Source organism: Lepisma saccharinum, chromosome 16 (assembly GCF_977018435.1).
Source record: "Lepisma saccharinum chromosome 16, izLepSacc3.1, whole genome shotgun sequence".
Taxonomy (NCBI): Eukaryota; Metazoa; Arthropoda; class Insecta; order Zygentoma; family Lepismatidae; genus Lepisma; species Lepisma saccharinum.
Genome location: NC_139244.1, coordinates 32,624,225 through 32,747,651, shown reverse-complemented (window position 1 = coordinate 32,747,651; position 123,427 = coordinate 32,624,225). Strand labels below are relative to the sequence as shown.

General features: G+C 38.1%; 3 protein-coding genes across 7 annotated transcripts; 1 reads left to right on the top strand and 2 right to left on the bottom strand.

The window, feature by feature from the left end:
* The first annotated feature begins 8,182 nt into the window (after positions 1-8,182).
* Positions 8,183-15,995, top strand: LOC146000005 (ADP-ribosylation factor-like protein 16). Its single transcript, XM_083137309.1, has 3 exons — positions 8,183-8,209; positions 12,401-12,736; positions 15,496-15,995. Exons 1-3 carry the CDS (start codon positions 8,204-8,206, stop codon positions 15,700-15,702), a joined length of 549 nt encoding a protein of 182 aa, XP_082993435.1. The 5' UTR covers positions 8,183-8,203; the 3' UTR covers positions 15,703-15,995.
* A 5,539-nt stretch (positions 15,996-21,534) lies between these two features.
* Afti (aftiphilin) lies at positions 21,535-49,826 on the bottom strand. 5 transcript variants are annotated; one of them, XM_083137952.1, is made up of 7 exons: positions 49,679-49,826; positions 47,861-48,017; positions 45,512-46,728; positions 42,647-42,874; positions 25,606-25,773; positions 24,168-24,228; positions 21,535-22,064 (listed from the first exon to the last, which is right to left on the bottom strand). In XM_083137952.1, exons 2-7 carry the CDS (start codon positions 47,976-47,978, stop codon positions 21,778-21,780), a joined length of 2,079 nt encoding a protein of 692 aa, XP_082994078.1. In that variant the 5' UTR covers positions 47,979-48,017; positions 49,679-49,826; the 3' UTR covers positions 21,535-21,777. The 5 variants fall into 5 exon arrangements, with proteins under 5 accessions (XP_082994078.1, XP_082994079.1, XP_082994080.1 ...); XM_083137953.1 differs by having other exon boundaries at positions 21,535-21,962; XM_083137955.1 differs by lacking the exon at positions 21,535-22,064 and adding an exon at positions 23,313-23,463.
* A 21,253-nt stretch (positions 49,827-71,079) lies between these two features.
* On the bottom strand, positions 71,080-88,015 carry LOC146000381 (uncharacterized). Its single transcript, XM_083137951.1, has 3 exons — positions 87,030-88,015; positions 79,208-79,410; positions 71,080-71,905 (listed from the first exon to the last, which is right to left on the bottom strand). Exons 1-3 carry the CDS (start codon positions 87,990-87,992, stop codon positions 71,161-71,163), a joined length of 1,911 nt encoding a protein of 636 aa, XP_082994077.1. The 5' UTR covers positions 87,993-88,015; the 3' UTR covers positions 71,080-71,160.
* Positions 88,016-123,427: the final 35,412 nt, after the last annotated feature.

Genomic DNA, 123,427 nt, shown 5'->3' with positions numbered 1-123,427 from the left:
ATAATGAGTAACAGTGTCCGCAGTAGAGTTTATTTCTTCCAGAAGGACATGCCTTCCGCTGGACGCCATGCGGAAAATTTGTATAAACAAAACGCTGCGCCTGCGCTTTCGCTGGTTTCACCAGGTTCACGAGGCCAATTACTTTCGTTCGATTCGTTCCTTTCGTTAAGACTTTCGGAACGCACCCATTCACATTAATAACAATGTGCACATTTTGCAGTGTTACTGTTAAGCGAAGCACAAAACTGTTTCATACATGTTCATTTTTCAATATTCAATTTTTAAAATGCCTGTAAAAAAAAACATAGCCATGTGTTTTAAACGTGACCCACTGGTATTCATCACGATATGTTTCTTCGTTAATTCAATTTGCATTTTCAGCCACTGAACAGATTTACAAATGCAAATGCACAGCTCGCATCCTTGTTTTACCTTGTAAAAGAATCTGCACTTCGCCGTTTCATATTAACGTCCACAGCACCATCGGCATAACGGGACGTTCGAGAACTAGAGGAATGCGTATGTTCAACAGTAACACAGACAAACAGTAGTCAATAAATTTCGAACCTCATCACGAAAATTTCCCGATATGGTTGGGAAAACGTGTGGATTTAAAAAAAAACATCTCGTCCCGCAAACACGTAGATTTATCAGGGGGGGTACAATGTGCTTACACGGCCTTTATCGGCAGTGTCTGCTGCCACGTTCTTTTTCTGCTGGAACCTAAAAAAAGATGCGCGTGGCAGTAGACTCAGTCTTTGTTTTATCGTGATTTCATCATGCTATGTATGCAATGGACATTTCCACTCAATTTTTTTTACAACAATTTTAAAAACTACACCTTGGAAAATTGACCCCTGCAAGTTCTCGCGTTTCTCTGCGTCCAGTTTAAGGCAGAAACGAGTCTTCCAAAGTTGCAAGGCTAGCGTTGCGCTGAAAACACGCCGCTGCCATGTTACTACGTCACTCCTTAGGGAGAGCTCGTTTGTCGTCTGCTTCGAGCGTCCAGTTCCGGATGGGTAGCCCACGGTGAGCGAACACGTGCAGCAGTTTTACAAATTTGTACCGATTTAAATAATGGAAGAAGGAGCGATAGGAGAAAGGAAAGCTATGCTTTGTAATGATCATTCCTCTATGAAATATCCGTGCTGCTCACGTGCAAGATAAATGAAAGGGTTCAGCTGCGTCTGTGTTCTCAGGCCATGCGAAAAATATTGCTTATAAAATTGGTTGCTGACCAGACACTCAAAAATATTTTCTAAACTTATATTTATCGATATTTACCGTAACCTATGTAGTGCAAAATAGGAATTTTCACATTCTTCACTTTATTTATAAAGCCTATTTAACTTTCTTTTCCATAAAGCAATTTCAGTTTGTGTTCCATTTCTGTTGTGCAAATTATGATCAAATATTTTTGTGCAGATAAGAGAAAATACACTAGAAGATTACATTAGTTGCACATATCTATACTTAGTTTATGTATAATCATTACAAGGAAATAATGTGTATAACCATGGGCGTATTTAAGGGGGATTCAACGGGTCCAACCCCCCCTCTTTTTTTGGTTCACTAAAATTACCAGTTTCCTTGTTCTATCCGCTTGTTCATAAAAAATTCCTTCGGACTTATTTCATTCTCTTAAATTAGAGACGTATAGGACGGGATACGGATGGGAAGGAAATTTCGTAATTCCACACACCAGATGGGACTGCAGACCAATATCTGCAATTTCCTGATAGTTTCGGAATTTCTGCGATATGAAACTGCATTGAGACTGTCAAATCAGTTATTTTTCCCCCTCGAATCATATTAAAGAAATTTGGTTCTTAAAAACGTAGTGACACAAGATGAACAGAAAAGTATCAATACTAAGTAGCGTGACTTCCTGACTACAAACACACAACTTTGTCGGGTCCAACATCCCCTCCCCCCAGGCACGTATCCAGGAATTCCTTTCGGGGGGGGGCTCAACACCATTTTTTAAGGGGTATAGTAAGAACCTCACAATTGTATGTTTAAGACCAGTGGTGGCAATTGGCTTCCAAAACGTGGGGGGGGGGGGGGGGGCGGAGGGCGGTGCAAGAAAAGTTTACTTTCTCTTGGTAGACAAAGCTTAACATTAAGAGGCCATAATGTTGAAGCAAAAAAATGGGGAGCAACTATCCCTTAAATCGTCGCCACTGTAAGGCTGTCATTTTAATCAGAACGTGAAATCGGAACATTTTTTACCACTAGACTCCTCTGTTTCCATGCATTAACATTGTGTGCCGGAACCATCTCAGTATGTGTTTGTCCATTTCTTCTCATCAGGCATAAAAACATCTATGGTGTCTTTGAGTGTTTTTACGAAGCTGTTACACATGCACGGGATGGACAATCCACTCGACAACGCGAGATTCAAATTGTGGGCTGCCAACTGGACGCAGACAGCTCTCGAATATGTATCTCTGATTCGAGCCTGAACACCACTAACGTGTCTTGTCCTCCCATGTTTGCAGCTCTTATAAAAGTCGAAACCCACCAAATTGTTCAGATTCAGGCCTTAGCACTCACAAATGTTCAAAAATGCCTGTCACAGCTTCCGCTTACTTGTCATATATCGGCACGAAACAAAGGAAGTCTTCTCGAATACAGCTGGATCACGAAAAATTAATGCACAGTGAAAACCCTTCCCTTCCCAACACATCTAATGTTTCGTCTCCCAGTATGATCAAATGCTTATTCATTTATCTCCAGTGACGTGCCCAAGGGAGGGTTGGTGAGGTCATAACCCCATTTGACCCAGTATTCCTTTTCTTTTAAAAAAAGAAGAACGTCAAAGAGGATAAAAATGGCAAAATCAGGACTGACCACCAAAAATAGTATGCTTAACCCCTCTCCCTTCCGAAAATACTGGGTACGCCACTCTTTATCTCGGACACATTTTTAAAAATCAACTCACCAGAAGTTTTTATCATTCCGTATTGGAGATTGAAGTAAGATGTGTTCTTCCTGCAGTTTTGGATATGATCCTTTAGGGTGCTGTCTGCCTGCCTTCACATCTAACCTTAACAAGGCCCTAATTTTCCATCCTTGTGACTTCGATTTTCAAGACTTAGGAAGGTTTCAGACTGAAGGGACAGGCGATACATGTCGATTGGAATGGGCCGATCAACAGCAACGTTTCACACCGTAGCGACACAAAAGGCTACACAAACCTAATTTCGAATTGTGAAATCCTCAGGCGACACGGTGTGAAATCTCCCGTATTAGGACACTGTCATTGTCACCTAGAAGTAGTAGCTCTTGTTGACCACAGAAGAAAAAAATTCTCCTCAACCGGTGGGAATGCTCCTCAGTTTTCTTCTCTCTCCTATATTTTCTGTGCTTGTTCACTATACAGGCAACACCTTACAATTTGATATACGCAGGACATGTACTATGTAGACATTTTAACGAAAAATCGGTTCAAGTCAAGGATGGCTAGGTGGCTCAGTTGGTAGAGTCCTGATTTGGGTCCTGGTAGAGCCTGCAATTTCCACCTAAAATGTCTACATATGCAACATCTTCTTGCTTTCTCTTCTCGACATTCATAAAATTTTCGGCTGTCTCTTTATGGTAGTTAAGTGTTTGAATGTGTTTCGAACCCAGTAGGCTTAAACAAAAGTATTTTTTTATACCATGAAATTCTCGGACTGCATATACGAAATTTAGTTCTGGCAAAACTAAATCATCACTCAAAACTTTGATTTTCAGTTGATCTATGCAGCTTATTTCTGTTTTAAAAAACCACTCCAATATCCGGTACTGCTGAAATATTCACTTGAGAGAGAGAGAGAGAGAGAGAGAGGCAGGCAGAGGCGCGCCTTGATCTCTTTGGCCCTCGACCCGAACTAGCACTACACTGAGGCCTCGGAAGTTCTGCTGTCTTCAATGTCTTCATTTTCGAATCACTATATCTTATAAAGCAACCAGAGGACGCTGACTGATCACTAATCGACTGTATGAATTGTCACACTTACCTCTGAAATCACATTAACCGATTCTTTGTAAGATCAACCGAAAAATTGAATCCGCGTATTTATATCCTCATTATATTCTAGAACGTTCCGCAGATAAAACGATTCGTTAATATTGCCAATAGTTGACTCCTCGTCTCATTCAAGAACGTACCCTCTCCCGCCTTCCAGAGATTAGAAATTACAACAAATCGCCCTACGTGCGGCGTTACCTTTGTTGTGCAGCTTCCAAATGCTGACAAGTCTCTACATAGTGCTCAAGTGCGCTGCGACAACACCGAAAGCGCAAGAAAAGTTTACATGCAATATTATCAACAACAGGGTTATAGAACATTCTCAGTCTTGCCTCGATGTAATTGTCTATCTGCTTAAATCATAGTCACATTATTCAAAAAGCCAAAAACCTAATTTTATCTAGTAAGAAATAAAAAAATCCTGGAGGGGGGGGCTTGAGCCACCTCAACCCCACCTTGGAGACGTGCTATTAACAATAACAGGGTTATAGAACATTCTCCGTCTTGTCTCGATAATTATTTCTCCCAAATTATGATCACATTGTTCAAGAAGCCAAAATCCTAATTTTATCTAGTGTAAACAGAAAAATTTCCTAAAGGGGGGCTCGAGCCTCCTGATTACCACCTTGGATACGTGCTATTAACAATGATAGGATTATAGAACAGTCTCCGTCTTGTCTCGATAATTATTTCTCTCAGATTTATAAATCACATTATTCAAGACGCCAAAAATCTAATTTTATCTAGTGTAAATTGAAAAATGTCCTGAGTGGGGCTCGAGCCACCTCATCCCCACCTTGGATACGTGCTATTAACAATAACAGGGGTATAAAACATTCTCCGTCTTGCCTCGATAATTATTTCTCTCCTTAAATTATTTTCACATTATTCAAGAAGCCAAACACCTAATTTTATCTAACTTAAACTGAAAAATTTCCTGGGGAGAGGGTCAAGCCCCCTGTGCCCCATCTTGGATACGTGCTATTATCAATAACAGGGTTACGGAACATTCTCAGTCTTGCCTCGATAATTATTTATCTCCTTAAATTATTGTCACATTATTTTATTTCAAACCACAAGAAACCAAAAACCTCATTTTATCTAGTGTAAACCTAAAACTTTCGGGGGGGGCTCGAGCCCCCTAAGCCCCCCCTCTGGATACGTGCCTGCCTCCCCCCATGCTGCACAACAAGCTTCCGGCCAGCAGTGTCCTGGATTTTCACTTACGAAATAAAGCAACCCTAATCATACCAAATGTTGATCCATCCCTCCCCCCCCGTGAACTATATATACATCCATGTGCATAACAATATCCCATACCTTCATGTCCCATACTGAAATGGTACGATATAATTACTTTGAATTTTGTACTTCGAAAAAAGCCGCCTCATCTCGTTACCCCGAACTCATTAATTGGTTGGTTCACAACTTCACCACTAAGGATCTTATCGAGACGAGACATGGCAGCCTTGATCTCGTTCTCGTTGAGAGTTGTAAATGTCTGTCTCGTGTTTATTTGTAAATGTCTCATTGACAGTCTCGTCTCAATTTATAAACATCCGTCTCGGTTTGGGAGGGCAATTCTCGTTCTCGTCTCAAGTCTAGAAAAATATAGAATTAACAATGTATGCAAAGGCTTATCATTATAAATACAAAAAAAAAAAGTTTTTTTTGACTCCTCGTTTCGACGGTACAGCCTTTGAAAACTAAATATTATCCTGCTCATATATGTAAACCAAACTGCAGATTCAGAATTACCAGGAATGAACTGGCGTTGTAATTATTATACACAAAATTCATGATTTATCTGAGGAAGTCGCATGTTCCAGGTTTGATTCTCGACCTGGGCATGACTGTTTCCTTGTGAGTGACATTTCATTGAACTGGAAATTGTTACATGGGAGGATGTTTGCTCGAGACTTTGGGGACAGCTAGGGGGATGCTTCTATTGTTAATGTTAGTGTTGCTCACGAGACGAGGCATGTTCCGTCTCGTCTCATAAAAGGAGATGGGACAAGTAAATGTTTTCAAAATGGGATGGGACAGAACAAAAAGTTAGTCTCTTAGCATGGCAGCTTGGGTGATACTTAGATTGTGCAGTTGGTGGTAATGTGTGTGTGTGGGGGGGGGGGGTGTACTCCTGCATCCCGACTTCGAATACTGCTTGTAGTTATTCATCTCCATTGTAGCGATTAGCCAAAAGTGGGAAGAAATGTGATGTTAGAGATGATACATAATAAATTAACCATCCGTTCTCATTGTTGCGGTTAAACAAAGTGAACGGAAAAGCGACGTAAAAGTAGGCTAAATACAAAAATTTGCAGGAAATTTAAAAACTCACCGTACCTTTTTATACCGTATCACCTTTTATATTGTAGAAATTGGCGTGTAAACCAGTGTGTTCTAAAAGCATTATCTTAAAATTTGTGAAGAAAATATTATGACGAAAATAAAGCCCCTATCACACGGAACTGGATTTCTATTTGGAATGCTCTAGTTGACGCTGGACTGGCTACCCATTTGCTAGTTTTCGCCTCACACGGTACTTGTTATACCGTACTTGTCGATAGTCTTTCGTTTCCATAATGGCGGCCGCGCGAGATGTAAACAACGTATCACTTCACACTTTTAAAATACGATAACTATCCAACCGAGAGGAATATCGCATCGCATTAAATGGTTTTAGGTAGAGAAGAACGGCGCTGATAAAATACGTACTTTACAACGTTTACTATACACGTATGGAAGAATATTTTAGCTTTTTCAATTGTAAACTTGCCTTTCGTGTTGTATGCACTCGGAAGCCACAGACAAAAAAAGGCTACTTTACAAACTCACAGAATATCTTCACGTGGCCAAACTTTGCTCTGATTGGCTGTTCAACAGAATCTAGTCGAAGAAGTTAGTAGCAATTAGAACATGTCCTATTCCTCAAAACCAGTCAAGCAGTCAGCCAGGCGGCCATGATTACTACCCAGAAAGTTAGTTCATCGCCAACTAACGTGAAATCCAGTTCCGTGTGATAGGGGCTTAATTGTAATTCCAGAAAAGGCATTCCTATAACATTAAGTTCTTGCCAGTCAGAACTAACCTATGTATTCGCAATGAACAAGGCTGTTCAGTGTTCACGTGTTCAGCCAATGACTGTTACAAGGTTTGCTTTGTCACCCTAATGGGAAAACTCTCTACCGAGTGGCTGAATTATGGTAAATACTACTATACTGCTAGGGCATAATTCATCTCCAATAAATGGAGCACAGATTTTTGCACTGGAAGTTGTAAGATAGTTGTTTTACACAGTAACAAGTGAATTTGCTGTCGATTCCGCGACTCATGCTAAGTTGACGGGACGAGCAGAAGCCCCGCCTACACGCATTTCTAAGTGATGACGTCAGAGGACCTCCTGTCTGTGGAGAGGACGTTTTCAAATCCGTGACGTAGTAGGTGAATTTCAGCGGTGTTTGAAGGCGTGTTTCTCGAGAACCGAAACAAATATCGCCGAGATATTTTGCACGTCTCATGTTTGTGTCATTATCTGTAAAATGAATGGATTTAAAACGTTTTTCATGTCAAAGTGGAAATGTCCATTACGTCTTTAACACATACTGTAAAGTTGTAGCGATTACTTTCACAAAAATGTTTTAAGATTAGGTCCCTCAGCATTCTCCTAATAATAAACCTAAATGCTCTCGTAGTTAGGTTAAGTTCTATTAGCATTAAAATAATATCGCTAAATGCTTTCTAAAGAAAAAGGTTCTAAATTACCTGTACATTCATTCCCACTAATCATAAACTTGCATTTCTCTCGTCTTAATCTGTTTTTAAGATTTGTAATATCCTCTTAGCAGACGAATTACGTGGCAGCAGCAAATTTGATGCTTATTCTTACTGCTGACACGTGCGTGGCAAGAGACTCGGCCTTCTTTATCATGAATAATGTTCGCCGGCACCCGTTTGCGGAGTGGTTAGCAGCACATCGCGCTACGACGCATGGGATCCGGCCTGGCCATGGATCATATTATCAGTCTTCGCAAATTAATTAGCCAAAAGGGGCACAAAAGTGCAGTAAAACAAAGCAAATCAATTAATCATGTATAATTGCTCATTTCCTTGTAATGTATAATTGCTCATTTATTAAATGTTACTTTGCTCGACTGTTTCCATAGCAACAAAACACGTCTGGTGCAAATGATGGTATGTTATTTGAGTACTGTATGTATATATGTATTACTAATTTAAAAATTGTTAACTGGTGCATGGATTTTATCCACAACCAATAAATATTTTTTTTATATATATACCACACCTTGAAAACGTTTATATGGTTTATATCCATATGACGATATTTTTTAATACACACACGTGCATATGTTTGTGGAGGGAATTTAATTCATCTATACTAAAAATTTTCGTTTAAAACTGTTTTTCCATCTTTGAAAAAAATAAATTACCTGTGTAAGCGTAAAATTGTAATTTCTTAGGTCCATTTCGTTTTCTATTGTGTAGTAGTAACCTGCTGTAAATCCATTTGGTAACGGTATGGTATAGGGAAAACACATTTCACTCGTTCATATCGTCATATTTTACATTCGTACTTACCTATTACACATTGCAAAACATTTTTTAAGGTGGGATTTCGCTTTTTTTTCCGAAAAATAGCTTCAATTTTCCACATATCGAGTAATTATTGTTCGTTCCTCTCACACACAGTATGGCGGAGAAATCTTGTCTAGCGTTGTCGATGATCAGTGGGATTGTAGTGTTGCAACCTTCTTCACCGAAAAATACTTACTTTCGTGTTACTCATTTTGTATTTTTTTTCCGGGTTCGAAAACCCCACGAACCATGCACGGATAGGCTAGACTCTACTTTACGTCCTTAGTGCCTTTTGGTGGTAACCGATGGGAGTTAACAACACTGAAGGCTCGTCTTTGTGTCCACGTTGTTCATGCGTGTGCTTTGCTCATTTGCGTTCTGCGTGGTGATTGCTTCTTTGCATTCTCGGTGCATTGTGCATGTGTATGGTGCATGAAAAAGAACAGGTTTCAAAAACTTGTAGATAGTGTAAAATACGTTTATCCCCAGTAATAATTTAGTGCATCGTACAAAACCGTGCTTGCAGACAGCTGGCATCTCTTTGGGTAAGCACCTTTTTGTTTTTACACTTTCTGTTCATGATAGCCCCACGAACCATTCACGGGTAGCCCCATGGACCATTCAGGGGTAGCCCCACGAACCATTCACGATAGCCTCACAAACCATTCACGTTAGCTCCAAAAACCATGCATGGGTAGCCCCACGAACCATTCACGGGGACGAGGTATGCCTACGAGGTTAGGTTAGGTTCCATTAGCACTCATTTCACCCCTAAATATGTGCTTCATCATCGAAAAATTTCCTCAGTACGTTGAATTACGCATATCTGGACAACATGGGTTTTTATCGATTTCCTCCTCCAGGTTATTTTTCCTCGCTTTGGGATTTACGTTGTTGAATTCCTTTTACAATAAGCTTTCCAACGATATATGACACGTATTCATTAGGAAAAGGACGTAAAGTAGAGTCTTACCCACGGATAGCCCCACAAACCAATCATAAATACACAAACCATTCTAATAGCCCCACAAACCAATCATAAATACACACCATTCACGCAAGGTTAGGTTAGGTTCTGTGAGGTTAGGCAAACATAGTTAAAATTGTCATGTTCTGGCAAAACAATGGTGAGTTTGGAAACACTGACCAGGGCTTACGTCATTGAATGCATGGAACATTTGGTTCACATAGTCGAACGTAATGGAGGCAAGAGCTTTTGTGCATCGGAGAGACATTAATGTCGAAAAATACCTGATTTACCGGCCGAATAAGTTGAACGAAGGGAGAAAACACTTCCACAAGATTTCAAAAGTCTACAGAAACTCAGTTCCATAAGTAGTTTCTCCTGTAAATTTATCTTCCATTTTACAGTTTGCCATAAACTACAAGTCAAGTCATTCTCAGTATAACTAATTTATATACATACTGTTTTTTTGTTTACTATTTGCAATATGTTGCTGATCAAAATATCCACACTAATGTTTTCATAGGTACCTTGACTTAATAAAGTCACCTAATCAATTGAACTTACGGTAAATGTCTATCGGAGACACAATAAAATTGGATATTTTGTGTTTCGGATGGTTCGTACTTACCAATTGTGTGTATTGCGGAACATAGTTGAAAGTGCCATTATGCTTTTTACACGAAAATAACTTCGATTTTTCACATTACAAGTAATTCTCTTGTTTCCTTTCTTCCGTTGCAGAACATACAATATGGCACGCAAAGCTGTGGATCATTGCACATCGTGCTGGTGTTTTGTCAATTAGGAGTGGGTATGCAGTGTTTCCAACTTTCTTAACCGAAAAATACCTACTTTCGTGTTCATTATGTCATCACAAACCATTGACGGATAGCCCCATAAACCATTGACGGATAGCCCCAAAAAACATTCACGATAGTCCCAAAAACCATTCACGATAGCCCCACGAACCATTGATGGATAGCCCCAAAAACCATTCACAATAGCCCCACGAAGCATTGACGGATAGCCCCAAAAACCATTCACGATAGCCCCAAAAACCATTCATGATAGCCCCACAAACCATTGATGGATAGCCCAAAAAAACATTCTCAATAGCCCCAAAAACCATTCTCAATAGCCCCAAAAACCATTCACGATAGCCCCAAAAAACATTCATGATAGCTCCACGGACCATTTCCGGCAAGGTTAGGTTAGGTTGGGTTAAGTTAGGGAAGCATAGTTAAAAAAAAAGGACACGTTTGGACACACAGGCGAGACCACGTGACTTTTGACGTTCGCGCCATCTGCAGGTACATAATGGAAACAACGGCATAATGTTGTCGCTTTGCACAAAATGCAAATTTATTATATCAAAAGTGCTTATTTCTTGTTGTGCTGCATTCTACGAGAAAATACCTCCACGAACTTTCAAAATGCTACAGAAACTCATTTCCGTAAATAGTTTCTTCTGTAAAAATGAAGAAATGTGTCTCCGATATAACAGACATTTACCGAAGTTACTTTAGATGGCCCAAGTTTCGAATGTTTAATTCTGAACTAATCACTGTGCACGCACATGCACTTTCAACATGGTTCGATTTCTATTTGTGTACTTACTAGGAATCGGTATCAGAAAGTATCGGTTGGAATGCTTCTAGTGATACCAGCCAATACTTTTCCGGCATATTGGTCTTTCACGAGGTATGCAAAAATGGCGCACGGCACTTTCACGGAGTCTAATATCCTGCAAATTATCTTTATATTTTGCACAAAAAACTGTATTTTGAAATTATATAACATCTATTTTAATATTATGATGTAATTCTTGAATATTCTAAAGCAAATTTCTTGGTAAATTGATGCATATAATTGGAGAAGAATATTTGCAAACAAATTTTAATTATTGTAATTTTCGAGTATCGGTAAGAGTATGGGTATCGGTTCAAAGTGGTATCAGCTCAGCCCTCGTCCTTACACACATAGTGATTACTTACTGTATGTTTAGTGGAGATGCATATTCCCCTTCCATATACTCAAGACATGCTCTTTGCAAGCGACTATTTGCCTACCTCTGCCTTGGATATGGACTACTGCTACTACTATGTCACATGACATGAGGTGGGAAATCTGTTTCAGATCCCTAATGCTTTTGTTGTTAGGTTAGGCAGGTCAGATGTAGGACTGGGAAGTGTGAATGCTCATGTAAGGCACTTATCAAGAAATCAATATTTCTCTGGTATGCAATTCTTGGTGAAACTTTTGACTGTGCTAATTAGTTATGCAAGCTTCAAATTTACTTCTACAATCATTTCCAGCACTTTAAAAAATATTTTAATACTCCTATAAAACTTGCAAAAATTATGAAACTTTCGAAACTGTTACCTCTTAGTCTCAATAAACTCCAGAGTGTGGTGTAAGTCATTCTCCATTTTTAAATGATTATAAACTCTATCTGCTAACTGATTCTGTTGCAACAAATGTTATTGTACATTCCATTTCTTGAGGTTTTGTTTAACATGCTTGATACGATATATCGTCACAGATAATACGATACGATATTTTTTCTGTATCGTGATATCAGCAATATATCCTCTTCATGATATATATCGCCAAATATCATGACGATATATCGTTGACATGATATATCATCAACATGATATATATCACCAACACAATATATATATCGCCAAAATATTGTGATGATACATCATCTGGATGATATTTTTTTCAATATTGTGATATATCGTCTAGTTGAAACAAACAACTTTGATCTGAAGCTTCAAGCTTGTCTCTCTTGACTATATTATATTATTTTATTTCAGAATCCAAGGGGTTATGTTAGTACTTGCTTATGCCTTGGTCCAACAGGATCTGGGAAAACATTGCTTCTTAAAAAGTTACAAAACAGTGAGTGCATTGATGAAACTACCAACACCATTCCGACAGTCGGAACAAATATTGTAAACATCCAAGTTAACTCCAAGGCAGAGATTACGGTGCGAGAGATGGGAGGATCAATGGCTCCAATTTGGAAAAGTTACTATCCAGGAACAAGGAAGTTGATGTATGTCGTGGATGCTAGCAACCTGTGTCAAATAGCTGCTGCTGGTATTTTGTTCTATAATATTTTGAAGGATCCACGTTTCTGCAAGTGTAAAGTAAGTAATCTAACTTCAGCATGCAGAACCAAATGATTAAAAGACAAATGTTAGTATTTGCCATTATATTCAGGGGTAGAAGAATCTTACAATAATTCAGGCACCAACCCCTTTTTCTCAGGAGTCAACATTTTTATTTTTCCCATACGGGCTAAGAAAGCCATGAATCCAACTAGGATGAGGCTACACATTTTGAAATGTGACCTTGAAACATAATAATCCCCCATGGTGCCACAGTCCTTGGAGGCTCAGGCCTACCTGCTGCCTCTGGTAAGAGTTCAATCACCCAGTTACGGGGTGACATGTGGCCAGCATGACAAACCCCATGTTGTCCTAGGTTTCCATGACCAGGTTTAGCTATTCATTCATAGCTCCCCAGTTTCCTAATGATGGTGGGTGGCCACTGCTCCCATACACAGGCCAAAAAATCTCAGGCAAAAAGTTGTTATGCTTCTTCCCCACAGACTCGAACCTATGCCGTAGCTGGAGCCCAAAGCATGGCACCTTAGACCACATGGCCACGGTGCATGACTTAAAACATCTATCGCATTTATGTGTGTATAATACACACCCTGGTTTTGAATGGGAAAGTGATTATGTCTCGTATATACCATATTTACTCATGTATAATGCACACTTTTTTCCAAATTCTTGCCTTCAAAAAGTGTGGTGCGTATTATGCACGGAAATTTTTTTTAATGTTTACGGAACCTATTATGTTATATATCGTTGCAAAGCTTGAATTCTGCAGTTTCTGAAAATGGCAACAGTATTCCATTAAAGATGGCGACACTTATTTGCAATGCGGTTGAAATAAGCTCATTATAAAATGAAGGAACGTTCTTATTTTTATGGTACTTCGTATGGAAAAAGATAAGGAAAAAGAAAATAGCTAAAATGTATTACTGGCCAAATAATGTGCAAAATATGGAGTGTGTAAATGCCTTAATGGAAGAAATCGTGTGCTGCTAACTGCTAGTTTGAAGATCCTGAATGTGCCTCCTATAAATGTTTCGTTAGTCATAGAAAAAGTATATATTTTGAAGTTTTAAACAGGAAATGAGCAAAACCACTTATAAAATTTTAGAGGCCATGTGCCACAATTTTTCACTTTGTAATGTAATGTTCTCCTCTTGGTCTACATAGCAACAGGTGACTCATTGAATAAGAATGATGTCATTCACTGTTGATCCGCATAGCAACAGCTTTACGACCTACAACTAAGAAAGCCATTTCTTGAACCTGGATTGTACTGTGCATTATATACGAGATGTCACTTTTCTCTATCAAAATCCAGAGTGCGCATTATACATGCACACGCATTATACATGCGTAAATACGGTAATGTGCAGTCAATCCAGGTTCAAGAAATGGCTTTCTTATTTGTGATTCAACTGTTGCTCAAGAGAATGAGATGAGAATATCCTCTTGTGTAAACAATAAGTCACAAACCCATGCCACCTCCCCCCACTGTGTTTAGCATCCGAAAGCTTTCACTCTTTAACCACCTTATTTATTTTGTAATAGTAGAAAGCGATATCAAAATTACCTTATGGATTTGCAGTGCTCAGGAAGTTATTTTCTATTATTTCTTTCCCATGTGATGGGAGACGAATTCCACCAGAATGGCACTGCTTTTCTTGTTGTCACAGAACATTACATTACCAAATGAAAAATTGTGGGAAATGGGCTTTAAACTTTGATACGTGGTTTTGCTCATTCCTTCTTTACTTTTTCTAAAAAAAAACTTCAAAATATATACTTTTTCCATGATTAACGTAACATTTATACAAGACACATTCAGGGCCCTCAAACTAGCAGTTAGAATCACAAGATTTCTTCCATTAAGGCATCCATATATATTATTTGGCCAGTAATACAGTTTAATTATTATTTTCGTTTTCCTTATTTTTTCTTTCATCCAAAGTACCATAAAAATTAGAATATTCCTTCAATTTGTGATGAGCTTATTTCAACCGCATTGCACATCAATATCACCATAAATACGGAGAAACTAGTACTCACTTTTATTGGCAAGCAACAGCGCAGCAAGTTCCAACGAGGATGGTGGCAGTGGCCACTGAAATTAATCGAAAAAGAAGAAAAAACAGCTTCGCGGATAAAAGTGAGTACTAGTTTCTCCGTATTTATATACTACCGCGTCTCTCTTTTCCCAATCATGAATATCACCATCTTGAATGGAATACTGCTGCCATATTCAGAAACTGCAGAACTTAAGCTTTACAATGATATATAACATGATAGGGTTCCATAAACATGAAAGATCAATGCAAGTGTCACAAAATCATGGAATGACCCTGTACTGTTTCATGTTGGCTGTTCGAATTATTCCATGCATAATATGCACCACAGTTTTGGGGGTTAAAACTTTTGGGGAAAAGTGCACATTATACATGAGTAAATATGTAATTTATTAATTAATACAAGATTGGATTAAAATAAATTAATTCTTGCACCAGAATAGTCTGCCTAAAGAAAGCTCTCTGTTACATTACAACACTTGGTAGACATGATCTGTTCATGTCACCAACCTATTGTTCTCTTGAGCAGCATAATAGCAAAGAAAATAGATTGGAACACAGTATGATGCCCTGCAGAAAATAATTATTTTTTTTAATTCATATTCATCTAGTCTCAGGCAAAAACATAACATGTGTTAGAGATTTTAATGCAAAATAACACAAAATTTAATTTAGTAACTTTCTAAAAAGTTCATAGAAATGTTTTGTACATTACAGATACTTTTTGTGTTAGCCAAAATGGATGCATCATACAGGCAGATGAGAAATGAAGCTCTGCTTATGTTACAACTGAAGCGTCTGAAGAATGAGGTACCCCATAACATCACAGTGGTTGAAGTCAGTGTACTTACAGGTGAAGGAATAGACCAAGTCCTCAAGTGGTTGTCAGAACCAAATTTCTTACTGGAAAAACAAGTCCTGTAACAGTCCAAGAAGAGCATTTTTTAATATTGTTCATACTTTTGAATTATATAAAATCGTTATTTATTCTGTGTAACTAATTCACATGATATCACATACAGGAATTGAATTTATGATTTCTTGATAAAGTAAAGAAAATATACTGAAAATACATGCAAGATTAAATGTCAGTTTTCCTGTTTTTTCACAAATATTACACCAAATGAAAATGTTCTTAATACAGAGTTTATCTTTGAAAAACGTTAAAGAACCTTCTTCATTGTTTTATTTTTGTACTGTGTTGTGGACTGAATATGTGTTGTTAATTCTCATTGTGTATTTATAACTTACTCTTTGTAAATAAATATATTTTTAATGAAATCTGCAAAGAAGAACTATTTACTATTTTGCTCTTACGACATAAACATAACTGAAAGATCACAGAGCTTGTAAATCTTTTTTGGATTAGCAACCCCCTCTTGCATAGGGCAGATGACCTTTCTCTAACTGCCCTCAAGTTTCATTGAAGATTTTAGATGCCAAAGAGGGTTGATGATCATAAGTTACTGTTAAATACCAACAATTCTAATACCAAATCAAAAAATATTATATTTAACAGCTAATCTCTCAATACAAGAAATAATTCGCAAAATACCATACCCACCAAGCTTTAGTAAAATTCCAGCCAAAATTATAGATCCGCTAACTGGAGCCTCGACGTGAGGCTTTGTTTATTTTGGAAGTCTTTGGGAAGGGGAGATTACACTTCACCTTCCTCCTTAATCCACTCAAGCTTTGCTGACAGGTTCTATCCTGTACATTGCAGTAAGATATATTTAAGCTGGATTTATTCTTAAATATGTATATTTGATGCGCTAGTGGTTTGTTAAATAAGCTATTTCCCTATTGATACTGAAAGCAAGTTGGTTGTTTCTTTTTGAAGAAATTTTGAGAGCGAGAGACATAACTGTACTGACTTCCTGCCACTCTATGCCGAGCAGGCCCATAGCCAGGAATTCCTTGTAGGGGGGGGGGGGGGGAGTGAATCCTAGAATGGGCAAATTTTTAATAGATTGTGTCGCATTGGCAGATATAGCAGTGTACACAGAGGCACTTTCCCCCTTCCCCAAAAGAGAGAAGTAACAGAATAGGTATGATATCTTGAAACTCCAACGAACAAAAAAAATTTCGAGCAACATCAAATAAACATATTCTGGAATGACCTTTCCGGATTGCCAAAGAATATAAAGATAAAGTTTAACATAAATAGGCTAATCAGGACAGTATCTATTTGATATTTACAGGTCGATAATATTAATAGATCATTAATATGTACCAACAGCTTTGGGCCTCTCTGCAGAACTGATTAAGGGAGAGCCCTTCATAAATCGTGCTTCATAATGTTTCCCTCTTGTACGTACAAAGGAATCTAACGAGAATCCAACACCACCATTGTGTTGTGTTATGGAAGAAAAATCGAATTAAATAAATGATAATGGTTATATATTAATATTATCTACACTTTGATGAATTGTGTAAAAAATTGTAATATATTTTTTTGTACTTGCTACATGGGTCTTTCAGTCCACCACGGATTCTATTTCCTTCAAAGAAGAGAATCTTGCATCACTACAGACAATGTTTGCCTACTGGTTACGTTAACCATTTTCCAAAATATTGTGTGAATTGTATTATATTATAGGTGAAATACATGTGTTTGACACCTGACAAACAAATAGGAATACCTTGATTGATCAATGGCTTCTTCGATTATGGTGTCTTCTTCATTAATATTTCATATTAAGTTTCAAAGAGAAAAATTGATTTAATAGGGTGCAAATAATTTTACGGGGTGCCATGGCATTCTCTTTAATTTTTTTTTTTTTTTTTTTTTCATATAGATCGTTTGGCTCCCAGGGCCGGCTTGTGCCGCCCCATAGCTATGGCTCTGAACTTGGACTACAAGAATTGCAGAGATTGCTAGTGAAATGAGAAAGAAAATTTTACGAAATGTATTTTTATTTGCATAAAATTTGAAATCAAGCAGGCAATTGCCCCTCTGTGCCCCCTGCAAGTGCCCTTGGCCATCTGGAAGAAAAATGCAAGGAACATGTGAAAACTAATTCCATCTTGAGTATCCATTTGTCCTGCTATTCTTAGATTCTCCTAGTCTTGTTTTATTACTTCAATGTTTGCTTCCCCTAGAATGGACTTCCATCCAAGGTTGGAAGGGGACAATGCCTCCCCCCCCCCCCCCCGTGGTGCGGCTCTGTTTGTGAGTGTGTCTTCATCAATTTCACGTCATCACTCATTGTTGTGATTAGCTAGAAGTGGCAGGAAAGCAACGCTAAGTAACAAAAATCAAATATCCACTCCCTATCTCTACCATATGAATCACTATTACCAAAAGGTAGCCTTGGGAAACAAAAATTTCAGCAATTCAAAGTTCATAGCCACACATCCAAGAACATTAGGCACCTTTAATACAAGACTACTCAAAATGTCAAAACTGTTCTAGACATTGAAAAATTGCGAAATCATTTGCCGAAGTCTGAATCTGGAAGGGACATTATACGGAATACAACACAACTTAATAAATCACCAAATCAATAAGTGTCTTTGATATGTTGCTAGAGCAATATAGGATATAATTGTAAAGATTAGTGAGAATTCCGGGTAGGAATGTGTTCTATATTTTTCACAGGGGGGGCAGTTGTCCCCCTCTAGCTACGGGCCTGATGCCGAGTCACAAGAAAGTTGTTGCTGACACACTTGTGTTGTCTGCTTCACCAAAGCAGCAATCAAGAAAGCTCTGACATGCTTTCCACAATGCAAAAATTCTTCACACAGTGTTTTTCTATTTGCTTTTGCATGCAAACGTAAACCTCTTATGTGCCAAAAACCTTCTAGAAGCACTTCAAATAATATCTCTTTGGCAAGGTTGGTTGGTTTTTACTGATACTAGAATACTGCATAGGACCACTTTCGCTTGCTCGAGCATGCTACGCTCGAATGTATAGAATCAAATATCATTTCAATGTGACAATAATTGTAGAAATGTACATGTAAAATATCCATCCTGGCAGTTTCAGCCCACAATCATCTATTGCATTTTCGTATACAGTGGAACCTGATTTTACGTTCCTCAGTTTTATATTTTCCCCTCATACATTCAATCTATGTGGTCCCAACAAAAGGAAAATGAAATTTTCCTCGATTTTACATTTCCCCAATTAAATTTCAAATTTTTCAAGCTTGTTCCCCTGAAAAACGTAAAATCGAGATTCCACTGTATTGCTATGTATTGGTAAGATAGACTAAAATACATTTTAACATGGAGATATAGACTATAAAATACATTTTAACATGGAGATGATGACTATGTTCGCCTAAGTTTCAATTTCATTGAGTCTTTCACTTCACGATCCATATTTGAGAGCTCACTACCACAAACAAATTATGGTTATACAGGGTGTCTCATAAGTAATAGCGCAAAATGACACAGGCGAAACTACACGATAATATAAGCAAAAAACTCTCAGTAAACATGGGTCTGCAAACGACCCATTTTCGAGATAATTGGGAATGTGTGGTTACAAACTGCCACTGACTTCATTGTTTGTAAACATTGTCGTAGTTGGTAAAATGCTAATAATGTGTGCGAATGTGTGGTTAAAAGCAGTCACTGATTGCATTTTGTAAACACCGAGTGCTTTACTCCTTGCACGTTCCAAGGTTTGCTCTTTGTTTACAAAACAGAACATTTCCGAGAGGTGGCGTTGTAATCAAACAGTACAATCAGTGCACAGTCTAATCGTTCTGTGGGAGTCACGTCAGTTGTGCTGCATAGTGAAAATAGAACCTTACTGTATTATTAGCATTTTACCAACTAGGACGATGTTTACAAACAATGGAGTCAGCGGTGGCTTGTAACCACACATTCGCAATTATCTCGAAAACGGCTCTCGTTTGCAGACCCATGTTAACTCAGACTCTTTTGTTTCTATTATCGTGTACTTTCACCATGTGTCAGTTTGCGTGATTACTTTTGAGACACCCTGTATATGTACTACTGGACTTCGAGCGCCACTCGTTTTGCCTGTTTGAGCGTTATTCATTCGGGCGAAGAAGCTGTCATTTCCGTACGTCATCTAGCAGCCTCTGTGCGAACTATTAGACGTTCAAACAAAAAACCCTTGCTGCAGCACTCTAGCTGATACAGATCATACTGTTGTATAATTTTGTCTTTTGATCTATGGTAAATGTTATCAATACACAATAAAGTGAGGTCACCCTTGCATAAGGAACTCAAATGTCAACCTCAGTTCCACATAGCACAGACCGGCAACTGCAGTCTTGTAGGCCAACAAGGAACTGAGGTCAGAATAAGGCTGTGCATAGTGCTCTGTATGGTTATGTTTTGTCCTTACATGTGCCGACAGTGCTCCTTTACATCCTCAGTTTTTAGCTTGGATAATAAGATTTTAGTCCTCAGAGAGAATGTTTAATTTTAGCTATGGTAAGAGGCTTAGCCCCATATAATGTAATGGATGCAATTAGCCTTAGTGTTGATGCACCCGCAATTTTAATTTTAATCAATCGGTCAATAAAGTAAATAAAAAATAACACATCTCGATTATACATTCTCTAGGGGACTGTTTCTAACGACCTTGGAACGCAGATAAAATGTAAAATCAGGGTTCTGTTGTATTTTACAAACATAAACAGGACAGATTATTAACGAGACATGTAGGAAGTTACATGTAATTTATCAAATTAAAATTTATATTTTTTCCCCATCATGTGACAGGTTCCATTTTTCTCTCTTAATCCTTCTTCTGAATCCATGTTTCCCTTCTTCTTTCCATTCCTTTCAGTTTGTTGAAATAGAAGTCATAGTATTTTTCTCTTACAACTTCCATATGCTTTTGTATTTCTTCTATCTAACATCATTATCCTGTTTTTTTTATTATTATTATTTGGACAGTTGATGCTGTATCCACTTATACATTTTACTTAATATCACAAATCCATAGCATCCAACCTAGTTTCCATATAATGCATCCTGGACTACATTGTTGCAGACTAATAAGGCTCTTGGTCACAACCAGTATAATCTGTAAACTATTATGTTCTGTCCATGTGCGCGTGTACTTAATTTTGTTCCTCATCCATTTCATCTTATCATCATTCATCATCTTTCATAGTAGCCAAAAGTAGCAGAAAAGCACGTTCATAATTATAGGAATTAAAGACATTTCCAAAAAATTACGGGCTACATTGACAGAAATTAGTGATGGGCCGATATGAAATTTTGGCTGATAGAGATAAAGTACCAATATAAAATTTACCAATACTCAATATTCTATTGATCAGATATAAAATTCCAGATTACCCATAAAAATTATAACAAAGTGGCAGAATTTTACACTAAATTACGTATAAGATATAGATATTTCGGATCGGTAATTTTACCAATATGCCTATATCGACAGCTACTGATAGTGTTGATTAAACTGCCCCATCCATAATAGAAATATAGATTGGCACAATTATCAGCAACAGATAAATATTATCTTGATACTGGCTAATTTACCCTGTATATAGAGTGGAACCTCAACCATATATTACTTTGGGGGGGGGGTCTATTTAAAAAAAAAAACTTTAAATGAAGGGAAAATATAAAAATCTGGGAAAGGATACCAACATTTTAGTATATTTAGGCCAACAAAGCTAAATGTCCAATGCAGACAACTTAAATCAAGATGCCACTTTACATATTGCTCCTGATTAGATACATATACATGTGTACTGTAAGTGCCAATTGAGGCAGTAAAAAAATTAAAAGACCAAGAATAGTCCTTCAAGTATTTATTTGTTAACACATTAACATATCTATTAGTGAAAATAATTAATCACATGCTTTTCTTTACAATGCGATAGATTAGTACTTCAATGCAATGTACATAAGGCATTTAAGACTGTTGTGCTCATGACAAATACAATAAATGTCCCTTACTGATCTTTAATTCACTTGAATGAAAACCATAATATAATATGAAGTCTGTACAAACTGAATACAGTTCAATCCTAATAGTGCTATGAGGGAAACCCAACAGAGGGTGGCTGAACTTCAAGCATCCTACCAGAACATCCCTTCATGGGAAACATAAGCACGTGGGTCTTCATGAATGATAAGTCTGGTAACTTGCTGAGAACTGCTTGGACTTCGGAGTCGCACTTTCTTCTCTGCTGATTATCTGGGCTCGGAGGACGTCGATCTTCTGCAGGTGCACAAATAGAATTTACAACTTCATGTAACAGCACATCCTCTTGATGTGTTGAAATTTTAGCAACATCTGTGCTAAATAACTCCTTCCCTAAAACTGTAAACAAAAATCACTGGGTTATGTTTATATATTTCAGATGTACAAAAAAAAAAACTGTCACCAGTTGAAGATGTTTCCTGGTTAAATAATTGCTAAGATGGAAATTGTACTGTTTCAAGACTTATACATTCCACATTTGGGTACAAAAAAGACTGAATTTCAGGTTCAAATTCAGTATATAAAATAACATTTTGGTTTTGTTAATTTAAATGAAATCTGAAATTTCTTCCCCAAATTAGTACTATTCTGGAAATTTTCTATAACTTCCAAGGAAAATCCAGACTTGGAAGATTGTTTTGTCAGCAAATAAACTATAAATTGCATGTATTCTGTATAATTTTGCATCATTTCATCACAATTTCCATCAAAAAGCAAATATGGATATCCCTATTTAGTTTTTTCTTTTATTTTCATGTCTTTATCTGACGGTTTTCTTTTCATGACTACATATGAGATTCAGATCTGTTCCTTGAGGCCAGAGTTGGACAGGTATATGTATTCAATGTAAATTACATGTAATTTACTAATATATAACTTGGTGCAGAAAATCATTCTTTTAATGTGTGTAAAAAGCTATTTTCCTTCATTTACTAAAAAAGATACCGGACTCATCAAGACAATTAGATGACTTATCTCAATATCATTCTGATATTGTATAACTAAATACACACTTCTAAGTTAGTGCTTTTGTGTATTTGGGGAAAATACACAAAAATTGGAAAAATCTAGTGCCACCTTAAGTTTTTCTGCGAGTTCATATTTCAAAGTGAAAGAAACATGCGTTAGTAACAAAAATATTAGGTATCATAAGATATGTTCAATTTAATAAACACCCATGCTACGAAAGGATCTGGCATTGTCCTTATGTGTGATTTTAACCTTCAAACAAAATGGTAATTATCAAACTTTGGCCTTTGTACAGACAATGATGATAGGTGGTTTCTTGGTCACTACATGAAAACAGTTGTACTTTATCAATTTGTAGACACCCCCCCCCCTCCCTCCATTAGACCAGTCAATAATCGGAATAGGATCAGCCATGAGCAACTTTCTCTCGACACCAGCCACATCCACGTGGACAATGCTGCATTATTTTCCTATGGAAGAAGCACTGGATTTACTCATTGATTGTATACAAGCCCAAATAAATAATGTGCCTCTAAGGAAACGAAAAGCAGAATCATTAATGGACAACTCGTCACTAGTGAACTCTTGCCACATTTTCATATACAGATTGCACATAACAATAGCAACAACTTATTTTAACAAATGTTCCAAGACTATCAATAGAACAAAGGTCACTTCCTTATAGACTACAAACCCTCTACAATTCACTGAATGGTCCTCCAGGCTTCAATCTCTCCAAACAAACTTTCAAAACTGCATGCATTAGCACCTGAGGAGTTAATAATATTGGTTTTAGTGTCATTATTGTTATTATTATTCTTGATACATGTATGTATGTAGTTTATTAGTTTCAAATTAATAAAATTCCTCCTCCCCAAATGTCCTTCATTCCATAAATATTCTATTTACATGTATTTCGAGGGTGGACACACACTACAATAACAAAAGAAAATATAACTGCCATATTTACTCGAGTACCCTTGCCCTAGAAGAAGCCATGCACTGGATTTTAAAGGAAGGGAAGTCTAATGAACTTCCACCTGCACTCAAATTTGTAATTTGTTTATAAGCAGTATTTCTGGATGTTTTGGAACTTTATGTTTACGTAAGGAGTAAGTAACAATGTGTTTCAAATGAAACAAAAACATCATACATCAAAAAAGTCATTTTTTACTTACTACTCCTCCACACTGCTAACATAACTTGCCTCTCTTGCATCATTGTCCCATGCACGGTCATCTTCTCCACCAAGCCAGGCATAATGTGCCACCATGCATTTCATACCCAAAGTGTAGAGTGACTAGTTGTATGATTGCATGTTGTGTGTGTGTTTATCTTTGCCTGACACAACCAGGATGAAACGTCGCAGAAAAAAATAACTGTATTATATCATTTTGCATCTACAAAAGTTATGCTAACCTTTAAGAAGAATGTAATAAAAATAATCATTACTATTCATATTCAAGCACTTACCATCCAGTGGGTTTACCAAGCCACTTCCACTCCAATCAAACTGGGCAGGTGGAACAATTCCCTGAAAGTATAGGAAAGGAAATAAACCACTCCAATTTATACCTAATGGACACGTGTTACTCCTGAATATGCATATTTAAATGTAATGATTAAAAGACTACTGTTACTTCCATGCGTTACTATAGCAAAGTGGATAATTCAGAGCAATATATATATATTTTGGGCTATTTCTAAGATATTTCCACACTAGCATCTTCAGCAATAGTACATGAGTAAATCAAAAGGCAATTTTTGAATTACAAGTAACTGGAATGCAGAGAAGCTTCTGCAATGCTATGCTGGCAAACAGCTGATGGGTAGTTCAATACCTGCACCTACGAGTGGAAAAATTAAAATCTAAGTGTGAGCATTGATTAATCACAACACTATCATAATGACAATGCCTCATCACACTCACAACTTTATCCACCTGAGAAAATTAACGGACATTTAATGGGAGGTGTTGCCAGCCTAGAAAGTCATGTGGAAAGATGATGCATGTAATGGGGTTTCCGGGCATGATATTTCTTCTAGACCAGTGGTTCCCAATGTGTGCACCACGGTGCCCTGGAGCGCCGTTGTTGGCTTCCAGGGGCACCACGAAATGTTTCAATATTTTCACCGAAATGACACTTAATTCCAAATATGTGCTTATTTACTACTTTTCACACATAAAATATTTCTGAATTTGAAAGGTGTTTAAATTTTAACTTAAGGCAAGGACCCTAATCCCACTAACTGAGCGTTGCAAGTGTTAGACAGGCCTATATTCTGACTTGGGTACCACGGAAAAATTTTGTAACACCAAGGGTGCCGTGAAACAAAAAAGTTTGGGAACCCCTGTTCTAGACAATCAGATCAGGGCTTTCTGGATGGAAAGCACGGTCATCATACATAAAAGTACTTGGGGATAGCTTCCAGATTTTACATTTTTTTTTTAGATGCAAATTCAAGCTTTTGAAAAACATAACTGAGGTTCTCTTATTCTGATTTATTTCAACAGTTTTTAAACTGTGTTACTTCCTTAAGTGAGTAATTCTACATCTATCAATCTGAGGCACGTAAATGTCAATCAAATTTATTAGTTTCTGCCTTAATGTCTAATGCAATAGGATTATAAATTGGTCATCATTAGTTCAATTCTGGTACAAAAGCAAAAAAGCTAGCTCACGTGAGCACATGCTCCCTCGTGCAAAAGCCAAAAAAAGAAAGAAAAGCACATTATTAAGAAAATATTAGCTCGCAGGTTACAAGGTCAAATAAATATGCAGAAATGTCATCTCATAGAAAAAACATTGTGAATAACGCAATTGAAATAACGCACACAATCATGTATATAGTGCTATTCCACCAAAGGTAATGAAAATAAAAAAGAGTAAATATAGAAAAGGTTGCTTACATCCGATGGTGGAGATGCATTTTGCTCAGTGACAGGACACTGTGCTTCACACTTTGGAGCTGAAGGCTGGGAAGGGGCAACAGATCCACTCTTAACTGGCTCTAGAGGACAAAATCCAAGATTTGATGCAAACAGGGGGACAGAAGCACTCCACCTATGTCCTAACAGCTATAACAACACAACGAACTATATTAGTATTGCATTCAAATTTCATTAATATGGCTTTACTACATCTACGTACTACAAGACACACACCACAGTTTTAAAGAAATTACATTCTGCCACCACCAAGTTGATTGAGTTATGAAGAAATCAATATCTACACAATATCACCTTTATAAGTTCAACATTCCCTCATCTAGCAAATGTATTCATCCTACCATGACTAAATAAGCATTTTTTATTCATTCAAAATTCACTACCATAAATGTTTTGCTTTAAAAATGCACTACAGATAGCAACCACGATAATCATTATTTAAGTTATTGCACTTACGAGTGATTCACTTTATTGCTTACTGTGCAAATCTCATTCGCCATTCGAAGCACAATACATTTGACCCCTCGTTTTCATTACCTTTCGTATCTTTATATTTCATTTTTTGGCAACAATGGGACCTTTTTCTGTCATTGTTGCACCAGTTTTGATCCTACTTCGAGCCTTTTTCATTCTATTATGAAGTGAAAATTCTACTCCTGCACCCAATCTGTCGACTCTTGTGCACCCCTTGAGGGCACCACAATGCTACCATCAGGTTATCCTCACTTCGAAGTTAAGACATCATTTCATGATTTCCTAACATTCATGTTCAACATGAAACTGCTTTCATACTTTATCTTTCGTCTTTTAACATTTTTTAACACTCTTTTATGTTGTATTCTCTGGGAAAGATCCAGAAATGGATCCAAACCACCGAACGAAAGCAGTGAAGAGAGTCACTGAGTGCAAAAAAACTTTTTACCTCCATTAGTTATGTGAGCGTTCAAGAAAGTAAGAAGCATGGATTTTACAAAATTTTTGGTTCACAAACTCTCTCTCTCTCTCTTTTGGTACAGACAAGACTGCCCTTTCAACTTTTGGGGGATGTTATATGGAACCATTTACCAAATCGTGGGTTATAGTGCAATTTAGTTGTGTGTTATCATGCTTGCATGCTGTGAGATCATAAAAAGGGAGGAGGCCAAGGAAGTCAATTTACATGTATTTCGTACACTGTATTGTAGAAATGAAGGGGAAAAAAAAAGCTTATATTTATGAAAACAGTTGAATAAATAATTCTCCACTAACCAGTATTTCAACATTAGAAATGTCCACATAACACCTACACCTAAAGAACCTATGGAAAATCAGATTTTGAGTTTTTGTTTTAAATTCTCATTATTCACAGGTAGACCAACGAAGTGGGTAACCAGGTATTAAGCCTGGGACCTCTTGATCACAAGGCAAGGATGTTACCACCATGCCATTGGGGAATCCACAAGCAGATCAAAAGTGGCATTTTTTACACCATCATTTAATTAAATTATCTTGTGCTGGAATTTGTGTTTCTACTTTAATTTTTAATGCTGAAACTTACATAAAACTTCAAAAGTGAACAAACAGTTACATGATACTGCGACCAGGGCAGTACTGATGTAACAGTTTGTCATTCTTCATTCTCATACAAAGAATTATGCACTTGTTGTTATTACTTTCTAAGAAAAAAAAAATCTTGATTACATGAACTGTTGGAAAAAACCTCTCTCGTGTAGCAAAAACAATGGATCTTTCAATTCTTTTTTCTGAAACTAATGATGGAGCCCTGTGACCATGCGGTCTAAGGCATCATGCTTTGGGCATTGGCGATGGGATGCATGCTAGTTAGAGTCTTGTTGGGGAAGCGTAACAACTTTTCTCCTGAGATTTCGGCTGTCTATGGGACCAGTAGCCTCCTACCATCGTGAGGAAATTGGGGAGTTACAAACGAGTAGCGAAGAACAACTGGGGGTTCGTCATGCTGACCACATGTTACCGTAACTGATTGGATGATCTCCCACCAGAGGTGGGGCTGGCAGTCGGTAGGTAGGTCCTGGCCCTCACACATCTGGGGGGGGGGGTGAACTAATGACAGTAGAGAGTCCCACATGCTACATGATTCCTCATTTTGTTCATTATACAAAGCGTGTCTGGAATGTAAAGGTGCAAAGGCCAATATATATTGACATATTTTTTAATTTATAAAACTTTTACTGCAAATGTACATACTTTACTTTTCAACAAAGTTGCTGCCATCCAAACGCTTATTAAATCTGGGGACCAGCCTCTGTATCCCAGAGTATGCCACCTGCCTGTTGATGTCATGACTACTTCTTTCGCCTCATCATCATCAAACAATTTTCCACTGAGATTATTCTTTATGTAAGGAAAGAACTGAAAGTCACAAGGTGAAAGGTTCAGACTGTATGGTGGATGGACACAATCCTCGCCTTTTATTCTGCAAAGTGCATCAAAGCCCCTTCAGGGTCTGACATATTCGGCCGCTGTGCCAGGAGTCATGAAGTCAACCAGACTAATGTCGTGTCTGTACTAGAAAATGGAAGCCATGATTTTTTTGGCTGAAAATGAGGGATTGTTTGGGGGGCAGGGGGATATGTATGATGTCATTGAATAATTGTTACTTGGATTCAGGTGTGTGTGGTAAACATTTTCATTTTCAGTCCTAATTGAGTCCAGAAAACTGATCTCCTTCTCCATAACACATGCGAAAGTTGAGCATGGAACCCATTCATTTCATTTTGTGTTTGTCCATTAACACCATTTTAGGCACCCAGTTCGTGCACACTTTTCAGTCACAGTCTCATGGTCTTAGACACTTCAGGAATGACATCATGCACTTCTCTTCTCATCAAACAACAATTTGTATGAATACCTTGTTCAATTTTCTGAAGAAGGTTGTCAGAGAACAAAGGCAACTGATCACCTCTTTCTTCATCATGAACATCAGTCCTGCCTCACAGCACCACATTATTACATTTTGTTGATTCATAATGTTCCCATGAACAGCAACAACTTGTCTAGTGAATTTTCACTGGATGCTCACCTTTTGCAGCATCGAGGAACCATATGATAAGAGTACACCTTGGATTTGGTGGGATTCTGGATCAGTGTTGCCATTTTAAACACATGTTACTTGAACAAAGCTTGATATATAAAAGGTTCGGTGCAGCACTGCCGAATGAACATGAGGGAAAAGCATAAGGATTAAGTTCAATGCAAGAATATGTACACCTGACTAAGAATGAGGAGCATGAAGAGGTTGCCAATCAAAAATGCGACTAAAACTGTGCATGGCTACGTACATTCTACCGGGTGTCCCAGGAGTCTTTCCCTGATTACAAACTTTATTCATATCCGCTATATGCAATGTAGAGATGTGAAAGTGGTACCAAAATGTTGGAAAACTAACCAAGTTTTTTTGTTGCAGGTTTGAGTAACGTGGCTGTAGTGTAGCAGTGTCAGTGCCCAGATAACCGGAAATGTTCACAAATCAGGAAAAAGCTCAGCATGTCCTCTGGTATCACGAGACCCGGTCACCAATAACAGTGCAGAGGAACTTTCAAATGTACAGAATTCTTTCGTCTAGAATATCTGCCATCAATAAGTTGGAATTTAAAAAATGGAATTTATCTTCCTTCCCAAATCCTGTCAAGTCCAAGAAACATTGTATGGAAAGATGCCACCCGATGTCAAGAGCATTAATTCCGGATTCCTTGGCACTGACACTGCTACACTACAGCCACATTACTGAAACCTGTAACAAATAAACTTGGTTAGTTTTCCAACATTTTGACACCACTTTCACATCTCTACATTGCATATAGCGGTTATGAATAAAGTTTGTAATCAGGGAAAGACTTCTGGGACACCCGGTATTTCATGTAAAACGTGGTATCTACTGTAGATACCATTGTTTACATGCAGCAGTGCTCATAATGGCAGTTTCGAATTAAATTTTACTCTTGTACCTGGATGTGAACTGCGATCTACTAGAGAAGCACATATTTTCTTCTACTAGATATAAATAACTGTAGTTACATAGAAATTCGTTTGATTTTTAATTCAGTATGCGCATTTAAGGCTGCTTTAAGATCCATGCCTTACAAGCAACGTCAAAACTGTATTACACTTAGGGAATATGTAATTTGATCTGAATCATATCAATTATTTGGAACAGTTTAGTTTTTTCTAAAATATTTATTTCATAATTCTGTAATGCACATTTTAAAAGTTATAATAATATTTTTATGGTGGACCTAAAAACTTATTTGTAATTTAATTAACTTTCGTATTTATGATGTGTGACTTTGATGAAAGCAAATTAATTTATTGTTGATATTGCAAATGTCTTCTTCTTGGGTCGAAATTATAACTATTTTAATCCATAAGAGCTAAATATCAGTGAAAACTATTAAAAACTTAAACCCTGTGTACATTTGAAATCATTCTTTACAAACATGTCTAGTTAAAGAAAAATACAACAAAGTTACAAGGTCATAATTGTGTCTTCATTGATTTGCTTTATTTTACTTCGCATCTTGTGTCACTTTGGGCTTATTTGCGTAGATGGAAATAAGTGATGATATGATGAAATTGATGAATAAGCACTCAAAAACATCCATGCCCAGGCCAGGATTCAAACCCGGGACCCCTGGCATCGTAGTGCAATTTCCTAACCACTCCGCCACGGGGGCTAGTAATTGATATCTTGAAGACAGATATTTAAACTGGGATGGCCTTTTCGAAAAAAATGTTTTTGATTTTCGAAAATGAAATTTTTCGATTTTTCGTTTTTCGAAGAAAAAAAAACCATATATAAAAAAAGTTTTAAAAAAATAGTTTTGTTTTTCGAAAAAAATCATATTTCAAAGAAAAATTCGTTTTTAGTTCTTAAAAAAATCGTTTTTCATTAAAAAAATCGTTTTTTGAGAATAATTTCTTTTTTCGAAAAAAAATTTCATACTTCCACTTTTCATTTTCGAAAAATTGATTTTTAGATTTTAAATTTTTCGAAAAAAAAGAGGCAATTCCTATTTTATGTATAAATTCCTTGTTGAATCACAAAAATCTAATATTGTCATTGTATGCAATTTGGATAGTCTATGTAACACAGCTTTGTATCAAGCGAGGCTTGTGAATCACATTCTGCTTGGCTCATATATAAACATTTTTTTACGAATATTGATCTCCATATATATATATATATATATAAGGAACGTATATTTAATCACAAGCATTCAGAGTGTATTTTTTTAAATACTAATGTAATAAAACTTTGAAATCTACTTTCTAATGGTGTTCATTTCAGTCATAGACATAGGAAAGCAATAACTTGTTACACCAAGTAGCTCAGGTTATTGTTTATTGAATAAAATTATTATTATTAAAGGCATTCATTTTTGTGTTACAAATTGTTATGGTTGCTATAATAGTCTAATGTCAAAATATTATTATTGAACTGACATCACAAGTTAGCTTGAATAAAGTGGTATCTGATCACTCATTTTGATATCGTTGCATGCAAAGCATGATAACTACAACAATTCCTTGAACAATCCTCAAACAAATCGCATGTAGCACCACCGAAAAAAATAATTCGGACGAAATATCATAGTTGTATGATAGTAAACATACAAGCATATCATATTTGCTGTAAATAATTTAGACATTTATTTTCATTTGTAAATCAGATTTTCTTGAAACATCAACTTTCAATATCTCGTAACCTGCATTTTGTCACCATGGTTTACACCAGAGCCCTTCAATTGTTAATTACAGACCTCTAGACTCATGCTGAATCCAAAACATGTATCTCCGATCATTATCCAAGTTACAGTATGTTAAAAAAGTAACATACTACGAGAAAAAGCTGCTTGTGACACTGATGTCACAAGCCATCCTTAAGGGGAATACCTGCTGTGACACCCGTGTCACGGCCCGTCCTTTAAGGGTTAAAGCCATCCCAGAAAGCAACTTGAGCAGTGTGCAGTGTAATGGAGGCGCAATTGAAAAGCAGACAAAGTATTCAAGTAGACAAAATCCCCTATCTTTGTATTCATTTGTACACCATTAAATGCTCGTTAACACAGTGTGGTGCCTTTTTAGTGCATCTTGAAAACCACCAGGTTTCCTGTCCATCCCTGTATTTATTATATGGAATACATATAAAAGAAATTCCTTCATAGGCAAGACTAAAGTGACTTAAGCAGTGTTGGGAAATTCCATGGAAAAAAAGGATGTAACAATTTAAAAAATGTAACAAACATAAAAAGCACTGCATTTTTAGTGCTAACTCAGAAAAAGTTCCCTACTGCACGGATTTGTTAGGAAAGTTTTATATATGATGAATTATGTCCTGCTGTTTAAATTGCATCCTCTTTCCTTTTACCTTCTCCTCCCCCTTCCAAGGTTAGAGTTCAGGGTTTAAAAAGTGAAAGGATAAAATGTGAACCTGTCTCTAAAATAATTTTAAAAAACACAAAAAGTTCTTTGTTAGCATTCGAAATAAGCATTTTTCAGGTATATTTAAACCTGAAGGAAGTTAACAATATTTAGAAATTCTGTGATTTTTTTTATTTATGCAAACAGACTGCTAAAAACATGTGTATATAGCCTGAATACAATAGGTAAAAGATAAAAATTGTATTTCTAAGAGAAATAATTACAAATTACATTATAACATATTTGTATACTAAAAAAAATGAACAAGAAACGTGCATGTATGTGCACCAAACATTACTTCCTTTATTATTGAGCAGAATAATGTTTACAAATACATGGAGGCATCGCACATGTCTCAGTGTTTTCCTCTGTCAGCTGGTGGCTTCATGTTATAGTTGGAAGTGTGCAATGGCTAGCAAAAGTATTTTGTTAAACTTCATCTATTATGAAAATATTTTTAAAAAATGCGATATTTGGCAAAATGCGACTGTTGTTACATTGGATTCCAATTAGTTGCAAATCAGGCAAAGGATTATTTGCAAAAAAATATTTATTTTAAATATTTATATTAATTTCTCAATATAAATACCTAGATAATTTTTTACATCCCATTTCCAATTTTAAATCACCTAATACATGTAAAGATCTTCCTTTTCCCTTGCCATGATTATGACTATGATTCTACTGTATTAGAAACTACAATATGATTGGCTAAAATGGAAAGTTAGTTGTATAATCATTACAACTTATCAAATGCTAATTCTCATAAAGGAATTGACTGTCTACAAGAAACCATTGTAAATCAAATAATCTATGAAGAAACAAACCAAAAGACAGACATGAAAGAAAGGTTCTACTACAAGTAACTTGTGCAAACTTTACATAAAATGTGTACAATGTATTTGAAATCTTCAATTTAACACAACAAAACTTATAATTACTACACATTACATTAGACTTCTGTTGTTTGTTATATAAGATCAAGCATGCATCTCCAAAGAAATCAATTTCCACTTTGAACGTGGTGTTATCATTATATTAGGATGTGACATGCAGCCAAGTATCCCACACTTTCTAGATGATCTACATTTGCTAACCAACCATTCTATTAATAATGGTAGTCCCTTGAATGAAGAGTTGCTCTCTTCCTTTTCTTCTTGAAAACGTAGATATTTTCTTAAAAGTATATTTATTGGAAATGGCGAGGCCTATTTCTTTCAGCCCATCAAAGAAACAGAAATTGCACATTCATATCCAAAACGGAATTCTATCGCATGAAAAATACAACTCTAATGTTGCTGCCAAGTGGGGGGAAAGAAGGAGAACCCTTCCCCACAAAATATTCTTGTCTTTGCTCAGTGTGCCTCAATTTGCACTAGTGATGTTGCAATGCACATCCTGTTGTGATATCTCAGTGTTGGAAAAGCAAGCATAAAGATAATTACATAGCAATTAGTTGCTGGTGATTTAAAGGTGAGTAAGTTTGAGCAATAACAAGGTAGTAACAATAGTAATACCATTAAATTTTTAGTTATTAAATTCACAATATATTCCACTTTCTGAAACATTAACATACAAAGCGTGTAAAAATGTAATTGTTTTGTCATGGAGAGTAATGTTTATTGGTCAAAACATTGAGCAAGTCTGCAAAACTATACCACTGTAAGGTATGTTAAAAATTCTTCAAAGTATAAAAAAAAAAATAATACACACAATACTGAAGCTTTTCTCAATGATTTCAGGCCAACCTTTTTAATAACACATTTTACCTTTTCACATACATGTAGATCCATGTGTTAGTGTTTTAATATACTAAACAAACATTTTAATAATTTTAGCTGGCCAACACCTACGAACAACCAATACCCTGTGAATATTCTTGTGAATACTAACCCACAAGAAAAAACAGAGAAAAATGTGAATGTTTTCAAAGTAATGGAATGAAATCTCAAAGAAAAACTCAGAATTGTAAGCACTTTATTTTTACTAAAATATCTGCAACCTTTTCATCTAAAATGTTCCATATTCCTGGCAGCCATAAAAAAATAAAATTTATTTTAGAAAACGTTTTAGTATATATGATGTAAAAGTATATTAATATATACACATATATTTACATTAATATATATAATTTAAATCTTTCTTTTCAAACAAGCAGCCAAGGTGATGTTTGTTAAGACGAATAGTATGAAAAACAAGAAAGAAAAAAAAACGAAGACTAGGACCAAGTGGAAGAACAACAACACAGATACAGACAACTGTTCACAAATAATTTAAATGTATCATTATGTCTTTAATGTATTACAACAATTTTAAAATATGTTTATGTCACAGATGCTGAAATACTGCCATTTTAAGAAAAGGGAGGGTCTTTTTAAGGGTGTAATAAGGAACTTTCCTATACGACGCACGCTTTTAGAAGCGATATCGGGCGGGGCCACGCAGAGGGTGTGCGTGGCGATCAGCCAATGACAGGAGTGCAAAGTTGTACAGTTAGGAGTCTGCGGCGCGGAAGTTAAACACCGTGTTCTGTATTTTTCTTGCATGCAAGAAGTTTTCATAAAATTCGCCACATTAAGGTTCATCATAAGATGGGGAAATACATTTTGAACCTGACTGTCAAAGTCCCATGAATTTCCGTCGCCTACAGCCGGAGTTATCGTTCCTTGAAGAAACAATAGAAACATCACCTTTCATTTCCTTCCGCCTGTTTTTTTTCGTTGCCACCGTGTTGACGCAGCTGAGTTGTTGAGTCTATGTAAAACTGTGGGTGTTAAATTCGCCTCGATATAAACAATAACCCTTCATTGTTCTGGGCATTCTCGAACATTGAAAGTCTGTGTCAGTTTGAGTTCAGCATTTTCGTAGCAAGGCCGGTGTAAAATTATTCTCTTATCGTTCACTCGTGTGCCACAAAGAACAAATTGTGAAAAGATTAGATACAGCCCTTTCGTGCAATAGTGGTGTTCCGTGTGTTCTTTTTATTTTAAATAATGTCACTCTCAAACCTAGCAACAGTAATACAGGCACCAAGGGTGCAAAATCTAATCATTAACCTCCAGGAGAGTGACTCGGAAATGAGAGAAATCAGTTACACAGAGACCGAGGAAGACGACGAGAGCGGTGATGAATAAATAAATACTTTCAAGCAATTTTCAGGCATGGGTTTCTCGTATATGCTACAGTGATATGATATTTTAATCCTGTGTAGAAATATTCATTATATTATTTCACGGTACTCATATATACTGTGCATGCATTATCAAAACAATGGACACATAGCGAATTTTCTGACCTTCCTTTGCGCTAGCAGTTAGTTTGGCAACAGCGCAGTAGCACTGGCTGGGTATTGGCCGAACTCATGTTCCTTCTAAAAGCGTGCGCCGTATAATGTGTGTTCACTTTACAATATTTCATTATAAATAAATGATTTTGTTATAAATTTGATGCTATCTTCATCCTGAATGGCATGTTAAATATTATGTTACTTCGGTTAAGTCTACAAAAGTCTTGTGGGATATTTTTTTCTTTTGGTAGTATAGGTAAAAAAAAAAGGTAAAGTTCCCCATGCACTTTGCACCATGCCATGAGAAATATATAGGGGAATGAGGTATAGGGTCGCACACATTCTATCGATATCAGCCATGTTTGAGGTGATGCAATGAGCACCACACTCCGGTCACCTTTAGCATCCAGTACCCATTTTAGTTGAGGCTGGGTGATCCCCAGAGCCAACCGTAGATCACCCACCCCAAGAATGGAACCTGGTTTCCCTATGTGGCAGTCAGTTACCTTACCAACTAGAGCACCGCAGCTCCTGGTACAGTCCGATAAATCAAAATTTTATTATTAAAATGGTGATAATTCGCACCACATGTCTTTAACATCTGTAATTCGACAGAGACGAGTCATAATAGGTAACTTTGTTGTTCCTTCCCTCCAGTCTTCACCTGGTGGCCAGGTGGGATTGTTTTGTTGATAAGCCTAATTTTCGGATCAACCTCGATCCTTTTGCGGGGATGAGATATATGTACAGTGGGATGCATAACTATTACCAAGCAAATTGTCCATTACTATGTTTATTCTCTTTGTTCTATGCAAAGAGTGAATCAAGGATTGAAACAAAATGTTAAACACGCTACTGACAACCTCTACACCAGTACGAACAATAATCCTTTGGGCAATTCTCTACGTGATGCACGGGACATTCGTACATGTTTAAATGAGTCTGGTATGCTGGTTAATTGATATTGCACTGACCTTTCATATTTTAATACTGGGTGGTTGCTTACCATATGCCAGGAAATAAAACCCTTTCTCAAATTAACAATGCAAAATTAAATGAAAAACCTGTGTGATGCACGGGACTCAAGAGAAACATGTGAGAAGCACATAGTTCTCTTAAATTGATTATTTCTGTGATTTGAAGAAGTTCCAGGCTACCATATTTAGACACAGTTTGCTACAGACTTTGTACTATAATGTGCAATGAACAAATATATATAAAAACATTTTTTTAAATATTTTTATCCATTGTGTGACGCACAGGACATTTAATATGTAATGCACGAGACATTTCTCTCCCATATGTTGTCACTCCACTGCAGGTAATGTCTGCCTCCATAAACTCTCTCAAAAGGTGGCAACACATTTTAAAAAATATCTCAAGGACAAAAGATTTGGAATTTTAAGCCTATAACCAAAGCAACTTCATAAATATATTCTACTATCTGTTATTTAATTCTGCATAATGGTATTGCTGATTTGCAGGACTAAACTCCTATATCATGTACATTGTTCACAGCTGCTTCAATTTTCCAGGGTGAATGTGAGACATACCTTGTGTGCTCAGATACAAAGTTTAATGAAAAAATTTCTGTTACTTGCTTTGTACTGTTGCTTGCTTTGTTGGTGCTCTGTATGAAGCAATTGATCCAAAATCAGAGACCATCACCAACATTGATGAAGTTATATGGTCAGAATTCAAAAGTAGAAGGCCTTGTTTTTGCAAGAACTGTTGCAAATACAGAAAACTATTAATCCGGAAGTATTTTGCAACTTCACATGGGAAGGGAATTAGCAGACAAGCAAAATCACTTATTCGTACTCATGTAATGAGCGAAAGTAAATCTGCACTAATTGTACATACTACTTCAGATTTTTCAGAAGTAATTAGAAATCTCGTGCCCAAAACTAAACTTCTTTTGATAAATAAAGAAGCATTTAACGAGAGAGAAGTTCGGATGATGCTCAGCCAACTGTAGGCACCAAATCTATACATAACATAAAAGCTGTTCAAAAAAAGGTAAAGGTAAAGTGTTCCCCTGTGCATAGCACCACGCCATGAAGGCGTATAGGGGGTGTGGGAGTAACGCCCCACACTTTCTTGATCCGGTCGTGAGTGGGGGTGATGTGATCAGCATCACGCCCCTGACTGCCTTTACCCCCCAGGGTTTCCCCCAGGTACCCATGTTATTCGACGCTGGGTGGGCGCCGGGGCCGCTTCCACCGTTAGAAAAGCTGTTCAAGGTAGATATTTATATACCCCTGAGAACGCTCCATCTCATGAATTAGAAATTAATGTGAATGCAAGTACAGGCTATAGCATGGGTGACTGGGTCATAGTAAGATATGATGACGAATACTATCACGGTGCCGTTGATAGAAAGGAAGCTGATGAATATGAGACATCCGTAATGGTGAAGGCTGGCGATACCAATTATTTGGCCGGCCCCTGTGATGGAGTGGTTAGCACATCACACTATGATGCCACGGGTTCTGGGTTTGAATCCCGTCTTGGGCATGGGTGTTTGTGAGTGTCCATTCATAAATTTCATCAATTCATCACCCATCCCCATCTTTGCTATTAGCCGAAAATGACAGAAAAACGTTGTCAAATAAACCAAACCAAATCAAATTAAATCAAACCAACCACTGGAAGTGGCCTTTGAAGAATAAAAAGTTACTGTACCCAACCAGGCAAACAAAAAAAGGGCCTCCTCACATAGTTAATTCCAGAGGACAGTTCAAGTTTCAAGATGTTATGCTTTGAAGTGTGATGCACAGGACACAAAAACTATTTACACTCATGTTTCAGTGGCTTGAATGAAATTGTAATAATTACATTTCCAGTGTAGCCACGGTAGCTGTCCTTAGGGTGTCTGACTACCATGCGAGAGACCCAGGTTCAATACCTGGCGGGGAAGAACCGGAACTTTTTCAACCTGTTCAAGTGGCTCCAGTGCCCACCCAGCACCATATAAAGCGGCTACCTGGAGGAAACTCTGGGGGGTAAAGGCAGCCAGGGGCATGGTGCTGATCACATCACCCCCGGTTCGGCCGAGACGAAGAAAGTGTTGGGCCCTAACCTCACACCCCCTATACGCCTTCATGGCGTGGTGCAAAGCACAGAGGAGCACTTTACTTTACTTTACACTTACATTTCCAGTACTTTATGCTGTTTATTGAAAGTATATTTTAGTTCGGAAATGTTTTTCTACACAAAAATCTTTCTCCACAAGAAAAATTTAAAATCTTGCGTGATGCATGGGACAAGGCTGCACAGTACTTTAAAAATGCCAGTTTTGCAGTGTATTAAAAGACTAATTCCTTTATTTCCATGTTCAATATGCAGCTAAGTAACCCAATATTTGATAAATAAAAATAATTCACATATGTTAATTATACAGGGTGTCGCAAAACTCTTTCAACAACGCTTGGGTGCTGGTAGATATCATAAAAACAAGTAACTTTTCCCTATAAAGTTTACCTCGAAAGCGCTTAGTTTCTACGCTATAAGCGCTTAAAATATATCCTGTACGTATGCAACCCAACACAGCAAACGCTTGATCTGACATAACTACCAGGAGCGCGTGGCAGGGTTGCCACTAGCGTTCCTCGTTAAGAAAGACGACTTCAAAACAACAACTTGGGAGTCTTGCCTGAGCAATTCCAAAACATTAATGATGCTTGCGATGTTCTAACAAGCATTGACAGTATTTATACACCTGTATACACCTGTCGCCGTAGCGAGCTGTGCTAACCACATCACCACGGAGTGTTTCGTGGATCATGCAATATCAACAATTGCAAGGGACACGTGAGATAGGGGAAATCCACGAACGAACAAATGTAAACATAATTTTTTTGCTGCCTCGTTTCGAACACGCAGACTGTAATGTTATTGCAATTTATTTGAAAATGATTCCTATCTGTGCTTGTGTTATTGCTAATCGTGTTCGTCTCATAAGGAAATCATTGCAAGGCTCTTTTGATTTAATGATTGATTGATTGATTTACTTTATTTTACTTCGCTTTTTGTGCCACTTTTGGCTAATTTGCGAAGATGGTGATGAGTGATGACGTGATCAAATTGATGAATGGACACTCACAAACATCCATGCCTTCGCAACCAATCGAACGCCCTGGAAAGATTTCAGAAAGGTACACCGTCGTGCTGGAACCACATTATTTGTCTAATGTTTAACGGAACTTCCTCAAGCAGGTCAGGCTAGGTATGGTGAAGAAACACACGATATACCTCACCATTTACACGATCAGGCAGCAAATAGGGACCAACTAAATGGTTCTCAATTATACCTGCCCACACATTTACACTGTAATGATGCAATGATTTCTTCTATCCCACATATGGCTATTGTGAGTGTTAAATATGCCTTCCCGTGTTAAGATTGCCTCGTCAGTGAAGAGGATTCTTGAAGGAAAGTCTGGCAATAGTGCACATTGATCTACAAACAAATCGAACTCGATTACCAAAATCTTGTGGACACATTCCATGCTCCCTCTGATAGTGATACGGGTGAAGTCCTTCGTCATGAACAACTCTCCACACTAACCGATGATCCAATACAAACTCGTGACCAACAGTTCTTGTACTGGTCTCGGAATTATCGCCAAATCCTCGTAATTTACACTCTTTTCATGTGTGGGAATTAGTTTTCTCATTTTGTGTCTTTTCTTCCCATTCTTATCATCGAACGTGGAAAAAAAATAAGCAAAAGGAAACCATTGAGTACACGTCATAAATTGTACATATTTATCATCCATTGTAGCAACTTGATATCGACATTGACATGTAAGAGTAACATTTTTGGAAGGCACCAAAATGTCAACTTTTAGTTCACCCTGGAAACGACGTTTTGAAGCAAACGAGCGAGATTCTGACATATAGATGAATTTCCGGGATAATTCTTGTGAATTTCTATTCTTCTCATTGTACGTAATTTTGCTGCACTTTCAGGCAAATAGTAAATACGAGGACGAAAGATCCAGTGACACCTTTGTCCAGGATGGAACTCGTGTCCGGAACATTCGGTAGAGAGATCATGTGTTGATTACTAAACGCACTCTTTCGCCGAAGTGGCTCAAGAATATTCATCTGCCGGAGATTTTTGTTTCTCTTCAGTATAGAGGTCTGCCTGCTTCTTATAACAAACTCGATTCGGCATAGAGCTAGTTCACAATTTTCTAATAAATAAATTGCAATAACATTAGTGTCTGCGTGTTCGAAACGAGGCAGCAAACACATCATGTTTACATTTGTTCGTTCGTGATTTCCCCTATCTCACGTGTCCCTTGCAATTGTTAATATTGCATGATCCACAAAACACTCCGCAGAACTCGCTACGGCGACAGGTGTCTCGGTTTTAAATCCTGGCCTAGATAAAGTTAAGTAAAGTAAAGTGCTCCCGTGCATAGCACCACGCCATGAAGGCGTATAGGGGGTGTGGGGGTAACGCCCCACACTTTCTTGATCCGGTCGTGAGTGGGGGTGATGTGATCAGCATCACGCCCCTGGCTGCCTTTACCCCCCAGGGTTTCCCCCAGGAACCCATGTTATTCGACGCTGGGTGGGCGCCTGGCCTAGATATTGGTGTCATTTGTTATTTCATTATATCATCCTCATCCTCGCGATTAGCTAAAGGTGGCAGAAGAGCGAATTAAAATAAACCAAATCAATCAATCAATCAATTATGGAGTTATTTTAGAATGAGTAATCTTGAATTTCAGTCTGCCCATTATTTGTCTTGATCAGTTTATAAATAATGTCAATGCTTGTTAGAACATCGCAAGTATCATTAATGTTTTGGATCTTGCTCAGGCAAGACTCCCAAGTTGTTGTTTTGAAGTTGTCTTTCTTAACGAGGAACGCTAGTGGCACCCTGCCACGCTCCCCTGGTAGTTATGTCAGAGCAAGCGTTTGCTGTGTTGGTTTGCATACGTACAGGATATATTTTAAGTGCTTATAGCGTAGAAACTAAGCGCTTTCGAGGTAAACATTATAGGGAAAAGTTACTTGTTTTTATGATATCTACCAGCACCCAAGCGTTGTTGAAAGAGTTTTGCGACACCCTGTATACATCTATAAAAATGTATCCGTACCTGAGGTAAAGTCTCAGAGTTTTTCACCTGTACAATGACCTTCAACTTTGCAGATTTTTTTAAATATATTTTCTAAGTATTTACCTGCTTTTTGTTTTTCATGATGGTTTAGAATGCACTCTACCTAAATACCATGAATAAAAAATTAATTCGCTATTTGATATCCTCGTTTCACTTTTCAGAGAAATGCCCCTTTTCTTTAAAACATGTAGGGCACAAGAGAAAAATGCCGACCAATACTTCTGCATCCTACTGTACACGATTTTTTTCAATTTCATGCGAGCTGGAGGAAATGGTTGGTTTTTCCATCTACATGATTATTGGATAAAGTACTTATACCATTTAACCTATTTTAAGGCATTTTAATCATGTTTTAACTTATCTGTCCACATCTTGTACTCATCGGCCACCCTTGAAGAAGGATCATGGTTGATTTGAAAATTAGAACTATCAACAAAACAGATATGAGTGTTGTGACATTGAGTAAATTGTTTTCTCTTTGTTAATTGTTTTCATGTTCAATGGAAGCTCTTGAGCACAACTAAACCATGAGGTCCAAATCATTCGGTTTCTTGTTGAAAAATAAGTTTATTAAAGGAAACTTATTTATTTTGTAGATTATGCTCTTTCCAGGCTGTGCTTCAACCCTTTGGTATTCTATGGAAAAATAGTATTCTCTACAGAGGGTTGTATCATTCAAAACATAATACGTAGGAATAAGAGAGACGTCCTGGTATACTGTGAAACCAATCGTAGTCCACATACAATTACTTCCTCACTTGGCATACTTTCATCTTAAATTCTTTAAGTCATAACTGTAAGGGAGGTTTCAGACCAAAGTGACATGTGACATAGTGGTTTCACACAGAAGTGACCAATGACACTGGACATTCCAGTTAACAAGAAAGCATTCACTTTGATGCGCGATCAACAGACTGATCTGATATAATGTATGCTATTGAGGAAACAATCCAGTCTGAATGACATGGAAGTGACAAGCATTATGTGAAATTCATTTCCAAGTGACACATGCCACTTATCACTTTGGTCCGAAAGCTCTCTAAGAGACATTTCAATAACAATATTTGGGTGGCCATGGCCCTGACATGCAAGGGGAAAATTAATATATGTATGGAAGTAATTAAAAAGAACAATTACTTACAATATTTCTTGAGTCAACTCCAAGGGACTTCAACATGACTTTACTGGAAGCAGATCCACTCCACTGGTACGACAAGGCTTCGCTTGTCTCCACATTCCGCAGTCTTTTCCAAATGTCACTTACATCATTCAAACACTGAAACAGGGAAACACTTTGTGGTTCGACAGGAACAACTGAAGCATCCTCTGGGAAGAGAGATTTAACCAAATTCTGGAACCTGGATACCAACTGAAAATCATAACAGAAGGTTTTGAAAGTTCTCAACTACATATTCTGTAAGAATTGGTTATTAGTAACACAGTACAATGACTTGGGTAGGATTTCACATAATCCTTGTTGCTCAGAAGAAATGTCCATGTGTTTAGTCAAAGTATAAGGAGGTCATTTCATGCATTAAACAATAAGAAAATTAACTTTCATTAAGAATCACAAAGTTTTGCATGTTGTACAGGTGATGAGAGCATCGAGAAAGTAACTAAGAAAAACTGGACATAATAAATCTGGAAAGTTTGCATATTTGTCAGATTTAGAACAATTAAAGTGCCTCACATTTGTAATGGACTTTATGATCACCGTGTATATTTTTTTCTTTTTTATGAAGATGGAACTTTCTAATCTGCAAGCTACATGAAAAGAAGGTATTAGCCAGTACCCAAAATAACCGAGGAAATTAAATAACCCACTTACTGTGTAATTTTTATGTACTTGTTGCAAGATGATAAAACAGAGGTAAGGTAATGTAAACTTCTCTGTGCACATTGCACCGTGCCATGAACGCACCTTTGGGGAGGATGTGGGGGTCCAGGGATGGTGTCACAGGGGGGGCCTAACACCTCAGCACCCCTTGTAGCCTCCCCAGATTTTTATAGTACAGTAGATGCATTTCAACCGAAAATAAGAAAAACTAGAAGTTTTCGTACTTCACATTTCCCATTATAACATTTTCATTTCGTCAATCATGAGTCACCACACTTGCTACTAAATTGACATGATACTCTGCTGCCTGCTGTGATATTATTCTTATTTGGTTGAAGGTTCAAACGGTGACACAGAATATGTGCATATACAATTAAATGTGTATAATTTTTAGCCCCAATAAATTGAATCACTACTTTTAGGAATAGATCTAACAGGTGCAAAAAATGAATTTTTATAAGTAGGAGGACGTTCAACATGAACCGTCAAGTTTAATTTCAGTTTGTTAGTTCCTCATTCTACAATGCAGAAAGGAAACTCAAAATAAGAATCCTTCAGCACCTTCTTGCAATGGTTGAAACATTCAAAATTGCCTTATATCAGGCTAGCATCATCACTGGGTAAGGACCCACACATTCTCGATCTTGGTCACCTTTTGGAAGTGAGTGATCAGTATCATGCTCTGTCTGACTTAAACCCCTCTCCCCTTAGTTGCCCCTAGGTACCCATTTATTTCAGGATGGGTGAATCCAATGCTTGGACAAGGTCAGAAAAATTCTTGAGATCAGATTATAAACCCTGGGATAAAAGAGACCCCCAAAACAAAAACAAGACTACACTAAATAATAATGCATTTGTCAAGTATGACGTGCATAATCATTCTACAACAAGTTAAACACAAAATATATGCACGAAAAGTTTGTTAATTCAATATTGGATAATATGAACCATCCTTTAATTTGAAATTATTTACTTTTGGGTCAAATAAGACAGAAGTGATAGTGTATTCAAGATGGATATATTAAAATACAGATCATTTTTTTTATGTGGAATTGTCTCTCATGTCTACAGTAAACTAATTTTCACTTAATTTCAACTGCTGATCTAACAAGAATACTTTTATTTTCTTGTAGTTTACGGTTATTACAAGCATAAAAAAACATTGCATTGTAGAATTATTTTCTACAATGCAATGCAAGCAATGTGTACATACAATAAAAGAATACTTTTATGGTGCATTTGTATTTTTGTTATTTACAGCAGCTTTTCTGCAACATTTGGCTGCTCACAACAGCAACGATGAACGGTGATTTCTGATATACGTGAAGAGACACTCGCAAAGAAACGACATCCATGTCAGGACTTGAAACTGGGACTGTCAGCGGCAAGATAGTGAGCCTAGCACTCACTGTGTTCAGCCATAAAGGCAACTCTTCTGAAGCATGCGTTCACACAATGAGCACATGCTTTGTTTCATATCACAGGTAAAATGCAATTTAAGTAAAGTGCAAGATTTCACTTACACTTAAGGAATTTGCATATAAATTTAAAAGTTTATGGCTGGGGACGGTTCTGCTTGTCCCAGCAGCACCACACTTAGTTAACCAAGTTTTCACCTGAGGTGTTGTAGAAAAGAAATTTTAAAAAATGTATTGCATGGTATTGCACTGTAGACCTCAGTGCAAACACACGACTTTACAGATGTGTTTACAGTTGCTACATTTAAGTAGTTTCGGAGGATATCAAGATGACAGAATTTATAATAACAAGCAATACAACATTTTTATGAAACTTTGCTCAATATTTTCAGATTTCTCCCTGCCATGGAGTTATTTACTCACATGCACATTTTCTCCTTAAAAGGAGTTGCAACAAGTTACTAACACATATCTAGCTATAAGCTTCAAGTGGTAAAATAATAAAAAAGTTAACTATTTGAAAAATAAATTAACTAAATCACAAATCAATTCAATATTCACATCAGTTGCTGTAAGGATGGGATATGGTATTTCAATAGAATAATTTTCTGTGTGTATGGAATGGGGAATAAAGCAGTTACAACCTAAAGTGTTTTAGGTTCTTGGCAACAAAAAATAAAATAAAAAAACAACTAAGGTTTGTTAATGACCATCCCTATTGCAATATGAACACTAGGATAAGCATTTTTACCTGACTTTGGTTGCAATCACTCTGGAAATCTTGAGATGATAATGGAATGTACACATGTTCATTGGATGCGACCACAGGAACAGTATCACCTGCAGGGGAAGGAATTGTAGTGGAGGGCCAAGTAGTTTTTTCTTCTGCAGCTTGGAACTCTGTGAATGTTTCTTCCTCACTGTTCACATTCCAATCCTGAGCAGAAACAAAGTCAGCAAAATCATTCTCTGCTTCTTCTGCACAATCAACACATGCATCTGCTTCTTGTTTCTGCACTACAGCTATATTGCCACCGCACACTGCTGAGTCATCTTCATCTGCACAGAAACCACGGCTTCTCTCAGTGGTAGATCCTAGGCCAAAATCATGGCCACCGTTTCCATCAACTTCAAATTCTCCAGACAATTTAGGATCTACTGTTTCTTCGCTACCTGAAAATACTTCAACATGGCCACTAGATGATGCAATTTCACTGAAAGCATCTTTATGGCACGCAGCTTCTCCATCTGACAAGTCACTCACGCATTCCCTAACAACAGTAAAAGATGAGTTTGCCTCTATCGGCTTATACGGAGCATAAGGTTTAATGTTTTCAACATCTATGCCCTCACCACATGCAGGATCGCATACGGAATCACTTACATCATCACATGTTTCACCTAAATCAAGTTCTGAACCAAACTGTCGATCTGCAACGTAATTGTTTTCAAAAGTCATTTCAGATCTTGCAGTTTCAACACCACCACCGAGTTCATCTTGCACTGAAGTAACAACCATGTCGCCATCACTCTGATCAGAGTGCATTACCTCCCCCTCACTGTGAGATATGTTACAGTAACTGCTACCCTCCTCAATACGAGGTGTCGGAGAAGTTTCTTCACTGTGCTGGCTTCCTCCGCTGCACAAACCAGAATCAGTTGCTCCCGAAACTACAGAATCCTGACTAGTGTTGTCTTGAATTTCCTGCTGGCATGGGTTTGGAATGCCTGTAGGGCAATCGCGAGTTTCAACTCCGCATTTGGTACCTACACTGCACTCACTTAAGTTTTCAGATTGTTCTTTACAATCACCAACTTCTTCACCAGGCACATATCTGATACTGCCTTGCTCTTCTGCATCAACTTGGGATTTCTCTATATCGTTAGATGCTGAACTTATGGCATCATTGTAAGTCTGTGGCACTACATCATCATTCCTACACTTCTGAGCAGATGTTTCAGATAACCCTGCAACAAGAAAGATCTTATTTAAATTGATCACAATTACGTAATAGTAATCTTTTAAATATGTTTTTTTGTTTCTGACCTGTCCTCCGCAACAAGAAAAATCAAGAATATCAGTACATGGTGATAAAGATGACAATCAAGTAAGTTTCAATTAAATTATTATACAACAAATGCCCCTAGCTTAACCAACACTTTCACAGGTTTTATGTATAGGGTGACCATACATCCCATTTAGCAGGCATGTCCCATCCATATTTTAAAAAAATCCTCAGCATGTCCAGTTTTATAAAAGTCTAGAAGATAGATTGAAAACTAAATCTAAATTTGAGACATTTTATGCTAAAAAAAAAAAAAAAAGTCAATGGAATTTTTAAACTAAACTAGTGTCACGGCAACACTGTTTCAAGTTCTTGATAGAAACTTGTTATTTTGCGTTGTCTTTCTGCTACTTTTGGCTAATTGCGCCAACAATCAAAATGCTACACCGTCGTCGAGAAGATTCGAACACACAGCAGCTTTACTGTTTAGGTTACTTATTTTAAGAGCAGTAAATGTTAAGGGATGTCGCGTAGAGTTCTGGCATGCTTCAACTTCAACGTAGACCTAACATCAAAGGCTGATCAGGAGAGAGGAGAAACACTGAGCTTAAAATTATCCTTTTGATAACAGATCAAATCTTATTTGTTGTTTGCAATGTATCATTTATGTGATCCATACTGAAACTAATAATAGTAATAGCCTAAATTCATTCATAGAACGAACAAATAAACAAATAACCCCTAAAACCAGAGGGGATATTCCTGATTTTAATAAGAGTATGTCAAATGTCAAATATATTTATTGAACCTTCAGCAAATAAATAATTAATTAATGTATACATTGAATAAAGGGAGTTTATTTGTCAAATATGACTGTTGTGAAATTATTCAATATTATGATCATGTTACTGATAACGTCATATATTTGTTAAATATTACAATAATAACTAACAGAAAATGAGTACTCAAAATCACACAGATCTATTACTATGCCAAACTGAAATAAAAATTATAAATATGTTTTTCAGGAGTCCATGATGCGCAACTTCTCCCAACATATATTTTTATCTTTGAAAAGGAGGAACAGATGTTACCTGTTATATCATACGACAAATTTGCCGATGTGAATTCACCAAAGTCGTCGTCATCATCATCTTGTGCATCATCATCCAATGGAGGTGGTGTAAGGGATACCATGGGTGGTATCTCCATTGTTTACATAAACTATATTCTTGTCTTTCATGCACCAATCTGAAAAATAAAAATTCAACATTTAGAAATGTTCGAATGAAAAATGAAGAACTAAGTGCTTGAAAAGCAGCAGTGCAACTTGGAGCAGACATTGAGACTTCCATATGCCTAACTTATCACAAAAGCCAGCTGTCATGTGCAAGCAGCTGAAGGAAAAAAAAAAAAGTAGCCTGCCCCAGGATTTCCGAAAGCGAGTGATTACCTACACTTTTTTTCAGTCAGCCCTAATATTGTCAATTCTAAAATTATACAACAAAGTCAAGTATGGTACTAGTAATATGATGATTTTGGGATACATACATCAGCTTGGGTGGGGGAAATGGATTATATGGCAAGGAACGACTTTAGATGACTAGACCCCTCTCCGATTTTCTTCATATTTGGCATACTCACTAACTGAGGCCTCCTAATCACGAATCTGAAGTTAAAAGTTGTCGGAAAAGTCTAGAAATTGCAAAATAAGCTAAAATAAGTAGCTAGTTTTCGGAATGGAAACAGTAGATTTTCTCGAAATTTGTTGTTTCACAAGGAAATATATATATTCCTGATACTACCACGACACCAAATTTTAACTATGTTTGCCTAACCTAACCACACGTTAATGGTTCGTGGGGCTAGCATCAATGGTTTGCAATTTCTAGATACAGATACTACCACACCAAATTTTAACTATGCCTAACCTAACCACATGTCAATGGTTCGTGGGGCTAGCATCAATGGTTCGCAATTATTTTGCAATTTCTAGATGTTTCCGACAAATTTTAACTTCAGATTCGTCATTAGCAGGCCTCAATTAGTAAGTATGTCAAATATGAAGAAAATCGGAGAGGGGTCCGGTCATCTTAAGTCATAGCTATGGCAAATATGATTTACCGGGAACATTATCTGGAAATTTTGATGGGAAATTTGTGCAGGAGTGTGGAAAACTTGGAATCAGAGATAATTTTAAATTCTATGACTGGAAATCAGGAATAATTTTAAATTCTATTCTACACTGATCTCAAACACAAATAGTATTTGGTGAGAGGGTAGCTACTCTGTAACTGGCCTTAACTTCTGGAAGTGACAAGTCTAGTTTCCTGATCTTCGCCCTATTGAATGTGTGGCAAAAACGGGCTTAAAAGGATTAGGCTACTTTGGCAAAGTCTAATAATCCATGTAAATGCATATGTTGTGAATGTAATGGATTGATTTATTAGCATCCGTTCAACTTTTACAAAGTTTGAAATTGTCACAATGTTGTTTTCCAACATTATCTAGATATGTGTTACCGAAACATTAGAAGCATTTGATGGCACTGCTTCCAGAAGTTTCTTTCTGCAAATTCATGAGCGAATGAAATAGTATCCAAAGCTGGCATTAGTTGTAACGTTCAGGAAAATTGACTTGCACATTCTATTACCTATCGCCTTTCTCATCGTTTCCTACACATATTTTGGCAATTTTCAGTGTATATTTGCATCCATGGGTAGCTATGAATTGCAAGCGAAGAAATGGTTGCTATTTTGGCATTATTCAGAAATATAGCTCAAATCATATGGGAGCATTCTGTCACTACTGACAACACATCACCGACACGAAAGGGCAGGAACATTTATTTTCCAAATTTTACCCCGTGTCGTTCTAATTGATAACCAATCAGCGGAAAATGTTGTACTTACACTTCTTATTACATTTAATATTCTTCTTACACCACGATAATTTTCCCGAAACCTTTCTTCCACTTCCTGCACTTTTTTTTTATCACAAGAAGCAGAACACACACTGGGCGCATCACAGATTCTTGCCTGTCACACATTCTGCCACAGTTTACATATTCATGACGAACCACACGCACACACTCACACGCATTACTTTTCTTTTTTGTTTTGGTTAGAGTAGATTTTTCATTTTTCAAAACAGTTTCTTGTGTGAAACAAATTCGTGTCTGCAATGTTCAATCTTTATATAACAGTATGCAGCAGTTTTCTTCCCTATACATTGTATAATGTCAATGCTCTTGCATCCTCATCAAGGTGCGAAATCCGGGGGTACACGGGGGGATTTCTCTCACAAACATGGGAAGGGCCTCCGAGATAATACGAGCCTTATTCTGCGATGCTAAACGGTAAAACATTCGTGTTTACGCACACATTAATTTCCTCAATGTAAGTAGAGACAAATTACGTTAAAAAAAAATGGGAGAGTTATTTAATTTCGCAGTTTTCTTCAGATAATATAGCAAATGTGTGTATACTTTTCGTACTTGTACTTGTACAGTGGGATCCATGAGTATTACCGTCCAAATTGTCCATCACCATGTTCGTGTACTTTACTTGGCCCAAAAAGAGCTCCAAGAATTAAGAAAAAAATCAAAACAAGCTCTTGACAACTTCTGCACCAGCATACATAAAAATCCATCGTTTAACAACACATGGGATGTAAGAGAAAAATTAATGAAAATAGCCATGGACAACTTGCACGGTAATACTCATGGATCCCACGGTACGTCACTTTTCTGCGAGTGGTTAATACATAGACATACTACTACAAGATGTTACAGCTGCGGGTTAAAAATGGTTGACAGTATGGCGGCACTGGAAGGTCGTTTCCTCGCGACCACCGACGGCAGCACCGTCGGGGAAAAAACAGAAGACGAACACTATGCGCAAGGACTCGCGGATTGCTCGAAACGACAAAACACTATCGTGTTCCGTACCATTCGCGTTCCGATACTTTTTAACCGCGTTCAGCCGATTTGCGTGTATAATAAATTATACGCGCAAATTGACTAAACGTAGTTAGAAGTGGCGGAAATTAATTATATGCAATGATTTCGTTTAATTACAAACTTTTCGCATTAAAATTGATTTCTATCAAACAAAAATAAAAGTATACGAAAATTATATGGAAAACGTACTATTACCAAAACTTCCTGAAATTGCATTATTACTTTGAGCGGAAATATATAATTTCCTCCAAAAGCATTTTTTTAAAAAATCTTCATCATACGAAAATAACAATCTTAAAATAGGTGACTTTTTTATTCTTGGGTGGAGACATGGAATGAAATAAGTATACAAGAATTCAGAATGATTTATGTCATGCTAATCCATATTTGCAAAAATATTTTTTCCCTGATTGATCCTTCGGCTATACAGGTTTGTATTGCAAGTTTTTACACAGATCAATAAAAAATATTTTCTTTGCCACACATTAAAACGGAAAAAAATTACTGTGCACAGCAACTACGCTCCATTCGATAATAAAAATTTCAATACTGTCAGGGATCAGATGACCAAGGGGGGTTGGTGGGGGTTATAACCCCCCCCTTTGGCCCAGTATTCCCTAAAAAAAAGAACATCAAATGCAGGTAAAGATGGCAAAATGAGTGCTGACTACTAAAAAATTTATTCATAACCCCCTCCTTTCGAAAATCCTGGGCATGCCACTGATCAGATCACATACCTTAAGGCACTGATTAGAAATAGGTTAGTCTGTACAGAAAAAAATATAATAATTACTAAGAGAATTCTCGGAAGTTTTCTCAAAAATCAAATAAATAAGAAGTACTAGGTTGAATGCTACGAAAAGGTTCAGCCTTTAACACAAATTTACCGTCATGACAATGACCACTAAGTTGAAGTGAAATTTCATACCTTATTGTAGCAAGTGCAGCAGCACCTACTATACATACTATATGCTTGAAAGAAAAGTATGAAAACATTTTGGAAAATTAATTGTTGTTCCTTGTAGACTTCTTTCAACATTTAAAGCAATTGAAAGAATGAAAACCGGTAATATTGAAAATTAATATTTCTACTATAAAAATACACAGAAAATATTAACAAAAATAATATCTACATATACATATATATAAAATAATATCTACAATATCTCTTACATAAAACAGCTTATTTAAAAACCAAATAATCATCATTTACTAAATAGCTGAACATGAATGAAGAAATGTTGATTTATTTCCCTCCACGATGAACTTTGTGCCAGCTGATACGAGACTTAAACAGAGAAGTGCCATATTTATTACACTTCCCACGTCCAAGTCCCATACCGGACTTTGCATTTGTATCTCTTCTATCTTGATGTGTGCATAAAACACGCACACAGGTGGATAATTCCTAGAATGAAATAAGTATACAAGAATTCAGAATGATTTATGTCATGCTAATCCATATTTGCAAAAATATTTTTTCCCTGATTGATCCTTCGGCTATACAGGATTGTATTGCAAGATTTTACACCGATCAATAAAAAAGATTTTGTTTGCCACATATTAAAACGGAAAAAATTACTGCGTACAGCAACTACACTCCATTCGATAATAAAAATTTCAATACTGTCAGGGATCAGTTCACATACTTTATGGCACTGATTAGAAATAGGTTAGTCTGCACAGAAAAAAATATAATAATTACCAAGAGAATGCTCGGAAGTTTTCTCAAAAATCAAATAAATGAAAAGTACTAGGTTGAATGCTACGAAAAAGTTCAGCCTTTAACAAATTTACTGTCATGACACGGACCATTAAGTTGAAGTGAAATTTCATACCTTATTGTAGCAAGTGTAGTAGCACCTACTATACATATATGCTTTTACACTGAAAGAAAAGTATGAAAACATATTTTCGAAAATTAATAGTTGTTCCTTGAAGACTTCTTTCAGCATTTAAAGCAATTGAAAGAATGAAAACCGGTAATATTGAAAATTAATATTTCTACTTTAAAAATACACAGAAAATATTAACAAAAATAATATCTACATATATATAAAATAATATCTACAATATCTCTTACATAAAACAGCTTATTTAAAAACCAAATAATCATCATTTACTAAATAGCTGAACATGAATGAAGAAATGTTGATTTATTTCCCTCCACGATGAACTTTGTGCCAGCTGATACGAGACAAACAGAGAAGTGCCATATTTATTACACTTCCCACGTCCAAGTCCCATACCGGACTTTGCATTTGTATCTCTTCTATCTTGATGTGTGCATAAAACATGCGCACAGGTGGATAATTCCTAGAAATTAAATAAATGCTCTACAGTGCTGTACAGTGGGATTAATTTTCTTGCGTTTTCATGTTCAAATACTATTAAAAAAATATGTACTGGGAACTGCCCAATGGGTAACATAGTTTCCCTGGTGACACTAACATTTCAGTAGCCAACATGCTAGAGTGCTCACCACATAAATGAGAGTACACTTTGCAAAAATAAAGTCGACCGAAGCTATGGCAAACAAAAATAATGTACTCACTTTAAGAAATGCATGACTTCATTATCAACTTTGGCTGCTTTATCCTAAGGACATACGAGCACCATTACAAAAATGAAAAATTCATATTGGACCTTGCTACTCCATACCTCCTTTCTGTAGTTATTACGCATAGTTTTATAACATGAGCAACTAGTATTTAATGAAGTACAGCATAAACAGTGTGCAGCAGAGACTACTTACTTTCATACATCTCACTGGACTTGATTAATCTGTTATATCAGTAACTACTGTACTGTGTGTATCATGATACATGAATGTTACTGAACACAAAAATGTTCATCTTAAAATAGATAAATTGTGGAAATGATCACACTCTGAAGTGTTGTTTTTTTTCCACAGAAAGGTTTCTCCGAACTGCAAAGTTATTCCCACAGTTGTTTGCAGTACTGAAAGCACCTTTTCATTCTCTTGTATAGCTTCTAAAATAAACTTCATACAATGGGAACCATGATTTTCAGTAATTATTCTCAAAATAAAAAAAAATGTGCAACTACATTCATGAGGTGTTGGGACGAGCAGAACAAGTTATTTTCAGCAGGTTTTTTTTATTATTATGGTAACAGTTTCATACATCGGAGACACATTTCTTCACTTTTACAGAAGAAACTACTTACGGAAATGAGTTTTTCTAAGGTTTCCAACGTTAGTCAAGGTATTTTCTTTCATCGTGGTATCTATTTGACCGGGAAATCATGTCAGTGTTTCCAACCCCCCCTTTTTTAAACTATGCTTGCCTAACCTAACCTTATTGGAATGGTTCGTGGGGCTATCCGTCAGCAATGTACAATTTGCACACGTGACGAACACGATAGTAGGTATTTTTCGGTGAAGAAGGTTGGAAAACACTGATATTGGAAAACAAAAGAAGCGATATCATTCACCAAGTAAGCGATATCGCACCGTTACGTCCATTCGATAGCACTTAGATAAATGCGTAGAAAAAGTGTTTGTTTTTGTGTAAAACGCACAATGGCACCTTGAACTATGTTCCGCAATACGCAATTGGTAGGTACGAACCATGCAAAACACAAAATATCTGATTTTAATGTGTCTCCGATCTATGAAACTGGTACCTTTATTATTAAGTACAGATGCTATTATATTTCACACATTGTCAATTTTTGCAAATTAAAAATGCTGATTATTGATTATTATTACCACTTTTTAGAGAGAGCAGTGATATCACATGGTATAGATGATTATTTTTTGAGACATAGAACCTAACAAGCAATGCAAAACAAAATCTTACAAGAGAACGTGAATGTTTTATAAAATAATTCCCACATTATGAGGAATAATGAATTTAGGTGAAAATAGCACAAAAATGAGGTTGACCACTTGGTGAAAATAGTAACTGAAAATATGCTGCTTTCAATACAAAGTTGCATTTACCTCAAATGATCCTTAAGGATTAGCTACATACAAATAAAAAAGGCTGCGACTATTTTCACCAGGTGGTGAGAATAGCATGTAGGGTTATTTTCACTAGCAAAATAATTACGGGAATCATAACATAAGTAGGTTAGGATCATTATGTTTAATTATCTGATTATTTCCGCGCGTATGTATAATTATAAAGGTAAGAGAACCAAACCTGGTCCACCTAAACCACTCAAGCAAGCAAGCAAATACGAGAGGAATTTAAAAAATAAGTTATTGCAGAAGCATAACATCACAGATTAAGTTATACACATGGAACTTGGCCCTTACAGAACAGTATATAATATTATTACCATTTCATTAAAATTCCTGAGTTTTTATTTTACACAACAAATGATACACAATTACAATCAGAAAGTTCGATTTCGATACTGAATGCAAGCCTGTAGTGATGTATGAAATGAACGGAAATTTGTTTCGCGTTTGGCGATACTTCTTTATGACTTTTGAAAAAAAAGCTTTGATAAGTATTACGCAGTGATTTCATACAATGTTAAATTACGATTTCATTAACTACATTAGGCAACACTTACCGCATCCCCAAAATAATATTCTAATGACAAGAATCAGAAGACATAATTTCAAAATTTAAGCAGACTGGTCGGCCGGATGAAGCTACTTATCCAAATTAAAAACTAAATAGTGTGTAGATGAAAGAGTTGTAGAATACGTACATTGCTGGTGCTATTTTTAAATATTACACGTATTCTACTCACATTCTCGCAATAAAATTTAGTACAAGAAAAGGTTCGTGAATATGGACAGGAATTTGACTTCAGCCGGTTCGCGAGGAACAGTAGAAACACAGAATACTAACTACGGTCAACCAATCTCCCATAAGACTGAAACAGCCCTGGGTTAATATAATACCTATGATAGTACAGAGTTTCAAAAGTGACGCAACCCAATTATGCAAATTTTTAAACCCCCAAATTTTCGGAAAATTTTCAAAATCTGATCGTGCTCTTTTCTTCTCATTATTATACGTAAAAGAAGCGGTGGTTGAAGAATAAATAGCCCATTTATAAAATTTATCCCATAATATGTTGAGGGAAAAGATCGACTTTTTCAACTCCGTTTGATAACAATCATTGATGACTAGTTGGGCGAGAAAGATCTTAATCTACACAACATATATATATATATATATATATATATATATATATATATATATATATATATATATATATATATATATATATATATATATAATGATGTAGTGGATATTTATAATGTTATCGAATATAAATTACCCATTCATTGCTAAATATTAAAAAAAAACTATTACCTATGTATTAAATTAAATACACATGAATAAATTAATTTGTTACTTTTCAATACATATAAGATTTTATAAATACTTTTAAATATATATCAGATTTTATAAAGTACAAAACTAATTCCTTTTAACTGGTTAAAGATGTCAATAAATTACAAATTAGTTGAAATAGTTTTATTATACATAAGCTTTTGTTTCATTTTTGCTCTCTCTTAATATAATTAGAATTTATACTTAGACTTGTATTATTTTCTTGTGCGCATATTGTTATTGCTACAGAGTAAATCTGTGAATCTTTTAAAAGGGAGAAAACATTCTGAACTCTCAACCAGAGATGGTCATTTTACTTCCTTCATGAGGGCCGCTTTCCGGAAGTTGGACATCTCTGGTCTGAACTGGCAAAAAGTTGGCCAATTTCTTCAACAGTTCATGGGAAATCCTGTGTGTGGGTGTGTGTGTTAATAGAAGGGGCTAATGATTACACAATATTAATAATCATGTTAGATTTAACATAGAATTTTCTGATGTATGGAACATGTTTATTTTTTATTTTTTTTTCAGAACATAAGCACCTCAGGTATAGTCTGCTGTCCTTGCGTTTCCTAACAGGGGTGGCAAACAGGAGTGTCCTTTCCTTCACAGGAGGCACGCAAAAACAACTGTACAATTTCTGGATGTGGTTTATAGATAGTCCAGAAGTTACGGACTTTCTATCCAGAATACCCTCGACAACATCTGACAAAAGTAAAACAGAGAAAAAGGAACAGACTGCACCCTACGCAACAGAGAGCCAAGCAAGATGGCAAATAAAGGAATGCAATCTACCGTCGAGGCCAAAAATCACCTATGGCATGGCTCATATGAACAACTGGCAGAAGGCGGGCTTCCTTTCTGAAGGACAAAGACAGTTTCACAAAGTCCGAACTTCATAATAATTCCATATCCAATCCATTGGAAGTGAGATCAGATTCTACTATCGTGTATGGAGAGCAGTTCATTTGATATGCTTGCGAGGCCCAGCCTCAGCTGCCGAACTCCATTTTCGCCTCCGAACTTCATCTCTGCTTCTGGCCTCATCCTCTGAACTTAATCTCCACCTCTGGCCTCAGCCTCCTACCTCCAACTTGGCCTCAGCCTCCAAGCTCAAGGTCGATCTCCGGTCTCCGAATTCCATCTCAGCCTCCAAACTAAAACTGGAACTTTGCTTCACATGGCATCAACCTCCGAACTCAATCTTGGCCTCCAGCCTCAGCCTCGCAATGGTCCTGGAGGCTGAGGCCCAGCCTCCGGAGGCTGGACATCTATGGTCACAACCACACTATTTTGTGTTTTTTCGATGTTATGCTTAGTAAAGTACGTAAGAAATCAAAACTGATTCTTTATATTTTGTTGTTATATCAAAAACTAACCCCCTGGAAATTTTTGAGGTCAATATTGTTGGCATCATCATCCCCAGGATTTTGCACCCTTATAACAATGGATATATTGTTTTCATATTCGAGTATGTAATACCTTCATATGTAAATTTAACTTAGCTTGAACTGGGTTGCCGTGTCCAAGTATATCTCCTTCCAATGCCCTCCTGGATCCTCTGGATTGGAAAAGGAGCCATGCAACATAAACTGGGATCAGTTGACTATGCAACTCAAAGACAGAGGAAATCATGAAATACCTAGTATTAAGCATAAGAGGCGCTATGGCCTCTTAATGCTAAGCCTTGTCAGCCAAGAGAAAGTAAACTGTCCTTGCCCTCCATAGTTTTGCTACCCAATCACAGCTGTTGGTCTCTGGAGAAAGTGAACAGAAACAAGTCTTCTGCGCAAGTAGTGACTCGAGATGGCTGGACCAATGAATGTGTGAGGGGGAGGGAGCTATGCGTCTACAGTTATCAGTTCCGTGCACTTGCTTTCTCCCCTTCTCTGCATTTGTGCCCAACCTTGCTCTAGACTCCTGAGACTGCGACATATGATCTGTGCCTGACAGAACCTATCTAGAGTCAACTCAAGCATGCTCAGAGTCCATTTGGCTGCGAACAAAGTCTATTACCTTGCTAGTCATTCTATTTGGAAGCCCAAATTGATATTTTTGGGTGTTAACATGAGAACCCTTGCACTCTCAGATGTACATAAAAAATGGCTTGCTTTAAGCATTAAATTACGTTCAATGTATGGCTAGATTGGTTGATTTGGTGTTTTAAGTCCACTTTATGCACAGTAAGGCTAATTGGGACTGGTCCTACAGTTTAAAGTGGGATCCAAACCACTATGTGCCTCCACTGGGTATCGAACCCGGGACCCCTTGATTACAAGGTGAGTTCAATGTATGGCATCTTTACACTAATTTGTACTAAGAGTGCTTTGTAATTTTGTCACTATACATCTTATAAAATGTGATTACACATATATTAAGTCATTGTTGAATCAATCTTGGAATATGCTTTGGGGTGAATATATTACGTCGTTCGGAAAGTAAGTTCCACTGATGAATACCGTGGCGTTGCAAGCGGGGCAGTGTGAATGCGCATGCGCCTTGTGTAGCCACAACCTTGATGAAGTCCAGACGTCAGTCTGAGGCAAGTTGGTCAGGAAAGTAGTGCGTAGTGCGTTGTTGACATGTTTCGGACAATCCAAACTCCCGCCAAGTGTGAGGTACGGTCCGTGATTCGTTTTCTGGATGCACGTAATGTTCCAGTTACGGATATCCACCGTCAGATTTGTGAGGTGTATGGAGAAGGAATAATGAGTGCTTCAATAGTAAGAAGATGGGTGAGACGGTTTCGAGGTGGACGGGTTAGTGTTCATGATGAAGAACGAAGTGGTCGACCGTCTGTTGTGAATCCCAATTTGGTTCGTTTAGTGGAAGAGCAGATTAGGGAGAACAGACGATTCACTTTGTCTGAGCTGTCATTAGAGTTTCCACAAATCTCCAGAACTGTGCTGTATGAAATTGTAACAGTAAATTTGAAATTTGAATTGTGTAACCGTTGGGTCCCTCACCAGCTCTCCGAAAATCCCAAAAACGTTATGGTACTGACGAAGAACTGAAACTTGCAGTTTCCTAATGGTTCTCCATTCAGGCGGAAACGTTCTATGATAGGGGTATAACGAACTTGGTATCTCGCTGTGATGCGTGCTTGAATTCTTATGGTGATTATGTGTGAATGTTGTACCATGTATATATTCTCACCCCTATAAAGATCATGATATTACTATTTATATTTTTCATTTTATTGCATGATGGAACTTACTTTCCGAACGACGTAATATTTCATAAGGGGAGCAATTTATGTTTATGGACAGTACCACTCCTCATACATTCTCTAATTTCACATTTCTACCATGTGATTTCTACTTTTGGGATATGTGTGTAGAATAGTCTCACAATTAGGCTCATACCAGGGGACTGTTGGGATTGATTGATTGAGTTGGTGTTTTAAGTTCACTTTATGCACAGTAAGGTGGAACTGGACCTACAGTTTAAAGTGGGATCCGAACCACCACCGGGTATCGAACCTGGGACCCCTCGATTACAAGGTGACGACGTGACCACTGTGCCATGGGAAAGGCCCTAGGGGACTGTTGGAGATGGTTACACAGTCACGAAAGAGTGACGTGCACAGAGACACTTGCATCATCCAGCATAGTGGACTACTCCCTACTGGAAGCGGGAAAAGGGATAACATCAATTTTGTTGTGAAAAAACACGAGTACTAGGTATTTAATGCCTTGGAGATTGTAGGTGACTTATAAAATCTGTTATGCAAGGGATGATTTTGAGGTACAATAAGGAAAAAATCAGGGAAAGCTGGACCCCTTATACCATCCTGGATTTGGCCGCCATCTTTGAAAAATGGCACCCAAAATCAGTATTTTGCAAATATCTTGCTTGGAAAGCATTTTATCGTAAAACAAGCCATGAAAAAATTAATCTACAATACATAAAATTATCTACAAAAAAGGATCTGTGCATGTTTCTTCTAGGATGCGCCGTTTTGGTGATGTAGGGGCGAGTAATTTCACATTTTCCCCCGCCTAATTTTTCACGAGCAAAACTCAAGGAAATATTATTGCATCATTTCTTTCTAAAATACCTATTCTAAACATTCTAAGCACGCATGATTCTTGAAAATGTATTTGCAAGCGGAAATATCTATATATTAAACAATTTCATATAAAATAAATGAAAACAATGACTGTATTTTTACTACTGTTGGAAAACAAAACACTTCTTGTACTTTTATTCCTTGTCTTCTGCAGCAAGTGCGTATTAACAATAGCATCACAGTTTACGGGAGGTGCCAGACCCAAACAACAGGCCACAAGCAACATGGTGGGGGGGGGGGGGGTCACACCGAAGCGACAAATGTTGCTTGAGGATTTCACCAATCTAATCCATAATTTGTCATCCCTTTTGTTTCTCAATATCTCTTACAAGAGTCAAATTAAAGTATAATAGTGCCTTTTATGTAGCTTAAGATATTTGGTTAAATTGTATTTGAGAAACTTGGGCCAATTTCTTTATAAGAGTTTATGATTTGATTTGGAATGTAGCCTACAACCCTTAAGGTAGTTTGTAAAATAAACTCCTTTGATTGGTGTTTTAAGTCTACTTTATGCACTGTGAGGCTAATTGGGACTGGACCTACAGTTTAAAGTGGAATCTGAACTACTATGTGCCTCCACTGGATATCGAACCTAGGTCCTCTTCATTACAAGGTGACAACACTACCACTGTGCCATCGGGGAGGCCCTCTCCTTTGATTGGAAAAGAGTAGTCATTTCTTAATAAAAGAATACATATATTTTATTTGAATTTTTCATTTGTTGGAGAGATGTAAAAGGGTTTAATAGTTTCACTTACATGTGATAGTTACTTTGTTTTTGTTAATATCTTTAATTTAGTAAGTATTTAACTCTGAGTGAGCAAGAGTGACTATCATGATTTTTTGGTAAGGATGACCACTAGCTTAAAGAAATACCAGCAAGTCCACGTTTTAAAATCCCAAGTTCTTTATGTAGTATCACTAGGGGCATGCATATTTCGTTTTTGACAAAAAAACTAAATTTGAAAAAACACATTGTAGTGTTAATTCTTCATGTTTTTGAAAGGTGTGAGGTGCATTTTGTGACCATGTTTTGTCATGAAATAATGCGAAATGAACTTCAAAAAGCGAAATTAACTCTTAAACACGAAATTTACCATTTATATACCGATGCGACACTTTCTGAAGTCTGAAGTATCCTGTGAGTTATGCAATTCCCGGAAAATTGATTAATTCTGCTGTTAATATTGGAGAAGCAAAAATGGACTCCTTTACACAGAAAGAAACTTAATACTCTTATAACTACATAAATGTGCTATTAGAAGTGAAATGTTAATTCTGTGGAATAAGTGTAATTTTTAAATCAAATTTAGGATTATATTCACAATTTTAAAACCAAAATGTATTTTTATATACCACTTTTCATCCAATTTTTCACCGCTATTTCATTTTATTTACCGCTTTTGAACCCGAAATTGACTCAGTTTTTGTACCGAAATTTTGCTTCTTTATTTACCAAAAATATGTGCCTCTAAGTATCACAAACAAATAACATCCTTATCATTATGGCTACGAGCTAAAATTGGGGATAATGTATCTGCTCTAGCCAGGAATGCTAATACAGGGTGCGGCAGAACCAACTAAGCAGTTTTAAGGAGCAATAAAAAGTAAATCTGGATATATAGAGAAAAAATGTATTTGTTTTCTAAATTAGTACATTATACGATTTTACATTCATTTAGTTTTGAAAATAATGTCCTCAAGATGGCGGCCGTCAGCATGAATACATTGTTGTAGACGATCCCTGAAGTTTCGAGCAGCTCTTGCACACATATCACGGGGTATGGCATTCACTTCGTCAATAATCCGCTCTTTTAACTCTGTTAGGGTGTGAGGGCGGCTTTTGAAAACCTTTTCCTTCAGATATCCCCAAAGAAAGTAGTCACAAATGGTCAAATCTGGTGACCGCGCAGGCCACCGGACATCACCCCTTCAAAGAGACGAGGCGTCCCGGAAACATTTCTCTCAAAACATCAAGTGAAATTCGAGCTGTGTGAGCAGTAGCTCCATCCTGTTGGAACCACAAGTCCCCCAGTCCATGTTCTTCAACAATCTCGTCCATTCTGGGTTGCAGGAAATTTTGCAACATTAAAACATAACGTGTGGAATTCACTGTCACTGTCACTCCTTCCTCCTCAAAAAAGTAAGGGCTTACCACGCCAAATTGTGATATGGCACACCACACTGTCACTTTAGGAGAATGTTGCGGTCTTTCATGAATAATGCGGGGGTTATGTTCAGCCCAGTAGCGAAAGTTTTGCTTATTCACGCACCCACAAAGATGAAAATGTGCCTCGTCACTACTGAAAAAAGCTGCATTTGGAGGGATCTGAGCAAGCATTTGCTCACACAGATTTTTACGGTTGGCGTAGTCTGCTGGGCGTAATTCTTGAGCAATCATTATTTTGAAAGGATGGAACTTCAAATCGCAGTGCAGAATCCTTCTCAAACTGTGGTCTGCAATCCCCAATGCAACAGCATGTCGTCGAGCAGAACGTTGCGGCGATTGTTGAACTGCTGTTCTCACCTGCTGCACATTTTCTGGTGTTCTGATGGATCTGCGTCGGCCATGTGTATCTCTTCTTAGTGTGCTACCAGTTTCCTCCAACTGCCGAACCCACGACCGAATTGTGTTTGCATTAGGAACGGCATTGTTGCGTGGAATGTTGAACTAGCGCCGAAAAGCTCGTTGTGTAGCGATCACAGATCTGTTGTTTTCATAATATGCGCGAATGGCAAAACCATGATGTGCACCGGTCCAGACCATCTTAGCTACTGAAATGGGGTCAACGCCTGAACAAAGGCAGACCACATGCAACTGCCTACCCCCACCACAGCTCCCGCGGTAATCAATAGAAACTGCTTAGTCGGTTCTGCCGGACCCTGTATAAGTACTTGCAAATATGTCCCATTGCACTACAATCAGTAGTATTACACCAGCTCTAATTGTTCCACAATAAATTCTGAATAAAGGGAGCTGTTGTTTCTCTGTATTCTAATTAGACCCCATCTGCTGAAGAGAGATTTAAAACAATTGTTCACATTGGTTGAAAACAGTGGTGTGCGGTGCTAAATCAGGGAGGGGAACAGGTGACCTGCACTTGCCCCCCCCCCCCCCACCTCACATACCCATCGTAATATAATGCAGTAGACCAAGTAAAATTCAACCCTTACTGAAATGAACCAAATAAATATACGATACATATGTTACAAATTGTCAGAAGTGACATGAAGCACGTTAAAATTATGACAATAACATTGTTGAAGCAAATATGATATAATCTAAAGAAAACATTAAAAACAAAATTGTTGATGCACAACAAAGAAAAAATAATGAAAGCAATTTATGAGTGATCGGAAGAAATAAATGTTTGGTCGAAACCTGTTTCATCTCTCTATTTGTAGATTACGTTGGCATATTTTTTGTAGAGTTGAGTTGCCCATCTCACATCACTGGCGGCAACGTTCTTCGCAGAGGGGATCCGAAAGCTCGTCCCATGATATGACAAATGCCTGAATCTTCACGGCGATTATGTTGAAAAGTAACCAGGTATGTACATAACTTTTGGTAATAAATTCATTTTGTTACACGTCTTTTTTTTTTTTATGGTCCATCGGAGATTGAAAAAAAAATGGCCCTCATATGTCATCTTGGCACCTTCTACTTATATTGATTATTTTGAGCCATTCCATGTGAAAGTAGACAAACAAGGTTAATTTATTTTTATTCAGAAAATCACTGATTATATGTATGCAGAATTTGGAATTATTAATAGAAACATTTGTTTAATGGCTTATAAATAACATATTGTTTCAAACCTATTACTTTTTATAGTAGAAGTAGGATTTTATGTGTGGTGTTTCCACTTAATTTAGTTTCATTATGAAATAGAATTGTACCATAAGAAAACTAAATTACCGTATTTACTCACGTTTAATGTACAATTTTTTCCAAAATTTTTGCTCCCAAAAACTGTGGTGCGTATTATACACGGAATAATTCAGACAGCCAACATGAAACCATACAGGGCCATTCCATGATTTTGTGACACTTGCAGTGATCTTGCATGTTTACGGAACCCTATCATGTTATGTATCGTTGTAAAGATTAAATTCTGCAGTTTCTGAATATGACAACAGTATTCCATTCAATATGGCAACACTAGTGTGCAATGGGATTGAAATAAGGTCATCACAAAATGAAGGAACATTCTGATTTTTATGGTACTTTGGATGAAAGAAAAGATAAGGAAAAAGAAAATAATAATTAAAATGAATTACTGGCCAAATAATATGACATAGCCTATATGGAGTGTGTGGAGTGTGTAAATGTGTTAATGGAAGAAATTTTGTGCTGCTAACTGCTAGTTTGATGGCCCTGAATGTGCCTCTTATAAATGTTACCTTAGTCATGGAAAATATACACATTTTGAAGTTTTTTTAGAAAATGTAAAGAAGAAATGAGCAAAACCACATATAAAATTTTAAAGGCCATTTCCCACGATTTTTCACTTTGTAATGTAATGTTCTGCAACACAAAGAAAAGCAGTGACGTTCTGGCAGAATTCAAGAGAATGCACCTTCTGTCACATGGGATGCGTATCACTGGTATTTGTTGGACGAGAAATAATAGAAAATAAGATCCTGAGCACTGCAAATCCATAATGTAATTTTGATCTTGCTTTCTACTATTACAGAATAAATAAGGTGGTTAAATAGTGAAAGCATTGGGATTATAATCATAGTGGAGGGAGAGGGGGAGGAGGTGGCATGGGTTGGTGACTTATTGTTTACACAAGAGGATATTCTCCTCTTGGTCCACATAGGAACAGGTGACTCACTGAATAAGTAGGATGTCATTCACTTTTGATCGGCATAGCAACAGCTTTATGACCTACAACTAAGAAAGTCATTTCTTGAACCTGGATTATGCTGCACATTATATACGACATATATTATTCAGGGTGGCTACAAACAAGCAGAAATTAAATTCCCTGACTTTTCCAGGTTTTCCAGGACAAAATTTACATTTTTCCCTGACAATTACAAACTAAACTAAATCGATGTTTTTGCAAATGGAAATAATATACTCATACAGCTCTACGTATGGTTTTGTTAAGTACCAATATTATCTTCAATGAAATTGACTTAATTTCTCTATTCCCTATGATTTGAATTCAAACTGCAAAATAGTGAATTTGGAAAATTATTACAATTCACAAGCTAGGGAAGGATTACGGAATTTTGTCATACGCAGTAAGTTTAAAATAAAATACTTGATTATTTTTAAAGTTACGACTAAATGATATAAGAGTGAAGAGTGATTGATTAAGAAATACAATTTGTAATTTATCAGTCTCCTTATACATTCTCGGTATTATATGTTGATATTTCCACTGAGGTTTGGAACCCTCTGCTTGCAAGAACCATGAGTGCAGACTCATTTTTCGATGCATAAAGCTACTTCTCTCTTCTCTGTAAAGCAAACAACTTAACTCTTGCATAGAAGTGAAACAATTGAATTGTACAAAAGGAAGTGTTATATTTCCTTGCATTATCAATGGGATTTCTGCTTCAGTACAGTATATCCAAGTGAAGTGCTGTGAAACTGACAACATGCAGTTATACCATTAATGCTGACGAAAAGGGTATGTAGGTATTAGAAATTTAACGCAAGGAATTTATAGAATTACATTGTATAGGTACCTGATTTAGCTAACCACACATTAAAACAGGAACACTCTAATAATAATAGTTTTTGAAAGTTCATATACGAGGGGCATCCTGAAAAAAGCTCCAATGGTGCCTATACGCAGCACTAGTGGCCGGAGAGCGACACACACACATGCAGGCAGGAAGAAGTGGCATGTAGCTGTAATCTGGTACAGTTGCAATGCAGCCGTTTTAGGACAGTTCTAGGTTAAAGATTGCAGCTCTCATACAGTCTCCCACCGACTGCGATGTAGCCTACATTGCACGCTCAGAATTTGGCACAGAGCCACCTGCAATCGTGTGAGGTGTGCAGACCGGACGTCATGAGTGATAGTGTGGTCAGACGATGGTGCAGACAATTCACGGAAGGCCAATCGAATGTGTACAACCCCATACAGCTGAGTACACACGGGCCCTTTGCACCACTTCAGGTGAGAGATCTTGGACCACTCCCCGTACAGCACTCGCCTTGAATGTACCCACTTTCATCTCTTTGTTTAACTGAAGAGGTTTCTGGAAGGACAAGGATTTGACAGCTACACTGCGGTAGAGATATTTAAAGTCTTTGCTGTCAGACACATATGCCATGGGCATACAAAATTTAGTGCCATGCTACGACAAATGCCAGAACAACGGTGGTGATTATGCCGAAAATTAGGTTAGGACTCACTGTTACTAATGCAATAAATTACAACTGATATTCTTGTTTTATTTATGCCTAATCGGTAGGGACCTTGATATTTTTTTTCAAATTGGTGTATTTTCTTATTTTTATTTTTTACTATACTGTGTTATTTTTCCCAAAATTCACATTTTCATTTTAGCGCATTTTCTGGCAAATATCTCAAATTATACCTTCATGGTGTTTTTAAACTACTGTTTCAAATTGTAAGTCACATGGCTTATGTCTCTTTGTGAGAGTTTGATATATTGAAAGTTATTTTGGAAAAGTTATTTTCCATACCCCTTTTTTTAATTTTAAGGTAAGGATTGTAGAAAATGTAATTTTCCCCGTATATACTGAAGGGTGCATAATGACCATAAGTGGTGACGCACCCAAAAAATTAAAATCAATGGCAACGCACCCAAAAAAAATAAAATCAATCAATCTCACGTGACAGATACCGATATATTATGGCACCAAAAATTGGCATTATCATTTTTGACTTGTTAGTGTTACGTTTCCCAAAATTCGCGTTTCTGTTTTAGAACATTTATCTGCCAAATATACCGAAACTTAATACTCCATTGTGCTTTTAAACTATTATTTTAAATTGTAGGTCACATGGTCTACGTATTTTCGTGACAGTTTGATATGTTGGAGCAGATTTTTGAGGAAGTAAAAGTAAGGTGCTCCCCTGCACTTTTCCATGAAGGTGTATAGGGGTATGGAGTTAGGGCCCCACATATTCTTGATCACGGCTGAAAGTGGGGGTGATGTGATCAGCCCCACGCTCCTGGCTACCTTTATCCCTCAACGTTTCCTCAAAGTGCCAGCTTCATATGATGCTGGGTGGGCGCCGGAGCAGTTTGAATAGGTGGAAAACATCCCGGTTCTACCCCGCAAGGGATTGACCCCGGGTCTCTCGCATAGTAGTCAGACGCCCTAACAACTGAGCTCCATTATTTCTCGCTCGACAAATGCCGATGGTGCACACTTAGCTTGGTAATTCAAAACACATCTCGTGCGACAAATACGAAGATGTGGCTCCCGTGTGACGGTAGATACGCACTCGATCTCCTGTTAGAACCCTGCCACTTTGCTCTGTGATGCCAATGGCTTTTATAGAAGTTGAAAAAATCGTTGGAAATACATGATTTAATGTGGCTGTCGGAATTATTCCATGTACGTATAACTCTATAGTTTACTCTTGAGTAAAATGTTGGAAAACTTGCATGTTCTATGTACACAAACATGGCCTAGAAAAGACAAGAATGTTGGATTTCATGTAATTTTTCGTTGTTTTAGGACATTTCTTTTTAAAAAAAATCGCTAAAAACGCCCACAATTAGCATTATTTCGATATTTCGAACGGGTGAAATGTGTGTCCAGATATCACTGCACATTCCTAAACATAACTTCGCAGCAATTACCATTTTTCACTTTTTTGATGTTTGCGAAAAATCAATGTCTCTACTAATTGGAAATTACATTCTGACCACCCCTCGTATAAATCAGTAGATGGAAAGTGAAAATTTAGCAGGGCTGGCAGAGAAAAGTCAATTCTTGAAAGTGAAAGTGATTTGCTTTTATGATCGAATGATTCGAGTAAATATGATATTAAAATATTTACGTATTTATTATTAGTATTTTATTTAATAATATTGGACATTAACCTTACTCAGTGAGATATTAATGACCATCTCTCACGAATTTAAACAGACAGGACAGAGAGTGGCGTTAATTTCATTGCAATACTAGTGTTTCAGTAAATTTGAGGTTGGGAGCATGCACTTGCCAATTTTTATAACGTTCACCAATGCAGATTTATGTTTCACATTTTCGTGATAGTATTTATTCAATATATATCCCGTTTGGTTGGATTCTTCTTGATATCTAAGAATAGTGCAATGTCATTGTAAACGTATGTTAACTTGTGCGAAACCAGTAATACGTCAGGATGATGAAAAAAGACCTTCGTAAGCACTGCTACATTAAATAAGGTGAAGTGAGCCAGAAGAGTAATAAAATTCCAGCAGAATATTTGCAGTCTAAAGTTCTTCTTGTTTATGCATGCGATTTTTGTTGGATGTTGCAGTCCATGCAATTTCTGTCGCATGTTGTAGTGAGTTACTTTGTCGGGTGGCGATATTCGACAAAAATCGTATGTATCAATGGAACCTATTTGTTTCCATGTTCCTTCAGTTTGCCCAACGAAATGCCTTACTACGACGTCCGACAACTATCGGACGGCGCCACCCGCTCTTATCCCCTCCATATGTTCACAAGTCCCCTTACTACTCCCATACGGACAAGAAAAAAATTATAATTCAATGAATTTTCCACGTAATATTTAGAGGCTTAACCTTTACTCCCCCGATGATACCATGGTATCATGGTGCTGATTACGAAATGAATGTGCTTTGGACCTTCATACTCTTATGTTTGGGTCGAAACTCTGACACAGGTCTGGAGCAAGGCTGGGAAATTCACATTGATGACCAACCTTCCGTCTCTCACCCCCCCCCCCCCCCCACCACTCCGCAACATATACATGCCACATTTCCGAACGGAGTTTCACATTTTGGCTCATTATTCAACTTGTATGGCACCCAGGAACATGAAACATGTTTCATTCTCTTTGGAAACGTCCATTCTTTGAAGATAATACTAAGGTTTGCGCCTTCTCCCCAAAATAGAGGGAGAAGAGGGGGCAAACTACAGATTTTTGTGGTTTTCTTTCATTAAAATTCGATGGTCGCTCCCCCAAGCCCCCTTCCTCGGTTCGGCGTTGTCAATTGTACACGGTTGCATGCACTGTTGTTCTCTCTGAAAAACAAAACTTATCCGAAGTAGATTGCTCCCACAGTGCCAGAGTTATAACAATTTACCTCCAAAAATGCAAATTACCTATTTTTCATAAAAAAAATAATTTAAAAAAATCACATTTTGGCTTATTATTCAACTTGTATGGCACCCAAGAACATGAAACATGTTACATTCTCTTGATAAATGTCCATTCTTTGAAAAGAATACTAAAGTTTGCTCCCTCTCCCCACGAAAGCGGGGGAAGAAGAGGCAAACTCCAAATTTTTATGTTTTTCCATTGAAATTCGGGGGTCGTGCCCCCAAGCCCCCTTTCTCGGTCCAGCGTTATGATTTGTGCACGGTTGCATGCTATGATGTTTTAGCTGCCAAACAAAACTTATCCGAAGTAGATTGCTCCCATAGTGCCCGAGTTATAACAATTTTCCTTCAAAAATGCAAATTACCTATTTTTCGTAAGAAAAATATTCACATTTTGGCTTATTATTCAACTTGTATGGCACCCAAGAACATGAAACATGTTTCATTCTCTTGAGAAATGTCCATTCTTTGAAAAGAATATTAAAGGTCGCGCCTTCTCCCAAAGCAGGGTGCAAACTCCAGATTTATATGTTTTTTCCATTGAAATTCGGGGACGTGCCCCCCCCCCCAAACCCCCTTCCTCGGTCTGGTGTTCTGAATTGTACACGGATGCATGCGATGATGTTTTAGCTGAAAAACAAAAGTTATCCGAAGTAGATTGCTCCCATAGTGCCCGAGTTATAACAATTTTCCTCCAAAGAGTGTTCGAATTTAAAATTCCCGCCGAGAAGCCTGGGCGAGAGAAATTTCTCTCTCTCTCTCTCTCTCCTCCTGTCATCACTGGTTTCTAGCGCCGTGGTTGTGTTGCGCATAAAAGGGGCCTAAAAGTTGAGGCCGAAACTTACAAACAAGATTTCCTGTTCCCGTGCAGAATTTCATAACGATATATTTAAATAAATATTTTTTTTTTTTTAAAAAAAAAAAAAGTCAATGAAGACGAAATTCCCTGACATTTCCCTGACTTTTTTTGACACCTCAAATTCCCTGACTTTTCCCGGTTTTCCAGGTTTTCCAGGTCTGTCGCCACCCTGATTATTTTTGTTACTTTTCCTCATCAAAAACCAGGGTGCGCATTATACATGCGTAAATACGGTAATTCTAATTTAATATGCTCATTTATTGTTTCTATATCTTAAGCTCTGAAGTATCCTACTTCATTTCTGAAACAAACCTTAGTTTGAAGAATCTATTTATGATAATTTTCATAGCCTTTGCATTGTTCCATAATCCTACAAAGTAGATAATGTGCATGATATCAATGAACATGGAAAAAATGTTTATAAAAAAAGTATGTAGTAATATTTTTTGAAACTACAAGCATCTAAAATGTCGTGTGAAGTTTGCTTTGTAAAAATAAATAATACTGGTTCAGTAAACCCATATATTTCACAGAATTTTCTGAAAGACTGAGGAAGGTCGTAAAGTAAAATCTAGAAGTGTCACACACGCCACAATTACAAAAATTATATTTTCTGTAGCTGAAAATTGAGATGAGGAAGGAATATTCTGAAATTAAACAACTTACATCAAGGAAAATTAAATTACATGGATTGAAGGTTCTAAGGAAATATTTAAAAAAAAATTAATGTAAATTTGTCTGAATTTCAAAACCCCCACAATGGAAATGCCATTTTGTGACCTTCAGATCTTCACAACCCTTAGATAGACAATTATACTCTGTTGATAAAAATGTGTATTCAAAATTCATTTTACAACAATATTCAAAATTCATTTTACAACAATCAAACAATTTGTATTTACATGATATGCTCTCTTGAATGCTCAATGAGGCTGCCATGATCAGGGTAATCCTTGTTGCATACAAAACAGGTGTGAGCCTTCTCCTCACTGTGAGTTTTTTTGTGCTGCGTGAGATCATCACTTTTTGAAAATGTCTTGTCACATATTGGACACAGAAAAAGATCAGGTGGACTAAGCTTCTTTGCATGAAAAAGCTGCTTCTCCTGAATATTGTTCCTCTTTGCATGAACATGCTGCTTCTCCTGAAAATTGTTCCTCTTTAAATGAACATTGCGCTCCTCTTGAAAATTCTTTCTCTTTGCATGAACATGCTGCTTATCCAGAAAATGGTTCCTTAAGTGAACGTGCAGCTGGTATTTTACAGCAAACGCTTTGTTGCACACTGAACACTTGTAAGGGTTATTCTCAACGTGTCCCCTTACATGTGCTGACAAATAGTTAATCCTTGTGTACCTTTTCTTACACACGGGGCACTGAAGGTGCTTCAATTCATCATGTGTCCTTGAGTGAACAATCAGGCTGTCAGCGTCAGGGAAAGTCATGTTGCAAACAGAGCAGGCACATGTCCTAGAGTGAACTTTCAAGTGAGCAGAAAGTTGTTTTTCACTACGGAACAATTTTCCACAATGTTTACAGAGAGGGCCTGACTTCTTTTGCTTGTCATGCTGTACTGAGTCAGTGGTCTTCTTATTTACACGATTTCTTTTACTTTTCCTTGCTGTTGCACAACCTGCAGATTGCCTGAAATGAAACAAAAACATTAGATTAGATTTCAAATTATAAACATACAAAGAATATGCTTCTTGTTCTTCCCATACCTAAAACAATTACAAAGAAAGCCAGATTGTACATTTTATCTTCTTGGTTCCAATCAAGTAATAAAAAACCTTTCCACATTTTATACTTTCCTTCATTATAGGATCCTTTGTGATGACTCTTAACCCTCTGTTAGGCATGTTGGTCACCCATCAGTATTAAATGCAAGATTGCAAGACTGTGAACTACACTGTGCATAGGTGCTTTTGTGCAGCTCAACATTCTTTCTTGTCCTTGTTCTGATCTCCTCTGCATAGTTCTGTTGCACTTCTAAGCAACACAATATTATAAAGTTAACATCACTTGTTTGTTTGGCGACAGTTGTCTACCACATGCCTAAATATGTTATACTGCTCGCAATTCCAACTGACAGCTGGGAAACAACGAATCAGCGATCAGTTTAATTCTCTTCGAATGACATTGGGCATTTTTGAGTCACAAGGCACTGAAAATTCCTGGCAGCACAAAACAAATGAACATCGGATACACAGCATGTTGCCAAATGTACTGTAAAATGGAGGAGAGATAGAATTGATCACCCCCTTAACTAGATAAAAGTTGTCCAATAGTACACAAAGCATGGAAAATTGGTACACACTGTACAAACAAGCCAAGAAAAAACAACTGACAAAAACAGACATACACTTGGCAACATTGTAATGGGAGAGCGATGTTACCAGGTCTCCTTCATCGCACAATGCTAGAGCAACCTCGTGTTCAGACATCACCAAGGAATGCTTTCATTGTTACGCTAAATGCCTAAGTTGTTGGGTTATGCTTGTTAGATTAAGTTCTCTTAACATAAATAATGTATTTGTTGTGTATTTATGCTAAGGGAACCAAACCTAAGCTAACAATGCAGGCATTCCTATTGTGACGTCAAAACATGCAGTTGGTCTACTGTAGTGCAATAAAGGAGACCAGTTACCCCTAGAGCTCTTACTTCGCAACTGAGGTTGTTGACACTCATCGAAGCACCCCCCCCCCCCCCCCCGAAAACGATTGGTAAACAGATAGAGCTATGTAGCAAAAAGTAGGTCAGTCGTCAGTTGGGCTTGCGATCAGTACAAGAAATCTGTCAAACTCAAAAGACAAGACTGCACAGCAGATTAAGATGTTATACAGTACCAGGTTAATGAAGAAGATAAAAGTGACCGGAAGTGAATATGACACTGCTTTGGTTGTTACATATTTAGGCCCACACAAGACACCCGTCACACAACCAAGCGACTTATGTTCAAAGCAACTTATGTTAACGTTCTAATATTGTGTTGCTTAGAAATGTATCACAACAACACAGCTGAGTTTCGAACAAAGCTGACAGTGTATTTCATACTTAAAAGACAGTGAAAGGGTTGGCTGACAGGTGCCACCCATGCATCTAAGTACGTTACAGAAAAATACGCAATATGTAGAATGAAGGTTCCACTCTTATCTTCTTAGCAAAATTGCTGTTGGACTTCCAATAAGAAAGAAAGAGAGGAAAAAATGCAACATTCAGTCTCCCTACATCCACTTTCAGTATTTCAGAACCCACCAAAGTTACAAACATAAAATTCTATTGAGTGAGACACCTATCAAAATACAACATGGTACAATATAAATTTCCTGAACCAGTTCCTCATAAGCATACTTTATATGGTGTGAAAGAACTCTTCAAGACCTTTCCAACGTCATCTGAATCACTTCTGCAGATGCCCTGATTGATGAAATATTGAAATTTAAAGTTAACATGATGTTGAAAAAATGGTCAAAATTGCACATTTTGCATTCCTATAATTTCGGAAATACAAAAGATATGGATCTATAACTTTGCGTATTTTCCTACCTCAGGCGACCCTTTCAGTATGCCAAATTTCAAATGAATAAAAATGTGTGAGGTTGAAAAGTGCCTCTCCATTGGTTGATTTCACATGGAATGGCCCTGTGGCAAAAATGTGATTGGGGATAAGTTTCCACTTCTCTTGTTATTTAATGAGTTGTAGGTATGCTTACCTGCATGGTGCAGAAGATGGGCATGACTTTGTGAAGGCCATTGTCCCAGCCCTTCTATGACCCCTAGGTGATCGAATGCAGGACTCAAGATGTTGACCTGTTGCAGAACATCCCTGAAAGTTATTTTCCTCTTGTCTCTCCTCATCAATGAAAATTTTAGTTCATTTCAATTTATTTTTCACCACTTCATCCTTCTTCTTGTAGACATGAAATCTACACTCTATTGGGGCAGGTTCTTGCCGAGAGCAGGCTTTATCTTGTGACAGTGCTGGATTTATTTAACAGAGGATTCCAAATACAGCATTAGCCATTTTACATTGGAATGTAGTAACAAGAAAAAATAACAAACTTAAAATTATATGCAGTAAAGTGACTTACACATTATTACACAACAGCCTCCTAAAATATGTCAGAGTTTCAAAAATGCCTACTTGGTTTGCTAAATTACTGCATTGGCTGGGTAGTCAGTCTGTGGAACAAGGGATGCTGGATGAATCATAATATTGGCTTCTGACAAGCAAAATGTTAATTGCTTTGGGTGGTACGAAAGTGAATTTCCTGACCTTGTCTTTGGCTATTTTATGCAGCCATAAAATATATGATCTGCCAGTTTGCGTCTCTTGAGAGAAGTATGGATAATTAACATTTTCAGAAGGTTGGGCTATCGCAGGTGTTTTGTAGATTAAATTCGGTAATGTGAAATGGCCAAGAAGAATGGGATGTTAGAGCACATGTGACAGCACTGGGTCTGCCATTTTGAACAACTACTGTAACGTACTACACACTGTAGTAATGTCTGTATTAAATCTACGAGTCACATAATTCAGTTGTCTTATTCCACTGTCATAGGCAACTCAATTAGTTTTGACTAACTTTTTAATGATGCATTTCAGGATCAGGCTTCCTGATATTGGTACTTGATTCAGTGTCCATTCACTCTATCAGTTTGATTGAAGGTCAAGGAAACACCGTGAATATCCTTGGGTCATTCCACGTCAATTCATCCAGGCCATGTCACCCACCATCCCCGATTTTGATGAAATTCGGTATGCTTATAGAACTTTTGATGATGATTACAAAAATGACAACTTTTTTTAAAATTGATCAAGGGGTTCAGAAGTTATGCACTTTTTAAGACCTCCGTGTACGCCACAAGCGGCTCCATTTTGAATGACACGCATTAGGTTATAAACGATCGTATCTTCCCTCGGGTTTGCCGTAGAAACTTCAAGTTTGTTTTCTTTTGTTCAGAATAGTATAAGCTTTCATTTAAATAACGTTTCAGATGAATGCATCAGTAAACATGTATTTTTATATATAGTTTTATGTAGTATTTTTTTAGAAAAATAAATGACTAACTTCAAGAGCGAATTTCATGCAATGCCCCCCCTTCAATTTTCCCCCAATTTTATATGTAGGTAGCTCAGAGTGTGTACTAATGCCTGATGAAAAAATTGGGATGGGCGGTTCAGAGACAGGGTGATAAAAAAATCATTTGCATAAAATGACATTAAAAGTAAATCTTATTTAAAATGCTTATGTATTTAGCACAAAGCCTGAAGTACAATATGTTTCAAGTTACAATATTCAAAATTCATGTTCACTATGTGTGAATGTAAGCATAGGCGTAACCTGGCGGGGGGCAAAGGGAAGCACTTGCCTCCTCCAAAATTTATAAGTTGAATATATTTTGTGATCCTCCTGGCACTTGAGGAACAAACGAATAATAATTGTGATTTTTCAAATGTATTTATCAAATAATCCTGGACAATATTTTTATGCGGTGGAAAACTTTGTGATTATCTCAACCCGAAGATAGTTTCCAAGTGACCTATTAAGATAGTACTTAAAAATTGTACTCTATGCTTTCCCAAAATTTCATGTACTATAAATTGTGCCGTTCACATTTTAGATGGATATTTTGACCATTTCAAACACACTAAAGTATTTGACTTATCACTAAGTGCATATGTCTATCCATTTGTGTTGTTAATGTTCACTGGACACAGCATACGTTTTGGCCAGTAGTGGGAAGTTGATGGACCAAGTGGATGCAAGAATTTAATAGCTGCATCGCCATTGTCACGTGGACTTTTGAAGCAATCCTATAAACAAGTTTGAGTCACGCACACACATGTCATACATAACTGTTTACTGTTGGAATTCGGAAAGTCACTTCTTCACAAAAGTCAAACTATACAGTTATACAAAACATATTACATGACAACTTACTATTTTTGCTCTTACTGTTAAACAACTAGTGTTTCGAAGTAAATAGTTACAAAGTTACAAGTACAGTTACTTTTTATTAATTCTAACTGTAACTAGCTACTTTTAAAAATAAGTACTTGTAACGTTAACAACGGTAACAGAGTTACGTTTTGCAGTAGGGAAATAGCTAAATTGGACAATTCTGTTCCAGACTATAAAAATAAAATATGTACCTTCTCCGCATGCTACGTGAAAGGATTTTCTTGGAATTGCTGGCAAGGAAGCTATACTTTGTTGCATGCTAAATTTAGAACATCCACGCTTTACTGTAATTCATTTCTAATTGTATGTAAAAACTCCATTGTTTTTGGTAGACTGATGCGTTCATTTGGAATGTTGTTGTTCAGCTAGGAAAAAGTCATTGTCGAGGGAGTGGATCTTTGGATATTGTTGAACTTGGAATGGAGGAGAAAGAAATAGGTGCAAGTGTAATCAATGACACCATATTCAAAATACCATGGTCAGCATACAAATGATTTTTAATTATAATCGTTCAAGCAAAGCTGACTGTGTTTTCCATCATTTATTAGCAGTAATAATGTAAATATATGAATACATATTATGTACTAGAAACATAAGTAAAACACGGAAGTCTTCATGATCATTGATTTTGTGTAACGTTTACACAAATCAATGATCATTAACAGTATGTTACTGTTACAGTAACTGTAAAAGAAACTCAGTTACTTTCAAAGTACCAGTAACAATAACTGAGTAACTTTTTTAAAGATTGACTGTAACTCAGTTACTTGTAAAAAGTAACTTACGGAACCTGTAAGTTCAAAATAGTGCATTCCTACTGGTACTGTTGTAGTACTTTGCAATCGCTGACACATTGTACTGTGGGTTGTTGTCATTTCACCCTAGATGATTACTAAGAAATTTATGCCTTGAATACTATTTCTACATAATTGCCGTACTTGTTGCTTTATACTATAGAAGTCTTTACAAGTATTTTTACTGTTCCAACCATCCCGTCAGAAGGATATTTTCTGTGGTATGTGGCGAAAAAGCTCCATTTGAAAAAACATCAATCAGCACAAATGTGTAGTATTAATTCTTTCTTCATATTACGTATCCCCATGAAGAGTAGCCAAAAAAGAACTTCCATATATAGATAAAATGCACAAAAAGAATGTTCTCGAAGATAAATTTGCTAAACTTCGGAATGTTAATAATAATTATATAATATATAAAATTTTAAAAAATGAAGACTGTTCAAACTAACTTAGATACAGTGGAACCTCAATTTTACGTTATCCAGGAGACCAAGAAGAAAAAAAAACTTAATATGCGGGAAAATATAAAATCTTGGAAAATTTCTAACCAGACCATCAAGATTGAATGCAAAATAAAGGAAAATGTAAAATCGAGGAACTTAAATCGGGGTTCCACTGTAATTATTACTTGCAAATTTTAAATTAATCTATAAATTTTGGAGAGGGCACGAGCTTCCCTTTGCCCCCGCCAGGTTACGCCTATGCTTACACTCACACATAGTGAACATAAATTTTGAATATTGTAACTTGAAACATACTGTACTTCAGGCTTTGTGCTAAATACATAAGCATTTTAAATAAGATTTACTTTTAATGTCATTTTATGCAAATGATTTTTTTATCACCCTGTCTCTGAACCGCCCATCCCATTTTTTTCATCAGGCATTAGTACACACTCTGAGCTACCTACATATAAAATTGGGGGAAAATTGAAAGGGGGCCATTGCATGAAATTCGCTCTTGAAGTTAGTCATTTATTTTTCTAAAAAAATACTACATAAAACTATATATAAAAATACATGTTTACTGATGCATTCATCTGAAACTTTATTTAAATGAAAGCTTATACTATTCTGAACAAAAGAAAACAAACTTGAAGTTTCTACGGCAAACCCGAGGGAAGATACGATCGTTTATAACCTAATGCGTGTCATTCAAAGTGGAGCCGCTTGTGGCGTACACGGAGATCTTAAAAAGCACATAACTTCTGAACCCCTTGACCAATTTTAAAAAAGTTGTCATTTTTGTAATCAGCATCAAAAGTTCTATAAGCATACCGAATTTCATCAAAATCGGGGATTTTAGGTGACATTTTCACAAAATTCTGGGTGATTTGACATGGAATGACCCCCTTGTTTTACTATATCAAAAAGATGAAATAGTAATTGCATTTACTCAAAATTGAATAATTTTGTCATAAAATTGTGTTCATTAACTTTTTAATGAGTGTTACCTTAGCCAGAATTTATAGTATTAAAACATGGAATTTGTTTGAAATTAATGGAGTTACACCTGTTTACCTGGTTCATCATGCATTGCATTCCCCCATATCACACTAGGTAATATATGGGCAAGGAGCAGTGCAATTCAGTAAAAGACCCAATTGGAAGTTCATTAATTTGTAAACCATACATGAACAAAACATATCAATGTATAATGAGAAAATAATATAGTGGAACAACAGAAAAAACAGATTTTATATTTTCCTGCTTAAGTTCTTAGGTGCATAACCCCATAAAAAAATATAATAGATGTTCCTTGGTACAGAACTCGTGCCATTTTAACTACAATGTCCAAGGAGTCAAACTGCAATTTCATAATTTCTGTCTTCCAAAAAGTCCACAATCTTTCAAATTTACACTTATAACTAAAAATTAATAAAAAAATAAAGAAAGTAACACGCATACAATACCTCAATTACAGATAAAAAAATGAAAACAAAAAGGTATAACGTAAAGCAGATCTATTACATTCAATCTATACTATATCCCAGGAGTCTGTGGAGCAGACAAATGAAAACAATTCCTCTGCACAAGTAGTGACTAGAGAGGGCTCGACCAATGAACTTGTGAGAGGGAGGACCACTCACTTCCTCCCCATCTCTACCTGGAACAGACAGTAACTCTTAATTTCTGATTATAATACCTCATTATGATTGCTTTGGAAGAACTACTTGACTAACCTTGCATCTGAAGCCATTTCTTCCGTAGATATATCAAGTGTGGCTGGAGTATATTCTTCATCAACTACAAATTCCTCCTTCACCACCACATCCAACCATTCTTTTGCTGAAGTCTCTTGTATTGTTTCTTGTGAACTGATTGGCTGCCTTCTTATTTTCTTTCTTTTCCCTTGTTCAGTAGGTTCTCTTGACTCCTTCGATTTCTGTAAATGTTTATTCAATGTCAAATTACTTGGAAAGTTGATCAGGGTGACTGCAGACAAGCAGAAATGAAATTCCCTGACTTTTCCAGGTATTCCAGGGCAAATTTTATATTTTTCCCTGACAATTGTAAACTAAATCAGTTTTTACAAATGGAACTAATAAACTAGCATACAGATCCAGGCATGGATTGTGTTAAGTACCAATATCATCTTGAGAGAAACCGACTTCATTATTCTATGATTTGAAACTGTAAAATAGTGAAGTTGGAAAATTATTACAATCCACAAGCTACGAAGAATTTATTACAGGATTTTTTTCATATGCAGCCAGTTTTCAATAAAAAAAGTTTAAAAAGTTGTGACTAAATGAGATTTGAGTGAAGTGCCATTGATGAAAAAAGAAATTTTGTAATTTATCAATCTCCTTAGACTTTCTCATTATTACATGTTGATATTTCCACTGAGGTTTGGATCCTTCTGCTTGCAAGACCCATGAGTGCAGACACATTTTTCAATGCATTAACACTTGTAACATACTTTTTCCTCTGTAAATGAAACAACTTAACCTTTGCACATATGAGCGAGATTTAAGACAGGGCAAATTTGTGGCTTATTCGATGCACACATGGCAACACAAAGTATCTGCTTGGCACCAAAACTCTTAAAATCCCTTAAACCTGATTCTCGGGAGTAAATGTTCTGAAAGTGAAACAATGGAATCGGACACAACAAAGTGTTATATTTCCTTAAGGTAAACGCCCCTAAGTTCGACAGGTTAAGGAAAATTTTTGCAGTTAATTGCTTGTAGTGGTGTATTGTTTCATTGAAAAAAGGTTCCTGGACCATATTTAAATTTATCCTGAAAAAAGGTTCCTAGCCCGTATTTAAATTGTTCCGGAGAAAATGTTCCTGGATGGAATTTAAATTCATCCGGAAAAAAATGTTCCAGGACCAAATTGAAATACTTCACAGATAAAAAGGTTATTTACGGTCCAGAACCCATTTACGGGTGCCGATTTTCTCTCCGGGACCGGAATTGAATTATTTAATATTCCTGGACCTTTAGCAACCCTGCTAATAACTAGGGAGTGTGCAGGACAGAACTTTTTTTGGTCGGGATGGGAGAGAATCGTGATTTCCGGACCAAGCCGGGTAATTTTTGGGATGGGAAATATTTAAAAATTTCCCGACGCTGTGGAAATCACGAAGTTTATGTCACTGTATTTTATTTTATTATTATTATTTTATTTTATTATTTTTTTTTTTTTTTTACAATTTCCAAGAAGTGTCAAGACACTTACAATGCAGAAAACATCAAGAATTAACCACTTTTAAAAATAACCATTTGAAAGTTCCTGACTGCTCGGGACACTGAAAAGTTTGGAAATCATTCACCGAAGTCGGAATCGGGACCAGAGATGTCCAGCCTCATGAGTCCCAGACTCAAACTCAGCCTCGACCTCCATGACCATTGCGAGGCTGAGGCCGAGTTGGAGTTCAGGCTGAGGCCGTGTGAGGCCGGAGGGCGACCTTAAACTTGAGGCCGGGCCTCACGAGGCCAAAGTAAAATGGCCGGGAAATTATTTTTATCGCTCTTGGTACCAGGTATTCTGGATCCCGCACCATTATTATTATTTTTAAAAAAGGGAGGGAGTGAGTCAGTCATTCATTCATTTATTTCAGTGATCAGAGCCTCCCCAATAATTTTGACAAGTCCGCGCCTCTGTCTCCACCAAGCCACAAGGTTGGTAGCACAAAGAGCTGGGTTGAGGATGAAGACAAGGTCGTATTGTGAATATATACTTCTTGCACACAACCGTGTGTGTGTGTGTCCTATGAACTGGTGAGACGACGAGAGGCCACCCTGACTAACGCTGCTGCTGTCTTAGAGGGTAAGACCCATTTTATCCAAATGGACTTTCCACTTGGAACTTGCTTTCTAGTTAATAGTTAAACGATTGGCCATGAAGTTAGTAATTAGTACTTAGGTATTATGATGTTAAGATTGAGGACAATAAACAATTGTTACCTCATGGAACAGTGTTGTTAAATGAAGGCTTAGTATTAAGTATATCATAAATAGTACCTTACGCAATAGCGTTACACTTGGTGGAGGTGCGATCTCTGCATTATACAGCAGAGGGCCGATCCCAGTTACCCCCGGAAATTGGTTGTCTAGATACTGTAATTGTAGGTACAATGTTGTCTCTTGTGTTTTCTTGGTGATCTTTGGTTCGAAAGTGTTAGTTCTCATTTTGTTGGTTTCTGTTGTATTGATTCCGCTGGTTCGAAAATTGATTATTATGCTTTATTGAGGTATCCGCCTCGTTCGTTGTCAGGAATTATGTGATTTTAATGGTTCTTACACGTCAACAGAAGTTTGGTGAACGCAAACCCCTGCTTACTGCGACTGTTACGTGTCCTCTCCCTGCTTGCTCGAAGGAAGCAATACATACACCGCTACCTGCCGAAAGTGATATATTTGAAATGCCGGATCCTTTAACACCAGGTACGTCAAACCTCACTATGTGTTCTTACGCTAGGGTTCCATCGAACCAACTGGATATTTTTAATGCTGACCCTGGAGAAAGTATAACAGAATGATTAGTTTGAAAGGCGTTCCAAAGATACACAAAGAGGAGATAAAGTTGAGACCAGTAATGGACTGCAAAAACAATATTTTGGAACAATGGAAAAAGAAAGTTATTGAAGTGTTAGTAACACAGCAAGAAAGCAGAGCAGTTAAGAACAGTGAACAAGTGGTGGTCCTCATAAAAGGACTTAAGTTGAATGAGATGAAGACGACAATGTTTAGCTTAGACGTGAAAAGTATGTTCCCAGCATCAAGAGGGGACATGTTTTGGACATTGTTAAAAAGAGAATGGGATAGTGAAAGTGTAGTGAAGGCGCTGGAAACGATATGGAATAACAGTTACAGTATAATGGGGGATAAAATAATGTTAATGAGTGATGGACTGAATATAGGTTCTACCCTAAGCCCAACATTGGCTGAATTGGTTATGAATGAATGGGAAAAGAAAGTAGTAGAAAAAGGAGGTGACAAAATGATTCTGTCTTGCAGATATGTGGACCATTGTTTTGGCATATGGAAGGGAACGAAGAGGCAGCTCGACCTATTTGCCAAAGAAATACAAGATGAAGAAAGAGGGATATTATTGGAACTCAAAATAGAAGAAGACGACAAGATAAGCTACCTAGATATATTGACGAAAAGGAAGAGAGGACAAGAAATTGAAACCATTTGGCATCAGAAGTAGTGTGCACCAGGGGTAATCTGCCACGAAAGAAGCGATTTAAGTGAGGTGACAAAAATTAATTTTATAAAGAATATGGAGGACAGAATCAAGAAAATATGCACGGAAGAATGTGAAAAAGAAGGCAAAATAAATAGCCTATGGAAACAGCTGGAAAAGAATGGCTACGAGCAGGAGGATAGACCGGACATAAACAGAAGGAAGAAAAGTGGCAGGGGAAAATTGGAAGAGAAAGAAAAAGAGAGGAGGTTTGGAATAAGGAGTATGGGGAAGACCACAGAAAAGATATGCAAAGTGCTTAGAAAAGCGAGCATTAAAACTTACAGGAAGGGAGGGAGAAGCATCTTAAGAATAGCAAAGAATGCAAACAAGAAAAAGGAAAACAGAAAAGAGGAAAGGATTATCTACAAAGTGAAATGTAAAGAATGTCAGAGTGTGTACATAAAAGAAATGAAAAAGAGGCTGAAAGACAGGTTGAAACAACATAGGGATGATGTACGACTTAAGAGAGAGAGAGAGAAATGTGATATTTAAAAACACAAGCGAAACAGGACATGACAGAGTGGGATGAGGCTAAGCTGATAGGAAGGGAGAAGAGAATATTTGTGAGAAAATGGAAGGAGGCCAAGCAAATAGAGAAGAAAGGGGAAGAAGCCACAATGAACTGGAATGGGGGACTGAAGATAAACAAAGAATGGAAGAAGGTGTTAGAAAGAGTGGAAAGGACAAGAGAGAAAGAGGAGAGAAGAAGGAAGAAGAATGAAGGAAAAAGAGTGCAAGATAAAGAGTCCAACCACATTCACTTTTAGGTGAAAGTACAGTTGACAAGGGAAAGCCACCTGCTAGAATGTTCCAGAACAACTTTCTAATAGTCTGGAGGGGAGTATTTTTGTGTGTATATATATATCATCCTGTTTTGTACCTTGTTACATTTGTACTCAGTGCAGAGTCTGAAGACCTTGCTAGAAGGTTGAAACGTTACGTTTACTTTATGTTTTATAAAAAAAAAAAATTCTGCCTTGGTCAGCATATTGAGTTATTCATATCATGGAAACAAGGCTTAATGGTGTTACAATATTTGAAGTACAATAAAGATTGTCAAGTTCCCTAGGTTCTAGGTGGTACTAATTTACTATCCTTCGGACACATTTATTTATTTGTAGAGAAGAAACTACTTACCGTAATAAGTTCCTGTAGCATTGTCGAACATCGGGAAGGTGTTTTGTGTGATTTGGGAATGTTTCAGAGCTGAAATTCATGTTCTTCGTTGAAAATTAATTCTCCGACGGAGATAGCGTTTGGCGCGTACATCTTCCGACACCATCACGTTCGTACACCTTCGTACACCATCACCTTCGTACACCGTCGTGACTATCATGACGTGTCGTGATTGTGTTTTGTTGTTGTGCAGTGTTTCGAACTCCCTGCGTTTGCGACGAGAGTTAGAACTGTGGATCGAGGGTTTGGAGAATGACGTGTGGTGGGTGTGTTGTAAAGTTTGTGGCGGGTGTGGACAAACCATTGGCGCGTGGATAGGTTAGTAGGGCCACGCAAAGGTTTCAATAGTTAAAAAGATAGCTCCACGAACCATTGGCGCTAGCCCCACGAACCATTGGCGCGTGGATAGGTTAGTAGGCCACGCAATGGTTTCAATAGTGAAAAAGAAAGCCCCACGAACCATTGGCGCTAGCCCCACGAACCATTGGCGCTAGCCCCACGAACCATTGGCGCGTGGATAGGTTAGTAGGCCACGCAATGGTTTCAATAGTGAAAAAGAAAACCCCACGAACCATTGGCGCTAGCCCCACGAACCATTGGCGCTAGCCCCACAAACCATTGGCGCTAGCCCCACGAACCATTGGCGCTAGCCCCACGAACCATTGGCGCGTGGATAGGTTAGTAGGCCACGCAATGGTTTCAATAGTGAAAAAGAAAACCCCACGAACCATTGGCGCTAGCCCCACGAACCACTGGCGCTAGCCCCACAAACCATTGGCGCTAGCCCCACGAACCATTGGCGCTAGCCCCACAAACCATTGGCGCTAGCCCCACGAACCATTGGCGCTAGCCCCACAAACCATTGGCGCTAGCCCCACGAACCATTGGCGCGTGGTTAGGTTAGTAGGCCACGCAATGGTTTCAATAGTGAAAAAGAAAACCCCACGAACCATTGGCGCTAGCCCCACGAACCATTGGCGCTAGCCCCACAAACCATTGGCGCTAGCCCCACGAACCATTGGCGCTAGCCCCACAAACCATTGGCGCTAGCCCCACGAACCATTGGCGCGTGGTTAGGTTAGTAGGCCACGCAATGGTTTCAATAGTGAAAAAGAAAACCCCACGAACCATTGGCGCTAGCCCCACGAACCATTGGCGCTAGCCCCACAAACCATTGGCGCTAGCCCCACGAATTATTGGCGCTAGCCCCACGAACCATTGGCGCTAGCCCCACGAACCATTGGCGCGTGGTTAGGTTAGTAGGCCACGCAATGGTTTCAATAGTGAAAAAGAAAACCCCACGAACCATTGGCGCTAGCCCCACGAACCATTGGCGCTAGCCCCACGAACCATTGGCGCTAGCCCCACAAACCATTGGCGCTAGCCCCACGAACCATTGGCGCTAGCCCCACGAACCATTGGCGCGTGGTTAGGTTAGTAGGCCACGCAATGGTTTCAATAGTGAAAAAGAAAACCCCACGAACCATTGGCGCTAGCCCCACGAACCATTGGCGCTAGCCCCACAAACCATTGGCGCTAGCCCCACGAATTATTGGCGCTAGCCCCACGAACCATTGGCGCTAGCCCCACGAACCATTGGCGCGTGGTTAGGTTAGTAGGCCACGCAATGGTTTCAATAGTGAAAAAGAAAACCCCACGAACCATTGGCGCTAGCCCCACGAACCATTGGCGCTAGCCCCACGAACCATTGGCGCTAGCCCCACAAACCATTGGCGCTAGCCCCACGAACCATTGGCGCTAGCCCCACGAACCATTGGCGCGTGGTTAGGTTAGTAGGCCACGCAATGGTTTCAATAGTGAAAAAGAAAACCCCACGAACCATTGGCGCTAGCCCCACGAACCATTGGCGCTAGCCCCACGAACCATTGGTGCGTGGATAGGTTAGTTGAGTTAGGTTGGGATACATAGTTAAAATTTGGTGTCAGAACGCGAAAAATAAAGTTAAAAAGAAATAGATCTGATTAAGTTTGTCGACGGGCATTTCTTGGGTTCCGAAGGTTGAAACACTGCATAACAATTGAAAATCGAGAAAAAACAAGGCCGATGCGTCATTCCTACGCGTTATTATTTACGAAGGTGTGCGCGCCATGTTGTGTGTGAGGCAAACGGAAAGGTAGGAGGAAGAAGTAGTCGTTAGGTGAAAAATTGCTCTTAGTTTCATCAAACCAACGTCAATACACGTTCAGGAATGTTCCGCGAAGCAGATACGTAAGTTTGAATGTCAAAAATTTGGCAAAAGAGAAGCCGGACGCGCAATTATGTAGGAAGGTGTACTCGCGATATTGTGTCTCAGGCAAGGGAAAACACCTACCAGAAAGACGTTCTGGTAATGTGAAAAATTGCAATTAATTTCATCAAAACAACGTTAATACACCTTCAGGAATGTTCCGCGAAGCAGATACGTAAGTATCAATGTCAAAAATTGACGAAACCGAAAAAATAGAGGTGTCCGAAGGATAGTAAATTTTTACCTTCTAGGTTATCTTATTTGATTTCTTCATTTATTGGGGAAAGCGACTTTGTACCCACCCTGTATTGTGTGTAAAGATAATGTGAAATAAAGGGTAACAGTTCGTTATATCGGAGACATTTTTCTTCAAATTTACAGGAGAAACTACTTACGGAAATCAGTTTCTGTAGCATTGTCGAAGTTCTTTGAGGTATTTTCTTTCATCTTTCAATCTATTTCAGCCGGAAATCAATTCCCGTTGCTTCAATTTAAGCGAAAATGTAACTACACCATTTTTTAACTATGTTTGCCTAACCTAACTGAATCTAACCTAACCTTCTGTGAACGATCCGTGGGGCTCTCCGGGAATTGTTTTTGGGGCTATTCGTGGCTGGTTATATGATACCAAATGGTTTTTGGGGCTATGCGTGAATGGTTTTTGGGGCTCGCACCATGACGTGCGTTCCGTAACACTTCGAATCTTATTTTAGTGTAAAAAAAGGTTTCTAATCATGTGAAAACCTTAATGGCACCTACAAATATGTTCCGTAATACACAATTGGTAAGTACGAACTATACGAAACACAAAATATCCGATTTTAAAGTGTCTCCGATATAACAAACTGATACCAAATAAAGAAATGGAAATTTCTTACCTGGCATAAACGTTCAGTGAGCATTTCCTCATAGTGCATCAAGCCGTCATTCTTACATTTTTTTTTGATGGCACATATTAACCTATGGAAGCTACTTTCAGATCGTACCCGACACATTCTTCTCCATTGGTATTCCACCAAATATTCATCGAATTGCTTTGCAGTTATTTTTTTCCCACGGAAGTATACCTTCGTTGCATTCCACAATGACTGAACCCGTTGTGTATGGGTACCATCGGCTGCTACCACGCCGTTTTCACATTCGCTGCGATTCACAATTTTATGAACATATGGCAGATCCTTGAGACCAGTGTAACCTTCCCATGTACCTGTATGCACTTCGCTACCTGGGGACACGTGGCGTTGAATAAACTTCAACGCACTTTTGACGTTATAAGGGCATATTTCAAGGCGAAGGTCATCGCTTCCATTTTCGATCATTCCAACAACCCACTGGCCTTGTTTTTCGAATTTCGATTCAGAAATCTGGACTACCTTGCCTGGACCTCCAATACGACCTTCAAGATTTTGATAGTCCCTGTAATCAGTAACTACCATTTTCCTGCAAAACGAGAATAGTTCTGCAATAGTTGATGGGCTAGGGACATTACCATCAAATCCAGGAACCTCGCTTAAAGCCTGCTCTTGCGATTCATCGTTTGCATAACTATATAATAAACTAAACACTGTGGGAAAATCACATTTAACGTTTTCTAACCATGTGCCTTTTACACGAGAAATTGTATATGAAAAGCCACTGGAATGTTTCTCCTCACACTTAAAGAACCCGCATTCGGAAGAGGATTCAGAACCTAGTATCGTCATGGGAGTTTTGTGTTCTGGACATAATCGAACCTTTGGAAGTAACCCATTCTCTTCACACCATTGTATGGAAGTCTCGTTGTTTTGAAATGTCTCATATAAACGATATCTATTCCACCGATTACCGTAGTTAACAAACATTGCACAGAGTACAAATGCATGCACACAGCATAAACAAGGATACAAAAATAACACAAATTTTGATATTTTTGCGAGTCTGTGAGGTAGTGTTGCGAAGTCGGATTAGGTTAAAAGAACCAGATCACACCTAGAAGGAAACTAAAAGTTAATTTATTTCGTCGAGCTGATACGAAATATAAATATGTTTAAAATCAATTAATTTCAGGACAATAATGCCTAAATGAGATGTAAAATGAGAAATACGCCTTCAAACATTACTGCAATTCACAAGGAACATTTCCACTACGACATGAAATACGAAATCCATCAGGGGTGCTCATCCACCCCAAGGCCAATGGCGCAATCCCCCCCAAAATCATGTCATGCGTCCCCCCCAAATCATATCATGTCTCTCCCACCACCCCAAAAATCATACCATTCGTACCCTCAAACCACATCGTAATCATCACAGAGTATTTAATTATGACAGCGTGTTTACCGAAAGTAAATTTTCTCTCAACTTTACTGAACTCACTTGATGTGCCCCTCCTCCCTAACCAGGGGTACCCATCACTCAAGGACGCCCCTAAAATCGTTCATCATAATCGCCACAAAATATTTTTGTTGAATACATAATAAATTATATTTATTTGAATGAAATATCATGTTAAACTGTTCGATTTTCGAAAAAAACTTAAAGCTAGCACATTGATTGGTTAAATGTAGTAAATTAAATTATGTAAATATGCATATAAATTGTGTTTGTGAGTGGGTTTATAAAACGCACAATTTGAGTATTTAACACAAGTTGTCCCACAAATTAAGATAAAGATAGAAAATTCAACCTTGGTAAACCAAATAACATGCTCCAGCCGCATGACCGATTCTGTTTCGCGAGACATTACAGAAACCTAGCTAGAAATTCTTAAGCTCAGGGCAATAACATAATAGTAAGGTTTTTCTTTGGGTAAATATATTTTAGTAACTCATAAACATTAAGTGGATTTTATCTTCAGTGCAAATGTAACTTGTTAAAGTAAAATTTTCCTGTGACATGAAGTTAGAAATGCGGATTCGATATATTTTTGTTACAAATGATAAACCTGCTTTAAATTAAGCAGTATACTAACCAAAGCATTATATCTTAAGTGATGTTATTAATTAACATCGAGAATATCTTGTAATGCAGTTATAGTATAAAACTTCACATTCACTTCAGTAATGGCCCAAACATGCATTCACGCGACACATCATTGCGAGCGAAGCGAGAAAGAAAATGTTTACATCCATTTCTTTGCAGGCTTTCAAGAACATTAATTTAATGGGGTGTCAATACTTTCTTAGGATCTCGAGATATTTAGTCTTTTCCAGCGTCTCTTTTGGCGCGGACGGGGTCGAAAACGTGTGAATACCACATTGCTAAATACAGTCTCGAAAATTTAATGTTCTAACTCTCTCTCCACTACAGAAATCCCGTGACAATCTAAGATTTAAAACTATATGAAGAGCTTCCTATCTCCCCCTTTAAATTCAAACTCAATCCTGCCACCAACATTTCCATGCCAATTTTAGACTTACTGTTGATATTGAAGAGTGGATATTGCCTCCTCAAAAAAATTAATTCTGTGTCCATACCAGAATTTCCGCAACAGTCTAGGGCAATAGCAATGCACAAGAATTGCATGCCCCCTTTAATTTAATGCTCAATCCCCTCTAACTAAAATACCCGCCATAATCTAAGACCTATAACTGTATACTGTCCCCCCAAAGTTTACTTCAGAATCCCTCCCCCCAGAACCCACGTGTCAATTAAGGCCTATATAATATGTAAGAGTTGGATATTTCTCCCCCCGCCCATTCGATAATACCCTTGAACACTTTGTTTTCTTCATCTAATGGATTAAATATGGTGCATTTAAGGTGTACAATTTTTACATGTATTTTGGAAAAATATATAATTGTTGAATTTTATATTATTTGAAGGCATAAAATCCCTCAAGAAATCTCGATGGCGCAACCTGCGCCGTAATTCCCCCCTGTGGGCACCCCTGAAATCCATTACGTTTAGGAATAATGACACAAAAATGCGATGTGCAAAAATATCTAGCGATATTTGTTATTATTATTAAGAAGTACGCCTTCAAACATTGCCGAAATTCACGTCCTACGTCAGTGAATGACCCGATGTCGCCGTCCACGGCCATGAAAGCACAGACAAATTGTCTGTGATGAAAGTATGCACTTTTGCTCAGCCTGTAAACTTAGCATGGACCTAAAGCGACAGTAAATAAGCTATTATTAATTATTATGCAAAGCACAAGTATCCATGTCCGTCCACAGGATTTTTTAGAGGGAGGAAAATACGCTTATTTTCTATGATAATAATATTGCCGCCTCAAAAATCACACATCCAATTCGATAAAGGTGTCATATTACTGCAATACCTTTCTAATAATTATTAATTAGCATAAATTACTGCGACTGAAATGAAATTATGTTTGTGAATTATGGAGTGGTAGAAGGCTCTGTGGAGGAGGATTGAAGTGTAACTTTCCAACACTGTACGTGTGGTGCAAGCCTAGCGTGATAAAGGTGCGCCTTCAAACCCAATGCCCTGGTAGCAGGGGTTTTTAAAATTATTTATGGAAGAACTTTCCCCAAGACTGTGAAATAAAATATTTCTTAAGTCCGTATTCATAATTTATCTCTCAAGACACTGTACGGGCCCAAAGAGCCTAAAAGTTTCATAGACTCTTGTGATGAATAAATAGAAGTCAGATCAGTTTTCAAGAAGAGAGAATCAAATCATAGCTATTAGGATTTCGATAACGATTCGTTAGCATTTATTGGAATACTCACAATAATTTTGGAAAGTCTTGAAATCTGGTAGAAAAAAAATCTACTTTCTGAATTCCGGAAAATCTTCATGGGTGTCATGTCATTAATCTCACAAAAAGTAAAGTGTACAATACGAAGCCTTCATTGCAGTGTTATTGTTACAATGACTTACTGCAGAATGCAGCTTCAGTTGTTTTCTGTCTAAGGTTTTCTCAACAAAATGACAGACTGGTGAAGCAAAATCCCAATATTGCCACCAACGGTTGTAAACAATTATCTAGTCACTCAGTTTAGACGTTCGGTTGTGTGGGTGCGAAATGGAGGTTACAATGCATAATTCGTTGAAAAGGGGTTCCGATTCGCGAAGCCAGGCAAGAAATGTGGTCCACAATGTACTATCTTTCATGGAGGAGATTATAAATCAAAAGTCTCGTTTCCAACGATACTCTTGAAGTGGGGTGGTGGAATAACCGCGAAAGAGATTAAGCGCGAATGGGCACAACCGCGATACGTAATACAGGATTAAACGCGAAAGGTACAAGAGCGAGACGGAACATGCGCGAACTGAATAAACGCAAAGGAACAAGCACGAAAGGTTTAAACGCGAAACGATTTAAGCGCGAACGGAATAAACGCGAAAGAAATTACAACGTAACAAATTAATTCCGAACATCGCCTGCTGGCGGTGATTCCGAAACTAAAATTGAACACCGGAATAAGCGCGAACGGAACAACAGCGAAACGGATTAAGCGCGAAATTAAAATTCAAGACCGGATTAAGCGCGAACGGAACAACAGCGAAACGAATTGAGTGCGAAACCAAAATTGAACACCAGAATAAGCGAGAAAGGAACAACGTTAAACGGATTAAGCGCAAAAGGAATTAGAGCGAAGCGAACTTAGCTCGAACGGAACAAGAGCGAAAGGCACAACCGCGAAACGAAATAACCACGAAAATTTCGCGATTCTTTAGGCGACTCATTGAAGTAAGCCCAGAAGAAAGCCGCTGCTGAAACAGATGTGTCGTTCGCCATTTTGAAAATAATTAAAATGGAATTTCCTGAAAAGGGGAGAAAGTTTTCAACTCCTGTGGAAATAGAGGGGTTATTACGAGAAGACTTGTAAGAGATTCTAACGATGTGGACAATATTGTACCCACCGTCGCGTACCTTCTAAAGAAGTTGCGAAAAAAAACCAAAAAAAACAATATTCGTTTTAGGGTCAGAACATTAAGGAAATGTGCGTGATGGGTGACGCGCTGCCAGCCATCTCTTGCCGTGAATGTAAAGTTTCACCTTTCAGGCCGGCAAATTTCACCATTTTCGTGGAAGAAAAAATACAAAACCGACTAACGATCTCTAACGATTGTATTTCAGGCATTGTGAAAATTATACATATCTATATACGTATATAGATATTCGTGTAATGATTGTTTACTTGTGGTTGCACACGCCATGCGGCGTTAAGAAAAGTACCAATGAGCTACACCTTCAAGTGAACACATGTATTTCCACCACCTTCCTTCACATTTCCATCAGTCCAGAGGCGCAACGATGAATTTTTGTCTGGGGGGCAAGTACCAGGATAAACGTACCAATAATAATAATAACAAAAACATAAATAATGGCATAATAATAATAATAAAAAAACATTAATAATGACATAATAATATAACATTAATAATGGCATAATAATAATAATTATTATTATTACTACTACTACTACTAGTGTTGGCAGTAGTAGTATCAAAGACGTTATTATCCTCATAAATTACGCAAAAAGGGGGTAGAAGTCGGTGCTAAAGCATTTGTTTGAAACAAATGATTTGAAATATTTTATCAACACCGTCAATTTCACATTAGCTAAAACAAGCACACAGACTGGATTTTTGAATGGCAGAAAATGAATGATAAATGCATTCCGAAGATAATTATTTTTGTACATATAACATGTATAACTTTCATGTACTAAAACATATGTTTTACACATATGCAACATGGAGCGACATACAATAAGAAAACACATATGCAACATGCTAACACTAAATTCTATACGTATTGTGAAAGTTCGGCCCCCTGTCCCTTGTTTAATTCCGACGCTCTTCATTACTTCCTGTCTTAATCCTTCAAATCTCTCATTTCACCACACCCTGGGTGCCAAGCGAGCAGATTATATTTGTGCCGGAATTACAAAAAGGGGGGTTTCACATAACAATTTATATTTTTTAATCCCTGGTTCGTTTATACATGTACAGCAAGTGAATATACAATACAACTGGTTTAAAATGGACAGTACCGTAGTTCTTGGAATCATAACATTTCTAGTAGGATATATTGGTTTATTATACGTTGTTATATATATATATATGTATGTATATATATATATATATATATATATACTGCTTCTATGTGTGCATTTACATAATCAACCAATTTCCTTAATTCAACATAATTGCGCACCTATGGCTTACACCATCGGCACTTCCTTTACCGCAAAGTTAGCAAAACTATCTCTGCGGGCCTACTCTCAGCGTAAATGATATTCCGTTCATTACAAATGCGTTTCCTTACGCCTTCACTCTTTCTTTTGGGCATCAATTATTCAATACGGAAATATCCACATATTCAAAGCTTTTTCTAAAAGGGGACTTGGGACAGCAACAGGGGTTGACTTACACCAAATGCTACATTATTATATTAAGTCTAGCCACCAAAAGTGGACTAAACTTGAGGAGACGTTCCTCTTTCGTCGATCAATGGGGAAACACTGTTTTTTCTAAAGCCCACTGGCCTTTTTTATAGTCGGGGTAAACGTCCGTGGACGTGGACCCCGTAGCGTTGAAAAATTGCACTGTAACGGTCTTTTGAAAGACAGCTAGCTCCCCCAACCGGGGAGATAAAAAACAGGGGAATCTAATATCCAGTAAAGCACAATCCAATAAGCACATACACTTACATGCAATAATAACATAAAAGTACACTCATGGAAACATATTACTTAACCCTACACCTTGTAGCTGGCCAGCAATTAATTAATACAATATACCAAAACTAGTAATGGTCAGTCCGACCATTACAGTATTCTAAGTTTATTCAATACATATTACAACACATATTATTCAAATACATTACAGAAGAGAATGATATTGCGAGCGAAGCGCGCAAGAAAATTTTTACATCCAATTCTTCCAATTGAAAGCAATATTAATTTAATAGGGTGCAATGCAAATAATTTCACTGGATGCCATGGCATTATCTCTTTCACAACTTTTTTTTTCATTTAGACCATTCAGCGCCCACAGACTCCCACCGCTCCCAAGCTACGGCTCTGAAATTGACAAGACTGAGAAAAGTGGCTATTGCAAGCGAAGCGAGCAAGAAAATTTTACGAAATGTATCTTTTTTTTTAATAAAATTTGAAATCGAAGGGGCAATTGCTCCTCTGTGCACCCCTGCGGTTGTCCTTGGCCGTCAATGTTTGCTCCCATGCCCTCCCACTTATTTTCCCCTAATAGGGCGCAAATAATATCACGGGGCGCCAAGGCATTCTCTCTTTCAGAACTTATTTTCATTTATATAGATCATTCAGCGCCCATGGCCGACTCCCGCCGCACCCTAGCTACGGCTCTGAACTTGAGAAAAGCAGGGGAAACATCGCGAGCGAAGCGAACATTTTACGAAATGTATTTTTATTTGCATAAAATTTGAAATCAAAAGGGTTAATTGCTCCTCTGTGCCCCCCTCCCTGCAGGTGCCCTTGGCCCCCCTAGAATTGACTTCCGTCGAAGGTTGGGGGGGAGGTCAATGCCTCCTGCCCCCCGTGTCGTTGCGCCACTGTCCATCATCCACAGTTTTCATGACGTCCGACCCCTCATTTTCCCTTGTGTATCTGCATTTCGACACGCTCAACAAACGTGGATACAGAGGGGTGCCTCCATAATAGTAAGTTTACTCTTGGTAAGTATGTTTTTCCCTTGGACACACTTGAGGCAAGATACGTGTCTAGTATCTGAGCGATGCACGCAGAGCAAGATTTTCGGTCGTTGAGGCAGACAAATAATTTACTTGACGATGTGTGCTCATTGATCAAAATATCAGTGCCTTTGAATAATCTATGATAACATAGGCTGCGTCCAGTGGACAAGATTTCGGTGATTTTGAAAAGCCGTGGAAATGATTGACGTGGAAGAACTATCGAAATTTTCTTCTTCACACACTTGCACAACTTTTCAAAACTAGGGAGTATATTTGAATGAACAACACTTGAATTTTAATACAATACAAAAATGGGAAATTATATTAGTTTCTGTTACTTGAACGTCCTCTGTAATTACGCCACATGGCAAGCCGTTAATCACAAATACTTCTTCATTAGCCACAATCTTCACGCAATTTTCCTTTTGTTACTCTTTGCCTGTGTCTTAAGGCTGGTTTACATTGGTCGAGTGAGAGGGAGAGTTACTGGGACGAGTTACTGGCCTGTCTGCTCGACTCGATAATTCTATGGCGAGTAGCTGTTTACACACTTTCTACTGGACTTCAGCAAAGTGGGATAGTAGCTGCAGCTGTTTGGTGCTCTTTTCACAGAATGAACCAATCGACGTCGTCGATTTTTTTAAAAAAGTTCTGAAACGGTCTACACACTTTTTCACAAGAAATTAATACAATAATGCACGGGGACATGTCTGGAAAGAAAACCAATTCCCTTCATTTTTCTATTTTCGATCGTTCTGGGTTGTAGTGCAGGGGTATAATATTTTATAGTCCGTGGGTTTTTGAATGAAGGGAATATAGTATGACTACCGGTAATACGTTGCTAGTGTGGTACACAATCATGTACTACCAGGCGTTTTCCTCCTGTGTGACGTCATAAATCCAAGAGGGCTGCCGCTTCATGCACTAACAAAGAAAATCGATCGTAACTCCTTTAAGAATGATTTCTGAAAATTTTTTATACATACATTTTTTGTTCAGAATTGAAAAAGGAACAAAATTTATTCTTACAGTTTTTTCATATCTCGCACTGTTATTGAGATATATCCAGTGAAACTATTTCGTGCCCTTTTATGCAAGGACTCTAAGCGTATTTTATTCTTTACTTGACATTCTGGCATATAAAGGGGAAAATTACTGCCTGTGATATTTTGTTGATTCCTACTATTGTGGCGTATGGCCTGTGTGACGTCATACATTCAAGATGGCTGCCTCTGAAGACATTAACAAAGAAAAACGACCATCTCACCTTTACACCTTTAGGAGTCATTTCGACCATTTGTAAGTTTGTTGGGTTTTTCACGAAGGGAGGACATGTGTATGGAGGATGCTTTCATTTGGAGGCATGCAATCATGCATTACTACAGGTGTTTTGCTGGAAAATGTGTCAGACAATACATGACGTCCGAAATCCAAGATGGTCACCATGGAGTTTCTGCACATAAAATACTGTCCATATCATGATTTAGAGTTGGTGATGTTTCCAGAGGCATTTTCTGTTAAAAATTAAAAAGTGAAAAATATTATTACAATTTTTGTAACTACAGTAGTCTCCAAAAGTTAAGTATGAGTAAGATATGATATAATGTTTTATTAATAAAGTGTCAGTACTGCATAAAACATAGTGAAAAATAATCAAAACGGTATATGGTATACAATAGAATAGAGTACAATGTTTGAAATTATAAATATTTTTCTTCTTTTCGTGCAAAGAGACACATGCAAAAAAAAAAAAATAGAAAATAGATCACTTCCTTAACGGAAAAAAATAAGTTTGTATGGGGGTGAAGTTACTGCTACACAACCTTACAACGACGTAGCATGCTCTTTTCAAGGTGGTTCTAAAGCTGTACGGGCAGCTGGTTCCATTCTCCACGAAGAGCAGTGTGGAGCTCTGGAAATATCCTTGTTGGAGGATCGCTGGCTTACTCGCCTCCTTAAGACTCTACAGGATTTATGTCTGTTGACCTGGCTGGCCAGTTCATGTAGCGGATTTCTTCACCTTCAAGAAAGTTATCCACTAATTTGGTTCGATGCGCACGTGTATTATCATCTTATTATCCTTGAAGATGAAGTCTGTGCCGACTGAGCCTCTGCAAACTGAATCTGGACTGATCTCTGAAGAGCACGTTCCTCCGTTTGTTCAGGGTCCAATTTTGATGATGCTGACTCAACTGTAAGCGGACCCTTCTGTGCACTGCATCAAGCGAGACACACACTATTGGACATCTGGCATAGAGACCAGCTGTCTTGAGTCTCCGGTACATAGCTTGGCGAGATAAACTCTAATCCCTGATGTGGCTCCAAACTCTGAGAACAGTTGCCTTGCAGACTTCGTCCGATTTCGTCGTGCAGTTAAAGCCAGATATCGGCCCTGTTGTGGCGTTGTTACTCGTTTACAACCTTGTTCTGATCTACCATCATCATCTACTGTGTCTTGGAACTGTCGCCAGAGCCTGGAATTGACTTGGCACAGTCAATGCTGCTGCGACTTCAGTCTGTGTTTGACCTGCTTCCAGGTGTCCGATGATTCTTAGCTGACGTCTTTGTGCCATGTTCGTACTGTACATTGCACGCTTTACCAAGGGATTGTCCTCCGATACAGAATGAGGCACTCTTGTTCTGATATGCTGTGTTTGTTTACCTTTCAATCACGGGCCTATTTGACAGTAGCAGTACTGTTGCCTATGCACGTAAAGTGAGTTATACTCCTTGATAAATATTTATGATCGTGCAAATCTTCCCCTTCCATTTCTCTACTTTGTGGACACGTTGCCTGTGACTTCCTCATTCAACATTCTCTGGACTTCTACAGAGTGTCAATATGACAGGAATGATCTTTTTGTCATCCACATTTCCTTCTTTACAATCAACAGCCTATTGGTCAGGGTAGGTTTGGATGTTCCTTTTCTGATTTTCTTTACTCCAATACTTGGAAGTAACTCCTTCTGATAAAAGGTGTGAGGGCCACTTTGGTTGAGGCAAGACGTAAGCCTTGAACATCACTTTTCGCTAACAGACACCATCGTAGTTTGCCGAAATCTTTTGATTTTTGTATCAGGCACGTATACTTCTTCTTATTATTATTATTTGGCGCTACAACTTTTTATGAGTTTTGGCCTGCTCAACAATTTTCTTCCATTTAATTCTATCCTGGTCATCCTTCTTCCAATTTTAGATCTTCATTATTCTAATATCGTTTCTAACATCATCTTCCCATCTAACTTTAGGTCTACCTACTGGCCTCTTAACAAATGGTTTCCATTTATATATCTTTTTGACTGTTCTCTCATTAGACAATCGTTCGATATGACCTAACCAGCTTAATCTTTGGGCTTTTATGAATCGAATTATATTCTTATGCTTAATCAACTGGTCTAACTCGTCAATTGTTTTTATTCTCCAAAAGCCATCGCTCAATTTGGAGGGGCCAAATATTTTTCTTAATATTCTCCTTTCAAATATAAGTAATTTTTGTATTAAGCTATGTTTCAGGACCCATGTTTCACAGGCATATGTTGTCACTGGTCTAATGATTGTCCAATATAACTTAAGTTTTGATTTTTTTGAGAGTAGATTATTTTGTAATAATTTTTTATTTGCATAAAAAGCTTTGTTTGCTGCTATAATTCTTTCTCTTATTTCTTCTTCTATTGAATTATTGGTATTCACAATTGAGCTTAAGTATTTAAAAGATTCAACATTATCAATACTCATTGTGTCTATTATTAGTTTATTCTCTTTATTTGGTTTCCTCCCACATTTCATATATTTTGTTTTACTTTCATTTACTATTAGACCATATTTTATTGCCTAATTTTTCAACATTATGAATGTGTCTAGCATGGCCTGCTTTGTTCTTGCCATTATTAATATCATCAACATAGGCAGATAGCTGTTTTAATCGGGTAGAGATATTACCTCTTATTTCAAGTTTGGATATTATCACATCCATTACGATGCTGAATAGAAGTGCTGACAAAGGGTCACCTTGTTTCACTCCAGATTTTACTTCAAACTGATCAGTAAGATCATTATTAATTTTCACTTTGGCCCTAGTATTCTGGAGTGTAATTTGGATCAGGTTTACTAGTTTTACTGGAACATTAAAGTGTAATAGCCATTCAGGGACTAATGATCTTTTAATAGAATCAAAGGCATGGGTATAATCTATGAACACATTATGTAGCTCGATATTAAATTCATGAAATTTTTCATATATCTGTCGTATCATGTAAATATTGTCTATGGTTGACCGGTTAGATCTGAAGCCCATTTGGTATTCACCAATTTGATGTTCTACAAATTCATTTAGTCTGTTGTACAATAAGATAGCATATATTTTATAGATTACATTTAACAAAGTTATTGGTCTATAATTCTTACAGTCTACGATCACACGTATACTATATGAATGAATTTCTTAATAATCCTGTCATCATATTCGGGGTGTAAGAGACACTCAAATGTCAACCTCACTTCCACGAAGTACACCCTGGACAGCATTTTGCACACTAACAATGCTCTGGTGTCTAGGGCCTCCCGATGTCGCAGTGCTAGAGTCGTCGCCTTGTAATCGAGGGGTCCCGGGTTCGATATCCGGCGGAGGCTCATAAAGTGGTTTGGATTCAACTTTAAACTGTAGGTCCAATCCCGATTAGCCTATCTGTGAATAAAGTGGACTTAAATCAACAATTCAATCAAGCAATGCTCTGTCATCTAAACCCATGGGACTTGAGTTGTGTGCTGTCCACATGTGTTTGTGATTGTCCTTTCATCTATTTCATCTTATCATCATTCATTCTCATCTTTGAAATTAGCCAACAGTAGCAGAAACGAGAAGTAAAATAAATTAATTGATTCTTTCATTCAGTCATCTTGTTCATGAAATCCAGGAGAATCAATATTTGGATTGGATTGGATTGATTTGTTGCTTTAAGTCCACTTTATGCACAGTAAGGCTAATCGGGACTGGACAGTTTAAAGTGGGATCCGAACCACTATGTGCCTCCACCGGGAATCGAACCCGGGACCCCTTGATTACAAGGCGACGACGAATCAAGATTTGCAAGAGATTGGAGCACATCACCTGTGCCATCAAATATGTTCAACAGCCACATCTTTGCAAGTACAAACCCAAACTGAGATACCATTATTGGATAGAGTGAACGCAACCGAAAAAGTAAGTCTCACACATTTCACCAGAAGGAGATACTTCCAAGTACTGTAATGAAATAAAAGCTGAAAAGGAATATCCAAATCATCCCAGCCCAATAGACTGTTGAAAGGAAAAAATAAGAAAATTACATTATTACAGTTGACATGTTGTGGTTTCGGAAAGAGGAAAAATTTATGCATATGCCGGGATCAGTCCCTGTGACGAACTGAACTGTATTTGTAGTGCAGACGAAGAAAAGTGTGAAAACAATGACTTACAGGACAGAGAAATATGAATAAATTGACTGAATTGATGATAGAATTTTTCCTAAATGATTACAACCACTCTTTAATCTTGATAACAGATAAGCTGCTTAAATTTCAAATGACGATGAGGAAGTCACAGGTGATGTTATTCCTTTACTATAATAGTTATAATAATAGTAATATAATAATAATAATGAATATTTTTCATTTGTTATTTATTAACAGAAAATGTCTCTGGAAACATATTTTGATAAACGAACTCTAAATCACGACATGGACAGTATTTTATGTGCAGAAACTCCATGGTGGCCATCTTGGATTTCGGACGTCATGTATGGTCTGACCCAATTTCCACCAAAACACCTGTAGTAATACATGATTGCATGCCTCCAAATGAAAGCATCCTCCATACACATGTCTACCCTTCGTGGAAAAATCCAATAAACTTACAAATGGTCGAAATGACTCCTAAAGGTGTAAAGGTGGATGGTCGTTTTTCTTTGTTAATGTCTTCAGAGGCTGCCATCTTGGATGTATGACGGCACAATAGTAGGAATCAACAAAATATCACAGGCTGTAATTTCCCCCCTTTATATGCCAGAATGTCAAGTAAAGTGTAAAATACGCTTAGAATCCTTGCAGAAAAGGGCACGAAATAGTTTCACTGGATATATTTCAATAACAGTGCAAGACATGAAAAAACTGCAAGAATAAATTTTGTTCCTTTTTCAATTCTGAACAGAAAATGTATGTATAAAAAATTGTCACGAATCACTCTTAAAGGAGTTACGATCAATTTTCTTTGTTAGTGCATGAAGCGGCAGCCATCTTGGATTTATGACGTGACACAGGCCATCTGCCACAATTGCGAGGAAAACACGAGGGGCGCGTCAAGTATCCGAGCGCTCAGCGAGCAACATGATCGCTCAGCTACTTGACGGCCAAATAGGCGTTGCTCCGCGAGCGCTGCTCACTTGATCGCTCAGCTACTTGACGGCCAAATAGGCGTTGCTCCGCGAGCGCTGCTCACTTGATCGCTGAGCGAACTTGAACCTTGCTCGCCACAGGTTTGAGCCACAGAATATAGCGTTTTTGTGTTTCGATCGTGAGGCAAAGGGAGGAAGAGGAAAATTCTATGAGGATGGCGGGGTGGCGAGCCGCTTGTGGCGTGGCGACCAATGAGGAAATATTTTATATTTATGATGAACGGCTTGTAATACTATAGCGTAATTAGAGATGAAGTTCAAGTAACAGAAGGTGATGTAATATTCCAGTTTTTGTAATTGTATTAAAATTAAAGTGTTGTGTTTTACAAATGCCCCTGGACTATTGTGTAGAACGTAAATTACTTATTTTTAATTTTACTTCTCCTACGCCAAATACACCAAGTCAAGTTTATTTTGTTTGTTCCTATAATCGACGCAAATTCCATGGACATTGGACACTCACACAACACAGAATCTATACTGTCCTGAGAAAGCGTTTACATTGACCGAGTGGTCTGTCTAGTTTACGTGCAAGTGAAAAAAATCGATTGGAGGGGAAGCATCTCGGTCGAGTTGCTGTCCTCCGTGGGCAGCCACTCGACTGTCCTGAGTACTGGACCAAGTATTACTTACTACTAGCGGTGTGCGGGATCCCGAAAAGTCGGGACCGCGATCGGAAAAAAAAAATTCCCGTCCCGATCCCGACTTCGGGAAATCACTTCCCAACTTTTCGGGATCCCGAGCAGTCGGGAAATACCCAATGGTCATTTTGTCGTTAATTCTCGACGTTTTCTGCATTGTAAATGTCTGGAATTTATCGGAAATTGTGTTTTTGTGCCAGAAATGCAAAAACAATCACTTAGGTGAAAATGACGTGTAGAATTCGAGCTTGCAAGAGCTTCGGGAAATTTCGAACATTTCCGAATGTCGGGATTTTAAAAAATTCCCGTCCCGACCCAAAACTTTCTGTCCCGCACACCCCTAATTACTACACGGAGAGAGTAGCTCGCTTGAACCTACTCGCTTCAGCTACTCTCCCGTCTACTCGACTCATGTAAACCAGGCTTTAAACCTGTGGCGAGCAAGGTTCGCTCAGCGAGCAAGAGAGCAGCTCTCGCCGAGCAACGCTTATTTGACCGTCAAGTAGCTGATCGATTACGTTGCTTGCTGAGCTCTCAGCTACTCGCGTGCCCAAAGTATCGTTTCTGTCACTTCCGCCTCAGTTTCCACCACTTACTTTTCTATGCATTAATTGTTTTCCCGTAGTTTTATGCATCGTTGGTTTACTTGCCGTTGGCTTAATGGACACGGGCATGTCGCACCGGTAACGTCGTCGCCTTGCAATCAAGGGGTCCGGGTTCGATACCCGGTGGAGGCACATGGTGGTTCGGATCCCAGTTTAAACTTTAGGTCCAGTCTCAATTAGCCTATCTGTGCATAAAAGTAGACTTAAACACAACTCAAATTCAAAGCTTGTTCCTCGCTACGTTTTACATCACATGTGGTTGGCAGTTTGCCATCTTTTGCAGAATATTTGTGTTTCTTGCAACATTCAGTGGCGTGCCTAAGGGTGGGGTTGGTGAGGTTTATAACCCCCCTTTGGCTCAGTGTTCCTAAAAAAAAAGTACGTCAAAGGTAGGAAAATATGACAAAATGAGGGCTGGCTACCAAGAAAAAGTATACATAATCCCTCCCTTTCGAAAATCCTGGGCACGCCACTGGCAACATTGGTACACATTGTTTCACGAAAGAAAGAAGCGTCACAGATGCGATCAAATAAAGAGGCTGATTCATTTATATTGAGCCGAATTCAATGTGCCACTGTACCATGCATGCGCAACGCATCGCCGTGAGATTGCCCCGAGGCAAGCAACAGTATCTCGTTAGTCCCTCAGTAGAGCAGTGTGGTCGAGCGTAGTCTGATGCCGCCGAAACTGAACAGATTCTGGGAGGGGTACATTGTTGCCCTTTCCGACGGTAAGTTCACGGCGTCGCGCATCGTAGACATGTGTAAAGTGCATAATTTTCATGTAGGTCGTGCCACTGTGATTCGTATTAGGCTATATGGAAATATGCGACACAGAGTCCTGGGCCCACCACACCTATGCGAGCAGCTAGAAACCGGCCTCCCGTGAAGAGGACCCTGCCGCTATTGCATGTTGTTCGGCGTATGGCGACCTCCAAAAATCCCCCCACACAGCGTGCAATGGTCAGCAAATGCCGCACATCGCAGGCGACAATCAACCGCGCCATTCACAGGTATTTGCACCTCAAGGTCGTTCACAAGAGCAGTGTGCACGCCCTGAAACCGTGTCATGTGGCTGAGCGAAAAAGGAATTGCAGGAGGTTGTATGAACGTCATCTAGCGGGTGATCGGTGGAAGTGGAACAGGAAACTGGAATTTCTGCAATTCCCTTCTCTGACATCCCTGTCAAGAGTCCAGATGCCAGTCCAATGGACTATTGTGCTTTCGGACTCCTCAAGCGGCGCCTGTCCCATCGTCGAGTCCGCACCATCTCCGACCTGTGGAAAGCCTGTAACGAGGAGTGCAATACCCATGGTCCAGCTGCAACGCAGTCTCCTGCATTGGAAACTCCGATGCCGGGCAATAGTCAATAGTGGTGGCCTGCAGATCGAACACAACCGGTGGTGGAAACACTTCATTTCCTAGGTAGGTGGCACATTCGAATTCGGCTCAATATAAATGAATCAACCTCTGTATTATGTTGGGTAGCATGCATACAGATGGTAAAACAGGCTTCTTTGAACGTTCGTACCAGCGGAACGACACACCACAAACAAAAATGATATTGAGACAAGTTGTTTCTTTTGATATCTTCTATGTTTCTTTGGTCCGCGTGCTTAATATAAACTGTACGTACTGTATTGACCTACATAGTTGTATGAAATAAGGGTTTGAATTATCACGTTTATCAATTGAACTACCATCGTTCAAATGGGCTGAAAACCTTGATATGCGCATAATTAACAGATCTACATCCAGGGGCATCAAATTCAATTTTTCTCTCGGTGTCCTTGCGTATGACTTGGACTAAAAGTTGTAACTGAATTTGTTTTGGGGAGGGGAAAGCGGGGCTCACGACAATGTTAACCTCGCACCTCCATATACATAAATTCCGTATTTTCATTCATGCGCGTCTCTTGCATACACACAGTGCGAATTAAGCTTTTTGCTTTTGGGGGGGAGTAGAGAGGCAGCACTTCGTTCCTACGCGTCAGCAAAAATTCGATGCGACTGGTGTTATGTTACATCCGGTGTAGCGGGGTACGAGCTGTTTTATTGTTGATAGTGTTGCCCACGAGACGAGACGAGACGAGACTTTGGTCTGTCTCGTCCCGTCTCGTGAAAATGCCGTCTCGTCTCGTGTCTCGTCTCGAAAATATACGCTTGTCTCGTCCCGTGTCTCGTCTCGAAGGGTTCTGTCCCGTCTCGTCTCGTCCCGTCTCGTTTTGTCTCGTCTCGTCTCGTAAAAGTAATGCAGGATATTATGCCAACAAAAGTTAAAACTGGAAGACATTACAAAATATTATTCCCGAAAGTGGGTAAAACCTTATAATATTTTGTTCACTGTATAGTGAGAATAAATATGGTTCGTTAACCATAAGGACATTAATCTAATATATAAAAATGGATGTATGTGCGCGCGTGTGTGTGTGTGTGTGATGGTGTGTGTGTGTGTGTGTGTGTGTATGTTTGTTCCGGCATACCTCTCGTACGCCTGGAGCGATTTCAACCAAACTTGGTACGCGTATCACTTGAAATCTCGAAAGAATTACTGAGGTGGTAAGACAGCCCTGGGGATGGGGTAGGGAAGAGCAGGTGACATGTAATAATAATCTAAAACGACCAATATTAGTGTGGAATCCATAGTTTTCGGGGTTTCTAAGATGAATAGCGACATTCCTAATACCTTTCAACTCCAAGTTCATCACCTATCTGGATGGGGGGTTGAGAGGGGTGAAAATTAAAATGTCAAAAATTACCAAGATTAGTGTAGAATCCATAGTTTTTGGAGTCGCTAAGCTAATTGGTGACATTAACGATGACCAAACTTAGTATACATATGAACTACACTCTGGAAAAAAAATACTGTGGGGGTAAGAAGCCCCTGGCAGCCCTAGGGTCGGGGGTGGGAAGGGGTGACATTTAAAAATAATCTAAAACGACCGATATTAGTGTGGAATCCATAGTTTTCGGGGTCGCTAAGATGAATGGTGACACTCCCAATGTCGTTCAACTCCAAGACACCCCTGGCACCCCTATGGGTTTGTTGGGAAGGGGGTGACATGTAAAAATAATAAAAAACGACTGATATTAGTGTGGAATCAATAGTTTTCGGGGTCGCTATAATGAATAGTTACACTCCCAATGCCGTTCAACTCCAAGACACCTGGCACCCATAGGGGTGGGGGTGGGAAGGGAGTGAAATGTAAAACGACCGATATTAGTATGGAAATCATACTTTTCGTGGTCGCTAAGATGAACAATGACACTTATAATGCCGTTCAACTCCAAGTTAATTTTACACTATAGTTAGAATTCAATGTTTTTCTGTATAATAGAAGATTGGGATAAATAAATACCCAGGCAACGAAGGGCAATCAGCTAGTATTTAATATAATATTTGTTATTTACCAATAGGTAGAGAATGAAATCTACTTTGTCGTTTTTCTGCCTTCAATCAACTATTTTATCCATCGTACACTAAGGGAGCTTTCAGAGGGAAGCAACAAGCGACAAGCGAGAAGCCGCATGGGGAGTTTGCACCGAAGTTACGATCAACACGAGCCCCTTCCTATATATGCAAATATTCACCCCATAGTATGCACTACCAACTAACAGACCGATTCTACACTATGCACGATATTAAGATTCAGCGATAAAGAAGACGAACACCTTGTCGTGTTACTTCGGTTCGGGAGGTCACATTTACTGAGGGTTCTTTTCCATGCGTTTGCTTGTCGCTTCTCGCCTGTCGCATGTCGCTTTGGTCTGCAAGCTCCCTTGAGGGAGCATTCAGAACGAAGTGACAAGCGACATGGTAGTTCACACGTGACACAGGCAACTTCAGTTTATTAGCAAGCATTCACAGTCCGAGGCAACATGACGCACGGTATTCAGAAAACGGTCTAATCCGTTTAACACGCAAGCGACAATCGACCCCGAACAGTTTGTTGCGTCGCTTCAGTTGCAAGGTTTGATGGAGAGTTCAAATCGAAGCGACACGCGACACATGCTGCTTGGGAACTAGCCCATCAACAGCAGCATTGCACACGGTGGTGGCATGAGACGCCGTGCAAGCCTGCGTTCGATCGGTGGAATCCCCAAGCGACACAAGGGTTTCGCACCGAAGTGACAAGCGACATGCGACACAAGCTCCTTTAGTCTATAAGCAGGCTTTCCCCACGCACGCGCTACCAACGGATAGAGGCGACACGATGCACTACATTAGAAAACGATCAAGTCCGAGCGACACGAAAGCGACAAGCGACACGTCCCGCTCGTCATGTCGCTTCGGTTCTGAAGGTTATATTTATTACTGAGGGTTCATTTCCAAGTGGCAGGCGTCGCTTCTTGCCTCTTGCATGTCGCTTTTTACTCCTTTGACTTCAGGCAATATAGAGTCAACGCAGAGTATCTAACTATATTGGCATATTATTAGGTTTCTGGTGCGAAATCTTTAGAGTTTGCAAACAGTACTGAGGATTGAGCTGTTGATTTTGAGAAGAGGGGTCGCAATGAATGAACTGTTTGTGCTGGCGAGAATTTTATGACGATTGTCCCCAATAAGGCTGGAAGAGGACCTACACTAAACAATGACAGTGGCTACCTCCACATCGTTTGGTGCAAGGATGAATGGAAGGAAGCCCTTGGGGTAGCAGTTGTTGAAGAAATTTCAGGATTTTTCAAATAAAGATACCTGCAACATGAGGCTATAGTCTGGGCACATTCGTTACGGGCATCGTGTGGCGAATTACGTTTTGCGAGGGAGAATCTTACAGAAATAACTCGAAAGAGCTTGCTAAAGAATCGAAGAAATGTTTGAACATCCAGAAATATGGAGAAATAAGAGAATGCTTAACGGCGCAAGAAATTAATTAGAAATGAGATGTTGATATGGGCAGTGATAAAAAATTACCTTTTCCCAGCGACACGTGCAGCTGGTCGTGCTACTTAGGTTCGGAAATTGACATAGGTTGTTACTTTGGTCTGGTCACTTCTCACTTCGGTCTGACTTATGCGACAAACAACACAGGACAGGCGAAAAGCGAGAAGTGTCGCTTGCGAACGAACCAACAGTAATAAATGCAATTCTTCGTGCCTAAGCGCCGCGACAAGCAGGAGAGGATAACGATCACCCAGGGAAGTTATGTCACAAATTGATTACATTTCCTCACAGAATTCAGGTGTTTTCTTGCTCCAATTTTAGTTTCCATGTCTTCCCTTTTTGCCGAATCCCGTTTCGCCCAATTACCCAGAGGCGCATTCCATCATATTTCCCATCCAAGTAAAAATTTAGGCGAAAGGGGAATTCCCGTTTCACCGATTATTTTGAAGGGAGGGAATTCCGTAGCGTTCCTCTGAACGCGGAAATCTTAAATAGGGATGTACTATTAGTACTAGTTGATGGTAGAGACAGCCCTGAACGGGCAGGTACAAATATCTAACTATTCATTAAAATAGACTCATGATTCGTTTCTAGACTGAAGTGAGCAATGCAAATGGCAGAATGGGTGTAGACTAGCTTACTCTGTTCGGTTTAGAAATAAGACCAGTAGCTCCTGCTTCTCCGATGATTCCATATTAAAAGACCTCGTGTCGCTCTCATGCGCACCTATTTAAACCCTCGCTTGGCCTCTCGTCACCTCTTGCCAAAGGCCAGTGTTCTTACCATTTCCTGTAGAAAGCTTATTCTACACATTTCTGAGCAGGAGCTGACAAGGTCTGCCAGGGTCAATATTTCTTAATCGAACAGGGCATGGTACGACACCCCCCCTTGCGAAACAATTTCCAAAATTGAAATTGTAATAATGAAAAGTTTAAATTGAACCTTCTGCCATTCACCAAAATTTAAAAGGTTTTGTTTATTACATGAACAAAAAAGGTTACATAAAATAAAATAATAATAAAAAAAAATGTCGGAGACCCTTCACCGAAAATTAAATGGAACAGAATTAAGCTCAAGCTTGAATGCTGAAAGAGAGTATTTTGTTTTCATTAGCCACACGCTGGAAGAGTCTCTCGTAATCAACAATGCTGACGGTTGGTCAACATGCGATATAAAGTGTTGTTCGGAGGTCCGTGGAGTCAGCGGAAAGTTCAACACACTGCATCGTAACGCGATACATGCGAATGTCTTCAGAACAAGTGCTATCTAAGCACCGAACTTAATCCGTGAGAAACCTTAAGGCCGCATGCTCGCAATCTTCCGCCTCATCAGGATGACAGTTCGAGGCGAGAGCAAAAGGACCATGGTAAACACCAAGCTCCACTGGACTGCGCACAACCACACGAAGATTAAAAAAAAATATTTGAAGGTGATGTTTTCACTGACGTTCGTAGCACACTATGTGTCCACACTATGACCTGGGAAATCAAAAGGCAGGGCAATCCAAATACACTCAAACCCCGGAGTCCTGGGGTACGAAGCACTGTTTCGGGACATACACGGTTCTTGACCGATCACAATTTCACTGGGGGACCGGATTCGAATCCCGGTGTGGAAAGTTCTGGAATACTGTTCAGTACAGGTCAGATGAAAAGACGTTGGGCGTGGGGCGGGCGAACACAGGGTAGTCCATGGGAAGCCACTCCAAGTAGCGTTTCCAAGCCCCAAAATATGCGTTGTCCAATGGCGAACACTGGGGGGTATTTATGATAGGCCCCCGAAAGTTTACAGCAGACGCCATTGCATATTTCCGGCACACATCGAATGGCGACACATTTCGTACGCTGGTTGCCTGTGAAAACGGAAGGTGTACCGTGCTGCGAACACTCCAAGAAGGGGAACAGTAAATATGGCCACTGGTAGGATGAAACTGTTCACAGGTGGCTGGCAGGTTGCTGATCCACAGGTGTGGGTCTCAACACATTTGGGTCGTTGACTGTACCCGGAAAGTTCCAATATGTGGTGAAATACACTGCCTGGCCTTACAGAGCAAAAGAGGACGATGTACATGAAAGATGTTCATGCTTCTTCTTAAGGGGGGTTAGAGTCGTGGGGGGGGTTTGCTCTGTAAGATGACATTTCTTCTTATGTTTCTGACGCTCTTCTGATCCTGGGATGTCACTTGGAATAGGGTTTTCGGTGCTGCTACGTGACATACACCGCTGAAGCCCAAAGGAGGCTGGTGAGCTCCAAAGCCTTCAGGAATGCCTTCTTCTTGCGGCCTCAAAAAAAATCGCTGGGCGACTTTCGAAATTCCTTGAACTCGTGGAATTCCCGAACAGGGTAGGAAACAGGTAAGAGATTGGAAAAACTACATTGCTCTCAGTCATTCAATATTTAAAATGTATAAAAAATGTGTAAAGTAATCGTCTTTTATAGGCAAGTGAAAATCATGAGTAGAAATAAGGAAACTAAAATAAAATAAACTGCCCAATAAGTGATAAAAATTATAAAACAAAGTTTGAATGAAGGCTAAATAAAATAAAAGGCGGAAAATGTCATTTGACGCCGTAACACTGGAACACCATTAAAATGAAAAATCTGACTTCATCAAAAGTAATATATGTATATATTGACTAAATTTTATATATATATATATATATAGCCCCTGGCTTCTCCCAAATATAAAATAATGTGCAATATAAAACTAAGGTTATGACATGGCACTATAAAATAAACGAAAATATGTAGGATTAAATATTGATAAATATATAAAAGTAATATGTAGATGGTATCAAATATATCCCCTGGTATCAGAAAGTTAACCCGACGAAGTCCATTAATGTCAGAAGTGTCAAAGCATTGTAAAAATGAGGAACTGACGAAAAAATAATTAACGCAAAATTTGGTAACGTCACAACCGTTAAAACGGACCTAGCCACAAGTAAATTCGGGATCACTAAGATATAATAAAAGAGTAAATGACATGGCTCCAATGACGTTAAGATCATTAATTACGAAAGGTACATAATAAAATGGATGAATAAATCAAGGCGACATAGTGACGCACTGTTAACGCTCACTAGTCAAGGTTGGTTTGCGCTTGCATACGCCTGACGTATAGCATAAATAAACAGTTAAAATGAAGTTCCAAATTAGTAATAGGATAATAGTAACGGGAAAATGGGACAAAAATATTTCATGAAATTTGGGTTCGTTCGCGATTGACTGATTTAATTTCTCCATGGCCAGTCGAAAGTCAGCCCAATCAGGAAGAATTACATTTGAAAAATTTACAGAGGTATTAAAAGTGGAGAAATTGCTTGAATAGCTATTTCTGTATCTAAAACTCTACGAGTGTGGATAATTTCATCATCAAAAATCAATTGATCTCAATAAACGGATAAAAAGGAAAAAAGACGATAAACAATAATAACAAACAAAAAATCAAATTAAAATTGCGCAAAGCAAACCATAAACATCCCGGGTGTGACCCTGGGAGGTTGCCTTGACCGGTCTGAAACCGTCGGCAAAATAGGGGGGGGCGCATTTGTCTTTCTTAGGTAAAATGTAAATTCAAAACTGAAACTAACTGGGTTATTGATTTAGAAAACACTTCTTGGCTATCTGTGAAGTAAATTTACGGTTCTGAGAATAAAGGAAAAAAATATATAAGGCATTGCGTTAAACAGAAAAGAGGAAAAACTAATCTACGTTATGCTATAGCCCGCCGTGTATTTTCTTTGTCACTTAGCATAAATGCTCGCCGCGTAAGAGATTACACGTGACCCATGACAACTGTAGGCGTCTAAATCCACTCTTTTGAGGTTTTAGCCTAATAAGGTAAACAAAAACTACTTTTTATGGTCGCCTTAGGAAAAAAATTGAAACGGAACCGTAAATGAACATCATGACGCCGGGCCGGGAGAAAAGTATAGGATTTCGTATGATATTACTTCAACTAAAGTCTATGACGTGTGGGAGAGTAAAATATAAGCACAATTACTCGCTATTACCTACTTTACGAAGATTAACATGAAATTAATCTGTAAGAGGTAATTAAATTTCATTCGGGAAACTTTTGAAAATTCTGAAGGAACGAGAAAACATCGCATAAATAAGCGCTATAAAGAGGCTATTATTCACACCTCGTTTGGAGACTAGGAATTTCATTGCCGAAGCCAGCTGAGACAGAATCGAGACAGAATCAGAGGAAAATAAAAAGAAGGGGGGAAGCTTGCTCGGCGCCCCAGGCTAGTACGAACTCGGTTGCATAACGGCTAGGGGAGTGCGTGGAAAGCAGCTTGATTATATGTCGTCATAAAACATGTTTTGAATGAAAGGGACAATTGGTTCAGAGTGGGGCTGGGGGTCGTCGGTTCGAGACACATCTACGTTTTGTGTTTTCACCGTAACTCCTTTAACTCTTTTTACTTTAACAGTATTAGTTTCAACAGAGCGAGATGAGGTCTTAACATCATCTAACTTTAATGGATTAAGAGTTTGACATGCAACATTAAATGTATCTAGACGGACGGGAGGAATTTCAAGTGGGATAATTACGTTTTGAGTATCTGCTTGGTCATAAAAGGGGTCTTGAAAGGTAAAAACTGACTCAAGATTTCGACATGTAACGGGTTGGGTGGGACCACTGTGCCAAGAGTCGCTATCCGACTGGGATATATTTAAAAATTGTACACTTGAAGACATATTTACTCGTTCCATTTCCCTTGGGAAATTATTTTCCAAAACTTTTAACTTTTTACATCTTCGCTGACAACAAATGAAGGCAAGAATTAACATACAAATAAAAACTAGTGTTAACGTAATTACTGAACAAATGATGTACGGGTATTGGAAAGATCTTATGACCACTTCCTTGAAGGATAGGGAATTGACATGAAAGATAAATGCAATTAAAATTAATAAATATAGGAAAAACTGCATCTTGTTGAAATATGTAGCAATTATTGAACCTAAACTTGCTAAAATGACCACAACTGTTATTTTTAGTTATTATTGAAAATAAATGAATTACTTTACGGCCAATAAATATCAAATCAATAAATTTGATAAATCACATATTTTTACGCAAAATAAATTTAACTTAAAATTTTCTCGGGTATTTTAGTTAGTTTTTAGAAACAATGCAATTAGTGCAATGTAAATAGGAATTATTCAAGGAGGGTCAAGAAGATAAAAGTCAAACGGTCGGCCAGGAATAATTTTAACTGAAAATAGTGAAAATAGATAAAAAAAAATATCTCGTCAAACGTATGAAACTTCACACCTTGCTTATTATTAGCACAAATTACATGGTCTAAATGAGAACTTGGTTCTCTGCTTCATTTTAGTCGGCTTACGCAGACTTCTTTCTTTATTTAAGGCTAAATGTCACGGGGACATTAACATTTCTTACGTTATTAACTATAATAACGGGTCTTTTCACATACTACCGGTAGGTTTAATATACACAATAGAAAAGACAAATATACACTAGATAACGCTCGTGCCGCACTTTCGTTGCTTTAATTAACTAAATGAGCTCACTGACAACATATTTAATTCTTTTTATAACTCATGCATGGATGGAAAAAATGCACATATATTTCAGAGCGTGTTTATAAATAACTTCATATATAAAACATGCAATTGTCTAACAAAATAGTTTTACTTCTACGAGAAAACAACAATGGTGCGTACATTAGGTTTTATACGTTTGGCGAGAAAACGAATTGACGTATTGATACTTTTAGGGAAATGGAACGAAAAATAAAATTAAAATAAAATATAAAAATTATAAAAATAAGGTCCACACAGAAAATAAACAATTACGACATGTGCTTTGGGCTACGTATGGGCGGTTATTGGTTCGAAATCTTCCTCTTGAAGAGATACGATATTCGTTTCTTCCTCACCCCCTGAAGGGCGGTGATAGCGTTTTAACCTCTGTACAGCCACTAAATCGGACACAATCTTGCCGCGCTTATTTTCATATTCCACTAAATAGGCATTGCTATTTTCCTTTCTTACTATTACCGCGGGCCCAAAATAAACACCTTGAAAGCACTTAGCCGTTTTTGCCTTCTGACTGGGGTTATATAATAATACCAATTCACCAGGAGCGTAACTTGTTGCTTGATGACGTCTGTCATAATACTTCTTTTGGGACTCAAATCGTTTACGTAAATTTTCTTGAGCCGCGTCTCGTGCCTTGTTTAGCCTTTCAAGTTTGTCTGTGTTCGCACTATTTTCGCAGGGATCTGCGTGAAGCATACTTTCCCAGGGCAAACGGGCTTCGAACCCATGCATGAGGTAAAACGGACTAAAACGACTGGAGTCTCCGCGTGTAACATTATACGTAAACACAGCTGCTTGTAGATAGGTAATCCAGTCATCATGTTTCGGGGTTACAAAATGCTTAATTATACTTTGCAAAATACCGATACCTCGTTCCTCTAAACCGGAAGTATTATGGTGATACGCAGTAACAAATTTTAACTGAATACCGAGTTTAGCACTAAGTTCTTTAAATACAGAGGAATTAAATGAACCCCCCTGTCAGAATTGATAATTTTTGGACAACCAAATCTTAATATTATGTGCTCGTAGAGAAAGTTAGCAGCCGTTTGAGCAGTGGTATCGACCACAGGAGCAGCAATCATATATCGGGTACCAAAATCCATGCATGATAAAATGTATTTACATTTATTTGGGCCACTGGGAGGGAAATGTCCCGCGAAATCTATAGCTAGGCGTTCAAAAGGGCGACAGCTTGGAAAGGTCTGGAGTTCACCTTGTGGCAGCCCTGTAGGGCGCTTGTTTGTTTGACAAGATAGGCACTGGCGACATTTGTCCTGTATAAAACGTTTCATATAGGGAAAATATATGCGATTGAGCGCATTGTAATATGTTTTAGTAAACCCTAAATGACCACCACCACACGGGTGAGAATGTAATTGTTCAACTACAGTATGACGTAAGGACTTAGGTATACAAAGTAATTTCTTACTTCCCCCACCCATCTTATGGTTCCTGTATAAAAGACCATTTTCCAGCACATAATAAGAAGCCTGTCTTTCGAAGGGGGGTTGGGCGTCATCTGCCCCTTCCAAAACTTTTATGATTTCTGAAAAAATGAGTCGTCGCGCTGGTGTTTTCCCACATCTACTGATTCATCCTGGAGGAGAAATATACGAGGTTCGCCCAATTCTGGCGATTCGTCGTCCGGGGGGTTGGTTGATTCCCTGCTAATAGCGTCGGAAATATTTTGTGTAGATTTACAATGAACGACCGTGAAGTCGTATGAATCAAGCTCTGCACTCCACCGCGAGAGCTTCGAACTCAAATTACGGGTGGTACGCAAATAACTGACTGCTTTATTATCTGTTACAATTTCGAAATGTTTCCCAATTAAATAAAACCTAAAGGTTTTGAGGGCATACAGAACCGCTGATAGTTCTAGTTCCATGATGGACAATTTTTCTTCCCCTTTTTTGAGTGTTCGACTTGCATATGCTACAGGAAGGAAATCATTATTTGCATTTGGCTGTGTTAAAATAGCACCAAGGCCTTTCAGACTTGCATCACAGTAGACGCGTGTTTCTTTAGAAGGGTCATAGGGTAGCAAAACTGGGGCAGTTATTAAAGCGTGTTTTAAGTTTGTAAAAGCTGTTTCTTGGTCCTCCCCCATACAAATTTTTTGCCTTTGCCAAAAAGGGACTGGAGAGGTTGGGCCTTCTCTGAAAAGGATGGGATGTATCTACGGACATATGAACATAAACCTAAAAATCGTTTAACCTGTTTTGTGGTGGAGGGGGTGCGGTAAGTCTTAATGGAAGAAATAATACGGTCACTCAAGCGTAGGCCATAACGACCCACCAAATGTCCAAGGGCGAGTATCTCAAAATAACCAAATTTACATTTGTGTGGAGAAATTTTCAAGCCAGCGTTTTGTAGACACTGAAACAATTTTTCCAGTGTTGTCAACATTTCATTAAAGGTATGGCCCTAGGTAAATAAATCATCCATATAGAAGGCGAAGTTATCACTTTGCATTCCGCTACAAGCCAATTGAAGTGTTCGATTCATCGCTGCTGGCGAGGTAATATGACCTTGACTTAAAACATTAAATTCAAAATGACCTAGGTTGGGAATAGAGAAGGCTGTGTTCTGTTTACTGTCTTCTGTTAATGGAATCTGAAAGAATCCTGAACGTAAATCGCAACTAGAATAGTACTGCTTTCCCCCCCATATCGTGCAAGATAGACTGAATGGAAGGCATGGCCATCGCATCGAACACAGAGCGTTTATTCAAAAAGCGACCGTCTTGAATAAAACGGTAACTTCCGTTACGCTTTTTCACAAGAATAACTGGTGAGTTATAAGGACTTGTACTATCCCGGATTATTCCCTGTTTTTTCAAATTCTCAATTTGTTTCTTTATCTCTGTTCGCAAATGTACCGGGATCGGATATTGCTGCTTATGGAACGGCGTAGGATCAGAAAGCTTTATCCTATGTTTGTAATTGGTGGCAAGGCCCATGTCATTCTCGGACCAACTGAAAACATTTTTGTATTTTAACAAAAGCTCTAAAAGTTGATTTTTCTCATGTTCCTCCAATTGAGGATTAATGTCAAATTTAGATATATCCACTTGTGGGATATCGTCGTTTTCTGATTCTTCCTTTGTTAAATTAACTGTTACAGAACTATTTTCCTGATCCACCGTTGCCAACTCACAAGATTCTGCGCCACCAATCCGAGTACCTTTGCGAATTACAATTCTATAATTCAAAGGTTTGGATACCCAAACAAGTTGTGTAGCAGGGTTGAGTATCGACCTTGGTACCATTATGCCAGATTTAGCCTGAAAATTTGCATCCGGCTCAAGTAAAGTTAAATTTTGATTTGCTGTATTGACTAATTTTAAAGGGATGCACAAATGTGATCTTGGTTTCACAACAATTCGTTTAGAAGCCACATATTCAGGTTCAACAGTATGTACCAGCAAACCTGCCAATTTAACGGAAACATCAAAAGCTTTCTTCGATTCAAACCGAATGCGGTTGCGTGGGGGAGTGCCAAATCTGCTCAAAGCCAATTTATTGCTTTCAAAATCTAAAGTTGCATTTTGGGCTTTGAGAAAATCATTACCAAGGATGGTATTATGACCAAAATCTTGTATCACCCTGAAGGGGTGCCTAAATGTAAATCCATTTAGAGAAAAATCTAAAAGTACAATTTCTTTAATTGTTAAACAATTATTCGTGACACCTTTAACTAGAGTGTTGATTTTAAACCTCTTACCATGGGCAGGAATACCCTTATCACTTGTTACACTTATTTGGCTCCCACAATCGACAATAAACCTTTGACGTTCCCCATTTACATTGGCATGTACATAAATGAGGTCTTCAGACGGGAAAGTAGAGACTAAAATCTTTTTACTGCCCGCAGGTATGTCTCCATTACTTGCGGTTAATTGGCGTTTAAATCTTCTGGATTTTGAAGACAAAATTCTTGGTGGTGATTAGGAAAACCACATTTATAACAAAGTTGTTGGCCACGCCGGTCACCTTGATCGGGACGACCGCGGGGGGCTGGTGAACCTCGCCCCCGGCCACGCTGAAAATTGGAACGATTCTGAAACCGGCCGTTGTTTGAACGGTAGCCTCTACTTCCCCTGCCCTGAAAGCCTCGTCTGTTGTTTGAACCACGATTGTGATTAAAATTACCCCTTTGATAATTTTGGCCTACAGTTTGAAAATTTTCGTGATCGTGTGACTGTATAACTTCCTCGACTTTTAACGCTAGGTTGCTAACCTGCTTAGTCAAAGCTTCTACAGCGGACGGTTCTGAAGTTGGGAGAGACGTTTGTTGTCTTTTGACAAGGTCCAATTCAGCTTGCAAGGCTTGCAGCTGATTAGTCATGTCTTGATTTGCCCGAGGTGCTGATTCCGGAGCAACCGCCGTAGTGCTAACTACGGGGTTCTGGTGAGGAATGCGCAACTCAGCAGGAGACGGAAAAAGATTTTCCTTTTGAGCCGAATGCAAGAGCTCTTGCACCGTTCTACGGCGCATAAGGAACTTTGCTTTTTCATATTCCTTGAGGTCTTTCAAAAGCTCCGGAACTGAATTATATGTATATCTCCCTGATAAATTCCGGTTGAAGACCTGCGTTTATGTATTTAAGCTGCTTATTCACAGCCATGTTAGGGTCCATCTTAAACAAGAGGGTCTACTTGTCCCTAACATAAGAGGATACCGGTTCATCGTCCCTGTGGAACCGATATCTGATCTGCTCCTCGATCTGCAGCTGATCAAGGGAGCCTGTGAATTCTTCAATAAGTTTTTTCTTGACGTCCTCATAGCTGACTAAATTGACGCCTGGTTGCTGGCTAATTGCATTAAACCAGCGGAGGGCTGGGCCACATAACAACGCCGGGAATAATTGCCGTTTTTTCGTCTCGTCCCAATTGTTCAGAATCGTCGCACTTTCGAAACGGTCTATGAATTTAGAAACATCCTCCCCCGAGGCACCCTGAAACTGAATGCTCTCGAACAGGAAGGGATGAACAAAAGGTAGTTGAACCATGGTGGGTGGTTCCACAAGAACTGTGGGACGATTATCAATTTGAAAGTGATCCTGCGCGCGTGCGCGACTTCTAGTTAATGGAGTACTTCTGATTGGGGTGGATGAGGCACAAGGTAGGCCCTCCACATCAAAAGACGGACCAACAGCATTATTGGCGAGAATGATGAGCCTATCCAATGTGGTATCAAGCTCGTCCTCCAACTCAGTAAATGACATAAGGCATTACTAACAATGGTGACGTACCTTATTTTTAAAAAAAATAACCCCCCATTAGGAAAAAATTCCGCGAAGAAACAAGTCTAATATGATATTAATGCATTTCAATTTCCATTTATTTCAGAGTGAAATAAATGAAAAAATTCCGCAGCCTACCCTTCCAATTTTCATGTCTGTTTAGGAAAACTAGGCATGACGCTTTTCATTTCCAAAAGAACCACGTTGCTCTAATTTTTCATCACATTTCCGTAAAAATGGATGAAAAACCACGCATCTCAAACCACGTAGCGTTCCTCTGAACGCGGGGATCTTAAATAGGGATGTACTATTAGTACTAGTTGATGGTAGAGACAGCCCTGAACGGGCAGGTACAAATATCTAACTATTCATTAAAATAGACTCATGATTCGTTTCTAGACTGAAGTGAGCAATGCAAATGGCAGAATGGGTGTAGACTAGCTTACCCTGTTCGGTTTAGAAATAAGACTAGTAGCTCCTGCTTCTCCGATGATTCCATATTAAAAGACCTCGTGTCGCTCTCATGCGCACCTATTTAAACCCTCGCTTGGCCTCTCGTCACCTCTTGCCAAAGGCCAGTGTTCTTACCATTTCCTGTAGAAAGCTTATTCTACACATTTCTGAGCAGGAGCTGACAAGGTCTGCAGGGTCAATATTTCTTAATCGAACAGGGCATGGTACGATTTTCCCTCCACTGGGAAATTTCATGTTTAAACAGACAGAATGCTTAATAAAAAGTTAAAAGGTGAGAGATACCTAGAGAAAATTATTACTGACCGCGAGGGGGGTTTGGATGGGGAAATATTTCAATTAGCAAGGGAGGTTAATGTCAAAAATCACATCACTTCCTTCCATGAGAAGACTACAAAAAATTGCTTTATGTCCGTTCCTTTGATGGCACGATTTTATGTGGAATATTCCTTATTCCTTGTGCGGGAATAATCGAGTTGTGAAGATAACAACTATTGTATGTCTCACTTAACTGTTCAGTATGGTATTTAAGAATTTTCCAGTGAGGAGAAATTCTACTGACTGTCTAGGGACAGCATGAGATAATGACTTTATGCCATATAACATTTCCCCCACATGGATAAAATTTATCAAGCAGAGGGGATACAAGTACCCAGAGGGGGAAAATCCCCCATCCCCCCTACAAATACCACCCTGCGCGTTATAGCAGTAGTTTTTACTTTAAAGGCGTTAAATCTATTTAAGCTGTTTTAAGGATAAACAAATAATAAATTTCGTTACTATGGAAAAGCAAACAAAGCCCGCAATTTTCGTAACTTTCTTAAGGTTTACAGTATTTTTTATAAATTTTCCATTCAAAGAAATTATTGAGAATACTTCTCTCTCACAATATTTTTATACAGATAGATATCTGAATCTGTATTTTAGCAAAGTACTTCTGAAGTACTATTACAGCTTAAAATTACTAAGCTTGAATACATTGAAAAATGGAAGTATTACTGGATTTCGGAAGAGTATAAAATCTAAATAAGATAGCCTTTTTTATGTAATAGACGCTGATTTGGATTTCCAAAGAATATCCTTTACTCCGAGTAAATAAATATTTGCAACTGATTAATTATTTTGTTTGTATTTTTTCGAGACATTCGAGACGAGACGAGACTTTTTACGAGCCGTCTCGTCCCGTCCCGTGTCTCGTCTCGAAAACGAGACGAGACAGGTAGTCAGTCTCGTCTCGTCTCGAATTTTGAAACGCTTGTCCCGTCTCGTGTCTCGTCTCGTGGGCAACACTAATTGTTGAGTCAGCAGAACGTGTCTGATCACGTTGAAGACATCGGAAGCGGTGGGGGAGGGGGTCAATGGATCTGTCACGTTTTTTCTTGATGTATGCTAACCTAACAACTGCGTATGTTTGTGTGTGTGTGTGTGTGTGTGTGTGTGTGTGTGTGTGTGTGTGTGTGTGTGTGTGTGTGTGTGTGTGGAGGAAATGCGCGCGCAACCATTGCGTATGATGCAAAGACATGAAGAAATGATTTAAAGATGGCGCCGAAGGTGCTGTACCCCGAAAGCTTAGCGGCTAAGGTTATTGCTCTGTAAAACAAGAGGCGTCGAGGGTTCGATTCCTGGTAGAGTCAATATTGATTGATTGATAGATTGAGTTAGTTTCTTTAAGTCCGTTTTATGCACGGCAAAACTAATCAGGATTGGAGCTACAGTTGAAAAGTGGTGATTCGGACCACTATGTGCTTCCACCGAGTATCGAACCTGGGACCCCTTGATTACAAGGCTACGATGTCAATATTGAATGGTCTCGATTAGCCTGTGTGTAAATAAAGGCAACAAAATGGTTGAGTTCGAAAATCGAGTTGGGTTAGTGGTTAATGTTGTCACCTGGCAATGAAGAGGTCGCGGGTTCGATTCTCTAGGTAGTTAAATTAGGCCAATTGTTTAGTCCCGCCATTATAGGTCCCCGATTAGTCCATCTGTGCATAAATAGTGTTTGAATAAAATCAATATGGCGGCCTTGGGTTAGTGGTTAATGTTGTCGCCTGGTAATGAAGAAGTCGCGGGTTCGATTTTCTAGGTAGTTAAATGAGGCCAATTGTTTTGTCCCGCCATTATAGGTCCCGATTAGTCCATCTGTGCATAAATAGTATTTGAATAAAATCAATATGGCGGCCGCGTTTTGTGTTTAGCTGGGGCGACGGGGCGCGGCGCGGGGGCGGAGCGGGGCGGCGCGGCGCTGGGGGTGTTTTTTAATCCGCGAGATGTTTTAACCAAGTGGTTGAAGGTTCGATTCCCAATGTTGGTGAAAATTGGATATTCAATTGTATTTGTTTAAAAGTTCCGATTAGCTTTTTGTGCACAAATAGAAAATGAACTAATTGGAAATAGGATGTTTATGCTGTAATGAAAAGGTCCCCGGGTTCGATTCACAATGTCAAATTGGCTGATAATGATGTTTTTAAAATAATAAAAAAAAGAAGTGTGTTGAGTCCCCATTAGTATTTATGCAGGAACAGATATTAAAAATCAAAACAAAATGGCTGTGACTGGTGTTTAGTATTCGAAAGGTTCCAGGTTCGAGTTCCTAGTTATATATTTTTTTTAGTTTACAGAATTAGTTCCCATTTATTGCATTTTGGCGAGCACGTCCTCCCCCTTTGTGGCATTTGGACATGTTGGAGATATACATAGAAATTGTTGTCCAAGTGCCTAATAATGATTTTCTGTTTAAATAAAAAAGAAGTGTGTTATCAGTCCCGATTAGCACGAACAGATATTCAAAAAGCAAAACAAAATAGCTGATATTGTTGTTTAGTATTCAAAAGGTTTTGGGTTCCAATGCTGGCAAATTTGCAGAATAACATTGATTTGTTTAAAAAGTGAGTTACTATCCCCGATTATTTTTGATACACAAATAGAAAATGGGGTGATTTTTGGAGTTTTGCAACCAAGGGGGGTCGAGGGTTCGAGTTTCACTAGGGGCTAATGTTGGCGTTTTTAACGCAGTCCCGATTAACCGTAATGCATAAAGCTGTTTCAACGAATATCGAACCTGGAACCTTTTGATTACAATGCAAAGACTTTACCACTAATGTATGCTATGTTTTAAAACCAAAAATAAATAATAGTATCGAATTTTTAAAAAAATGCGTTACCAGTCTCGATTAGCCATTATGCACAAAGAGATGTGTTTTGAAACCAAGGGGGTCGAGGGTTCGATTACAACTGGGTATGTGTTGAGGAAACTAAAGGTCAACAGGCATGGAAAGTTTTTACTCGCCATCTCAAAATAAGTTTTTGGGCTTGGTACAAGTAGCTTTTTGTAGAAAGCCCCACAACGGCATCAACGTGGCTACCATCTGTGGGGGCCTCTTTTTTTTTTAAGTTGGAGAGGGGCACAAAGCCGTTTGTACCATACAACGTTGCACCGAAGAACCAACTTGTCAACTAGTCACTCATTCCATCATTAAAGTGCACAACATAATATCAGATTTGCACTGATAATAAGCAAAAAATTATAGCGGCTGCATAATTATATTTCAATGACAGCAAATGGTTTCAAATTAATGGTTGTCACTTTATTTTTTACTAAGTAACAGATTTGGTAATGAAAAGCTTTAACATTTGCATATAATATGAGATTTCTTTTGGTATCCAGTTTGTATGTTGACCAAATCACAGATATACTATTACTAAGGATAGCATTAACTTAATCTAATAAAAATATATTCCACTGCATTACAAAATTAACTCATTCTGTTTCCTGTTGTTTGAATCCATATGGTAAAGTCTCGAAACTTGATGCACATCTTTTTTTTTTGGTATATACCACCAGAAAAACCCCTATTTCCGGCTTACTAACAACGGAATGTGTTTTTGTGCGTACGATTTTGTTCGAGTTGAGTAAAGTTAAAGAGGAGGTGTTGTTGAGAATAGCATTGGTGAGTGATTCGAAATTGATTGTGCTGCTGTTTTTATGGTTTAGACATATGCCTTTCACCTTGCAAACAGTAGTAACATTAGTATTGTCTGGATTTACTACCTCAAATGCATAACTTTTCGGCCCACTGGATGAAAATGCTCTGATATAAGCATTTTTCCCATAGAGTTCTAGTTCATTTGTTAGAAAAGGCTTATTTAAGAATTCCCCGAGTCACAGGTAGTAAAGTCCAACTTTTGCCCCCATCCAGCAGAAAGTGATTATTCAGTATTTTTAAGTTCAAAAATAGTTTTAAAAACTCAGTTTGCTGTGCTCTGTAGTGAGAGAAAGTTAAGCCGATTCTTTTGCTGCTATACCTTTTTATTTCTGCTGCAATCCCATATTGCAACTGGAGGTAAGTGTGTGATATAAATTTGTTTTTCTAGTTAACTGTTATTTCAAACTGCTTACCCTACTTCTCTAATGGTTACTAATTTTAATCTCTAGTGCGTGTGTGTCTGGTATGTAGTTTGACCAATGTAGCTCAACCAACAGTAGAATTCACCAACGATAAGATGTAAACCAAATTGAAATGAAATGAAATTAACACTGCAATAAAAAATTCTAGGGTTCGAATCAAAGCGGGGTTATATGTATCTATATAAATTTGTTTTTAAAAAACTGTGTCACCAGCCCCAATCAACCGCTGTGCGCAAGCAGCGAAATTGTTTAGTTGGCCGCTTTATGCACAGATGGGGTAATCGGGGCTGGACCTACAGTTTGAAGCGGAGCCTTATGTATGTATTTAAATTAGTTTTTAAAACTGTGTCACCAGTCCCAATCAGCCGCAGTGCGCAA

Excerpts from the sequence above, each read along its gene's own strand:
- LOC146000005 (XM_083137309.1), top strand. Across the intron at positions 12,737-15,495 it reads CACGTTTCTGCAAGTGTAAA|ATACTTTTTGTGTTAGCCAA; the intron begins GTAAGTAATCTA and ends TGTACATTACAG.
- Afti (XM_083137952.1), bottom strand. The coding sequence starts at position 47,978 with ATGGAGATACCACCCATGGTATCCCTTACACCACCTCCATTGGATGAT. Across the intron at positions 25,774-42,646 it reads GAGTTGACTCAAGAAATATT|CTGTTAGGACATAGGTGGAG; the intron begins GTAAGTAATTGT and ends GTGTTGTTATAG. Across the intron at positions 24,229-25,605 it reads ATGCATCTCCACCATCGGAT|GGAATTGTTCCACCTGCCCA; the intron begins GTAAGCAACCTT and ends CTATACTTTCAG.
- LOC146000381 (XM_083137951.1), bottom strand. The coding sequence starts at position 87,992 with ATGTTTGTTAACTACGGTAATCGGTGGAATAGATATCGTTTATATGAG. Across the intron at positions 79,411-87,029 it reads TCACTGAACGTTTATGCCAG|AAATCGAAGGAGTCAAGAGA; the intron begins GTAAGAAATTTC and ends AAACATTTACAG. Across the intron at positions 71,906-79,207 it reads GAAATGGCTTCAGATGCAAG|GCAATCTGCAGGTTGTGCAA; the intron begins GTTAGTCAAGTA and ends GTTTCATTTCAG.